General features: G+C 53.3%; 1 protein-coding gene and 1 long non-coding RNA gene across 4 annotated transcripts; one reads left to right on the plus strand and one right to left on the minus strand.

Moving 5' to 3' along the window:
- The first annotated feature begins 43,351 nt into the window (after positions 1–43,351).
- CAD (carbamoyl-phosphate synthetase 2, aspartate transcarbamylase, and dihydroorotase) lies at positions 43,352–90,509 on the plus strand. Of its 3 annotated transcripts, XM_069728598.1 has the most exons (45): positions 43,352–43,490; positions 52,090–52,229; positions 53,267–53,396; positions 53,502–53,644; positions 53,736–53,877; positions 57,278–57,449; positions 57,536–57,721; positions 57,817–57,929; positions 58,027–58,175; positions 58,271–58,402; positions 58,625–58,858; positions 59,121–59,342; positions 59,420–59,608; positions 61,254–61,378; positions 61,450–61,583; positions 61,680–61,792; positions 61,868–62,115; positions 62,192–62,438; positions 62,689–62,787; positions 69,530–69,754; positions 69,843–70,025; positions 70,737–70,955; positions 71,035–71,202; positions 75,381–75,563; positions 76,783–76,887; positions 76,978–77,217; positions 77,298–77,379; positions 78,127–78,293; positions 78,386–78,550; positions 79,138–79,269; positions 79,782–79,983; positions 80,080–80,270; positions 80,967–81,107; positions 81,207–81,302; positions 81,875–82,019; positions 82,204–82,254; positions 82,742–82,789; positions 83,528–83,676; positions 83,798–83,872; positions 86,774–86,986; positions 87,067–87,192; positions 89,190–89,345; positions 89,710–89,811; positions 89,895–89,989; positions 90,079–90,509. In XM_069728598.1, exons 1-45 carry the CDS (start codon positions 43,400–43,402, stop codon positions 90,179–90,181), a joined length of 6,771 nt encoding a protein of 2,256 aa, XP_069584699.1. In that variant the 5' UTR covers positions 43,352–43,399; the 3' UTR covers positions 90,182–90,509. The 3 variants fall into 3 exon arrangements, with proteins under 3 accessions (XP_069584699.1, XP_069584700.1, XP_069584701.1); XM_069728599.1 differs by lacking the exon at positions 82,204–82,254; XM_069728600.1 differs by lacking the exon at positions 82,204–82,254 and having other exon boundaries at positions 82,745–82,789.
- A 249-nt stretch (positions 90,510–90,758) lies between these two features.
- Positions 90,759–96,849, minus strand: LOC138680996 (uncharacterized). Its single transcript, XR_011321869.1, has 4 exons — positions 96,717–96,849; positions 92,837–92,860; positions 92,680–92,759; positions 90,759–90,903 (listed from the first exon to the last, which is right to left on the minus strand). It is a non-coding gene; the product is annotated as an uncharacterized lncRNA (long non-coding RNA).
- Between the last annotated feature and the right edge of the window lie 46,526 nt (positions 96,850–143,375).

The raw sequence follows: 143,375 nt of genomic DNA on the forward strand, positions 1-143,375 counted from the left end.
TGGACAGAAAGTTAGGCAGAACGAAGGAGGAGAGGAGATGCAGACGGAGGTCTGTGCGAGAACGAGGGTTCACGGAGCTGCGCCTGCCACACGTGCGGCAGCATCCAAAGAAAGAGACATTGAAAGGAATTGTGTTGCAGTGAGTGAGAAACGAAGTCTGTCATGATTCCAATGGCAGGGAATCACAAAAGGACAAGCACCAACGAGCTCTAGGGTGATGGAACCTGAGCTGACCGCGACCCTAAACCTGAACACACAAATAACAATAGCCGGGGAACGTGCCTACGTTGATCCTAGACGTCTCGCACCAGCCGAAGATCTAACTTCCCCTATTAGAAGAAACACAGACCTCTCTTGCCTCCAGAGAAATACCCCACAGAAATAGCAGCCCCCCACATATAATGACGGTGAAATGAGAGGAAGGCACATACACAGTATGAAAACAGATTCAGCAAAATGAGGCCCGCTAAAACTAGATAGCAGAGGATACAAAAGTAAACTGCGCGGTCAGCAAAAAACCCTTCAAAAAACCATCCTGTAATTACTTGAACTCATGTTCCAACTCATGGAACATGAGGAGCAATTACAGCCCACTAAAGCAACCAGCAGCAAAGAGACAATTATATGCAAGCTGGACAAGACAAAAATAAAGCAAAACGTGGAACAAGAAAATCAAAACTTAGCTTGTCCTGAAGATTACTGAAGCCAGAAGCTGAGGTAACAAAACACTCTGATAACCTTGATAGCCGGCGGGGAAATGACAAGAAAGCCCGGTTAAATAGGAAACTCCCAAATCCTAATAGAACAGGTGGACACCAGAGACAGCAGAACACAAATCACCCAGTACCATCAGTAACCACCAGAGGGAGCCCAAAAACAGAACCCACAACAGTCCCCCCCCTTTGAGGAGGGGTCACCGAACCCTCACGAGAACCACCAGGGCGACCAGGATGAGCCCTATGAAAAGCGCGGACCAAATCATCAGCATGAACATCAGAGGCAACCACCCAAGAATTATCCTCCTGACCATAACCCTTCCACTTGACCAAATATTGGAGTTTCCGTCTGGAAACACGAGAATCCAAGATCTTCTCCACAACATACTCCAATTCTCCCTCCACCAGCACCGGAGCAGGAGGCTCAAGCGAAGAAACAACAGGTACCTCATACCTCCGCAACAACGACCGATGGAACACATTATGAATAGCAAACGATGCCGGGAGATCCAAACGAAACGACACAGGGTTAAGAATTTCCAAGATCCTATAAGGACCGATGAACCGAGGCTTGAACTTAGGAGAAGAGACCTTCATAGGAACAAAACGAGAAGACAACCACACCAAGTCCCCAACACGAAGTCGAGGACCCACGCGGCGACGGCGATTAGCAAACTGCTGAGCCTTCTCCTGGGACAACTTCAAATTGTCCACCACATGACTCCAAATCCGATGCAACCCATCCACCACCATGTCCACTCCAGGATAATCAGAAGGCTCCACCTGACCAGAGGAAAAACGAGGATGAAACCCCGAATTACAAAAGAAAGGAGAAACCAAGGTAGCAGAACTAGCCCGATTATTAAGGGCAAACTCGGCCAGCGGCAAAAAGGTAACCCAGTCATCCTGATCAGCAGAAACAAAACACCTCAAATAAGTTTCCAAGGTCTGATTAGTTCGCTCCGTCTGGCCATTCGTCTGAGGGTGGAATGCAGACGAAAAGGACAAATCAATGCCCATCTTAGTGTGCTGTTCCATGTATATTCCTCAGTTTCCATGTATGTTGTTATATTTTACTCTGTTGCCACCCAATGGCCTTTTTCTGTATGGCAGCTTGTTTTTCATGTATTTCTTGTGGGCATGTCTTACATCCGGTTCAGGGGTCAAATCTTCTCTTCCTCTGGCAGCCATTTCCAGTTTACTTTCTGTTGTGAGAGGACGTGCTTTTGAACTGGGCTTAGGAAGGCATCAGTCTTTCGACCACTCTCTCATGCTGCTCACACTTGCAGACACACTTGGTGCTACATCTTACTGTACCCTGTCTACCCTGCATTTCTGGAGAAGTTCTGTATTACCAGTTATACGCTGTATGTCCAGATCTACAAAATAAACAAGTCTGGATTACACAATCCCTGGAGTGCATCATCTCTCTGGACGCTGAGCAGCATTGGTCCTGTCTGCCTCATATCGAGGAAATACGAAGGTACGATTATCTCTCACAACTCTTATTAGTCTGCGACACCTTCATTCGCCTCATGTGGGGACAGAACAGTCGAAAGACTGCCTTGAAGCCCGGCCAGAATCACCCTTATATCACTATTCACGTGCCCGCTCTCTGCCCGCTCACATACTGCAGCCCTGCTCTGCTAAGAAATCTCCTGCAGCATCACCTCAGACTGCATTGTACATAAAGACTCTCTGTGTATTATACCACACTGCTGCAGATCGTCGGACCGCAGAACCCCACAATTCTCCAACAACACCTTGGGAATCTTATCAGGGGGTCGCAACTAAGCTGCACCGCAATTTCCAGCCCCCAATTCAAAGGTTCAGTTTCTTAAAGGGACAGCGCACCTTAAATCAAAATGGCCGAAAAGGACCTTCCACAGTTCCCCAATGCTGAAACAGAGCAAATACAACCTGATACTGTCCATTATGAAGACCAGGAAGCGGAGCCCGCTTCCACAGCAGACCCAGATGCACGACCAGTACGTTCCATCAAGCCAACATTAAAGGTCCTCGAGAATTACTGTTCCACAAGGGATGAGTTCAATGACAACTTGGACGACCTATGGGAACGAGTCGCCTCCCTTATGTCAAGCGTCCAACGCCATAAAAATGATGCAGCGGGTTTACAGGACACTATAAGACAGCTAGACGTGGCCCACGGCAGATACAAGAGACTGTCCACAAAGTATGCTGCCTTCCTAAAAGAATCTAAAATCGACGAAGCCCTATCAGAGTTAAGCAAGGCAGATTCCACAGACAGAGAAAGGGACGCCGCCGTGCAAGACGCCAAAGATAAAGCGGAGCTTCGTATCACCCATCTGCAAGAAACTAGATCGCACAGGTCAGCCTCGTCTAAACACTCTGCTCGGTCATACAAATCATCCTGCTCAAGAACTTCAGCCCTCAGCGACAGAATCCTAGAGGCCCGTTTAAATGCAGAGCGGTCCAAACTAAGACGTTCATACACCGAGAAGAAAGCAGAAGCAGAGGCTCGAGCAAAGATTCTTCAAACAGAAGCAGAAGCGAAGAGAGCAGAAGCAGAGGCTCGAGCAAAGATTCTTCAAACAGAAGCAGAAGCGAAGAGAGCAGAAGCAGAGGCTCGAGCAAAGATTCTTCAAACAGAAGCAGAGGCTCAAGCAAGGATTCTTCAAACAGAAATGGAGGAAGAAATTGCATTAGCCGAAGTAAAAATACTCGAGCAAGCATTGAAGCAAAACCTCGACCCAATTTGCCTGCCACCACAGGAAGAAGACGACCCAGCTGTTCGTACCAGAGACTACGTGCAGAAACAGATACCTGCAGCGCACACCTTCTCCAGTGACGTTCAACCCAACATTGCGGAAACGTCCAAGTCAGCCCAACCTATGGTGCCAGTATCGCCCACAGCCCCTACAGAGACCCAAGACCAACGCCGTGATGTACCCCCTCAGGAGCAATCATCATCGCAAGACGACCACAAGGCACACTCCAGCCCGCCTCCACAGTTCAAGCAGCAGTCATCGGAATCTCTAGAGGTTAAACCACAGCTCAACCCTGCAGCGACATCATTCTACCCGGGAACAATTCACCCTTCCACGCCACACAGCTTATACGCCCGAGGGGCACCACAAGCTAATATGGTAACAAGGAGTGAAGGATCAGACATGTCCGAGTTTGCCAGGTTCATGGTGAGCAGGGAGCTAATCAGCACTAGCCTCTCAAAATTCGACGACCGTGCAGAGAACTACAGAGCCTGGAAAGCAACCTTCAAGGCCGCCATTGCTGATCTCAACCTATCCGCGGAGCAGGAGCTCGACCTCATGGTAAAATGGTTGGGTCCTGAATCCACAAACCGTATCAAGAGTCTTAGGACCGTCTATGTGGGGCAAGCTGAAGCAGGTCTCGCTGCTGCCTGGCAGAGACTCGAAAGAACCTACGGCAGCGCTGAAGCCATAGAAAAGTCCCTATTCAAGAGACTGCAGAACGTTCCAAGGATCAACCTTAAGGAAGCCCACAAGCTTCTGGACTTAAGTGATCTGCTTATGGAGCTGGAACTTGCTAAAAGAGACCCTCGTCTGTCAGGACTGTGCTACCTGGACACTGCCCATGGGGTCAACCCAATCATCTCAAAGCTGCCACATAGTCTGCAAGAGAAGTGGGCAGTGTGTGTCTCCAGGTATAAAAGGTCACATGACGTCACCTTTCCTCCGTTCATTCAGTTCTGCAAGTTCATTGACGAACAAGCCCAAATGAGGAACGACCCTAGCCTCGACTTCCTGGAGTCTAACACTGCAGCTCCAGCAACACCTTCATCAAGGTATGAAAGCGTCGCACATAGACGCAAGGACTCAAGGAACAGTGTAAGAGTCAGAAAGACTAACCTGCCATCACCTGCAGTACCTGCCGACAAGCAGTACACTATTCCGTCGAGGGATAAGTCTTTCAATCGTGAGTGTCCCATTCACAAAAAACCACACTCACTGAACAAATGTAGAGGCTTCAGGTCCAAAACCATGCAGGAGCGCAAGAAAATCCTCAACGAACTTGGGGTATGTTTCAAGTGCTGCGCTTCATCAGAACACATGGCCAAGGACTGTAAATCTGCCATTAAGTGTGAAGAGTGTCATAGCGACAGACACCCATCAGCCTTGCACCCAGGCTCAGCCACCAGCGATCCAGCAGTCGCAGTTACCTCTGGTCCCGCTACAAACCATGGCGGGGAGCCACAGAATCACGCCAAGTCCACCACAGCTGTGTCCTGCTCATGCTCAGAGGTATGTGGGGAGAATCAAAGTGCTAAATGCTGTGCCAGGATATGCCTAATCAGAGTCTATCCAGAAGGGCAACCAGAGAAGGCTGTAAAAATGTATGCCATCATTGACGATCAGAGCAATCGATCCCTAGCTGGACCTAAGTTCTTTGAAGCCTTTAGAATCAAGAGACCAGCAACGCCCTACACTCTGAATACTTGCTCGGGGCGCATAGAGACTAGCGGCAGAAGAGCACAAGGTTTCATCGCTTCTCCTGTCAATGAAGACGTAGAAATACCCCTACCTACGCTAATTGAATGCGATCAAATACCAGACCAAAGGGATGAGATCTCTACCCCGGAAGCTGCTTTCCACCAACCACACTTAAGGCACCTAGCCAGCGTTATCCCACCTTTGGACACAGATGCTGAAATCCTACTTCTGCTCGGCAGAGACAATTTGAGGATACATAAGGTCCGCCAACAGTGTAATGGTCCTGACTACGCCCCCTACGCCCAGAGACTTGACTTGGGGTGGGTAGTCATAGGAAATGTATGCTTGGACCAAACAGGAGTCCACTCCTTTAAGACGTACGTACGCCGAGACGGGCGCACTACCTTCTGCAAACCATGTCCTCATCACTATGAGGTGAAGGAAAAGCTTCCAGATTCCGTAGAGCTGCCTGATGTTATCCCGTCTCCCTATGCAGACGACTTGGGAAAATTGGTGTTTCATACCACTAAGGATGACAACAAAGTAGCCCCATCTATGGAAGACAAGGAATTTGTCAGGATAATGGACAATGAGTTCCTTAAGGACGAAACCAATCACTGGGTTTTCCCCTTACCCTTCCGAGCTACCAGGGTAAGGCTCCCGAACAATCGTGAACAAGCCTTGTCCAGATTTAACTCTCTCCAGCGCACGCTAAGCAATAAACCGGAGATGAAAGAACACATTGTCACCTTTATGGGCAAAATATTCCATAACAACCATGCGGAGCTAGCGTCTCCCTTAAAGGAAAATGAGGAGTGCTGGTACCTACCCTCATTTGGAGTATATCACCCGAAGAAACCTAAACAAATTAGAGTTTTCTTTGATTCAAGCGCCAAACATCAAGGCGTATCTCTCAATGATGTCCTCCTCACAGGTCCTAATCTGACAAACAACTTAGTAGGAGTGTTGATGAGGTTCAGGAAAGAGCCCATTGCCATCACCGCCGACATTGAACAGATGTTCCACTGTTTCATAGTCCGAGAGGACCACAGGAATTTCCTCAGGTTCCTGTGGTACAAGGACAATGACCCCAGCAAAGAGATGGTGGAGTATCGCATGCGGGTGCACGTATTCGGGAACAGCCCTTCACCCGCTGTGGCAACATATGGCCTGCGGAGAACCGCACAAGAAGGAGAGTCCGAGTATGGAACAGACGCCAGAGACTTTGTAGAGAAAGACTTCTACGTAGATGATGGACTAAAATCTCTACCTACAGAAGAAGCTGCAATCGACCTACTCAAAAGGACCCAACATATGCTGTACCGAGCTAAGCTTAGACTGCACAAAATTGCTTCAAACAGCCCGGCTGTCATGAGAGCCTTTGAGTCAAGCGACCACACACCTGGATTCAAGGACATAGACTTGGAACCAGACCGTCCGCCGGTGCAGAGAAGCTTAGGCCTGAGGTGGAACCTGTCAGCCGACACCTTCGGATTCCAAATCAACTGTGCAGACAAACCATTCACTAAACGTGGTGTCCTGTCAGTGGTAAATAGCCTGTATGACCCACTGGGATTCGTAGCACCAATTACCATACAAGGTAAATCCCTTCTGAGACAGCTGTCCGAAACTGTCAAGGACTGGGATACCCCTCTACCTCCTGATAAGGAACCAAAATGGGAAACCTGGAAGCAGTCTTTGTGTGCCTTGGATAAAATCCATATAACGAGATGCTACGCTGGAATCTCACTTGCTAGCACTAGGACGGAACTCCATGTGTTCTCGGATGCATCCACAGAGGCCATTGCAGCTGTTGTCTACCTGAAGGTAACGGGATCTGACAATTAAGATCATGTTGGGTTCGTTTTCGGCAAAGCTAAGTTGGCTCCCAAGCCTGACCACACTATTCCCAGGCTGGAACTCTGTGGGGCTGTGCTTGCAGTAGAACTCGCAGACTTTATTCAGCATGAGCTAAATAGATGACGTACAATACTACAGTGACAGTAAAGTTGTCTTAGGTTACATCTACAACCAAACAAGGCGCTTCTACGTGTACGTCAGTAACTGCATTGAGAGAATAAGAAGGTCTTCCAAACCTGAACAGTGGCACTATATCCCATCTGAACTTAATCCAGCCGACCATGCCACTAGACCTATGTCTATAAATTCCTTTGCTAACTCTTCTTGGCTTTCAGGTCCAAAGTTTCTGCTGGAACAGAAGGGAAGTGAATGTGTTCAGGAAGTCTTCAGCATCCAGGATCCGGACGATGATCCAGAAGTCCGCTCCGAGGTCAGTGCTCTGGCCACGAACGCTAAACGAACCTCCACCCTCGGTTGTCAGCGCTTTGAACGCTTCTCCAATTGGATGAAACTCATTAAGACTATTGCAAGGTTAGTCCACATTGCGAGATCTTATCACAAGCCACATGGAGACAAAGACTGTCATGGTTGGCACGTCTGCCAAAAAATACTACCAATCGAGGACATTCCGGTAGGATAAACTATGAACAGAACACTGCACTACTATTTGTCCATTGGATTACAGTGGGTCAGAGATAGTTTGGCCTAGTGCGCCTTCTCTGATCCGAAGATGGGTTTTCCATTGGATTATCTCAGAAACTGGCTTAATGTTTATCTTGCTTAAAGTTATTATTGCATTACATGCATGTTTGGTTTCACTTTCTAGGTTGTTGGACTTTTTAAGGACATTTATATAGTGAAATCCCTTACGGAATTTCAGACGGGGAGTGTGCTGTTCCATGTATATTCCTCAGTTTCCATGTATGTTGTTATATTTTACTCTGCTGCCACCCAATGGCCTTTTTCTGTATGGCAGCTTGTTTTTCATGTATTTCTTGTGGGCATGTCTTACATCCGGTTCAGGGGTCAAATCTTCTCTTCCTCTGGCAGCCATTTCCAGTTTACTTTCTGTTGTGAGAGGACGTGCTTTTGAACTGGGCTTAGGAAGGCATCAGTCTTTCGACCACTCTCTCATGCTGCTCACACTTGCAGACACACTTGGTGCTACATCTTACTGTACCCTGTCTACCCTGCATTTCTGGAGAAGTTCTGTATTACCAGTTATACGCTGTATGTCCAGATCTACAAAATAAACAAGTCTGGATTACACAATCCCTGGAGTGCATCATCTCTCTGGACGCTGAGCAGCATTGGTCCTGTCTGCCTCATATCGAGGAAATACGAAGGTACGATTATCTCTCTCACAACTCTTATTAGTCTGCGACACCTTCATTCGCCTCATGTGGGGACAGAACACTTAGCACAGAATGTCCGCCAAAATCTAGACACAAACTGGGATCCCCTGTCAGAAACGATGTTCTCCGGAATCCCATGCAAACGAACCACGTTCTGGAAAAACAGAGGGACCAACTCAGAGGAGGAAGGCAACTTAGGCAAGGGTACAAGATGAACCATTTTAGAAAAGCGGTCACACAACCCAGATAACAGACATTTTTTGAGAGACAGGGAGATCCGAAATAAAGTCCATGGAAATGTGCGTCCAAGGCCTCTTCGGGATAGGCAAAGGTGACAACAATCCACTGGCTCGAGAACAGCAAGGCTTAGCCCGAGCACAAACCTCACAAGACTGCACAAAAGAACGCACATCCCTCGACAAGGAAGGCCACCAAAAAGACCTGGCCACCAAGTCTCTAGTACCAAATATTCCAGGATGACCTGCCAACGCAGAAGAATGGACCTCGGAGATGACTCTACTGGTCCAACTATCCGGAACAAACAGTCTCTCAGGCGGACAACGATCAGGTTTACCCGCCTGAAACTCCTGCAAAGCACGTCGCAAGTCTGGGAAGACGGCCAACAAAATCACCCCATCCCTAAGGATACCAGTGGGCTCAGAATTTCCAGGGGATTCAGGCACAAAACTCCTAGAAAGAGCATCCGCCTTCACATTCTTTGAACCTGGCAGGTATGAAACCACAAAATTGAAACGAGAGAAAAACAGTGACCAACGAGCCTGTCTAGGATTCAGACGCCTGGCAGACTCAAGGTAAATCAGATTTTTGTGATCAGTCAAGACCACCACACGATGTCTAGCACCCTCCAGTCAATGACGCCACTCCTCAAATGCCCACTTCATGGCCAAAAGTTCCCGATTACCCACATCATAATTCCGCTCAGCGGGCGAAAATTTTCTAGAAAAGAACGCACATGGCTTCATCACCGAGCAATCGGAGCTTCTCTGTGACAAAACCGCCCCCGCTCCAATCTCGGAAGCATCAACCTCAACTTGGAAAGGAAGCGAAACATCAGGCTGACGCAACACAGGAGCAGAAGAAAACCGGCGTTTAAGTTCCCGAAAGGCCTCCACAGCCGCAGGAGACCAATCAGCAACATCAGCACCCTTCTTAGTCAAATCCGTCAAAGGCTTAACAACACTAGAAAAATTAGTTATAAAACGACGATAGAAATTAGCAAAGCCTAAGAACTTCTGCAGACTCTTAAGAGATGCAGGCTGCGTCCAGTCACAAATAGCCCGAACCTTGACGGGATCCATCTCAATAGTAGAAGGGGAAAAAATATACCCCAAGAAAGAAATCTTCTGGACTCCAAAGAGACACTTTGAGCCCTTTACAAACAAGGAATTAGCCCGCAGGACCTGAAACACCTTCCTGACCTGCTGAACATGAGACTCCCAGTCATCAGAAAAAAACAAAATATCATCCAAATACACAATCATAAATTTATCCAGATATTCACGGAAAATATCGTGCATAAAGGACTGGAAGACTGAAGGAGCATTAGAAAGTCCGAAAGGCATTACCAAATACTCAAAATGGCCCTCAGGCATATTAAATGCGGTTTTCCACTCATCACCTTGCTTTATTCGTATAAGATTATACGCACCCCGAAGATCAATCTTAGTGAACCATTTAGCCCCCTTAATGCGAGCAAACAAATCAGTCAACAAAGGCAAAGGATACTGATATTTTACGGTAATCTTATTCAAAAGACGATAATCTATACAAGGCCTCAAGGACCCATCTTTTTTGGCCACGAAAAAAACACCTGCTCCCAAAGGGGACGAAGATGGACGGATATGTCCCTTTTCCAAGGACTCCTTAACATAATCCCGCATAGCAGTATGCTCTGGCACTGACAGATTGAACAAACGACCTTTAGGAAATTTACTACCAGGAATTAAATCTATAGCACAATCGCAATCCCTGTGAGGAGGAAGCGAACTGAGCTTAGGCTCCTCAAAAACATCCCGATAATCAGACAAAAATACAGGAACCTCAGAAGGAGTAGATGAAGCGATAGAAATCGGAGGTGCATCATCATGAACCCCCTGACATCCCCAGCTTAACACAGACATTGTTTTCCAGTCAAGGACTGGATTATGAGTTTGTAACCATGGCAGACCAAGTACTAGAACATCATGTAAATTATACAATACCAGGAAGCGAATCACCTCCTGATGAACGGGAGTCATACGCATGGTCACTTGTGTCCAGTACTGAGGTTTATTCATAGCTGAAGGTGTAGAGTCAATTCCCTTCAAAGGAATAGGGACTTCCAGAGGCTCAAGACTAAACCCACATCGCTTGGCAAATGACCAATCCATAAGACTCAGGGCAGCGCCTGAATCTACATAGGCATCGACGGAAATGGATGATAATGAGCAAATCAGAGTCACAGACAGAATGAACTTAGACTGTAACGTACTAATGGCAACAGACTTATCAACCTTTTTTGTGCGTTTAGAGCATGCTGATATAACATGAGCTGAATCACCACAATAAAAGCACAACCCATTTTTCCGCCTATAGTTTTGCCGTTCACTTCTAGACTGAACTCTATCACATTGCATTGTCTCAAGTGCCTGTTCAGAAGACACCGCCAAATGGTGCACAGGTTTGCGCTCCCGTAAACGCCGATCAATCTGAATAGCCATAGACTCATTCAGACCCGTAGGCGCAGGTAACCCCACCATAACATCTTTAATGGCCTCAGAAAGGCCATCTCTGAACTTTGCAGCCAGGGCGCACTCATTCCACTGAGTAAGCACTGACCATTTCCGAAATTTTTGACAATATATTTCTGCTTCATCTTGTCCCTGAGAGAGAGCTAATAAAGCTTTTTCAGCCTGAATCTCCTGGTTAGGTTCCTCATAGAGCAAACCCAATGCCAGAAAAAACACATCCACATTAAGCAACTCAGGATCCCCTGGTGCCAATGCAAATGCCCAATTTTGAGGGTCACCCCGCAGGAAAGATATAATAATCTTAACCTGCTGAGCAGGGTCTCCAGAAGAGCGAGATTTCAAAGAAAGGAACAGCTTGCAATTGTTCCTAAAATTCAGAAAACTAGATCTATCTCCAGCAAAGAACTCTGGAATAGGAATTCTAGGTTCAGACATAGGAGCATGTACAACAAAATCTTGTATATTTTGAACCTTAGCAGCAAGATTATTCAAGCTGGAAGCTAAACTCTGGACATCCATGATAAACAGCTAAGGTCAGAGCCATTCAAGGATTAAGAGGAGGAAAAAAAAAAAAAAAAAAAAAACTTCCTCAGACTACTTTTCCTCCTACTTCAGCCCAAACATTTTGGCCGGCTATACTGTCATGATTCCAATGGCAGGGAATCACAAAAGGACAAGCACCAACGAGCTCTAGGGTGATGGAACCTGAGCTGACCGCGACCCTAAACCTGAACACACAAATAGCAATAGCCGGGGAACGTGCCTACGTTGATCCTAGACGTCTCGCACCAGCCGAAGATCTAACTTCCCCTATTAGAAGAAACACAGACCTCTCTTGCCTCCAGAGAAATACCCCACAGAAATAGCAGCCCCCCACATATAATGACGGTGAAATGAGAGGAAGGCACATACACAGTATGAAAACAGATTCAGCAAAATGAGGCCCGCTAAAACTAGATAGCAGAGGATTCAAAAGTAAACTGCGCGGTCAGCAAAAAACCCTTCAAAAAACCATCCTGTAATTACTTGAACTCATGTTCCAACTCATGGAACATGAGGAGCAATTACAGCCCACTAAAGCAACCAGCAGCAAAGAGACAATTATATGCAAGCTGGACAAGACAAAAATAAAGCAAAACGTGGAACAAGAAAATCAAAAACTTAGCTTGTCCTGAAGATTACTGAAGCCAGAAGCTGAGGTAACAAAACACTCTGATAACCTTGATAGCCGGCGGGGAAATGACAAGAAAGCCCGGTTAAATAGGAAACTCCCAAATCCTAATAGAACAGGTACCATCAGTAACCACCAGAGGGAGCCCAAAAACAGAACCCACAACAGAAGTCATAGCAAAGGAGAGGAACATCAGGGGGAGACCAGCCAGGAGCAGGCTGCTTCCTTCTGAAGCGCAGTACCGGTAGCCAGAACACCGAGGGAGTAAGGATCTCTATGCTTTACTTCAGAGACTGGCAGGACAGTTGATTCCACGTTGGCTGCCCGACCATATACCCAGGAGGCACGGTGGCAACTTGGGGCCAGGGCATCTCTAGGGTCCCTATAAAAAGCCTCAGGCCATCAGTCATACGGGTTTGTCCTATCCATCAGGGGGACAGAGAGAAAGAGACTTAACATCTACGATAGTTGTGAGGACCTCACCGAGAAGCTCAGCAGGGAGGAACTACAACACTCAGGCGCTAGAGGAAGGCTATTGGATTCCACCTAGATAAGGGGACTCTAGATTTACCTTCAGACCGGCCGGACTCTGCCTACCCTGTGGTCCCTACCTGGAACTGTGGATTCGGAAGCCTTCAGTAAAAGGTAAAGAGACTGCAACCTTGTGTCCTCGTTATTCTCTGCGCCTTGCACCATCCACCATCTACACTCTGGGAAGCCCTGGGGACATACTTCACCTGTGGGAAGGTACACCATCTAGCTGCCATAACATCACCCCAGCGGACCCCTAAGCAGCGTCGGTCACCCTGACCGAATACCACAGGTGACGTCATGAACACACTATCCCTTTAAAGACCTTGCCCCCATTTATTAACTGACGTCCCCTAGGGCCACGGACCGGGTCAGCCACCGTGACATCCCCGCTGAGAACTGAATGACCCGGTACCGAGTACCCCCTGCCCTACTGGGGGCGCTCCAATATTTTGGCGTCACGAACAGGATCTACTTAAGCCTGAAAAATCGGGTCATGTGCACCTAAGAACTGTGTCAGAACTGTATTTGAACTGTGATTTACTTAAAGACTGTGTAGCGCCATTTACCGACAAAATTCCCACCGAAACCGCCGCCATTACAGCACCATGTGGCGTGCCGGAGGAGTGGGGCGTGTCATCGTGGGGGTAGCCTGGAAGAACGGCGCGAAAGTGGAGCCAGCCCCTCACAGATACTACTATGTTCGGGAGATATGCCCATCAACAAGAAAGGTCCGCCTCCTGGTCTGGGAAGGTGGAGGAAGAAGAAGGAACCTCCATCCGGAGGAGGAGGAGCAAGAACCGCTGGACGCCATTAGGCAGCACCTGGTTGGCAACATGGAGAGCGGATGTCGCCCGGAAGAGGGGGAGAACACCCGCCACTGTCCCAGCCAATGGGAGCACAGCCAGGTCGCATGAACCAGGAGGTCCTGGGAGCGGAAGTAGACGAGGTGTCGGCAGCTCCGGAGCTTGTGCCATCGTGCGACTGCCGGCCCTGAGGAGCAGCGATGCAGCCATCCGCCGGAACCCCAGCCTGCGGCAGAGGAGACCGACACCGGAGACGCCATGGAGACAGGTAACAACACCGACCCTGCCCCGGTAGCTGAGGAACCCCTGCTTGTGGCCATAGACTCACCCCCACCACCCGGCCGGGTGTGTAGCCGCATAGAATGGGAGAGGCCCTGGGAGACTTTAAAGACCTCCGACGTCCCACTGCAACCCACCAAGCAGACTATGAATGTCCAGGGAAAGTGGGTGACATTGAAGTGGACCCATACCACCACTGACCTAATCGGGTTCCCCGGGGAGGCTCAACGGGAAGGAGAGAGCATAGAGGTTGTTTCCCAGCAGGATTACCGCCAGCAGCTACTCCGGCAGCAGGAAGAGTGGGCCAGGAAGAAAGAACTCAGACGTCAGGCTGACCGCGAGAGAGACCTGCAGGCCAAAGCTCAGGCTAGGCAGACAAGTCAGGAGGATTGGGCCCACAGCGTTACGGGACTATCGTAACCTTCTGCCTGCAGGGAGGCTGGGGCTTCATAAAAGTGCCAGGCCTCTATCCGGAGGTGTTTGTGAACAGGCAAGACGTGGAGGGACACCCAGGTCGGGATCTGTATCCAGGTTACCGTGTCACGTACACGCACCATTGGGGAGACAAAGGATGGTATGCTCTCCATGTTTATAAGTATAAGCCAGAAGTCACTGCATCAACATCCCACCGCCCTGCTCCCATGCCTAAGGAAATGCCACAAGCTCCACCCAAACAGGTGACCTCTGCACGGTCACCATGTGTTTGAAGCGCACCCAGACCTCTGTAGCACAGAGAACTGTGAGTACACAGACCCCTATTCAGAGTGCAGATGCACTCTACGTACTACCCAGTGGTAGCCGATATCCAACAGGACCACCCCCACCGGTACTACCCCCAGAGTGGCATCAATAAACCTCGAAGGACCTGAAGACTGTACATAGTTCAAAAACTTTTCCCTGTTTCTTTGCTGCTTGAACCCGTCTAGGGTTATTCCTTAAAGGGGTCCTTAGTTCCAGGTTTTAAACCTGTTTTTGCACAAGTTTAACCATTGCCTTTAAAGAACATTTGGATCATGGACGGTGAATGATTCACAAACTGCTTGTATATAGGTTGCCCCTTCTTAAAGGTACTCTATACTGGTTTTTCAAGAAGAGCTATTCGAAGAGACTGTTCCTGATGACATCGTGAAAGTTTTTGCTGTTTTAAAGTTGATAATTGACTTGTATATTGATACTTTGCACTATCTCAGAACAGGACCTGAGTTACCCTTCTATCTATTAGGGCACTCCTCACAATTAGGTAAAACTGGTGGTCTGGACAGAAAGTTAGGCAGAACGAAGGAGGAGAGGAGATGCAGACCCTGCAAGAACGAGGGTTCATGGAGCTGCGCCTGCCCCACGTGCGGCAGCATCCAAAGAAAGAGACATTGAAAGAAATTGTGTTGCAGTGAGTGAGAAACGAAATCATAGCAAAGGAGAGGAACATCAGGGGGAGACCAGCTAGAAGCAGGCTGCCTCCTTCTGAAGCGCAGTATCGGTAGCCAGAACACCGAGGGAGTAAGGATCTCTATGCTTTACTTCAGAGACTGGTAGGACAGTTGATTCCATGTTGGCTGCCCGACCATATACCCAGGAGGCGAGGTGGCAACTTGTGGGGGCCAGGGCATCTCTAGGGTCCCTATAAAAAGCCTCAGTCCATCAGTCATACGGGTTTGTCCTATCCTATCCATCAGGGGGACAGAGAGGAAGAGACTCAACACCTACGATAGTTGTGAGGACCTCACCGAGAAGCTCAGCAGGGAGGAACTACAACACTCAGGCGCTAGAGGAAGGCTATTGGATTCCACCTAGATAAGGGGACTCTGTATTTGCCTTCAGACCGGCCGGACTCTGCCTACCCTGTGGTCCCTACCCTGGAGTGTGGATGCTGAAGCCTTCAGTAAAGGTAAAGAGACTGCAACCTTGTGTCCTCGTTCACTGCGCCTTGCACCATCCACACTCTGGGAAGCCCTGGGGACATACTTCACCTGTGGGAAGGTATACCATCTAGCTGCCATAACATCACCCCAGCGGACCCCTAAGCAGCGTCGGTCACCCTGACCGAATACCACAGGTGGCGTCACGAACACTATCCCTTTAAAGACCTTGCCCCCATTTATTAACGGACATCCCCTAGGGCCACGGACCGGGTCAGCCACCGTGACATCCCCGCTGAGAACCGAACGACCCGGTACCGAGTACCCCACTGCCGTACTGGGGGCACTCCACTGTTATTGCCTATGCAGTGGGTGGCTGGGCTGCCAAGAATTACAACGCACCACAATGTCCCTTTCACCAGAGGTACAGGAGGGCCTCCTGAAAAAATGTTGCATTGAATTCAAGGCCTGCCCTGCTATAAAGTCATATGCACCCCAATAAGCCTTTGAACCCAGGTACTGGATGGCCACAGGAAAATCCACTTCACATTCTTCAGTTGGTCCTGCCATAATGTTTCCTTATGCATTCAATGCAAGGGCTGCCTTGACCCAAATTTGCACGCACCTCAATCCCCCCTTGGAAGGAACATGAAGGGGGGCCTCATAAAAAAAACTGTCCCATTACAAAAGAGCGGGTCTCCTAGACTCATAATGTCCATACATGGCTTGTTGTCCGGCCATCCTGGGAGCGAAAGAGGGTTACGGCTCCTCCCTGCGTCCTTTTTATCCCCCTTGACCCCCTCCTTCTCCCTCGTGCCTAGGTCACTTTCCCTATGTCATTTCTAAGTGCATGGGCTGACAAACACTTCACCATGGGGGGGTGCATTTAAAAAAAAAAAAAAAAACTTGTTTATGGGTATCATAAACACCCTTGCAAAAAACTAGAGTGGCTGTAGCAGCACGGAACACGTTAACCCTGGTGATCTACTGGTTCTGGATGATAAGGATGAGGATAAGGAGGAGGATAACAACAAACAGGCCAAATCTGAAATCGTACACCCATGTGTGGTTGTGAAGAGGTGCATGAGAATACACCTCCACAAAACAGACAATGTATTTGGGGTTATGTTTCGCTGTTTTAACTTGGTGGTGTACAGAAGTCTTTCCCAATCCAGGCCTTGTTCATTTTGATAAGAGTCAGCCTGTCAGCATTTTCAGTTGACAGGCGGATGCGCTTATCTGTTATAATTCCACCAGCGGCACTAAAAACCCTCTCTGACAGAACGCTAGCAGCAGGGCAGGCCAGGACCTCCAAGGCGTAGAGAGCCAGTTCATGCCACGTGTCCAGCTTGGATACCCAATAATTAAAAGGCACAGAGGAATCACGGAGGATGTTTGTACGATCTACAAGGTACTCCCTCACCATCTTCCCAAACATTGCACTTCTTGTGACAGCACCCCTTGCCTCTGTGCCGTCACGATGGGAGGGTCTCAGAAAACTGTCCCAGAACTTTGCCATTGTTCCCCTGCCTGAGCTGGATTGCACATCTGTCTCTCTCGCTTCGACTCTTTGGTTGTACAACAAACTGATGCATGCTGCCAGCATTCTCGCATGGGAATTTTCTAAGTAATTCCGCTACAAGGGCCCTCTGGTACTGCAACATTTTAGTACACCTCTCTGCCTCTGGAAGAAGAGACTGAAAGTTCTCCTTGTAGCGTGGGTCTAGAAGTGTAACCAACCAGTAATGAGTGTCACCGAAAATTTTAATAATGCGAGGGTCATGGGAAACGCAGTGCAACAAAGTCAGCCATGCGTGCCAGACTGCTAACAGGCACGAATTCCATGTCCTCACCAACAGGACGACTGACCTTGCTCTCGTCCTCCTCCTTGTCCTCAGGCCATCCATGCTGAACAGACGGTATGACAGTTGTGCTTGTAGTACCGTCTACAGTGCATGAAAGTAGCTCCTGTTCTTCCTCCTCTTCCTCATTGTCTACTAATCCACGTTGGGACGACATGAGGCTGGGCTGAGTATAATCACCCTGTATGGTTCCTTGCTCCATGTCCTCGTGCTCCGCCTGCAATGCATCCTCTTTCATTGTGAGCAGAGAGGTTTTCAGAATGCAGAGAAGCGGGATGGTGACGCTAATTATGGAATCATCGCCGCTCACCATCTTGGTGCATTCCGCAAAGTTTTGGAGGATGGTACATATGTTTGACATCCATGTCCACTACTGAGATCTTATGTGTAGAGTCTGAACTGAATAACGACAGCCTTGTTGATGCTGGTAGTCCACAACTGCCCTCCTCTGCTCATAAATTCTTTCCTACATATGCAGTGTAGAGTTCCAATGCTTGGGGACATAACACACCAGTCGATGAGCCAGAAGCTACAAACGCTGCTGAAGCACAGCAAGCGCGGCTGAAGCTGTAGCTGACTTTCTAAAATGGTCAGACAGGTGGCGTACTTTCACTAGCAGATCTGGGAGCTCCGGGTAGCTTTTGAGAAAACATTGAACAACAAGGTTAAGCACATGAACCAGGCAAGGTACGTGTGTAAGCTCACCTTGCCTCAGAGCCGTCACCAGGTCCCGGCCATTTTCATACACGACCATGCCTGGCTGTCGGTTCAGCAGTGTCAGCCAAAAATCTGACTGCTCTTTCAGCACTGTCCACAACTCTTCAGCATTGTGCGTTTGTGTTATGACCTGGTGGTTAGGACAATAATGGACCTGGTGGTTAAGAGCACACGGAATGACCTGATAGTTACTAATAATATAGCACGAGCTCTGAGACATGGGAACTCTGCTGACTGCAATCCCTAATCCTATCACACACACTAGAAATAGCCGTGGATTGCTCCGAACGCTCCCTATGCAACTCGTCACAGCCTAAGGAACTAGCTAGCCCTGAAGATAGAAAAATAAAGCCTACCTTGCCTCAGAGAAATTCCCCAAAGGAAAAGGCAGCCCCCCACATATAATGACTGAGTAAAGATGAAAATTACAAACACAGAGATGAAATAGATTTAGCAAAGTGAGGCCCGACTTACTGAACAGACTGAGGATAGGAAAGGTAACTTTGCGATCAGCACAAAAAACTACAAAAAGACCACGCAGAGGGCGCAAAAAGACCCTCCGCACCGACTCACGGTGCGGAGGCGCTCCTTCTGCATCCCAGAGCTTCCAGCAAGCAAGACACATCAAAATAGCAAGCTGGACAGAAAAATAGCAAACAGAGAAAAACAAGCAGGAACTTAGCTTCTGCTGGGAAGACAGGTCACAAGAACGATCCAGGAGTGAACTAGACCAATACTGGAACATTGACAGGTGGCATGGAGCAATGATCTAAGTGGAGTTAAATAGAGCAGCCAGCTAACGAATTAACCTCGTCACCTGTGGAAGGAAACTCAGAAGCCGCAGCCCCACTCACAACCACCAGAGGAAGCCCATGGACAGAACCAGCCGAAGTACCATTCATGACCACAGGAGGGAGCTTGACAACAGAATTCACAACAGGTTTGTCACCTAAGCAGATTAGCTTCAGCATAGCCTGTTGCCGCTTGGCTGAGGCAGTGCTTACAGCTTCTGACTGATGTGCTCATTTCAGAGATGGAGGCTGAAGAGGAGGAGGAGGAGGTGCAGGAGCTGTAGACTGTGGGGGCAACCCTGATTGATGTAGGGCCCGCAATACTCGGTGTCGGGAGGATGTGTTCCATCCCAAGGTCCGACTTGGTCCCAGCTTCCAATATGTTAACCCAGTATGCGGTCAGTGAGATGGTTAGGTGGACTTTCCCAGTAACAGCATTGTTGAGGGCATGGGTAATGTTGTGGGACATGTGCTGGTGTAATGCCGGTACGGCACACCAGGAGAAATACTGGCGACTCTGGACCGAGTACCTTGGGATAGCTGCCACCATGAGGTTGCAGAAAGCTTTCATCTCAACGAGCCTAAAAGGCAATATTTCGAGTGCCAGCAGGCGAGAAATGTGAGAATTTAGTATTGTGGCCTGTGGGGCGTTGGCTGCGTATTTCCGCTTGCGATCCAATGACTGGGGTATAGACAACTGAAGGCTCCACTGGAACAAGGATGTGGACGGGCTTGATGATGATGCTGGTTGACTGTGGGCAACAACAGGTGCAGTGCACGAGGCATCTTCACATGTACCGTGGACTGGGGATTGGCTTCTACGCAAAACAGTGGAAGAAGCAGTGGCATTGAGTCGCCCGCCAAGGCCATGGGGTACACGGTACTGGGTCCGGTGTTCACAGGGGAATGTCACGGTGGCGACCTGGTCCGTGGCCCTGGGCGACCATGTAAAAGGGGAAAGTCTTTAAAGGGATTTAAAGAATAAAGTTTATGTTTGTGACGCCACCTGTGGTATTCGGTCAGTGGGGACCGACGCTGCTTTAAGGGGTCCTCTGGGGTGATGTTATGGCAGCTAGATGGTATAACTTCCCACAGGTGAAGTGTATCCCCAGGGCTCCCGGTGTGTAGATGGAAGATGGTGAATGGCGCAGTAAAGAACGAGGACACAGGTTTGCAATCTCTTTACCTGGTTTACTGAAGACTTCAGGCAGCCACAGTCCAGAGTACCAGATCACAGGGCAGGCAGGGTCCGGCCGGCTTGGAAGCGAATCTAGAGTCCCCTTTACCAGGTGGAGTTAAAAGCCTTCCTCTAGTGCGGTGGTGTTGTCGTCCCTTACTGCCTATGGCTTCAGATAAGGTCCTCACAGTTCTTGTCTCTGTCCTCCATATAGGATAGGACAATACCTGCATGACAGGTAACTCGAGCCTTTTTACAGGGACTCTAGCACGCCCCGGGCTCTATGTGTTACTGTGTCTCAGGTGTGTGTGGCGGACAGGTAACTTGCAGTTCAGCTGTCCTGCCGTTTTCTGATGCAAGTCATAGTATCCCTTAAAAACCTCGGTGGTCCGGCTACCGGTTATCTGTGCCTCAGAGGGAGGCAGCCTGCTCTTAGCTGGTCTCCCCTGATGTGACTGTCCTGTGCTTTGCTCTCGTTCACGCTAACTGAACAATGTTCGGCTTTCTGTATGTCTCTTTCCAGGAGCTGTAGTATTTCAGACTACACGGCCCCTTCAGACCTTCTGACACATGCTGGTCTGCTCTCTCCTCTGTCTCTCACTTTATGAACTGAACTCCTTTTCCTCCAGATCAGAATGTATTTATAGGGGAGTTCACCCTAAACTAGACTTAGTTGTATGTAAGGTTTATGCATGGTGGTTACCTGATAAAAGATATCCTTCATTGCTTCCAATCGTAACATCACTCTCCTCATGAGGAAGGCAATGCTACTGTGAAAACCAGGACACACTTCACGGTGGGAACCAGGCATGTAGAGTCCATCAGTTCACCTTTTCTGCGTCACACAAAGACACAGTGGTTGGAACCAAAGATCTCAAATTTGGACTTATCAGACCAAAGCACAGATTTCCACTGGTCTAATGTCCATTCCTTGTGTTCTTTATCCCAAACAAGTCTCTTCTACTTGTTGCCTGTCCTTAGCAGTGGTTTCCTAACAGCTATTTTTATCATGAAGGCCTGCTGCACAAAGTCTCCTCTTAACAGTTGTTGTAGAGATGTGTCTTCTGCTAGAACTCTGTGTGGCATTGACCTGGTCTCTAATCTTAGCTGCTGTTAACCTGCGATTTCTGAGGCTGGTGACTCGGATACACTTATCCTCAGAAGCAGAGGTGACTCTTTCTTCCTTTCCTGGGGCGGTCCTCATGTGAGCCAGTTTCTTTGTAGCGCTTGATGGTTTTTGCCACTGCACTTGGGGACACTTTCAATGTTTTCCCAATTTTTGGGACTGACTGACCTTCATTTCTTAAAGCAACGATGGCCACTCGTTTTTCTTTACTTAGAATTTGTATTATGGCAAGAAAAAAGCAGCTAACAGTCTGTTCAGTAGGACTATCAGCTGTGTATCCACCAGACGTCTGCACAACACAACTGATGATCCCAACCCCATTTATAAGGCAAGAAATCCCACTTATTAAACCTGACAGGGCACCCCTGTGAAGTGAAAACCATTCCCGGTGACTACCTCTTGAAGCTCATCAAGAGAATGCCAAGAATGTGCAAAGCAGTCATCAAAGCAAAAAGGTGGCTACTTTGAAGAACCTAGAATATAAGACATAATTTCAGTTTCACACTTTTTTGTTAAGTATATAATTTCACATGTGTTAATTCATAGTTTTGATGCCTTCAGTGTGAATTTACAATTTTCATTGTCATGAAAATACAGAAAAATCTTTAAATGAGGTGAGTCCAAACTTTTGGTCTGTACTGTATTTGAAAAACACATTGGAACAATTATAAATCTTTGGCTTCCCTTTATGGGAGGTATATTTGGCGTAAACAAGTTTATAAAAGTACATCTGGTCTTATACCAGGGTGTCCTTATTTATAAATGAAAGTACCGATGCGAGGGACCCGTCTTAAACCCACGGCGTAGGTTCTTGGGCGGGCTACAAGGCGTATCCAGACCCAGGGTTCGCCACACCAGACGGTTTCGGGTCTGTGAAGAAACAAGCAAACAAGGCCCTACCCACGTCCATAAATGGGTAGAACCAGGGTGCACCTTGAGGGTGCCAACTATGTACAAATACAGTTTTTGGGTAATTCACTGTCCAGTACCCTATTGTCCATTTTAAATTTGTAACAAATGTAAGCAAGCAATTTAAACAGGTAACAGCAATTATTGACATTTTTAATTCCTGTAACGAACTGGGATTTGACCTTTGGTACTGCGAGTATACCTGCGCAGTCCATGATCTAACATGTCTGCTGTTACTGTAGTGGACCCACTAGTGTGTGTGCTACTTGTAGGTCTGCATTGTATTGGCAAACTGGGCAAGCGTCTGCGTATTCTTAGATTCACCATAGGTCTGACAGATTCACCAATAGCAGAGGGTAGATTCTCTGGTTCCACTGCTGGGGTAACGTTTGCTGCTTGAACCTGCTGGTGTGAAGTCTCTTCTGGTTCAGGATGGTTCTGAGTCACTTCTTCTTGTATTTCCGGCTGGGGAAAGGTTAAGACAGGTATCACTATGGCCTGATATACCAGAGTCCAAGACTGGGGAAAATCTCCAAGAACAGTGTGAATTTTCTTTTCTTCTATTTCCATGGGTGGAGATGTTCCTGGGTCAGTTTCTCTGTTCCTCAATTTATCAGGACATACTTTGAGATAGTCTCTGGATACTGCAGTTGAAGATTCTCCTCCATCTTTACTCCTAAGGCAGACTTTCGTGTTGTCGAAGTTTGAAGGTAGGATAGCATATGGTTCTGCTTCCCACTGGTCGTCCAGTTGTGCAGTCTTCTTTTATGTTTTAGCATTTGTTCACCTGGTGACAAGGGAATTGCTAGGGGCTCATAGGTTATAGTCTCTCTCTTGTTTCTGTCTCGCCTGTGATAGACTTCTGTTCAACGCACTCTTGTACTTGGCAGTAACTCTTGTCTCTCGGTATCCCAATCTGCATCAGATGAAGTATTTTCTGGGGTTAGAACTCCCATGTCTAGATCAACAGGTAGTTTGCTGGATCTTCCTCTCATCAGGTATGCTGGAGTACATTTGGTGGAATTCACTGGAATGTTGTTGTACAAGTCTACTAAGTCTGGTAACTTTTCTGGCCATAAGTTTCTTTCATGTAAAGGCAAGGTCTTCAGTAAGTCAATCACTACTTGGTTTATCTTTTCACATATACTGTTGGTTTGTGGTTCTAATCTTTTTACATCAGTAGAGGTTGCAAAACTCTTGAAAACACTTCCGCTTCAAAGGCTGGTCCTTGATCAGTGAGTACTTTTTCAGGATGTCCATGTGGTCTACAAAAGTGCTGTTGGAAGGTTCTGGCTGCGGTCTTTGCGGTCTGATCCTTGACAGGTACAACTACCAGGAATCTGGAGTAGTGATCCACAATAGTCTAGTCAAAGCGTAGACATAGCCTGATCGGCTTAGAGTTAGCTTCACATGGTCTAAGGCCACCAGTTCAAGTGGCTGTTTGGTGACTATGGGCTGTGGCGGAGCCCTCTGGCTTTCACGGTCCTTTTTGCGCTAGCTACATGGGCCACACTCTCGGCACCACTTTTCAATGGCTTTCCTCATGCCAATCCAGTAGAAACTTCCATGAAGTAGGGTCTCTAACTTCTTCCATCCGAAGTGTCCTGCTCCATCATGGTACGCTTCCATCGTGGTACGCGCGTCTTGTCTTGGGACCACTATCTGTCAGACAGCTCATGAGTGCGTGGGTCAATACTCCTCCGATATAGCTTACCATCATACATAAACAGTTTGCCTTTTGATTTCCACAGCTGTTGAGTCTCTTGTGGAGCATCTAGACCAGGGTGCGAATTGGCTTGTGTCAGCAGCTCTTTGACCAGATAGACTGCGGGGTCAGTGTCCTGTGTCTCTGCCCACCCATGGTGGGACAATGGGTTAAGCGTGGCGTCTTGTTTGTTTTGGTGCCTGTTCCTCACGTGATGGGAATACTGAGTCGCCTTAGTGTGAAGGAAAGCTGGCAACTATTTCTTTGAGTGTTTCTGAATCTTCTCCCATCTCTGGCAAGTTGGGCATCCTGGACAAGGCATCGGCATTTGAATTCTTGAGCCCCACAAGGTACTTGATGGTGAAATCGTAATTGGACAACCGAGCCATCCATCGCTGCTCCAAAGCACCTAGTTTTGATGTCTCCAGGTGTGTCAGCAGATTGTTGTCCGTGAAGACAGTGAACATTGCCGAGGCCAGGTAGTGCTTGAACCTCTCTGTCACCGCCCAGACGATAGTGAGGAACTCCAGCTTAGAGGAACTGTAGTTCTCGGGGTTCCTTTCAGTGGGGCAAAGTTTCCTGCTGGCGTAGGCGATTACCCTTTCTTTGCCCTTCTGTACCTGGGACAACACGGCTCCCAGTCTCATGTTGCTGGCGTCTGTGTACAGCACAAACGGTTGGTCATATTCAGGGTACGCCAGTACTTCATCTCTTGTGAGAGCCAACTTCAGTCGAGTGAAAGATCTCTCCAGCCCGTCGTCCCAGTCAAATGGGGTATTCTTACCCTTGGTTTTCTTAGATTGGCCCACTAACAGGTCTTGTAGTGGTGCGGCAATCTTGGTGAAGTCTTTAATAAATCTTCTGTAGTAGCCTACCAACCCAAGGAACTGCCAGACTTCACGGAGGTTGCTGGGCTTTGACCAGTTCTTGATCATGGTGACCTTGTCAGGGTCTGGAGCTACTCCTTCGGCGCTCACCACATGGCCCAGGTACAGCACTTTGGGTTTCAACAGGTGACATTTAGATGGTTTTAGCTTTAAGCCAAAGTTGGACAGAGCTTCGAACACCTCGGCCAGGTGCTTCAGGTGGTCCTCATAAGTCTTGGAGAAGACGATGACATCGTCCAGGTACAACAAGACGGTTTCGAATTTCTTGTGCCCGAGACAGTACTCCATCATTCTCTGAAACATTCCTGGGGTGTTGCACATTCCGAACGGCATGTAGTTGAATTCACAAAGACCCACCGATGTGGTGAAGGCCGTCTTTTCCTTATCCGCTTCTGCTACGGGAACCTGCCAGTACCCACTGGTGAGATCCAAGGTGGAAAAGTAGTTAGCAGATTTTAAAGCAGCTAATGTTCTCTTCAACATATTCATTAATGATCTGGTAGAAGGTTTACACAGTAAAATATCGATATTTGCAGATGATACAAAACTATGTAAAGCAGTTAATACAAGAGAAGATAGTATTCTGCTACAGATGGATCTGGATAAGTTGGAAACTTGGGCTGAAAGGTGGCAGATGAGGTTTAACAATGATAAATGTAAGGTTATACACATGGGAAGAGGGAATCAATATCACCATTACACACTGAACGGGAAACCACTGGGTAAATCTGACAGGGAGAAGGACTTGGGGATCCTAGTTAATGATAAACTTACCTGGAGCAGCCAGTGCCAGGCAGCAGCTGCCAAGGCAAACAGGATCATGGGGTGCATTAAAAGAGGTCTGGATACACATGATGAGAGCATTATACTGCCTCTGTACAAATCCCTAGTTAGACCGCACATGGAGTACTGTGTCCAGTTTTGGGCACCGGTGCTCAGGAAGGATATAATGGAACTAGAGAGAGTACAAAGGAGGGCAACAAAATTAATAAAGGGGATGGGAGAACTACAATACCCAGATAGATTAGCGAAATTAGGATTATTTAGTCTAGAAAAAAGACGACTGAGGGGCGATCTAATAACCATGTATAAGTATATAAGGGGACAATACAAATATCTCTCTGAGGATCTGTTTATACCAAGGAAGGTGACGGGCACAAGGGGGCATTCTCTGCGTCTGGAGGAGAGAAGGTTTTTCCACCAACATAGAAGAGGATTCTTTACTGTTAGGGCAGTGAGAATCTGGAATTGCTTGCCTGAGGAGGTGGTGATGGCGAACTCAGTCGAGGGGTTCAAGAGAGGCCTGGATGTCTTCCTGGAGCAGAACAATATTGTATCATACAATTATTAGGTTCTGTAGAAGGACGTAGATCTGGGGATTTATTATGATGGAATATAGGCTGAACTGGATGGACAAATGTCTTTTTTCGGCCTTACTATGTTACTATGTTACTAATTACTCTTCCAATCTAGGCAATGGGCATGCATCTTTGTGTGTAATGCGGTTTATCTGCCTATAATCTCTGATTACCCCAGCCTCTTTCATCTCTCGTAACATGTCTTTGGCACACTGATAATGAGCTGCAGGTCCAGGCCGGTATCTCTCCTTAATGGGCGGATGATCTCCCGTGGGGATATGATGTTGAATACCTTTTACCTGGCCAAAATCTAGTGGGTGTTTGCTGAATACTCGCTCATACTCATGGACCACCAGGTAAGCCACTTGTTTTTGGTGTGATAGTGTAGAGTCAGTGCCCACGTGTACTTTCTGACACCAATCCTCCATTTGTCCTGCAGAGCCATTGTCCTGGACGGGACAAGGGTTCTGTTGCCTGTATTACATTATTATCAACAGTAAACAGTTTGGCAAGTGTGGCATATTTGGTCAAGCGAACCTCCTTCTCCCCACAGTTGAGAACACGTACTGGTACCCTCCCCTTGCGGACTTCAACCACCCCTCTGGTTGTCAGGATTGTGGGCCTACTATCTGAATACACAGGTTCTACCAGGGCTAGTCTTTACCTCTGAGGCCTATTGCTGCCCGACACCATATTAACATTTCACTCCTGGGGGGATATTGCGATTGGGATTGAATCATTCACTGTTCCACGGCCAATTTCTCCACCAGGTAGTCCTACCTGCTGTCTCTGCACCAGAGCTCTGATTTCTTTCTGCAGGACATGTTGTTCACTGGAACCAGCAGTTTTGGCCACCTGTTGTAATAAGACAATAACCTCTGCAAGACAATTTTCTATGACATTGGTACAAATGGTCATCATGGGGTTACGTTCACGTTGGTCAATATCAACAATCACCATTCTTTGGGCCTTCAATTCTACCCGCCCCACCTTAATGGTGACCTCTTTGTACCTCACCTTTGGCAACAGCTGGCCGTTACTGGCTACTATTGTCAAATCATCATCTGGGCCACGATTAACGTCTGTCATAGTTGTCACCTGAGAACCGGTGTCCAATAAAGCGTTCATCGGGATGCCGTCGATCACAATGGGAAGGACAGGTCATCCTCCGACGTACTTGGCTCACCAGTTTTTGTGGGCCTGGTCGTTCTATTCCTGGGGGTTGGCCCTCTGCCCCAGTGGGGCTCGTTTAAATGACAGTACCTTGCTATGTATCCTGCCTGGTCGCAGCGGCGGCAGATGGCTCGTCCGTCCTGATGATAGCGATCGTCGTCTCTCCCTATGGTCTGTGGCATCCTCTTCTGTTGTCACCAGGGGACGTCCTCCGGTCTGGAAGTCAGCTTGATCTTTTCTTTCGATGACTCCTTCAGGGACTGCACGGTTTTAGCTAGTGCAGCTACGCTTTTAGTCAGTTCCTGGAGGCGTAGTCCTGTGGAAAAATAGAATTATTCTTACCGTTAATTCGGTTTCTAGGAGCCTTCCATGACAGCGCAGGAGGTTGTCTCCATACCCTAATGGGGGACAGGAAGCACAAGAGGTTAAAAACCCCTCCCACCTCCCATTAACCAGTGACTTACAACTGAACCCATAGCACCGGTTACCTTTTAGGTTCTCAGAAAAAATATCCAAGAACATCGGGAGGGAATTAATGCTGTCGTGGAAGGCTCCTAGAAACCGAATTAACGGTAAGAATAATTCTATTTTCTCTAGTAGCCTTCCACGACAGCGCAGGAAGAATGCCAACCAATTCTGTATTTAGGGAGGGACCACAGCCTGAAGAACCTTTCGGCCAAAGGAAAGATCCCAGTTGGTATATATATGCTTAGTAAGGCCTCTTTCAGACGTCCAGATAATTCCGGTACCGGAGAAATCTGTACCGGAATTATCTGTGTCCGTGTGCTCACGTAGCACATCAGTGTGGCACATGTGCGGCATCCGTGTGCCGCCTGAGGACCACACGGACCGTGCAGGGGAGACAGCGCTACAATAAGCGCTGTCCCCCCTGTGCGGTGCACAAGCTGCATTCATCTCTTCTCCCCCGCAGGAGAGAAGAGATGAAAGATCATTTTTTATTTTTTCTTTGTTAAAAATAAAGTTTTCTTGTGACTCTTCCCTCCCATCCCCCGTGCGCCGCCACGGCCCCTTGCATAGAAATACTCACCTAGCTCCCGCGATGTCTCCTCTCAGCGCTGGCAGCTTCTCCTGTGTGAGCGGTCACGTGGGACCGCTAATTACAGTGAGGAATATGCACATATTCTCCCACTGTAATGAGCGGGACCACGTGACCACTCACACAGCACAGGCTGCAACCGCTGAGGAGACATCGCTGGAGCTGGGTGAGTATTTCCTGGCCAGCCGGGGGGGGGGGGGGGGCGCATAAAATTTATTTTTAAAGTGAAAGAAAAAAGAAAAAAAAAAAAAAAAAAGAAAAGGGGATTCATCCCTTCTTTCCAGCAAATGCTGCTGGGAGGAGGGGATGAATTCTGGATTCAGCACCGCACGCGGGGGGGGGGGGGGGGGGGGGGGCTGGGACAGCGCTTAACTATAGCGCTGTCTCTCCTGCGGGCAGTACATGCACATGGAGGAGAGTGCACACTGTTCTCCGTGTGCACGTGTGCGTCACGTATTGCGGTACGTGCTGCCGGCGAAAAATGGACATGTCTCCGTGTTTTCAACATGGACACACGGTCCGTGAAAACACGGAGACATGTGCATAGACCCATTCTTTTGAATGGGTCTACGTGTGTCAGTGTCTCCGGTCCGTGAGAAAACTGTCACTACATGTACCAGAGACACTAACGTCTGAAAGAGGCCTAAAAGTGTGCAGAGAAGACCATGTTGCAGCCCTGCAAATCTGCTCTGTTGAAGCACCAGCCCTTTCAGCCCAAGAGACGGAAGTAGATCTGGTGGAATGAGCCTTTAGGCCCGCAGGAATCGCAATATTCTGAGCTAGGTATGCTTCAGTAATGGCCTTTTTTATCTAGTTGGCAATGGTACTCTTCGCTACCTTTTTGCCCTTGTTTCGGCCAGATAGATGAACGAAGAGATTGTCAATTCTGAAGGATTTAGTTTGTTCCAAGTAGTATAGCACTATACGCCGTACATCCAAGGTATGAAATCTGTGTTCTTCTGGATTTGAAGGATTGTGACAGAACGATGGGAGGACTATATCCTGTGATCGATGAAATTCTGACACTACTTTCGGAAGAAAACATGGATCTGGTCGGAACACAATGGAATCATCTCCTATGGTAAGATAAGGTTCTCTAATTAAAAGGGCTAGTATTTCCCCCACTCGTCTTGCAGTAGAAATTGCAACTAAGAAGGCAGTCTTGCAGGACAGAAGCTGTGAGGAACAAGATGATAACGGCTCAAATGGAGGAGCCGTAAGGCCCTTTAGAACTATGTTTAAGTCCCATGATGGTACAAAGATTTGTTTTCTTGGACAATGCCTTAATGCTGAGACCATAAACCTTTTTATCCAACGATGACCTGCAAGGTCTTGGTCGAAGACAGAACTCAAAGCTGACACTTGAACCTTTAAGGTACTTGGCTTCAGCCCCAACTCCAATACTTTTTGTAGAAAATCTAATATTTGTGAGATATTAGGATGGAAAGGGTCAGGATTATGAGGATGACACCACGAGGAGAATCTCTTCTGTTATGGACCTGGTGGTTAGGAGCACCCGGCACGACCTGATAGTTAAAGTGACACAGGACAAGCTCTGGGATGTGGGAGCTCTGGTGACCGCAACCCCTAATCCTATCACACACACTAGAAATAGCCGTAGAACGTTCCTGACACTCCCTAGACGTCTCTTCACAGCCTAAGAGCTATCTAGCCCTAGAGATAGAAAATAAAGCCTACCTTGCCTCAGAGAAATTCCCCAAAGGTAAAGGAAGCCCCCCACATATATTGACTGTGAGTTAAGATGAAGTCACAAACACAGAAATGAAACAGATTTCAGCAAAGGGAGGCCAGACTTACTAAACAGACAGAAGATAGGAAAGGTAACTTTGCGGTCAGCACAAAAACTACAAAAGACCACGCAGAGTGTGCAAAAAGACCTCCGCACCGACTAACGGTACGGAGATGCCACTCTGCATCCCAGAGCTTCCAGCTAGAAAGGCAGAATCATGATATCCAGCTGGACAAGAAAACAATGAACAAATTATAACTATCAGGGACTTAGCTTCTGCTGGAGCAGACAGGTAACCAGAAAGATCCAGGAGCGAACTGAACCAATGCAGGAACATTGACAGCTGGCATGGAGTAACGATCTGAGTGGAGTTAAATAGAGCACCCAACCACAGGATAAACCACGTCACCTGTGTAAGGAACCTCAGAAGCAGCAGCTCCACTCACAGCCACCAGAGGGAGTCCATAGACAGAGCTCGCCGAAGTACCATTCACGACCACAGGAGGGAGTTCGACAACAGAATTCACAACACTATTCCAAATTTTGCTATATATAGCATTGGTGACAGGTTTTCTAGATTTCTGTAAGTTAGAGATTACGGACTCTGAAAAACCTTTAGCTCTTAGTACCTGGGCTTCAATAGCCAGGCTGCCAGCTTGAACTTTTGCGGTTCCGGATGATAAAAGGGGCCCTGGCAGAGTAGATCCTCTGATGTTTGAAGAAAGACTGGACCATCCACCTTCAGTTCTCTGATGAGGTGATACCAGCTCCTCTTTGGCCATGCCGGAGCTACTAGAATAGTCTGGACCTGATCGTCTCGGATCTTCCGGAGGGTCTTTGCAAGCAACGGTAATGGAGGAAACACGTACGCTAGATGGAACCTCCATGTATGAGCAAAGGCGTCTACTCCCCGAGACCTGTCTTTGGGGTCTAGAGAGAAGTAGTTCTCGACCTGTGCATTCTGGCTTGACGCTAGAAGATCCATGTCGGGATGTCCCCATCTGTCCGTCAACATTCTGAAGACGTCCGCCTTCAGGGTCCATTCTCCTGGATGTAAATCGTGACGACTTAGGAGATCCGCATGAATGTTTACTGACCCTTTGAGGTGTATTGCTGATAGTGAGAGGAGATGTTTCTCTGCCCAGCAAAAAATTTTGTTTGATATTGCTCTCAATTGGTTGAACTTCGGACTCCCCTGGTGTTTTAGATGCGCTACAGTCGTCATATTGTCTGAGTAGACTCTGAGATGTTGACCTATAATGAGACTGCTGGCGGCCAGAAGGGCCTTCTCCACTGCCATCAATTCTCTGAAGTTGGAGGAATTGGAGCTTTCTTTCCGATTCCAGTGACCTTGGAATGGGATTTGCGAGACAACTGCTCCCCAGCCTTTTTGACTGGCATCCGTTGTCACTGTCACGAGCGGATCTTGTATCCAGTCCACTCCTTTTAGCAGGTTTGTTTGGATCGCCCACCAGGTTAACGAGGCTTTTACCTTCCCTGGAGTGTACACTCTTCTGTTCAGGAAATTTGGATTTCCGTTCCAGTTTCCTAGGATGTGTACCTGCAGAACTCTGGAGTGGCTTTGAGCCCACTGGACTGATTGTATACAGGCCGTCATCGACCCCAGAAGAGACATTGTAGTCTTCAGAGTCGGAGACCGTTGTTTCTTGAAGTCTAGGACCTTGGATATCAGGTTCCTCTGGTGTTCCTCTGGTAGGAAAGATTTTTGACTTCCTGAGTCCAAAAGGACTTCGAGGAATTTTATCACCTTTGATGGTAATAGGTGAGATTTCTTCAGATTGGGTATCCAACCCAAAAGCTGTAAGATGTTCAGCGTTTTGGAAATTCTCTGATTGAGAATTTCGGCGGAAGGACCAATTATTAAAAGGTCGTCCAAGTACGGCACTATAGCGACGTCTTGGTTCCTGATATGAGCTACAGCTTCCGCCATGACTCTGGAGAAAACCCTTGGGGCCAAGGAGATCCCGAAGCAGAGAACATTGTATTGGAAATGTAAGATTTTTTGATTGAACTGGACCGCAAATCTTAGGTATTTCATGTGGCGAGGATGCATTGGAATATGGAAATAGGCATCCTTGAGTTCTATTGTTGCCATATAGGAATGAGGAGCTATCAGAGGGATGGCTGTTTTTACTGACTCCATTTTGAATTTGCGGTAAGTAATGTATTTGTTGAGAGCTTTTAGATTTATTATGATCCGAGCTTGCCCGGAAGGCTTTTTTACCATGAAGATACGGGAATAATGCCCTTTCCCTTGCTCGTTTACCGGGACCATGGAAATAGCTCTCGAGTTTAGTAAGTCCTGTATTCCTGCCATCATAAGTTTCTGAGTCTCCCGAGATGACGGGGAGGTGACTCTTAAGATCCTGAGAGGAGGCGCATCCAACTCTATCAGAAGACCCTGTCGGATAACACTCACTACCCAAGGGCTGTTGGAGATATTCTGCCAACTGTGAACGAAGTTCGAAAGCCTCCCCTCCCCCCCCACCAGATCGGAGTCATTGTTTTTCTTGTTGTGTTTGTTGGGGAATAAGGATGTTTTTAGGTTTCCCCTTGGCATAACTCCACCTCCCGGTTTTCCCTTTACCCTGGGAGGGCTGGGACTGGGAGGCTCGAAAAAAAAACGCTTCCTGGGAGGTCTTTGTTCAGGAAGAGTTTTCTTTCTGTCCGTGGCTTTTTCCAGGATGTCATCTAATGAGGGCCCAAACACAGTCACCCTTAAAAGGAATGGAACAGAGTTTTATCTTTGAAGTAACGTCTCCGCTCCACATTTTTAGCCAGAGAGCTCTTCTGGCTGAATTTGTCTGGACTAGAGATCTGGCGGCCACACGGATGGATTCCAGTGAGGCATCTGCAAGAAAACCAGTTGCTCTATGTAAAATAGGCAAGGAGTCCAACACTTCCTCTCTCGGAGTACCCTGAGAGATGTGGTTTTCTAGCTCTTCTATCCAGCGAAAGAGAGAGGGGGCCACGCAGGTGGATGCAATTTTGAATCTGAGGGCCGAGGTAGAAGTTTCCCAGGATTTTTTGAGAAGGCTCTCAATCTTCCCATCTAAGGGGTCCTTTAACTGGGAGGAATCCTCGAACGGCAGAGCCGTCTTTTTAGCCACTCTAGCCACCTGAACATCTATTTTTGGGATGTTCCATTTAATTGAATCCTCATCTAGAGGAAACCGATGTTTAAAGTCTGAAGGAGTAGTTAGCCGTTTCTCAGGCAGTTCCCATTCATTATTGATCATGTCTATTATACTTTTATGTACGGGAAAACCCAGGTTGTTTTTCAGTATGTATACCGAATAATTCATCTTGTATAGACTGAGGAACAGGTTCCTCCTTTAGGCCCATAGTATTCCTCACTGCAGACACCAATTCCTCAATGTATTCAGAGGAAAAAAGATATTTCCTGATTTCTCCAGATTTATGGGGTAACACATCTTCCCATTTGACTGAAGATGACGTATAAGAACCTTCAGACTCTGATCCAGAAAATTCCTGGATCTTTCTCTTTTTAGGAAGCAATGGACCAGGTGAGGATGGTGGTGGAGGGGGGGGGGGGGGGGAAGAGTGTGGCCAAAGAGGTCTGGACCTCTTGTCTAACCAGGGAACGTATTTCTTCAATAAGTGAAGGATGTTCCGCCCGGATTACTTTGTCCGTACAGGGTTGGCACAACTTTTTCTCCCAATTTAAAGGCATTTTCACATTACAGGTAGCACATTTGCGTTTAGTAACGGTTCTAGGGCCAGGCTTGACTCCCTGAAATGAGAGAGGAAGCGGTATAAGAAGGTATACTTAAAACTACCTTTAAAGGGACACTGTCACCTGAATTTGGAGGGAACAATCTTCAGCCATGGAGGCGGGGTTTTTGGGTGTTTGATTCACCCTTTCCTTACCCGCTGGCTGCATGCTGGCTGCAATATTGGATTGTAGTTCATTCTCTGTCCTCCATAGTACATGCCTGCGCAATCAAAAACCCCAAAACCCCGCCTCCATGGCTGAAGATTGTTCCCTTCAAATTCAGGTGACAGTGTCCCTTTAAGCGGGACCCATCTCTGCCGCACTTACTGGGGCTTGAGGAGCGCTGGGCTCTGCAGCTGCAGGGCAAGACGAATCCATGCTTAAGCAGGCTTACCTGAGACGTCTTTGCAGCTTATATAGAATATAAGACTGCACCAGCACGTGGCAATTAGCCGCCCCTCCCCCTCCGCGGTCCCAGGCAGGCGTGCGAGGGTGCAGCGTGCCTCACGCCGTTCGGTAGTCCATAATACCGGACAGAGATCGCTCCTATGCAGGAGCGCCGACCCGGAAGTGAAGGCACCACGTGACTTCCGGGTCGCCGAACAGCGCGCACAGGAGGGGGAGACGCCGGAGAGCTCAGGGAGGCCTCCGGGATGGGATCACCGGCACCCTTTACCCCCGCAAGGGGACGCAGGAGGACCGGGAATGCGGTCCCAGAATCCAGAGGAGACGAGAGCAAAACGGAGGAGGAAGCCCTGGGGGCCCGACCACCAGTGCCCGGCTAAGAAATATAAGGTACACTGCCAGAGCCGGCCGCGCAGCGCACCAGAAACCTCTCCATGCCCCATGGGGGACAGGAAAGACACTGGTTAATGGGAGGTGGGAGGGGTTTTTAACCTCTTGCGCTTCCTGTCCCCCATTAAGGTATGGAGACAACCTCCTGCGCTGTCGTGGAAGGCTACTAGAGAAAGTCATCATCCAGGATCTGTGCATCGGCCTCAACTGGGACCTGATGATATGATGCCACCTCATGGTGGTACGTGAGAGCTGGACGCCTATGGGGCACTGTGCGGCTGGGCTGAGGTTCATGCAGCACCCGGATGGCTCAGTCCTTAAATTGTGCAAACTCCAGGTCAGGGTTTTGCAAGGCCAAGATGCACAGCTGTGTCTTGTGGTTGCTGGACAGGAGACCCTCAATGAACTGTTCATTTAAGAGTTTGACTCCATCCTGCACGCTGTTAGGGTCAACCTGTCTGACAGCCTGCAGTGCCTCCTGGAGATTAAAGGCATAGTCACGTATGCTATCCTGTGCTCTCTGATTGCACCCAAAGAGCTTCATTTTGATTTCTTCAGCAGTGCGGGTGTCAAAGGTGGTTTTAAGTTTAGCAAATATCTGCTGCACAGTTCCTTTTTCCATATTTTGCCAGGATTTCACTTCTCTTAGGGCTGCGCCTATCAATTGTCCAATTAAGATGCTGACCTTTTGATGCTCGGTTAAAGGATAAACTTCAAACAGGCTGCAGAGCCTTTCTTTAAAGTCACTTAATGTATGGGACTCCCCGGAATATTGCAGAAGCCAGGCGCTCCAGGAATATAGGGCATGGACAGCGGCATGATGGGCACTGTAGCTGCAGCGGGGTCCGACCTGCTGGTAGAAATTATGGGGCCTGGTGGCAAAATGGGGCCTGCAGGTGCGTCTGCGGCGGGGCCCGGGGGTGCCAGGAGACCGGCGGCTGCATCGCCCACAGGGCCTTGGAGTATCACAGGGTCCGCAGCTGCCGCCATTTCTCCCCCCTGGTCTGACATAACTTCTTCCCCTTGCTAACCTTATAGAGGCCAGCGTCTCTCCTCCGGAATTTGCAGTGATTCCTCCGGTGCGTCGATCGGCACTTTGCAGCGTCCTCACTTCTGGTTCCACTGTACGGCGTCTTTACTTCCAGCGTTCCTCTCGCACCCGTTTCCTTCTTTGCACTCTTTCCGACTGGCCCCGCCCACGAAGGAATGTCTCCTCCTCGCGCTCCACGCAGCGCTGCAATTCACAATGCACAGTCTGTAAATAAATCACAGTTTAGACACAGTCTCTAAGGCACACATGACCCGATTTGCTGGGTCAGTCCATCCTGTTCGTGACGCCAAGATGAGTCGCCCGTCAGGGCCATGGGGTACCCGGTACCGGGTCCGGTGTTCACAGGGGGATGTCACAGTGGCGACCCGGTCCGGGGCCCTGGGCGCCCATGTAAAAGGGAAAAGTATTTAAAGGGTCTTAGTGAATAGAGTTTATGTTCGTGACGCCACCTGTGGTATTCGGTCAGTGGGGACTGACGCTGCTTTAAGGGGTCCTCTGGGGTGCTGTTATGGCAGTTAGATGGTATAACTTCCCACAGGTGAAGTGTATCCCCAGGGCTCCCGGTGTGTAGATGGAAGATGGTGAATGGCGCAGTAAAGAACGAGGACACAGGTTTGCAGTCTCTTTACCTGGTTTACTGAAGACTTCAGGCAGCCACAGTCCAGGGCATCAGATCACAGGGCAGGCAGGGTCCGGCCGTCTTGGAAGCGAATCCAGGGTCCCCTTTACCAGGTGGAGTTAAAAGCCTTCCTCTAGTGCGGTGGTGTTGTAGTCCCTTACTGCCTATGGCTTCAGATAAGGTCCTCACAGTTATTCTCCCTGTCCCCCTTAACCCCCAAGGGTGGTTTGCACGTTAATGACCGGGCCAATTTTTAAAATTCTGACCACTGTCCCTTTATAAGGTTATAACTCTGGAACGCTTCAACAAATCCTGATGATTCTGACATTGTTTTCTCGTGACATATTGTCTTTCATGATAGTGGTAAAATTTCTTCGATAAGACTTGCGTTTGTGAAAAAAAATGGAAATTTGGCGAAAATTTTGAAAATTTCGCAATTTTCCAACTTTGAATCTTTATGCCCTTAAAATCACAGAGATATGTCACACAAGATACTTAACATAAAATATTTCCCACATGTCTACTTTACATCAGCACAATTTTGCAACCAAATTTTTTTTTGTTAGGGAGTTATAAGGGTTAAAAGTTGGCCAGCAATTTCTCATTTTTACAACACCATTTTTTTTTTTTATAGGGACCACATCTCATTTGAAGTCATTTTGAGGGGTCTATATGATAGAAAATAATCAAGTGTGACAATTCTAAAAACTGCACCCCTCAAGGTGCTCAAAACCACATTCAATAAGTTTATTAACCCTTCAGGTGTTTTCACAGGAAGTTTTGGAATGTTTAAATAAAAATGAACATTTAATGTTTTTTCACACAAAATTTACTTCAGCTCCAATTTGATTTATTTTACCAAGGGTAACAGGAGAAAATGGACCCCAAAAGTTGTTGTACAATTTGTCCTGAGTACGCTGATACCCCATATGTGGGGGTAAACCACTCAGGGCTGCCACTAGAAATTTCGGGGCCCCATACTGGCAAAATTTTCGGGGCCCTCTTGAGACTCCGCCCAGGCTCCACCCCAGCCCCGCCTCCAGGCTCCACCCCTTGAACTGTCCACAGTCCCACCGCTATCTCTTGGAAAATCTCCACTTCTCACCTATCACACATTGACAGTTCCCATCACCAGATCACACATATAGCCGGCAGCTTTTGTTTTGGCCAAAAGATTTTTTAAGCCGCCACCATAACACGGTTGACACTTTTGGCCGGGCCCTACTCTACTGTAACCTACTAAATATTTGTTAAAATATGCAATACAATTTAGGTATATTTTTATTTATTTTTCAATTTTTAAAATGACCTATAATACTACATACAAGGAAAAAATACCACAGCACTATGACCAGATGACATATTACCACCACAGTGACCGAATAATATAAAATACAAGGAACAAATACCACCACATCATGACCAGACCGCATATTACCACCATATAGTGACTGAATACTACAATACTGATCAGTAATAAAAAAAAAAAAAAAAACCACAATACTATCACCATCAGTGCCATTATACACAGGAGATCTGTAATTAGTAAGCAGTGTATGTGTACAGGTAATACAGTGATCACCGGTGACATTACACACAGGAGCTCTGTATATAGTATACAGTGTATAGTGTCAGTGTATAGGTAACACTGACTCACCAGTGACGTCTCTAGGTGAAGTCCTTCATCTTTCATCCAGCACAGACCGCCATCATTTCTTCCAGCCAGGACTCGTCTCTGCAGGAAATAACATAGTTATCTCGAGTTCCACTTGCAGAACACATTACTTAATTTTCACAGCCTCTACATTACACCACATAAAGAAGGTGACATAGTATCACTCTGCACAGTAACAGGACCTCCCCCCATTTAAAACAGTATACTCAAAAAATAAAATAAATACATCACTGCAATAATAATATCCCTTAATTAGCCCCTATGGTAATATTCGCCATTCTAGCCCCCGTGTGTCTCATTGCAGGCTCCAGCCATATGTTCTCCCATCCTGCCCTCATGAGTATCCATTCTGCCCCATATGATCTCCCCATCCTGCCCCATCTGTCTCCATCGTATCCATCCTGCCCCATCTGTCTCCATTCTGCCCCATCTGTTTCCAATCCTGCCCCATCTGTGTCCAGCACTCTGCCCCATCTGTGTCCAGCACTCTGCCCCATCTGTGTCCAATCCTGCCCCATCTGTGTCCAATCCTGCCCCATCTGTGTCCAGCACTCTGCCCCATCTGTGTCCAATCCTGCCCCATCTGGGTCCAGCACTCTGCCCCATCTGTGTCCAATCCTGCCCCATCTGGGTCCAGCACTCTGCCCCATCTGTGTCCAATCCTGCCCCATCTGTGTCCAGCGCTCTGCCCCATCTCTGTCCAGCGCTCTGCCCCATCTCTGTCCAGCGCTCTGCCCCATCTCTGTCCAGCGCTCTGCCCCATCTCTGTCCAGCGCTCTGCCCCATCTCTGTCCAGCGCTCTGCCCCATCTCTGTCCAGCGCTCTGCCCCATCTCTGTCCAGCGCTCTGCCCCATCTCTGTCCAGCGCTCTGCCCCATCTCTGTCCAGCGCTCTGCCCCATCTCTGTCCAGCGCTCTGCCCCATCTCTGTCCAGCGCTCTGCCCCATCTCTGTCCAGCGCTCTGCCCCATCTCTTCCCAGCACTCTGCCCAATCTCTGTCCAGCGTTTTGCCCCTGTGTCCAGCGTTCTTCCATGGGCCCCCGGATCGCCGCTCTCAAGAAAAAAAAAAAGAAAAAAGAAGTTCTTCTTACCTGCCGCGCTCCTGCGGCGGGCGAAGTCTCCACGCAGCTGCAGCGTACATGCACTCGCCGGCGACTGACAATGATGTCAGACGCCGGCGACATGCACACACGGTGCGGCTGACGTCAGCGCCTGCCAGCCTCAGATTGGCTGGCGGCGCCGCGGCTGTTAACTATTGACGTGCGGGCGCGCGCCGCACGTCAATAGCTTTAAACAGCTGCAGCATCGGCGCTAAGGGCCCGGTTCAGCCTGCGGCTGCCGGTAGGGGCCCGGTGAGCAGATAAGACGGGGCCCGATGCGGGCCCCCTCTGCTCACCGGGCCCCATACGCCAGTCACGGCCGTCATGCCCTGATGGCGGCCCTGAAACCACTGTTTGGGCGCATGGCAGAGCTCGGAAGGGAAGGAACGCTATTTGACTTTTCAATGCAAAATTGACTGGAATTGAGATGGGATGCCATGTTGCGTTTGGAGAGTCCCTGATGTGCCTAAACATTGAAACCCCCCACAAGTGACACCATTTTGGAAAGTAGACCCCCTAAGGAACTTATCTAGATATGTGGTGAGCGCTTTGACCCACCAAATGCTTCACAGAAATTTATAATGCAGAGCCATAAAAAAATAATATTTTTTCACAAAAATGATTTTTCGCACCAAATTTTTTATTTTCCCATGGGTAAGAGAAGAAATTGGACCTCAAAAGTTGTTGTACAATTTGTCCTGATTACGCTGATACCCAATATGTGGGGGTAAACCACTGTTTGGGTGCATGGCAGAGCTCAGTAGGGAAGGAGCGCCGTTTGTCTTTTCAATGCAAAATTGACAGGAATTGAGATGGGACGCCATGTTGCGTTTGGAGAGCCACTGATGTGCCTAAACATTGAAACCCCCCAAAAGTGACACAATTTTGGAAAGTAGACCCCCTAAGGAACTTATCTAGATGTGTTGTGAGAGCTTTGAACCCCCAAGTGTTTCACTACAGTTTATAATGCAGAACCATGAAAATTAAATATTTTTTTCCCCCCACAAATAATAACTTTTTAGCCCCCAGTTTTGTATTTTGGCAAGGGTAACAGGAGAAATCGGACCTCAAAAGTTGTTGTCCTATTTGTCCTGAGTATGCTGATACCCCATATGTTGGGGTAAACCCCTGTTTGGGCGCACGGGAGAGCTCGGAAGGGAAGGAGCATTGTTTTACTTTTTCAACGCAGAATTGGCGTGAATTGAGATCGGACGCCATGTCACGTTTGGAGAGCCCCTGATGTGCCTATACAGTGGAAACCCCCAATTCTAACTGAAACCCTAACCCTAGCCCCAACCTTAGCCCTAACGGGAAAATGGAAATAAATACATTTTTTAAATTTTATTATTTTTCCCTAACTAAGGGGGTGATGAAGGGGGGTTTGATTTAGGCTGGGTTCACATTACGTTGTAGCGTCCATTAGACGGACTACGTTACACCGCGGCATAAACGCATCATGTTATAGTGACAGATCGCTGATCTGACACTTTGCACAGCACTGTGTCAGATCAGCGATCTGACATGCAGGGCTGCAGGCTTACCAGCGCTTGCCCTGAGCAGGCGCTGGTAAGCCACCTCCCTGCAGGACCCGGATGTAGCCCCGTGGCCATTTTGGATCCGGGGCCTGCAGGGAGAAGGAGGTAGGAGACCCGCGGAGCAACGCGATCACATCGCGTTGCTCCGAGGGTCTCAGGGAAGCACACAGGGAGCCCCCTCCCTGCGTGATGCTTCCCTATGCCACCGGAACACTGCGATCATGTTTGATTGCAGTGTGTCGGGGGTTAATGTGCCAGGGGCAGTCCGTGACAGCTCCTGGCACATAGTGCCGGATATCAGCTGCGATAGTCAGCTGACACCCATCCGCGCTCCCCCCGTGAGCACGGCCGATCGCATGTGACGTACTATCCCGTCCCGGGGAATTAAGTCCCAGGTCACCTCAACGGGATAGTACATCATATGGGATTAAGGGGTTAAAGGATAGGACAATACCTGCATGACAGGTAACTCGAGCCTTTTTACAGGGACTCCATCACGCCCCGGGCTCTATATGTTACTGTGTCTCAGGTGTGTGTGGCGGACAGATAACTTGCAATTCAGCTGTCCTGCCGGTCTCCGATGTAAGTCGTAGAGTCCCTTACAACCTCGGTGGTCCGGCTACCAGTTATCTGCGCCTCAGAGGGAGGCAGCCTGCTCTTAGCTGGTCTCCCCTGATGTTACTCTCCTGTGCTTCCATCTCCTGCACGCTCACTGAACAATGTACGGCTTTATGTATGTCTCTTTCCAGTACTTCAGACTACACAGCCCCTTCAGACCTTCTGACACTATGTTGGTCTGCTCTCTTCTCTGTCTCTCACTTTCTGAACTGAACTCCTTTCCCTCCAGATCGGAATGTATTTTATAGGGGAGTTCAGCCTAAACTAGGCTTAGAGCTCCCCCTTCTGGCCTGGAGTGTGAACATTTTGTAGGCATGGTGATTACCTGATAAAAGATATTCCTTCATCGCTTCCAAACGTAACATCACGCTCCCTGGGAGGAAAGCAATGCTGGACCCTGGGGCGCCACACCTCTGCCGAGACCCCTAATAACCCCCAGGAGACACCTCCGCCGAGCCCCCTCGTCACCACAGGAGACACCTCCGCCGAGCCCCTCATAACCCCCAGGAGACGCCCCCGCCGAGCCCCCTCGTCACCACAGGAGACGCCCCCGCCGAGCCCCCTCGTCACCACAGGAGACGCCTCCGCCGAGCCCCCTCGTCACCACAGGAGACGCCTCCGCCGAGCCCCCTCGTCACCACAGGAGACGCCTCCGCCGAGCCCCCTCGTCACCACAGGAGACGCCTCCGCCGAGCCCCCTCGTCACCACAGGAGACGCCTCCGCCGAGCCCCCTCGTCACCACAGGAGACGCCTCCGCCGAGCCCCCTCGTCACCACAGGAGACGCCTCCGCCGAGCCCCCTCGTCACCACAGGAGACGCCTCCGCCGAGCCCCCTCGTCACCACAGGAGACGCCTCCGCCGAGCCCCCTCGTCACCACAGGAGACGCCTCCGCCGAGCCCCCTCGTCACCACAGGAGACGCCTCCGCCGAGCCCCCTCGTCACCACAGGAGACGCCTCCGCCGAGCCCCCTCGTCACCACAGGAGACGCCTCCGCCGAGCCCCCTCGTCACCACAGGAGACGCCTCCGCCGAGCCCCCTCGTCACCACAGGAGACGCCTCCGCCGAGCCCCCTCGTCACCACAGGAGACGCCTCCGCCGAGCCCCCTCGTCACCACAGGAGACGCCTCCGCCGAGCCCCCTCGTCACCACAGGAGACGCCTCCGCCGAGCCCCCTCGTCACCACAGGAGACGCCTCCGCCGAGCCCCCTCGTCACCACAGGAGACGCCCCCGCCGAGCCCCCTCGTCACCACAGGAGACGCCTCCGCCGACCCCCTCGTCACCACAGGAGACGCCTCCGCCGACCCCCTCGTCACCACAGGAGACGCCCCCGCCGAGCCCCCTCGTCACCACAGGAGACGCCTCCGCCGACCCCCTCGTCACCACAGGAGACGCCTCCGCCGAGTCCCCTCGTCACCACAGGAGACGCCTCCGCCGAGCCCCCTCGTCACCACAGGAGACGCCTCCGCCGACCCCCTCGTCACCACAGGAGACGCCTCCGCCGAGTCCCCAGGAGACTCCTGATCTGACAACACTCAGTATTCCCTGACAGGATTCTACAGCCAATCAGAGCGCGGCTCACAACCTGCTACCTGCCGGGACAAGTGAATCTGATTGGCTTCGATGCTCAGAGTCGCTACAAGCTGAATGCCACTAGATTGGGGCGGGGCGTCCTGCAGCTGCCGGCGTACCTGAGAACCAGACTGGTATCTTCCTCTGCTTTCCTCCGGCACATTCTATTTATAGGCGTGCATGTGCCCCGCCCTGGGGCGTGGTCATACCTTCTATTGCTGCGGACTGAGATGTGACTCCTCCCTTCTTGACGTTAATGAGCCGCTAGTCTCCTCCCCCTGCCCCTGTCACCCCTGTTTGAACGCTGGCTTTCATCCCGCCCTTCATCTTGGCTCCACCCACTCCGAGAACACGTGTCCCGGTATCCGGCCTGGCCGACTTGTCGCTCACATGGCGCTGCAGGCAGAGCTGCTCCTGGAGGATGGCACCCGCCTCACCGGCCACATGTTCGGGGCTGAGGTGCCGGTGTCCGGGGAAGTGGGTGAGTGACGTGATGGAGGAGGAGGAGGAGAGGGGGGGACGGGATGTGTGAGGAGGAGAGGGGGGATGGGATGTGTGAGGAGGAGGAGGAGAGGGGGGGATGGGATGTGTGAGGAGGAGGAGAGGGGGGGATGGGATGTGTGAGGAGGAGGAGAGGGGGGGACAGGATGTGTGAGGAGGAGAGGGGGGGACGGGATGTGTGAGGAGGAGGAGAGGGGGGACGGGATGTGTGAGGAGGAGGAGGAGAGGGGGGATGGGATGTGTGAGGAGGAGAGGGGGGGACGGGATGTGTGAGGAGGAGGAGAGGGGGGACGGGATGCGTGAGGAGGAGGAGAGGGGGGGACGGGATGTGTGAGGAGGAGAGGGGGGACGGGATGTGTGAGGAGGAGGAGAGGGGGGACGGGATGTGTGAGGAGGAGAGGGGGGATGGGATGTGTGAGGAGGAGAGGGGGGATGGGATGTGTGAGGAGGAGGAGAGGGGAGGACAGGATGTGTGAGGAGGAGGAGGAGAGGGGGGGATGGGATGTGTGAGGAGGAGAGGGGGGGACGGGATGTGTGAGGAGGAGGAGGAGAGGGGGGGATGGGATGTGTGAGGAGGAGAGGGGGGGACAGGATGTGTGAGGAGGAGAGGGGGGGATGGGATGTGTGAGGAGGAGGAGGAGAGGGGGGATGGGATGTGTGAGGAGGAGAGGGGGGGACGGGATGTGTGAGGAGGAGAGGGGGGGACGGGATGTGTGAGGAGGAGGAGGAGAGGGGGGGATGGGATGTGTGAGGAGGAGAGGGGGGGACAGGATGTGTGAGGAGGAGAGGGGGGGATGGGATGTGTGAGGAGGAGGAGAGGGGGGACGGGATGTGTGAGGAGGAGAGGGGGGATGGGATGTGTGAGGAGGAGGAGAGGGGGGGACAGGATGTGTGAGGAGGAGGAGGAGAGGGGGGGATGGGATGTGTGAGGAGGAGAGGGGGGGACGGGATGTGTGAGGAGGAGGAGGAGAGGGGGGGATGGGATGTGTGAGGAGGAGAGGGGGGGACAGGATGTGTGAGGAGGAGAGGGGGGGATGGGATGTGTGAGGAGGAGGAGAGGGGGGATGGGATGTGTGAGGAGGAGAGGGGGGGACGGGATGTGTGAGGAGGAGAGGGGGGGACGGGATGTGTGAGGAGGAGGAGGAGAGGGGGGGATGGGATGTGTGAGGAGGAGAGGGGGGGACAGGATGTGTGAGGAGGAGAGGGGGGGATGGGATGTGTGAGGAGGAGGAGGAGAGGGGGGATGGGATGTGTGAGGAGGAGAGGGGGGGACGGGATGTGTGAGGAGGAGGAGAGGGGGGACGGGATGTGTGAGGAGGAGAGGGGGGGACGGGATGTGTGAAGAGGAGGAGAGGGGGGGATGGATGTGTGAGGAGGAGCGGGGGGGACGGGATGTGTGAGGAGGAGGAGGAGAGGGGGGGACGGGATGTGTGAGGAGGAGGAGAGGGGGGGACGGGATGTGTGAGGAGGAGGAGGAGAGGGGGGGACGGGATGTGTGAGGAGGAGGAGGAGAGGGGGGGACGGGATGTGTGAGGAGGGGGAGGAGGAGAGGGGGGGACGGGATGTGTGAGGAGGGGGAGGAGGAGAGGGGGGGACGGGATGTGTGAGGAGGAGGAGAGGGGGGGACGGGATGTGTGAGGAGGAGGAGAGGGGGGGACGGGATGTGTGAGGAGGAGGAGGAGAGGGGGGATGGGATGTGTGAGGGGGGGATGGGATGTGTGAGGGGGGACGGGATGTGTGAGGAGGAGAGGGAGAGGGGGGGACGGGATGTGTGAGGAGGAGGAGAGGGGGGGACGGGATGTGTGAGGAGGAGGAGAGGGGGGGACGGGATGTGTGAGGAGGAGGAGAGGGGGGGACGGGATGTGTGAGGAGGAGGAGAGGGGGGGATGGGATGTGTGAGGAGGAGGAGAGGGGGGATGTGTGAGGAGGAGGAGGAGAGGGGGGATGGGATGTGTGAGGGGGGGATGGGATGTGTGAGGAGGAGAGGGAGAGGGGGGGACGGGATGTGTGAGGAGGAGAGGGGGGGACGGGATGTGTGAGGAGGAGGAGAGGGGGGGATGGATGTGTGAGGAGGAGAGGGGGGACGGGATGTGTGAGGAGGAGGAGGAGGAGAGGGGGGGACGGGATGTGTGAGGAGGAGAGGGGGGGATGGGATGTGTGAGGAGGAGGAGGAGAGGGGGGGACGGGATGTGTGAGGAGGAGAGGGGGGGATGGGATGTGTGAGGAGGAGGAGAGGGGGGGCTGGGATGTGTGTGGGTATTTATTATGATGGAATATAGGCTGAACTGGATGGACAAATGTCTTTTTTCGGCCTTACTAACTATGTTACTATGTTACTATGTTACTATGAGGAGGAGAGGGGGGGGGATGGGATGTGTGAGGAGGAGAGGGGGGGATGGGATGTGTGAGGAGGAGAGGGGGGACGGGATGTGTGAGGAGGAGAGGGGGGGATGGGATGTGTGAGGAGGAGAGGGGGGGATGGGATGTGTGAGGAGGAGAGGGAGAGGGGGGACGGGATGTGTGAGGAGGAGGAGAGGGGGGACGGGATGTGTGAGGAGAGGGGGGGATGGGATGTGTGAGGAGGAGAGGGGGGACTGGATGTGTGAGGAGGAGAGGGGGGGACGGGATGTGTGAGGAGGGGGAGGAGGAGAGGGGGGGACGGGATGTGTGAGGAGGAGGAGGAGAGGGGGGGACGGGGTGTGAGGAGGAGGAGGAGAGGGGGGGACGGGATGTGTGAGGAGGAGGAGAGGGGGGGACAGGATGTGTGAGGAGGAGGAGAGGGGGGGACGGGATGTGTGAGGAGGAGGAGAGGGGGGGACGGGATGTGTGAGGAGGAGGAGAGGGGGGGACGGGATGTGTGAGGAGGAGGAGAGGGGGGGACGGGATGTGTGAGGAGGAGGAGAGGGGGGGACGGGATGTGTGAGGAGGAGGAGAGGGGGGACGGGATGTGTGAGGAGGAGAGGGAGAGGGGGGACGGGATGTGTGAGGAGAGGGGGGACGGGATGTGTGAGGAGGGGGAGAGGGGGGGACGGGATGTGTGAGGAGGGGGGGACGGGATGTGTGAGGAGGGGGAGGGGACGGGATGTGTGAGGAGGGGGGGACGGGATGTGTGAGGAGGAGGAGAGGGGGGGACGGGATGTGTGAGGAGGGGGAGAGGGGGGGACGGGATGTGTGAGGAGGGGGAGGGGGGGACGGGATGTGTGAGGAGGGGGAGGGGGGGACGGGATGTGTGAGGAGGGGGAGAGGGGGGGACGGGATGTGTGAGGAGGAGGAGAGGGGGGGACGGGATGTGTGAGGAGGAGAGGGAGAGGGGGGATGGGATGTGTGAGGAGGAGGAGGAGAGGGGGGATGGGATGTGTGAGGAGGAGAGGGGGGGACGGGATGTGTGAGGAGGAGGAGAGGGGGGACGGGATGCGTGAGGAGGAGGAGAGGGGGGGACGGGATGTGTGAGGAGGAGAGGGGGGACGGGATGTGTGAGGAGGAGGAGAGGGGGGACGGGATGTGTGAGGAGGAGAGGGGGGATGGGATGTGTGAGGAGGAGGAGAGGGGGGGACAGGATGTGTGAGGAGGAGAGGGGGGGACGGGATGTGTGAGGAGGAGGAGGAGAGGGGGGGATGGGATGTGTGAGGAGGAGAGGGGGGACGGGATGTGTGAGGAGGAGAGGGGGGGACGGGATGTGTGAGGAGGAGGAGGAGAGGGGGGGATGGGATGTGTGAGGAGGAGAGGGGGGGACGGGATGTGTGAGGAGGAGAGGGGGGGATGGGATGTGTGAGGAGGAGGAGGAGAGGGGGGATGGGATGTGTGAGGAGGAGAGGGGGGGACGGGATGTGTGAGGAGGAGGAGAGGGGGGACGGGATGTGTGAGGAGGAGAGGGGGGGACGGGATGTGTGAAGAGGAGGAGAGGGGGGGATGGATGTGTGAGGAGGAGCGGGGGGGACGGGATGTGTGAGGAGGAGGAGGAGAGGGGGGGACGGGATGTGTGAGGAGGAGGAGAGGGGGGGACGGGATGTGTGAGGAGGAGGAGGAGAGGGGGGGACGGGATGTGTGAGGAGGGGGAGGAGGAGAGGGGGGGACGGGATGTGTGAGGAGGAGGAGAGGGGGGGACGGGATGTGTGAGGAGGAGGAGAGGGGGGGACGGGATGTGTGAGGAGGAGGAGGAGAGGGGGGATGGGATGTGTGAGGGGGGGATGGGATGTGTGAGGGGGGACGGGATGTGTGAGGAGGAGAGGGAGAGGGGGGGACGGGATGTGTGAGGAGGAGGAGAGGGGGGGACGGGATGTGTGAGGAGGAGGAGAGGGGGGGACGGGATGTGTGAGGAGGAGGAGAGGGGGGATGTGTGAGGAGGAGGAGGAGAGGGGGGATGGGATGTGTGAGGGGGGGATGGGATGTGTGAGGAGGAGAGGGAGAGGGGGGGACAGGATGTGTGAGGAGGAGGAGAGGGGGGGACGGGATGTGTGAGGAGGAGGAGAGGGGGGGATGGATGTGTGAGGAGGAGAGGGGGGACGGGATGTGTGAGGAGGAGGAGGAGGAGAGGGGGGGATGGATGTGTGAGGAGGAGAGGGGGGGATGGGATGTGTGAGGAGGAGGAGGAGGAGAGGGGGGGACGGGATGTGTGAGGAGGAGAGGGGGGGATGGGATGTGTGAGGAGGAGGAGAGGGGGGGCTGGGATGTGTGTGGGTATTTATTATGATGGAATATAGGCTGAACTGGATGGACAAATGTCTTTTTTCGGCCTTACTAACTATGTTACTATGAGGAGGAGAGGGGGGGGGATGGGATGTGTGAGGAGGAGAGGGGGGGATGGGATGTGTGAGGAGGAGAGGGGGGACGGGATGTGTGAGGAGGAGAGGGGGGGATGGGATGTGTGAGGAGGAGAGGGAGAGGGGACGGGATGTGTGAGGAGGAGGAGAGGGGGGACGGGATGTGTGAGGAGAGGGGGGGATGGGATGTGTGAGGAGGAGAGGGGGGACGGGATGTGTGAGGAGGAGAGGGGGGGACGGGATGTGTGAGGAGGGGGAGGAGGAGAGGGGGGGACGGGATGTGTGAGGAGGAGGAGGAGAGGGGGGGACGGGGTGTGAGGAGGAGGAGGAGAGGGGGGGACGGGATGTGTGAGGAGGAGGAGAGGGGGGGACAGGATGTGTGAGGAGGAGGAGAGGGGGGGACGGGATGTGTGAGGAGGAGGAGAGGGGGGGACGGGATGTGTGAGGAGGAGGAGAGGGGGGGACGGGATGTGTGAGGAGGAGGAGAGGGGGGGCGGGATGTGTGAGGAGGAGGAGAGGGGGGGACGGGATGTGTGAGGAGGAGGAGAGGGGGGACGGGATGTGTGAGGAGGAGAGGGAGAGGGGGGACGGGATGTGTGAGGAGAGGGGGGACGGGATGTGTGAGGAGAGGGGGGACGGGATGTGTGAGGAGGGGGAGAGGGGGGGACGGGATGTGTGAGGAGGGGGGGACGGGATGTGTGAGGAGGGGGAGAGGGGGGGACGGGATGTGTGAGGAGGGGGAGGGGACGGGATGTGTGAGGAGGGGGGGACGGGATGTGTTAGGAGGAGGAGAGGGGGGGACGGGATGTGTGAGGAGGGGGAGAGGGGGGGACGGGATGTGTGAGGAGGGGGAGGGGGGGACGGGATGTGTGAGGAGGGGGAGAGGGGGGGACGGGATGTGTGAGGAGGAGGAGAGGGGGGGACGGGATGTGTGAGGAGGAGAGGGAGAGGGGGGATGGGATGTGTGAGGAGGGGGAGAGGGGGGGACGGGATTTGTGAGGAGGAGAGGGGGGGACGGGATGTGTGAGGAGGAGGAAGAGAGGGGGGACGGGATGTGTGAGGAGGAGGAAGAGAGGGGGGACGGGATGTGTGAAGAGGAGGAAAGGGGGGGACGGGATGTGTGAAGAGGAGGAGAGGGGGGGACGGGATGTGTGAGGAGGAGGAGAGGGGGGGACGGGATGTGTGAGGAGGGGGGGACGGGATGTGTGAGGAGGAGAGGGAGAGGGGGGACGGGATGTGTGAGGAGGGGGGGGACGGGATGTGTGAGGAGGAGGAAGAGAGGGGGGACGGGATGTGTGAAGAGGAGGAGAGGGGGGACGGGATGTGTGAAGAGGAGGAGAGGGGGGGACGGGATGTGTGAGGAGGAGGAAGAGAGGGGGGACGGGATGTGTGAGGAGGAGGAGAGGGGGGGACGGGATGTGTGAGGAGGAGGGGGGACGGGATGTATGAGGAGGAGGAGAGGGGGACGGGATGTGTGAAGAGGAGGAGAGGGGGACGGGATGTGTGAGGAGGGGGGGACGGAATGTGTGAAGAGGAGGAGAGGGGGGACGGGATGTGTGAAGAGGAGGAGAGGGGGGGACGGGATGTGTGAAGAGGGGGAGAGGGGGGACGGGATGTGTGAGGAGGGGGGGACGGGATGTGTGAGGAGGAGGAGAGGGGGGACGGGATGTGTGAGGAGGAGAGGGGGGACGGGATGTGTGAGGAGGAGAGGGGGGGGACGGGATGTGTGAGGAGGAGAGGGGGGACGGGATGTGTGAGGAGGAGAGGGGACGGGATGTGTGAGGAGGAGGAGAGGGGGGACGGGATGTGTGAGGAGGAGAGGGGGGGACAGGATGTGTGAGGAGGGGGGGACGGGATGTGTGAGGAGGAGGAGAGGGGGGGACGGGATGGGTGAGGAGGAGGAGAGGGGGGGACGGGATGAGTGAGGAGGAGGAGAGGGGGGGACGGGTGAGGAGAGGGGGGACGGGATGGGTGAGGAGGAGAGGGGGGATGGGTGAGGAGAGGGGGGGACGGGATGTGTGAGGAGGAGAGGGGACGGGATGTGTGAGGAGGGGGGGACGGGATGTGTGAGGAGGGGGGGACGGGATGTGTGAGGAGGAGGAGAGGGGGGGACGGGATGTGTGAGGAGGAGGAGAGGGGGGGACGGGATGGGTGAGGAGGAGGAGAGGGGGGGACGGGATGGGTGAGGAGGAGAGGGGGGATGGGTGAGGAGGAGGAGAGGGGGGGACGGGATGGGTGAGGGGGGGACGGGATGGGTGAGGAGGAGGAGAGGGGGGGACGGGATGTGTGTGGAGGAGGGGGGGACGGGATGTGTGAGGAGGAGGAGAGGGGGGGACGGGATGTGTGAGGAGGAGGAGAGGGGGGGACGGGATGTGTGAGGAGGAGGAGGGGGGGGACGGGATGTGTGAGGAGGAGGAGAGGGGGGGACGGGTGAGGAGGAGGAGAGGGGGGGACGGGATGTGTGAGGAGGAGGGGGGGACGGGATGTGTGAGGAGGAGGGGGGGACGGGATGTGTGAGGAGGAGGGGGGGACGGGATGTGTGAGGAGGAGGGGGGGACGGGATGTGTGAGGAGGAGGGGGGACGGGATGTGTGAGGAGGAGAGGGGGGACGGGATGTGTGAGGAGGAGAGGGGGGACGGGATGTGTTAGGAGGAGAGGGGGGGACGGGATGTGTGAGGAGGGGAGGAGAGGGGGGGACGGGATGTGTGAGGAGGAGAGGGGGGGACGGGATGTGTGAGGAGGGGAGGAGAGGGGGGGACGGGATGTGTGAGGAGGAGGAGGGGGGGTGGGATGTGAGGAGGAGAGGGGGGGGACGGGATGTGTGAGGGGGGACGGTATGCGTGAGGAGGAGAGGGGGACGGTATGTGAGGAGGGGGGGACGGGATGTGGGAGGAGAGGGGGACGGGATGTGTGAGGAGGGGAGGAGAGGGGACGGGATGTGTGAGGAGGGGAGGAGAGGGGGGGACGGGATGTGTGAGGAGGAGAGGGGGGGTGGGATGTGAGGAGGAGAGGGGGGACGGGATGTGTGAGGGGGGACGGTATGCGTGAGGAGGAGAGGGGGACGGTATGTGAGGAGGAGGAGAGGGGGGACAGGATGTGTGAGGAGAGGGGGGGACGGGATGTGTGAGGAGGGGAGGAGAGGGGGGGACGGGATGTGTGAGGAGGAGAGGGGGGGTGGGATGTGTGAGGAGGAGAGGGGGGGACGGGATGTGTGAGGAGGGGAGGAGAGGGGGACGGGATGTGTGAGGAGGGGAGGAGAGGGGACGGGATGTGTGAGGAGGGGGGGACGGGATGTGTGAGGAGGAGAGGGGGGGTGGGATGTGAGGAGGAGAGGGGGGGGACGGGATGTGTGAGGGGGGACGGTATGCGTGAGGAGGAGAGGGGGACGGTATGTGAGGAGGAGGAGAGGGGGGACGGGATGTGTGAGGAGAGGGGGGGACGGGATGTGTGAGGAGGGGAGGAGAGGGGGGGACGGGATGTGTGAGGAGGAGAGGGGGGGACGGGATGTGTGAGGAGGGGAGGAGAGGGGGGGACGGGATGTGTGAGGAGGAGAGTGGGGGTGGGATGTGAGGAGGAGAGGGGAGGACGGGATGTGTGAGGGGGGACGGTATGCGTGAGGAGGAGAGGGGGACGGGATGTGTGAGGAGGAGGAGAGGGGGGGACGGGATGTGTGAGGAGGAGAGGGGGGGACGGGATGTGTGAGGAGGAGATGGGGACGGGATGTGTGAGGAGAAATCAGCCTGGGGTCATTGTGGCGCGTGTGGCTGGTATTAGGAGGGCTGCTGTCGCCCGCTTTGACCTCTGTATCTGTTCCTCCAGTCTTCCAGACGGGCATGGTGGGCTACCCCGAGGCCCTGACGGATCCCTCTTATAAGTCGCAGATCCTCGTCCTCACGTACCCGCTGGTCGGTAATTACGGCGTCCCTCAGGATGAACTGGATGAGTTTGGGCTTAGTAAGGTAAGATGAGGGCGTCTGTGGATGAGCGGAGTGCCCAGAGCCTATGGTGGGTGCTGACGTTATATCAGGTGACTGGCTCTCTCCATTAGCGCTCCACCCTCCTGGTGTCATCGGTGTTATTGAGGTGGTGGGGGAGCTGCTTGCCTCAGTGCCGTTGCGGGGGGGGGGGGGGGGACTCATGCTGGTGTCATGGTGGTCAGGGGGCAGCTGCTCGCTCTGGTGGTGGGGGGGAACATCTCGCCGGGGTGCCATTATCTGTAATTCTTCTCTACGTCCTTGTGGAGACTTCCCTACCCCACCATCACCCCATGGTGTCGGGGCAGGGGGAGCAGCATGCCATGGTGTCGTGGTGGGGACATCGGCTCGCCATGGTGTCGTGGTGGGGACAGTGGCTCACCGTGGTGTTCGGGCGGGGGGAGCAGATTGTCGTGGTGGGGACAGTGGCTCACCGTGGTGTTCGGGCGGGGGGAGCAGATTGTCGTGGTGGGGACAGTGGCTCACCGTGGTGTTCGGGCGGGGGGAGCAGATTGTCGTGGTGGGGACAGCGGCTCACCGTGGTGTTCGGGCGGGGGGAGCAGATTGTCGTGGTGGGGACAGTGGCTCACCGTGGTGTTCGGGCGGGGGGAGCAGATTGTCGTGGTGGGGACAGTGGCTCACCGTGGTGTTCGGGCGGGGGGAGCAGATTGTCGTGGTGGGGACAGCGGCTCACCGTGGTGTTCGGGCGGGGGGAGCAGATTGTCGTGGTGGGGACAGTGGCTCACCGTGGTGTTCGGGCGGGGGGAGCAGATTGTCGTGGTGGGGACAGTGGCTCACCGTGGTGTTCGGGCGGGGGGAGCAGATTGTCGTGGTGGGGACAGCGGCTCGCCGTGGTGTTGGGGCGGGGGGAGCATCTCGCCTTGGTGTCGTCATCTGCAATTCTCTTCGTCCCTGTGGAGAATCACCCCCCCCCCTCGCCGGTGCCCTGGTCTGGCTGGGGGAGGGGTGCGGCAGTCGCCGGCGGCCATGTTTGCTCTGTGTGATACTCTGTCTCCTCGCAGTGGTTCGAGTCGGGTCAGATCCACGCCGCCGGCCTCATCGTGGGGGAATGTTCCCAGAAGCCGAGTCACTGGAGCTGCAGCAAATCGCTGGACCAATGGCTGAAGGAGCAGGGGGTCCCGGGGCTGCAAGGTGCGAGGCTGCGGGGGAGGGGGTGTCAATGTATATATGTTATCCCTATACATGCACCGCACCCCCGGAAGGCCATATTCATTTCCACCATCTTGCTTTCTGCAGGTGTTGACACCCGGGCCCTCACCAAGAAAATCCGGGAGACGGGCACCATGCTGGGCAAACTGATCCCACTGGGCAGTGACGAGAAGCAGGTGCCGTATGACGACCCCGGGAAGAGGAACTTGGTGCAGGAGGTGTCACTGAAGGTGCGTGCATGGAGGAGGGTGCGGGGACCCTGGTGCCGGGACCCCGGTGGTGGGCTGTGTGAGCTGTGCCCTCACTGCCGTGTGCCTGCAGGAACCTCGTGTGTTTAACCCCGGAGGTGACGTGAAGATCGCTGCTCTGGACTGTGGCCTGAAGTACAACCAGATCCGCTGCTTGTGCCACAGAGGCGCCGAGGTGACCGTGCTGCCCTGGGACTCGCCCATCGATGGCCAAGGTAACAGGGGTGCAATGGATGCCCATCCTGGAGAATTGTGTGTCTGTGTAAATCATAGCGATCACACCTGGAAGTGCAGACGTACACACCGGCTGGCGTAACATAGTGCACATACAGGTGGGTTTACATCGGCTGGCATCACACGGGGCGGGCGTACGGAGGCTCACACCGGCTGGCGTCACATAGTGCACGTACATGTGGGCTCACACCGGCTGGTGTCACATAGTGCACTTACATGTGTGCTCACACCGGCTGGGATCACACACGGGGCGCGTGTACAGAGGCTCACACCTGCTGGCGTCACATAGTGCACGCTCATGTGTTCTCACACCGGCTGGCGTCACACAGTGCACGTACATGTGTTCTCACACCGGCTGGCGTCACATAGTGCACGTACATGTGTTCTCACACCGGCTGGCGTCACACAGTGCACGTACATGTGTCCTCACACCGGCTGGCGTCACATAGTGCACGTACATGTGTTCTCACACCGGCTGGCGTCACACAGTGCACGTACATGTGTTCTCACACCGGCTGGCGTCACATAGTGCACGTACATGTGTTCTCACACCGGCTGGCGTCACATAGTGCACGTAGATGTGTTCTCACACCTGCTGGCGTCACATAGTGCACGTAGATGTGTTCTCACACCGGCTGGGGTCACACAGTGCACGTACATGTGTTCTCACACCGGCTGGTGTCACACAGTGCACGTACATGTGTTCTCACACCGGCTGGCGTCACATAGTGCACGTACATGTGTCCTCACACCGGCTGGCCTCACATAGTGCACGTACATGTGTTCTCACACCGGCTGGCGTCACATAGTGCACGTACATGTGTTCTCACACCGGCTGGCGTCACATAGTGCACGTACATGTGTTCTCACACCGGCTGGCGTCACACAGTGCACGTACATCTGTTCTCACACCGGCTGGGGTCACATAGTGCAGGTACATGTGTCCTCACACCGGCTGGCGTCACATAGTGCACGTACATGTGTTCTCACACCGGCTGGCGTCACATAGTGCACGTACATGTGTTCTCACACCGGCTGGCGTCACACAGTGCATGTACGTGTGTTCTCACACCGGCTGGCGTCACACAGTGCATGTACGTGTGTTCTCACACCGGCTGGCGTCACATAGTGCATGTACGTGTGTTCTCACACCGGCTGGCGTCACATAGTGCACGTACGTGTGTTCTCACACCGGCTGGCGTCACACAGTGCATGTACCTGTGTTCTCACACCGGCTGGGGTCACATAGTGCACGTACGTGTGTTCTCACACCGGCTGGCGTCACACAGTGCATGTACCTGTGTTCTCACACCGGCTGGGGTCACATAGTGCACGTACATGTGTTCTCACACCGGCTGGCGTCACACAGTGCACGTACATGTGTTCTCACACCGGCTGGCGTCACATAGTGCACGTACATGTGTTCTCACACCGGCTGGCGTCACATAGTGCACGTACATGTGTTCTCACACCGGCTGGCGTCACACAGTGCACGTACATCTGTTCTCACACCGGCTGGGGTCACATAGTGCAGGTACATGTGTCCTCACACCGGCTGGCGTCACATAGTGCACGTACATGTGTTCTCACACCGGCTGGCGTCACACAGTGCATGTACGTGTGTTCTCACACCGGCTGGCGTCACACAGTGCATGTACGTGTGTTCTCACACCGGCTGGCGTCACATAGTGCATGTACGTGTGTTCTCACACCGGCTGGCGTCACATAGTGCACGTACATGTGTTCTCACACCGGCTGGCGTCACACAGTGCACGTACCTGTGTTCTCACACCGGCTGGCGTCACACAGTGCACGTACATCTGTTCTCACACCGGCTGGCGTCACATAGTGCATGTACCTGTGTTCTCACACCGGCTGGGGTCACACAGTGCACGTACATGTGTTCTCACACCGGCTGGCGTCACACAGTGCACGTACATGTGTTCTCACACCGGCTGGCGTCACATAGTGCACGTACATGTGTTCTCACACCGGCTGGCGTCACATAGTGCAGGTACATCTGTTCTCACACCGGCTGGGGTCACATAGTGCAGGTACATGTGTTCTCACACCGGCTGGCGTCACACAGTGCATGTACGTGTGTTCTCACACCGGCTGGTGTCACACAGTGCACGTACATGTGTTCTCACACCGGCTGGCGTCACATAGTGCACGTACATGTGTCCTCACACCGGCTGGCCTCACATAGTGCACGTACATGTGTTCTCACACCGGCTGGCGTCACATAGTGCACGTACATGTGTTCTCACACCGGCTGGCGTCACATAGTGCACGTACATGTGTCCTCACACCGGCTGGCGTCACATAGTGCACGTACATGTGTTCTCACACCGGCTGGCGTCACATAGTGCACGTACATCTGTTCTCACACCGGCTGGCGTCACATAGTGCACGTACATGTGTTCTCACACCGGCTGGCGTCACATAGTGCACGTACATGTGTTCTCACACCGGCTGGCGTCACACAGTGCATGTACGTGTGTTCTCACACCGGCTGGCGTCACACAGTGCATGTACGTGTGTTCTCACACCGGCTGGTGTCACACAGTGCACGTACATGTGTTCTCACACCGGCTGGCGTCACATAGTGCACGTACATGTGTCCTCACACCGGCTGGCCTCACATAGTGCACGTACATGTGTTCTCACACCGGCTGGCGTCACATAGTGCACGTACATGTGTTCTCACACCGGCTGGCGTCACATAGTGCACGTACATGTGTCCTCACACCGGCTGGCGTCACACAGTGCACGTACATGTGTTCTCACACCGGCTGGCGTCACATAGTGCACGTACATGTGTTCTCACACTTGCTGGCTCCTCCAGGTGACCACCAAGGAAGAAATCACGACTGTGCCAAGGTCGATGTGTTACGAGGGCCGAGATCTGTGCCAGTTCTCACCCTCCTGGCAGCTGCCCACATTCCTCCTGCCCTGTATTGCATCCTGTCTGGCTGTGGAGGAGGCCTCCCCTCCTGACGTCATTGTCACCTTTCTCCCAGTGCTGCCGCGGGGTCTGGGGGCCACGTTCTGGGAAGAAGTTCTATGGGGGGCAGACACTGCACAGAGCTCCAGTGTTCGGGTCTCGGCTGTGCTGTGAACGATAGACCGGGGTGCACGACTTCACCCACAATGCACTACAGCAGAGCGCGTTCTCTGCAGACCCTGATCCAGCAGGGGCTGCAGACATGATGGCCATTCTCATTTCTGACATCTGCAGGTCTGTGGGGGCACAAACTTGTTCTGTGCAGCCACTGATCCAGCAGGGACACTGACAGGCTGTGTATTACTCTGCGGCCCCCTCTCAGCCGGTCTGTGGGGGTGCCATAACACTCGGGGTCATGTTTCTCATCCCTTCAGAGTTTGACGGGCTGTTCCTCAGTAATGGTCCCGGAGACCCCGTCTTCTGCCATCAGTCTGTGCTCCACATCCAGCGCTTCCTGGAGCAGGAGAACCCGAGACCGGTGTTCGGCATCTGCCTGGGGCACCAGATCCTGTCCCTTGTGATTGGAGCCAAGACCTACAAGATGAAGTAAGTGCCCGCTGTGCAGGTCGGCATCATGGTGGTTTCCATCTTCAGGGGTCTCGTACGCTCAGTCTCCTCTGCCGTCCCTGCAGGTACGGGAACCGTGGTCACAACCAGCCGTGTATCCACGAAGGGTCCCAGCGCTGCTTCATCACCTCCCAGAACCACGGCTACGCAGTGGACCCCGGGACCCTCCCAGATGGCTGGGGCCCGCTCTTCACCAATGCCAATGACCACTCCAACGAGGGCATAGTCCATGACTCCAAGCCGTTCTTCAGGTAGGCGGGCATTGTCGTATGGCGGTGGCCTCGTTGTATGGCGGTGGTCTCAGGCTTGTGCTTGGCCTGATCCTTGTGTCGCCCTCTCCCTCCAGTGTGCAGTTCCACCCTGAGCACCGCGCCGGACCCATGGACCTTGTCTGTCTGTTTGATGTCTTCCTGGAGACCGTACGTGACATAAAAGCTGGGAGGACGGGGCTGAGCACAGGTAGGCGGTGGTCCCAGATCTGTGGGCCATGGTCCCAGGTCTCTGGGCACGGCTGAGGTTTGTGACGTGATGAGATCCCTCCATGTTGTCTTCTCAGTGAAGGAACGTCTTGGTGAAGCCCTGGCCTACAGAGACGCTCCGGCTGTGGCTGACCTGCAAGGCGCTCGTCCCCGGAAGGTTCTGATCCTGGGCTCGGGGGGACTGTCCATCGGGCAGGCTGGGGAGTTCGACTACTCGGGTTCTCAGGTAAAGTCTGGGACCACCCGGGACGGTTGTTGTTATTGGGGTAATGGCGCCTTGTGCTGCAGAGCCAGTCATTTCCCACAATCCCCTGCATTCAGGCCATTAAAGCATTGAAGGAGGAGAACATCCAGACCGTGCTCATTAACCCCAACATTGCCACGGTGCAGACCTCCAAGGGTCTGGCTGACAAGGTGTACTTCCTGCCCATCACAGCGGAGTACGTGACTCAGGTAGGAGGTGGGGTCGGGCGGTGGCTGGAGGTGGGGTCGGGCGGTGGCTGGAGGTGGGGCCGGGCGGCGGCTGGAGGTGGGGTCGGGCGGCGGCTGGTGGTGGGGCTGGGCGGTGGCTGGAGGTGGGGCCGGGCGGTGGCTGGAGGTGGGGCCGGGCGGCAGCTTTTGGTGGTGGTGGGCTCTTCTCTCCTCCATGATCATGGGCTTCCTTCCAATCTGCAGGTGATTAAGAACGAGCGGCCGGACGGCGTCCTATTGACGTTCGGTGGTCAGACAGCGCTGAACTGCGGGGTGGAGCTGACCAAGCGTGGCGTGCTGGAGAAGTACGATGTGCGGGTGCTTGGGACGCCCGTCAGCTCCATCGAGATGACCGAGGACCGGAAGGTGTTTGTGGAGAAGATGGAGGAGATCGGAGAGCACGTTGCTCCAAGCGAAGCCGCCTTCTCACTAGAACAAGTAAGTGGCCACCAGATGAGAGCGTGTGCTAGGACACACCCTGCAGACACTGAACCAGCAGAGGTCACACTGTGTAAGACCACCACCCTGTACTCCAACCCCCCACGGTGCACCACAGCCGTTATATGCCCTGCAGACACACTGAGACTACGGCTCTGCACTACTACCCGCACAATGCACCATGGCAGGACTCGCCCTGCAGACTCCGAACCAGCAGGTGTGCGAGGTTTCCTCTGACCTCTCCTCCTCCTCCTCCTCACAGGCTCAGGCGGCCGCTGATCGCCTCGGGTACCCGGTCTTGGTGCGCTCGGCCTACGCCCTGGGCGGGTTGGGATCTGGATTTGCGAACTCCAGGGAGGAGCTGACGTCGCTGGTGTGCCAGGCGTTCGCCCACACGACGCAGGTGCTGGTGGACAAGTCCCTGAAGGGCTGGAAGGAGATCGAGTACGAGGTGGTGCGGGATGCGTTCAACAACTGTGTGACGGTGGGTGTCCCCGCGGGGCCCTCGTAGCGGTGTCATGGCCCCCGCATGTTTTACATCTTAAATTCTGCCCCCTGCAGGTGTGTAACATGGAGAACGTGGACCCGCTGGGCATTCACACCGGAGAATCCATCGTGGTGGCGCCGAGCCAAACGCTGAACGACCGGGAGTACAACCTGCTGCGCAACACGGCCATAAAGGTCATCCAGCACCTGGGGATTGTGGGGGAGTGCAACATCCAGTACGCCCTGAACCCCGAGTCTGAGCAGGTGGGTGCGAGATCCGGGCCCCCCATGTCATGTGTGTGATCTGGGGCGCAGGTCGGACCCCCTCATGTCTCGTGTGTGATCTGGGGCGCAGGTCGGACCCCCTCATGTCTCGTGTGTGATCTGGGGCGCAGGTCGGACCCCCTCATGTCTCGTGTGTGATCTGGGGCGCAGGTCGGACCCCCTCATGTCTCGTGTGTGATCTGGGGCACAGGTCGGACCCCCTCATGTCTCGTGTGTGATCTGGGGCGCAGGTTGGACCCCCTCATGTCTCGGCTGTGTGATCTGGGGCACAGGTCGGACCCCCTCATGTCTCGTGTGTGATCTGGGGCACAGGTCGGACCCCCTCATGTCTCGTGTGTGATCTGGGGCGCAGGTCGGACCCCCTCATGTCTCGTGTGTGATCTGGGGCGCAGGTCGGACCCCCTCATGTCTCGTGTGTGATCTGGGGCGCAGGTCGGACCCCCTCATGTCTCGTGTGTGATCTGGGGCGCAGGTCGGACCCCCTCATGTCTCGTGTGTGATCTGGGGCGCAGGTTGGACCCCCTCATGTCTCGTGTGTGATCTGGGGCGCAGGTCGGACCCCCTCATGTCTCGTGTGTGATCTGGGGCGCAGGTCGGACCCCCTCATGTCTCGTGTGTGATCTGGGGCGCAGGTCGGACCCCCTCATGTCTCGTGTGTGATCTGGGGCGCAGGTCGGACCCCCTCATGTCTCGTGTGTGATCTGGGGCGCAGGTCGGACCCCCTCATGTCTCGTGTGTGATCTGGGGCGCAGGTCGGACCCCCTCATGTCTCGTGTGTGATCTGGGGCGCAGGTCGGACCCCCTCATGTCTCGGCTGTGTGATCTGGGGCGCAGGTCGGACCCCCTCATGTCTCGGCTGTGTGATCTGGGGCGCAGGTCGGACCCCCTCATGTCTCGGCTGTGTGATCTGGGGCGCAGGTCGGACCCCCTCATGTCTCGGCTGTGTGATCTGGGACGCAGGTCGGACCCCCTCATGTCTCGGCTGTGTGATCTGGGGCGCAGGTCGGACCCCCTCATGTCTCGGCTGTGTGATCTGGGGCGCAGGTCGGACCCCCTCATGTCTCGGCTGTGTGATCTGGGGCGCAGGTCGGACCCCCTCATGTCTCGGCTGTGTGATCTGGGGCGCAGGTCGGACCCCCTCATGTCTCGGCTGTGTGATCTGGGGCGCAGGTCGGACCCCCTCATGTCTCGGCTGTGTGATCTGGGGCGCAGGTCGGACCCCCTCATGTCTCGGCTGTGTGATCTGGGACGCAGGTCGGACCCCCTCATGTCTCGGCTGTGTGATCTGGGGCGCAGGTCGGACCCCCTCATGTCTCGGCTGTGTGATCTGGGGCGCAGGTCGGACCCCCTCATGTCTCGGCTGTGTGATCTGGGGCGCAGGTCGGACCCCCTCATGTCTCGGCTGTGTGATCTGGGGCGCAGGTCGGACCCCCTCATGTCTCGGCTGTGTGATCTGGGGCGCAGGTCGGACACCCTCATGTCTCGGCTGTGTGATCTGGGGCGCAGGTCGGACCCCCTCATGTCTCTGCTGTGTTTTTGAGGGTGCAGGTTGGATCCCTTCATATCTCCGCTGTGTTTTTGAGGGTGCAGGTCGGACCCCCACGTATCGCTTCTCTCTCCTCAGTATTACATCATCGAGGTGAACGCCCGTCTGTCCCGCAGCTCCGCTCTGGCGAGTAAGGCCACCGGTTACCCCCTGGCGTATGTGGCAGCCAAGCTGGCGCTGGGCATCCCGCTGCCGGTCCTCAGGTATGGCAGAAGTGCAGCCGCTGCCCCCCGGGGGGATGTGGACCTCTATAAGTTGCCCCTTCTCTCCCCAGGAACTCGGTCATCAATTCCACCACCGCCAACTACGAGCCCAGCCTGGACTACTGCGTGGTGAAGGTCCCGCGCTGGGACCTCAGCAAGTTCCTGCGGGTCAGCACCAAGATCGGCAGCTCCATGAAGAGCGTTGGTGAGTGCGGCCATGTGCGTGGCCCCCAGGGGTTGTTGCCCAACGTCCGCTGGAGCTGTTGTTGGGCCTTGTGATGACTGTGACCTCTGATCTAAGGGGAGGTGATGTCGGTGGGCCGCAGCTTCGAGGAGGCTTTCCAGAAGGCGCTGCGCATGGTGGACGAGAACTGCGTGGGGTTTGATCACACGGTGAAGTCTGCGTCCGATGAGGTAAGATAGGGGGCCCCTATGATGTGAGGTCAGGGGTCGTGTGATGCGGGAAAACTAAGCCCCTCCCTCTGCCAGGAACTGGCCACGCCTACTGATAAGCGGATCTTCGTGCTGGCGGCCGCCCTGCGCGCTGGGTACAGCATCGAGCGTCTGTATGAGCTGACCAAGATCGACCGCTGGTTCCTGCACAAGATGAAGAACATCACCGACCACGTGGCCACCCTGGAGGCGTGCCAGGAGGAGAGCGCCGTGCCCCGCAGCGCCCTGCTCCGCGCCAAGCAGCTGGGCTTCTCTGACAAGCAGATCGCCCAGGCCGTGCAGAGGTGACGCCCCCTTGTCTGTTGGGGGTCCCTCGGTCATTTGTCCTGAGGGCCCCATGTAACGCTCCTTCTCCTGCAGCACGGAGCTGGCTGTCCGGAAGCTGCGGAAGGAATGGCAGATTCTGCCGCAGGTGAAGCAGATCGACACTGTGGCCGCCGAGTGGCCGGCACAGACCAACTACCTGTACCTGACCTACAACGGGGCACAGCACGACCTGGACTTCCAGGAGCCGCACGTCATGGTCATAGGGTCCGGGGTGTACCGCATCGGCAGCAGCGTGGAGTTCGACTGGTGCGCGGTGGGCTGCATCCAGGAACTGCGTAAGGTGAGGAGCTGATACCAGAGAGAAACAGCAGCACTGGAGAATCTGGCCCCACCGGCACTGCAAGCATGGCGTGCTGCAATTTATCCTCCAGTCACCTCCAGAGCTGCACTCACTATTCTGCCGTTCCATGGTGTCTGATCCCCCAGTCATCCCCCGAGCAGCAGTCATGTGTTATCAGGTTGGGGGTCTTCCCACCCTGCTGGTCGGGGCTCTGGCCCTCGGGGTGACCGTGATTTCTCTCTTCTCACAGATGGGGTTCAAGACGATCATGGTGAATTATAACCCGGAGACTGTGAGCACCGACTACGACATGTGCGACCGCCTCTACTTCGATGAGATTTCTTTTGAGGTTAGTGATGGTCGCAAAGGGATCGGGGCTGGTCGCAGCATTCTCTGTGCCTGAGATGGTGGAGGGGGATCGGGGCTGGTCGCAGTGTTCTCCTGAGGCAGTGGTGGGGGATCGGGGCTGGTCGCAGTGTTCTCTGTGCCTGAGGCGGTGGAGGGGGATCGGGGCTGGTCGCAGTGTTCTCTGTGCCTGAGGCGGTGGAGGGGGATCGGGGCTGGTCGCAGTGTTCTCCTGAGGCAGTGGTGGGGGATCGGGGCTGGTCGCAGTGTTCTCCTGTGCCTGAGGTGGAGGGGGATCGGGGCTGGTCGCAGTGTTCTCTGTGCCTGAGGCGGTGGAGGGGGATCGGGGCTGGTCGCAGTGTTCTCCTGTGCCTGAGGCGGTGGAGGGGGATCGGGGCTGGTCGCAGTGTTCTCTGTGCCTGAGGCGGTGGCAGGGGATCGGGGCTGGTCGCAGTGTTCTCCTGTGCCTGAGGCGGTGGAGGGGGATCGGGGCTGGTCGCAGTGTTCTCCTGTGCCTGAGGTGGTGGGGGATCGGGGCTGGTCGCAGTGTTCTCTGTGCCTGAGGCAGTGGAGGGGGATCGGGGCTGGTCGCAGTGTTCTCTGTGCCTGAGGCAGTGGTGGGGGATCGGGGCTGGTCGCAGTGTTCTCCTGTGCCTGAGGTGGAGGGGGATCGGGGCTGGTCGCAGTGTTCTCTGTGCCTGAGGCGGTGGAGGGGGATCGGGGCTGGTCGCAGTGTTCTCTGTGCCTGAGGCGGTGGAGGGGGATCGGGGCTGGTCGCAGTGTTCTCTGTGCCTGAGGCAGTGGTGGGGGATCGGGGCTGGTCGCAGTGTTCTCCTGTGCCTGAGGTGGAGGGGGATCGGGGCTGGTCGCAGTGTTCTGTGCCTGAGGCGGTGGAGGGGGATCGGGGCTGGTCGCAGTGTTCTCCTGTGCCTGAGGCAGTGGTGGGGGAATCGGGGCTGGTCGCAGTGTTCTCCTGTGCCTGAGGCAGTGGTGGGGGATCGGGGCTGGTCGCAGTGTTCTCTGTGCCTGAGGCAGTGGTGGGGGATCGGGGCTGGTCGCAGTGTTCTCTGTGCCTGAGGCGGTGGCAGGGGATCGGGGCTGGTCGCAGTGTTCTCTGTGCCTGAGGCGGTGGCAGGGGATGGGGGCTGGTCGCAGTGTTCTCCTGTGCCTGAGGCGGTGGAGGGGGATCGGGGCTGGTCGCAGTGTTCTCTGTGCCTGAGGCGGTGGAGGGGGATCGGGGCTGGTCGCAGTGTTCTCTGTGCCTGAGGCGGTGGAGGGGGATCGGGGCTGGTCGCAGTGTTCTCCTGAGGCAGTGGTGGGGGATCGGGGCTGGTCGCAGTGTTCTCTGTGCCTGAGGCAGTGGTGGGGGATCGGGGCTGGTCGCAGTGTTCTCCTGAGGCAGTGGTGGGGGATCGGGGCTGGTCGCAGTGTTCTCTGTGCCTGAGGCGGTGGCAGGGGATGGGGGCTGGTCGCAGTGTTCTCCTGTGCCTGAGGCGGTGGAGGGGGATCGGGGCTGGTCGCAGTGTTCTCCTGTGCCTGAGGTGGTGGGGGATCGGGGCTGGTCGCAGTGTTCTCTGTGCCTGAGGCAGTGGAGGGGGATCGGGGCTGGTCGCAGTGTTCTCTGTGCCTGAGGCAGTGGTGGGGGATCGGGGCTGGTCGCAGTGTTCTCCTGTGCCTGAGGTGGAGGGGGATCAGGGCTGGTCGCAGTGTTCTCTGTGCCTGAGGCGGTGGAGGGGGATCGGGGCTGGTCGCAGTGTTCTCCTGTGCCTGAGGCAGTGGTGGGGGATCGGGGCTGGTCGCAGTGTTCTCTGTGCCTGAGGCGGTGGAGGGGGATCGGGGCTGGTCGCAGTGTTCTCTGTGCCTGAGGCGGTGGAGGGGGATCGGGGCTGGTCGCAGTGTTCTCTGTGCCTGAGGCAGTGGTGGGGGATCGGGGCTGGTCGCAGTGTTCTCCTGTGCCTGAGGTGGAGGGGGATCGGGGCTGGTCGCAGTGTTCTGTGCCTGAGGCGGTGGAGGGGGATCGGGGCTGGTCGCAGTGTTCTCCTGTGCCTGAGGCAGAGGCGGGGGAATCGGGGCTGGTCGCAGTGTTCTCCTGTGCCTGAGGCAGTGGTGGGGGATCGGGGCTGGTCGCAGTGTTCTCTGTGCCTGAGGCAGTGGTGGGGGATCGGGGCTGGTCGCAGTGTTCTCTGTGCCCGAGGCGGTGGCGGGGGATCGGGGCTGGTCGCAGTGTTCTCTGTGCCTGAGGCGGTGGCAGGGGATGGGGGCTGGTCGCAGTGTTCTCCTGTGCCTGAGGCGGTGGAGGGGGATCGGGGCTGGTCGCAGTGTTCTCTGTGCCTGAGGCGGTGGAGGGGGATCGGGGCTGGTCGCAGTGTTCTCTGTGCCTGAGGCGGTGGAGGGGGATCGGGGCTGGTCGCAGTGTTCTCTGTGCCTGAGGCGGTGGAGGGGGATCGGGGCTGGTCGCAGTGTTCTCTGTGCCTGAGGCGGTGGTGGGGGATCGGGGCTGGTCGCAGTGTTCTCCTGTGCCTGAGGTGGAGGGGGATCGGGGCTGGTCGCAGTGTTCTGTGCCTGAGGCGGTGGCAGGGGATGGGGGCTGGTCGCAGTGTTCTCCTGTGCCTGAGGCGGTGGAGGGGGATCGGGGCTGGTCGCAGTGTTCTCTGTGCCTGAGGCGGTGGAGGGGGATCGGGGCTGGTCGCAGTGTTCTCTGTGCCTGAGGCGGTGGAGGGGGATCGGGGCTGGTCGCAGTGTTCTCTGTGCCTGAGGCGGTGGTGGGGGATCGGGGCTGGTCGCAGTGTTCTCCTGTGCCTGAGGTGGAGGGGGATCGGGGCTGGTCGCAGTGTTCTCTGTGCCTGAGGCGGTGGAGGGGGATCGGGGCTGGTCGCAGTGTTCTCCTGTGCCTGAGGCAGTGGTGGGGGATCGGGGCTGGTCGCAGTGTTCTCTGTGCCTGAGGCGGTGGAGGGGGATCGGGGCTGGTCGCAGTGTTCTCCTGTGCCTGAGGTGGAGGGGGATCGGGGCTGGTCGCAGTGTTCTCTGTGCCTGAGGCGGTGGAGGGGGATCGGGGCTGGTCGCAGTGTTCTCCTGTGCCTGAGGCAGTGGTGGGGGATCGGGGCTGGTCGCAGTGTTCTCCTGTGCCTGAGGCAGTGGTGGGGGATCGGGGCTGGTCGCAGTATTCTCCTGTGCCTGAGGTGGAGGGGGATCGGGGCTGGTCGCAGTGTTCTCCTGTGCCTGAGGCAGTGGTGGGGGATCGGGGCTGGTCGCAGTGTTCTCTGTGCCTGAGGCGGTGGAGGGGGATCGGGGCTGGTCGCAGTGTTCTCCTGTGCCTGAGGCAGTGGTGGGGGATTGGGGCTGGTCGCAGCGTTCTCTGTGCCTGAGGCGGTGGAGGGGGATCGGGGCTGGTCGCAGTGTTCTCTGTGCCTGAGGCAGTGGTGGGGGATCGGGGCTGGTCGCAGTGTTCTCCTGTGCCTGAGGCAGTGGTGGGGGATCGGGGCTGGTCGCAGTGTTCTCTGTGCCTGAGGCGGTGGAGGGGGATCGGGGCTGGTCGCAGTATTCTCCTGTGCCTGAGGCGGTGGAGGGGGATCGGGGCTGGTCGCAGTGTTCTCTGTGCCTGAGGCGGTGGTGGGGGATCGGGGCTGGTCGCAGTGTTCTCTGTGCCTGAGGTGGAGGGGGATCGGGGCTGGTCGCAGTGTTCTCTGTGCCTGAGGCGGTGGAGGGGGATCGGGGCTGGTCGCAGTGTTCTCTGTGCCTGAGGCGGTGGTGGGGGATCGGGGCTGGTCGCAGTGTTCTCTGTGCCTGAGGCGGTGGTGGGGGATCGGGGCTGGTCGCAGTGTTCTCCTGTGCCTGAGGCGGTGGTGGGGGATCGGGGCTGGTCGCAGTGTTCTCTGTGCCTGAGGCGGTGGAGGGGGATCGGGGCTGGTCGCAGTGTTCTCCTGTGCCTGAGGCGGTGGAGGGGGATCGGGGCTGGTCGCAGTATTCTCCTGTGCCTGAGGCAGTGGTGGGGGATCGGGGCTGGTCGCAGTGTTCTCCTGTGCCTGAGGTGGAGGGGGATCGGGGCTGGTCGCAGTGTTCTCTGTGCCTGAGGCGGTGGAGGGGGATCGGGGCTGGTCGCAGTGTTCTCCTGTGCCTGAGGCAGTGGTGGGGGATTGGGGCTGGTCGCAGTGTTCTCTGTGCCTGAGGCGGTGGAGGGGGATCGGGGCTGGTCGCAGTGTTCTCCTGTGCCTGAGGTGGAGGGGGATCGGGGCTGGTCGCAGTGTTCTCTGTGCCTGAGGCGGTGGAGGGGGATCGGGGCTGGTCGCAGTGTTCTCCTGTGCCTGAGGCAGTGGTGGGGGATCGGGGCTGGTCGCAGTGTTCTCCTGTGCCTGAGGCAGTGGTGGGGGATCGGGGCTGGTCGCAGCGTTCTCTGTGCCTGAGGCGGTGGCAGGGGATCGGGGCTGGTCGCAGTGTTCTCTGTGCCTGAGGCGGTGGCAGGGGATGGGGGCTGGTCGCAGTGTTCTCCTGTGCCTGAGGCGGTGGCAAGGGATCGGAGCTGGTCGCAGTATTCTCCTGTGCCTGAGGCGGTGGCGGGGGATCGGGGCTGGTCGCAGTGTTCTCCTGTGCCTGAGGCGGTGGCGGGGGAACGGGGCTGGTCGCAGTGTTCTCCTGTTTTTGGGGCGGTGGAGGGAGATCGGGGCTGGTCGCAGTATTCTCGTGTTTGGGGCGGGGGATCGGGGCTGGTCGCAGTATTCTCGTGTTTGGGGCGGGGGATCGGGGCTGGTCGCAGTATTCTCCTGTGTTCGGGGCGACCGCGGTGGCAGGGGATCGGGGCTGGTCGCAGTATTCTCCTGTGTTTGGGGCGGTGGAGGGGGATCGGGGCTGGTCGCAGTATTCTCCTGTGCCAGAGGCGGTGGCAGGGGATCGGGGCTGGTCGCAGTATTCTCCTGTGCCAGAGGCGGTGGCGGGGGATCGGGGCTGGTCGCAGTATTCTCCTATGTTTGGGGCGGCTGTGGTGGCAGGGGATCGGGGCTGGTCGCAGTATTCTCCTATGTTTGGGGCGGCTGTGGTGGCAGGGGATCGGGGCTGGTCGCAGTATTCTCCTGTGCCAGAGGCGGTGGAGGGGGATCGGGGCTGGTCGCAGTATTCTCCTGTGCCAGAGGCGGTGGCGGGGGATCGGGGCTGGTCGCAGTATTCTCCTATGTTTGGGGAGTCTGTGGTGGTGGGGGATCGGGGCTGGTCGCAGTATTCTCCTGTGCCTGCGGTGGTGGAGGGGGATCGGGGCTGGTCGCAGTATTCTCCTGTGCCAGAGGCGGTGGCAGGGGATCGGGGCTGGTCGCAGTATTCTCCTGTGTTTGGGGCGGTGGAGGGGGATCGGGGCTGGTCGCAGTATTCTCCTGTGCCAGAGGCGGTGGCGGGGGATTGGGGCTGGTCGCAGTATTCTCCTATGTTTGGGGAGGCTGTGGTGGTGGGGGATCGGGGCTGGTCGCAGTATTCTCCTGTGCCTGCGGTGGTGGAGGGGGATCGGGGCTGGTCGCAGTGTTCTCTGTGCCTGAGGCGGTTGGGGGGATCGGGGCTGGTCGCAGTATTCTCCTGTGCCAGAGGCGGTGGAGGGGGATCGGGGCTGGTCGCAGTGTTCTCCTGTGCCTGAGGCGGTGGCAGGGGAACGGGGCTGGTCGCAGTGTTCTCCTGTTTTTGGGGCGGTGGAGGGAGATCGGGGCTGGTCGCAGTATTCTCGTGTTTGGGGCGGGGGATCGGGGCTGGTCGCAGTATTCTCCTGTGTTTGGGGCGGTGGAGGGGGATCGGGGGTGGTCGCAGTATTCTCCTGTGCCAGAGGCGGTGGCAGGGGATCGGGGCTGGTCGCAGTATTCTCCTATGTTTGGGGCGGCTGTGGTGGCAGGGGATCGGGGCTGGTCGCAGTATTCTCCTGTGCCAGAGGCGGTGGCAGGGGATCGGGGCTGGTCGCAGTATTCTCCTGTGTTTGGGGCGGTGGAGGGGGATCGGGGCTGGTCGCAGTATTCTCCTGTGCCAGAGGCGGTGGCGGGGGATCGGGGCTGGTCGCAGTATTCTCCTATGTTTGGGGCGGCTGTGGTGGTGGGGGATCGGGGCTGGTCGCAGTATTCTCCTGTGCCTGCGGTGGTGGAGGGGGATTGGGGCTGGTCGCAGTATTCTCCTGTGCCTGAGGCGGTGGAGGGGGATCGGGGCTGGTCGCAGTGTTCTCTGTGCCTGAGGCGGTGGAGGGGGATCGGGGCTGGTCCCAGTATTCTCCTGTGCCTGAGGCGGTGGCGGAGGATTGGGGCTGGTCGCAGTATTCTCCTGTGTTTGGGGCGGCTGCGGTTGGGGGGATTGGGGCTGGTCGCAGTATTCTCTTGTGTTTGGGGCGGTGGAGGGGGATCGGGGCTGGTCCCAGTATTCTCCTGTGCCTGAGGCGGTGGCGGAGGATTGGGGCTGGTCGCAGTATTCTCCTGTGTTTGGGGCGGCTGCGGTTGGGGGGATTGGGGCTGGTCGCAGTGTTCTCCTGTGTTTGGGGCGGTGGAGGGGGATCGGGGCTGGTCGCAGTATTCTCCTGTGTTTGGGGCGACTGCGGTGGCGGGGGATCGGGGCTGGTCGCAGTATTCTCCTGTGTTTGGGGCGGCTGCGGTTGGGGGGATCGGGGCTGGTCGCAGTATTCTCCTGTGCCTGAGGCGGTGGCGGAGGATCGGGGCTGGTCGCAGTATCCTCCTGTGTTTGGCGCAGCCGCCGCACCGCAGAGTTTCTGGCGACGATCAGTGTTTCGTATGCTGCAGGTGGTGATGGACATCTACGAGCTGGAGAACCCAGAGGGGATCATCCTGTCTATGGGGGGGCAGCTCCCCAATAACATCGCCATGGCCCTGCACCGTCAGCAGTGCCGCGTCCTTGGTACTTCCCCCGAGGCCATAGACTCTGCTGAGAACCGCTTCAAGTTCTCCCGCCTGCTGGACACCATCGGGATCAGTCAGCCGCAGTGGAGGGAGCTGTCAGACACCCCGGTGAGCGGACGGGGGAAGGGCCGGGTGACTCGAGGGTGGAGGGCCGGTGTGACCCATTGTCTCTGACCCTCCGTCTTCCCATCTCCAGTCTGCGCTGCAGTTCTGTAACACGGTCGGATACCCCTGCGTGGTGCGGCCATCATACGTCCTCAGCGGCGCCGCCATGAACGTGGCCTACTCAGATGAAGACCTGGAAAAGTTTCTGTCCAGTGCGGTGGCCGTGTCCAAGGAGCATCCGGTGGTCATCTCCAAGTACATCCAGGAAGCCAAGGTTCATGTGGTGGAGTCTGTGGGATCAGTGGGGAGGAGGGGGAATCAGCGGAGGGGATAGCCCGAGCTAAATGGGCGAATCGGCAGAGGGGGGAACCAGAGATAAGTGGGGTGGGGATCAGCAGAGGGGGATAGCCAGGGGTAAGTGGGGGGGATCAGCGGAGGGGATAGCCCGAGCTAAATGGGCGAATCGGCAGAGGGGGGAACCAGAGATAAGTGGGGTGGGGATCAGCAGAGGGGGATAGCCAGGGGTAAGTGGGGGGGATCAGCGGAGGGGATAGCCCGAGCTAAATGGGCGAATCGGCAGAGGGGGGAACCAGAGATAAGTGGGGTGGGGATCAGCAGAGGGGGATAGCCAGGGGTAAGTGGGGGGGATCAGCGGAGGGGATAGCCCGAGCTAAGTGGGCGAATCGGCAGAGGGGGGAACCAGAGATAAGTGGGGTGGGGATCAGCGGAGGGGGATCAGCGGAGGAGGATAGCCAGGGGTAAGTGGGGGGGATCAGCGGAGGAGGATAGCCAGGGGTAAGTGGGGGGTGAGGGGGTGGGCACTAGAAATGAGTGGATCGGTCTCCAGAGGGGATCCAGCAGGCAGTGGGAGTGATTGGCAGAGATCAGTGGAGTGATCCGACAGTCAGCGGGGGGGCGGCTGGCGGACATCATGTGGGTCAGAGGTGGAGGTGGGATGATCACGACCTTGCTCCTGTGTGACCAGGAGATCGATGTGGACGCGGTGGCCTGTGACGGCGTGGTGGTAGCTGTGGCCATTTCAGAGCACGTGGAGAATGCGGGGGTGCACTCCGGAGACGCCACGCTGGTCACCCCTCCTCAGGACATCACCCCCAAAACCTTGGAGCGGATCAAGGCCATTGTGCACGCGGTGGGGCTGGAGCTCCAGGTGACCGGACCTTTTAACCTGCAGCTCATCGCCAAGGTAACAAGATGGTGCCTGTGCCCATGCAGTGCATTGTGGGAGATGTAGGGATCACTATTAACCCTTCGATGTTCCCTAGGATGATCAGCTGAAGGTGATCGAGTGCAACGTCCGAGTCTCCCGCTCCTTCCCCTTTGTATCCAAGACGTTGGGGGTGGATCTGGTCGCCCTGGCAACACAAGTCATCATGGGAGAAGAGGTGGAACCTGTGGGACTCATGGCCGGCACAGGCATTGTGGGAGTGAAGGTTAGTGATGGCGTCCGTGGCCCCCGGTAGCTGCCCTCTGTGATCTCCACCCCCGTCGCTGCCCCCTGTGATCTCCACCCCCGTCGCTGCCCCCTGTGATCTCCACCCCCGTCGCTGCCCCCTGTGATCTCCACCCCCGTCGCTGCCCCCTGTGATCTCCACCCCCGTCGCTGCCCCCTGTGATCTCCACCCCCGTCGCTGCCCTCTCCACCCCCGTCGCTGCCCTCTCCACCCCCGTCGCTGCCCTCTGTGATCTCCACCCCCGTCGCTGCCCCCTGTGATCTCCACCCCCGTCGCTGCCCTCTGTGATCTCCACCCCCGTCGCTGCCCTCTGTGATCTCCACCCCCGTCGCTGCCCTCTGTGATCTCCACCCCCGTCGCTGCCCTCTGTGATCTCCACCCCCGTCGCTGCCCTCTGTGATCTCCACCCCCGTCGCTGCCCTCTGTGATCTCCACCCCCGTCGCTGCCCTCTGTGATCTCCACCCCCGTCGCTGCCCTCTGTGATCTCCACCCCCGTCGCTGCCCTCTGTGATCTCCACCCCCGTCGCTGCCCTCTGTGATCTCCACCCCCGTCGCTGCCCTCTGTGATCTCCACCCCCGTCGCTGCCCTCTGTGATCTCCACCCCCGTCGCTGCCCCCTGTGATCTCCACCCCCGTCGCTGCCCCCTGTGATCTCCACCCCCGTCGCTGCCCCCTGTGATCTCCACCCCCGTCGCTGCCCCCTGTGATCTCCACCCCCGTCGCTGCCCCCTGTGATCTCCACCCCCGTCGCTGCCCCCTGTGATCTCCACCCCCGTCGCTGCCCCCTGTGATCTCCACCCCCGTCGCTGCCCCCTGTGATCTCCACCCCCGTCGCTGCCCCCTGTGATCTCCACCCCCGTCGCTGCCCCCTGTGATCTCCACCCCCGTCGCTGCCCCCTGTGATCTCCACCCCCGTCGCTGCCCCCTGTGATCTCCACCCCCGTCGCTGCCCCCTGTGATCTCCACCCCCGTCGCTGCCCCCTGTGATCTCCACCCCCGTCGCTGCCCCCTGTGATCTCCACCCCCGTCGCTGCCCCCTGTGATCTCCACCCCCGTCGCTGCCCCCTGTGATCTCCACCCCCGTCGCTGCCCCCTGTGATCTCCACCCCCGTCGCTGCCCCCTGTGATCTCCACCCCCGTCGCTGCCCCCTGTGATCTCCACCCCCGTCGCTGCCCCCTGTGATCTCCACCCCCGTCGCTGCCCCCTGTGATCTCCACCCCCGTCGCTGCCCCCTGTGATCTCCACCCCCGTCGCTGCCCCCTGTGATCTCCACCCCCGTCGCTGCCCCCTGTGATCTCCACCCCCGTCGCTGCCCCCTGTGATCTCCACCCCCGTCGCTGCCCCCTGTGATCTCCACCCCCGTCGCTGCCCCCTGTGATCTCCACCCCCGTCGCTGCCCCCTGTGATCTCCACCCCCGTCGCTGCCCCCTGTGATCTCCACCCCCGTCGCTGCCCCCTGTGATCTCCACCCCCGTCGCTGCCCCCTGTGATCTCCACCCCCGTCGCTGCCCCCTGTGATCTCCACCCCCGTCGCTGCCCCCTGTGATCTCCACCCCCGTCGCTGCCCCCTGTGATCTCCACCCCCGTCGCTGCCCCCTGTGATCTCCACCCCCGTCGCTGCCCCCTGTGATCTCCACCCCCGTCGCTGCCCCCTGTGATCTCCACCCCCGTCGCTGCCCCCTGTGATCTCCACCCCCGTCGCTGCCCCCTGTGATCTCCACCCCCGTCGCTGCCCCCTGTGATCTCCACCCCCGTCGCTGCCCCCTGTGATCTCCACCCCCGTCGCTGCCCCCTGTGATCTCCACCCCCGTCGCTGCCCCCTGTGATCTCCACCCCCGTCGCTGCCCCCTGTGATCTCCACCCCCGTCGCTGCCCCCTGTGATCTCCACCCCCGTCGCTGCCCCCTGTGATCTCCACCCCCGTCGCTGCCCCCTGTGATCTCCACCCCCGTCGCTGCCCCCTGTGATCTCCACCCCCGTCGCTGCCCCCTGTGATCTCCACCCCCGTCGCTGCCCCCTGTGATCTCCACCCCCGTCGCTGCCCCCTGTGATCTCCACCCCCGTCGCTGCCCCCTGTGATCTCCACCCCCGTCGCTGCCCCCTGTGATCTCCACCCCCGTCGCTGCCCCCTGTGATCTCCACCCCCGTCGCTGCCCCCTGTGATCTCCACCCCCGTCGCTGCCCCCTGTGATCTCCACCCCCGTCGCTGCCCCCTGTGATCTCCACCCCCGTCGCTGCCCCCTGTGATCTCCACCCCCGTCGCTGCCCCCTGTGATCTCCACCCCCGTCGCTGCCCCCTGTGATCTCCACCCCCGTCGCTGCCCCCTGTGATCTCCACCCCCGTCGCTGCCCCCTGTGATCTCCACCCCCGTCGCTGCCCCCTGTGATCTCCACCCCCGTCGCTGCCCCCTGTGATCTCCACCCCCGTCGCTGCCCCCTGTGATCTCCACCCCCGTCGCTGCCCCCTGTGATCTCCACCCCCGTCGCTGCCCCCTGTGATCTCCACCCCCGTCGCTGCCCCCTGTGATCTCCACCCCCGTCGCTGCCCCCTGTGATCTCCACCCCCGTCGCTGCCCCCTGTGATCTCCACCCCCGTCGCTGCCCCCTGTGATCTCCACCCCCGTCGCTGCCCCCTGTGATCTCCACCCCCGTCGCTGCCCCCTGTGATCTCCACCCCCGTCGCTGCCCCCTGTGATCTCCACCCCCGTCGCTGCCCCCTGTGATCTCCACCCCCGTCGCTGCCCCCTGTGATCTCCACCCCCGTCGCTGCCCCCTGTGATCTCCACCCCCGTCGCTGCCCCCTGTGATCTCCACCCCCGTCGCTGCCCCCTGTGATCTCCACCCCCGTCGCTGCCCCCTGTGATCTCCACCCCCGTCGCTGCCCCCTGTGATCTCCACCCCCGTCGCTGCCCCCTGTGATCTCCACCCCCGTCGCTGCCCCCTGTGATCTCCACCCCCGTCGCTGCCCCCTGTGATCTCCACCCCCGTCGCTGCCCCCTGTGATCTCCACCCCCGTCGCTGCCCCCTGTGATCTCCACCCCCGTCGCTGCCCCCTGTGATCTCCACCCCCGTCGCTGCCCCCTGTGATCTCCACCCCCGTCGCTGCCCCCTGTGATCTCCACCCCCGTCGCTGCCCCCTGTGATCTCCACCCCCGTCGCTGCCCCCTGTGATCTCCACCCCCGTCGCTGCCCCCTGTGATCTCCACCCCCGTCGCTGCCCCCTGTGATCTCCACCCCCGTCGCTGCCCCCTGTGATCTCCACCCCCGTCGCTGCCCCCTGTGATCTCCACCCCCGTCGCTGCCCCCTGTGATCTCCACCCCCGTCGCTGCCCCCTGTGATCTCCACCCCCGTCGCTGCCCCCTGTGATCTCCACCCCCGTCGCTGCCCCCTGTGATCTCCACCCCCGTCGCTGCCCCCTGTGATCTCCACCCCCGTCGCTGCCCCCTGTGATCTCCACCCCCGTCGCTGCCCCCTGTGATCTCCACCCCCGTCGCTGCCCCCTGTGATCTCCACCCCCGTCGCTGCCCCCTGTGATCTCCACCCCCGTCGCTGCCCCCTGTGATCTCCACCCCCGTCGCTGCCCCCTGTGATCTCCACCCCCGTCGCTGCCCCCTGTGATCTCCACCCCCGTCGCTGCCCCCTGTGATCTCCACCCCCGTCGCTGCCCCCTGTGATCTCCACCCCCGTCGCTGCCCCCTGTGATCTCCACCCCCGTCGCTGCCCCCTGTGATCTCCACCCCCGTCGCTGCCCCCTGTGATCTCCACCCCCGTCGCTGCCCCCTGTGATCTCCACCCCCGTCGCTGCCCCCTGTGATCTCCACCCCCGTCGCTGCCCCCTGTGATCTCCACCCCCGTCGCTGCCCCCTGTGATCTCCACCCCCGTCGCTGCCCCCTGTGATCTCCACCCCCGTCGCTGCCCCCTGTGATCTCCACCCCCGTCGCTGCCCCCTGTGATCTCCACCCCCGTCGCTGCCCCCTGTGATCTCCACCCCCGTCGCTGCCCCCTGTGATCTCCACCCCCGTCGCTGCCCCCTGTGATCTCCACCCCCGTCGCTGCCCCCTGTGATCTCCACCCCCGTCGCTGCCCCCTGTGATCTCCACCCCCGTCGCTGCCCTCTGTGATCTCCACCCCCGTCACTGTCCTGCATCCCTCAGGTGCCGCAGTTCTCCTTCTCCCGCCTGGCTGGAGCAGACGTGGTCCTCGGGGTGGAGATGACTAGCACGGGGGAGGTCGCCTGCTTCGGGGAGAACCGCTATGAGGCGTATCTGAAGGCCATGCTGAGCACCGGCTTCAAGATCCCCCACAACAACATCCTGCTGACCATCGGCAGCTACAAGGTATGTACACGTATGGACCCGCTGCCCATTGGTGGGCACACGTTGTATGACCATGTATGGACCCTTTGACCATCGGGGTACACTTTGTATGGACCCTCTGACCATCAGGGGGTATACGTTGTATGGATCTGCTGATCATTGAGGGTGCACGTTGTATGACCACGTATGGACCCTCTGACCATTGGGGCTACACATCGTATGACCCTTCTGGGAGATGTCGGCTTTTATGAAATGAGAACAGTAACTCTTGAGACATTGGATCTTTGTCTAATTTTTCCCAAAAATTTGATTTATCCGCAAATCGCGCACTGCAATGCCTCAATTGCCCCCAAAACCCTGGAGTAACGCTGAGGCCAGCCCCCTCCATGGCTCTTTGACATCACTAATGCTGTGGTTGTCAGTGACTTCCCCATAGATACGGATGGTAACCGATCATGATCAATACCCATTTAATAACACTGTGCACTCGCAGATTTAGTTTTTTAAATTGTTAAAAAATGGTTCGAAAATTATCTGTTAATCATGTTTCGATGAGGCGGACCGTCGTTCTGTGCAGGTCACGGACTGAAACTGACAGTGTCGCTGCCAAAAGTAACATAACCCTCCTATGCCTGAGACGACTGATGTGACCTCTTACATTGTGGCCTCCACTGTTCCTCCACCAATACTCATGAAAGAAGGCCAAGTGTGACTTGGGTTTGGGGCGTCTTCCGCCCGGACGGCCGCTGCTGCCGCCGCTTTCTAGTGGATTTAAAACAAAGCTAAAAATGTGTAATTGTAGTTCAGATGTGGCAGGACCTCAGTCACTCTGAGGCTGACACCTCCCTCTGTTCCTCTCACTGGAGTCTCTTATTTGCAGACTACTACTCTCATCTTCTTCACTGCTGCAGTTCTACAACATATAATTCTGGAGGATTTGCGCAGTGTTTTTTTTGTATCTATTAATGAGCTGTCCTCTCACTATCCAGATTCGCCCTAAAGTGGCTGCTACATTTCCTGCCTCAGCTTTTATACAGGCTCTGATAGTCGCTCCTGATTGGCTGCACAGTATCGTGTGGCGCCATTACTGCAGGGCATTATGGGAAACTCACACGGTTGCATCTGACGTCGAATCTTCTGCCATGTGTCAGAATTTGGCGGGCGAATTTCATAACATCGTAGAGAGCGACCCTGTGCTTGCAGCTCTGAATGTGACCGGAGTGACTGCTCTATCTTGCAGAATAAGAGTGAGCTGCTCCCCGCGGTGCGGACGCTGGAGAGCCTGGGGTACAGTCTGGTCGCGAGTGTGGGCACTGCCGACTTCTACACGGAACACGGCATCAAGGTAATGTTATGTGACTCGCCGCTCCGCCCCAGTGACTCGCGGCTCCGCCTCAGTGACTCGCAGCTACGTATAACGCCCGCTTCTCTACAGGTGAAGGCCATGGATTGGCCCTTTGAGGATCCGGACGGCGATGGGTCCCTGAAGCAGCGGAGCATCATGGACCATCTATCCGAGAACCATTTTGACCTGGTCATCAACCTCTCCATGAGGAATTCGGGGGGCCGCCGCCTCTCCTCCTTCGTGACGCGGGGGTACCGCACCCGCCGCCTGGCCGTGGATTACTCTGTGCCCCTTATCATCGACATCAAGTGCACCAAGCTGTTTGTGGAGGTGAGTGTCGGGGGCACACAGGGTGGGCTCGGAACAAGCCGTAGGGTCAGGGCAGCCTCCCATATCTGCGTCTCCTGCAGGCTCTCCGACAGATCAGAGCGGCCCCTCCGGTGAAGACCCACGTGGACTGCATGACCTCCCAGAAACTCATCCGCCTGCCCGGTGAGGAGCCGAAACCAGGAGCGATGGGGTGGGGTCTAGTGCCGTGGAGAGGCATGGGGGTGAAGGGGGCAGATGGGGCTGGAGGAAGAGGAGGCATTAAGGGCTGCGGAATATTGTTGGGGATCTGACACGATCCAAAGAGTGAAAATGTAATCCCCAGAGAAGAGCAGCTGCCGATCATCAGCGCAGTCAGTGCCGTGCGTTACTAATCGTGGGGAGACCAGACAGGGCCGAGCGAGAGAAACATAAAAAAAAATAAAATAAATCTTTATTTTTATATAGCGCTAACATATTCCGCAGCGCTTTACAGTTTGCACACATTATCATCACTGTCCCCGATGGGGCTCACAGTCTAGATTCCCTATCAGTATGTCTTTGGAATGTGGGAGGAAACCGGAGTACCCGGAGGAAACCCACGCAAACAAGGAGAGAACATACAAACTCTTTGCAGATGTTGTCCTGGGTAGGATTAGAACCCAGGACTCCAGCGCTGCAAGGCTGCTGTGCTAACCACTGCGCCACCGTGCCGCCCTCAAGAAACATGTCCGCTCATGGCAGAATCCCCCCCCCCCCCACTCAGTCTGCACGCGGCGGGGTTACTTACCTCTGAGCATCATCTTCTGTGCTTCTCCTTTGTTAGTTTTGTAGATGGCGTCTGCTGGGTGTGGTTGTTCTCGTGTGGAGATGACTTCCGCTGAGCGCCTTCACTCTTGGGGGGCACTGTCTTATTTTTGTGTTTCTTCTCAGGTCTGATCGACGTCCACGTTCACCTTCGGGAGCCCGGGGCCACACACAAGGAAGACTTCTCCTCCGGGACTGCGGCGGCACTGGCGGGCGGTGTCACCATGGTGTGCGCTATGCCCAACACCAACCCTGCCATCACCGACACTGCCAGCTTGTCACTGGCGCAGAAGGTCAGAGCGGCCACCGCGGTCCTGGTCAGCGGCCACCGCAGTCTCCGGGCGCTGCAGCTGGGTCACATTAACCCTTCATTCTTTCTCTTCAGTTGGCAGAAGCCGGTGCCCGCTGTGACTTTGCCCTTTTTCTCGGCGCTTGCTCGGAGAACACGGATTCCCTCGCCTCCATCGCCGGCTCAGCGGCCGGACTGAAGATGTATCTGAACGACACCTACTCCCAGCTGAAGATGGACAACGTGTCACTGTGGATGGAGGTGAGCGTGGCCTCTCTGGTTCCTGGCGGCCTGTCTGGTTCCTGGCGGCCTGTCTGGTTCCTGGCGGCCTGTCTGGCTCCTCTCAGGCTCCTCTCGGCCTCTCGGGCTCCTGGCGGCCTCTTGCGCTCCTCTCAGCCTCTCTGGTTCCTGGTGGCCTCTCTGGCTCCTCTCAGGCTCCTCTCGGCCTCTCGGGCTCCTGGCGGCCTCTTGCGCTCCTCTCAGCCTCTTGGGCTCCTGGCGGCCTGTCTGGTTCCTGGTGGCCTCTCTGGCTCCTCTCAGGCTCCTCTCGGCCTCTCAGGCTCCTGGCGGCCTCTTGTGCTCCTCTCAGCCTCTCTGGTTCCTGGCGGCCTCTCTGGCTCCTCTCAGGCTCCTCTCGGCCTCTCGGCGGCCTCTTGCGCTCCTCTCAGCCTCTTGGGCTCCTGGCGGCCTCTCTGGTTCCTGGCGGCCTCTCTGGCTCCTGGCGGCCTCTTGGGCTCCTCTCAGCCTCTCGGGCTCCTGGCGGCCTCTCTGGTTCCTGGCGGCCTCTCGGGCTCCTGGCTTGCTCGGGGGGAGTCTCCTCCATTAATAATTCTCCCTTCTCTTTCCAGCACTTTGAGAAGTGGCCCGCTCACCTGCCCGTCGTGGCCCACGCTGAAAACCAGACCGTCGCCGCCATCTTGATGGTCGCACAGCTGTACAAGAGATCAGTGCATATCTGCCACGTGGCCAAAAAAGAGGAGGTGGGTACCGGGCACGTTGAGGAGTCTTGGGTTGGCCACAAACGTAAGACTAATATGGCCGACCCTCCCAAGTGTTCTGTGGTCCTGACCATTCCCCGAGGGCAGAGAGATCTGGCTCTGAGATTTCTCTCACAGGAGATAAGCCTCTGACAGGTCTGGGACATGGGGGAAGGGACGTCTGCGATATGGGGATCTGGTGGGACGTGAGGGTCTATTGGGTGGGACGAAGGAGAGGTTTATGGGCAAAGGGGAGTCTGGGCATGTAGAGGCGGGCAGAATAGTGGAGAGTCTAGTGGGCAGAGGGGAGTCTGTGACAATAGGGGGTGAAGCGGAAGGGAGCCTGGGACATCGGGGGGGTGGGGCAGAGGGGAGCCTGGGGCATCAGGAGGGGAGCCTGCCTGGGACATGGGGGGTCCAGCATTCTCCCACCTTTTGCCAGTGTTTGCTTTCCTTGATGACCCCACTGCTGCCTCCTTCATTGCCTGATTTTTTTTTTTTTTTTTTTAACACAGATTCTCATCATTAAAGCGGCTAAGCAGAAGGGGATCCTGGTGACCTGCGAGGTGGCCCCTCATCACCTCTTCCTGTGCCAGGATGACCTGGAGCGGCTGGGGGATAAGCGGGGCCAGGTGCGCCCCATGCTGGGCACCAGAGACGACCTGCAGGCTCTGTGGGACAACCTGGATGTTATAGACTGCTTCGCCACCGATCATGGTGAGGACGGACGCTTCTCTCACTGCGAGGTCCGTACGGCCCCTCGGGGGGGTTGTGGGGCCCGGCATTAACCTGCGGTAATCTCTGTCCTCTCAGCCCCTCATTCTGTGGAGGAGAAGGACAGTCCCAATCCCCCTCCAGGATACCCCGGGCTGGAGACAATGCTGCCCCTTCTGCTGACTGCGGTCAGCGAGGGGCGGCTGACCATCGAGGACATCATCAAACGTCTGTACGAGAACCCCCGAAAGATTTTCTCCCTCCCGGTCCAGGAGAACACGTACATAGAGGTGAGTGCTTGCTGGTATCGGCTGTCTGCTTGCTTGCTGACTGTCTCCTCCTCTTCACAAACTGTTAATAATGAATGTCAGTCATCACCCTTCTTAAATCCTCCCTGTCTGGCTCTGCCCTCTCTTCCGCCACTCCTCCTCCTTGTCTGGCTCTGCCCTCTCTCCTCCTCCTTGCTGGCTGGCTCTGTCCTCTCTCCCCCACTCCTCCTCCTCGCTGGTTGGCTCTGCTCTCCCTTCCCCTGCTCCTCCTCCTCGTAGGCTGGCTCTGCCCTCTCTTCCCCCGCTCCTCCTCCTCGCTGGCTGGCTCTGCCCTCTCTTCCCCGCTCCTCCTCCTCGCTGGCTGGCTCTGCCCTCTATTCCCCCGCTCCTCCTCCTCGCTGGCTGGCTCTGCCCTCTATTCCCCCGCTCCTCCTCCTCGCTGGCTGGCTCTGCCCTCCTTCCCCACTCCTCCTCCTCGCTGGTTTGCTCTGCCCTCCCTTCCCATGCTCCTCCTCCTCGCTGGCTGGCTCTGCCCTCCCTTCCCCCACTCCTCCTCTCTGGCTGTCTCTGCCCTCTCTCCTCTACTCCTCCTCGCTGGCTGGCTCTGTCCTCTCTTTCCCCACTCCTCCTCCTCGCTGGCTGGCTCTACCCTCCCTCTCCCACTCCTCCTCCCTCTCCCACTCCTCCTCCTCGCTGACTGTCTCCTACCTCCCACAGGTGGATCTGGAGCAGGAGTGGCTGGTGCCGCAGTCCCTGCAGTTCACCAAATCTAAGTGGACTCCATTTGAAGGGATGAAGCTGAAGGGTGCGGTGCGGAGGGTGGTGCTGCGAGGGGAAGTCGCCTACATAGACGGGCAGGTACGGGGCCCCACCATCGTCTCCACTATCTGGGCCCCCACACACCCCATCGTCTCCTCTGTTGGGCCCCCTACCCTCGGTTCATTGCCTGTTTTCTAGGTCCTAGTGCCGGCCGGTTATGGTCAAGATGTCAGGAAATGGGCTCCACCGCTGATCGCCGCCACGCAGCCGACCCCTGCCAAGGAGCTGGTGAAGGTGAGGCCCCTCCCCCAAGTGCTCTCGGCCAATCAGCTCAGTGACACAAAATTCAGAGCAGGAAGAGGTCACACAATGCGCCGTTATTTAACGGCACTGATGAGTCTTGTGATGTCGCTGGACAAGAGCAGAAACTGCTCCAGCCTCCGCCATCCACGCACGCTCCTGCCATCCGCGCACGCTCCGGCCTCCGCCATCCGCGCACGCTCCGCCATCCGCGCACCCTCCGCCATCCGCGCACGCTCCTGCCTCCGCCATCCGCGCACGCTCCTGCCTCCGCCATCCGCGCACGCTCCTGCCTCCGCCATCCGCGCACGCTCCTGCCTCCGCCATCCGCGCACGCTCCTGCCTCCGCCATCCGCGCACGCTCCTGCCTCCGCCATCCGCGCACGCTCCTGCCTCCGCCATCCGCGCACGCTCCTGCCTCCGCCATCCGCGCACGCTCCTGCCTCCGCCATCCGCGCACGCTCCTGCCTCCGCCATCCGCGCACGCTCCTGCCTCCGCCATCCGCGCACGCTCCTGCCTCCGCCATCCGCGCACGCTCCTCGTCACTAATCTTCCTCTTTGTTAGACTCCAGAGCGTCACCGCCATGTCACCGTGCAGAGTGAGACCGTCCGCAGCCGCGCTCCCAGCCCCCGCAGAGCAGGTCCCGCCGGAGACGCCCGCTTTCATCTGCCACCCAGGATCCATCGCGCCTCTGATCCCGGGTTACCAGGTGAGCAGCCGCCACGTCTCCATGACCGACGCCCCAGTCACTGACTGCAAGCAGAGATCCTAAACATGAAGTCTGGGTCACATGACCCGCACAGTGCTGAAGCGTTAAACCTGTGAGCGCTGCACTCTGTAGTCCTGTGACTATGGGTCTGACATCCCGGTTAACCCTTTATTGCAATATCCAGGGCTCAGGAGGACGTCCACGTCTCGGGGCCGAGGGAGCAGCGACAGGACCGGTAACTGGGCAGGTTCAAATCTCTTGGGGGAGGGGCTAAATTAACTTAATCATGTGACTTCTGATTATCACCAATCGGGTGGATAGAGGAATCCCAGGTCATGACTGCTGCTGTGGGAGGAGCTTATGTAGAGCCCGCCCTCTCTCCCGCTGCAGCGGCTGTAATTTACACAATAACATCCATGATTGCCCCTCAGTGATCGACATGTAAAATGATCATCGCACTCCAGTCACCTCCAGAGCTGCACTCGCTATTCTGCTGTTACTTTGTGTCTTATCCTCCAGTCCCCTCCAGATCTGCAATTGGCTCTGTCTTATACCTCAATGACCGTGGTTCCTCGGGGTCGTGAGAGGTGCGGTGTAGATGCTGCAGCCTGGGACCCTCAGTTCAGTAATCGGGGTCCAGTCCTTACACGCTGTAGTTGTCAGTGCGGAGCCTGGCATGTGGGGCTGCCATCACTGACCAATGTACAAACTTTCTCTCTTAGCAGCTGAGGAGCAGAAGGAGCGAGCGCCCAAGAAGTCTCCAGAAGCAGGTGATAAAGCATCTCTAACCCTGCCAGCTTCCCTCCTGCCTGTGACTTCTCCCTCCCCTTCCTGCCTGCTGCGGCTCTTCTCCCTCCCCTTCCTGCCTGCTGCGGCTCCTCTTCCTCCCCTTCCTGTCTGCTGTGGCTCCTCTCGTCTTCCTGCCTGCTGCGGCTCCTCTCGTCTTCCTGCCTGCTGCTGCTCCTCTCCCTCGTCTTCCTGCCTGCTGCGGCTCCTCTCGTCTTCCTGCCTGCTGCTGCTCCTCTCCCTCGTCTTCCTGCTTGCTGCGGCTCCTCTCCCTCGTCTTCCTGCCTGTTGCGGCTCCTCTCCCTCTCTCCGTCTTCTTGCCTGTGGCGGCTCCTCTCCCTCTGTCCATCTTCCTGCCTGGTGCGGCTCTTCTCCCTCATCTTCCTGCCTGTGGTGGCTCCTCTCTGTCCATCTTTCTGCCTGTGGCGGCTCCTCTCCCTCGTCTTCCTGCCTGTGGTGGCTCCTCTCCCTCTGTCCATCTTTCTGCCTGTGGCGGCTCCTCACCCTCTCTCCGTCTTCTTGCCCGTGGCGGCTCCTCTCCCTCTCTCCGTCTTCTTGCCCGTGGCGGCTCCTCTCCCTCCCTCCTGTCCATCTTCCTGCCTGTGGCGGCTCCATGAGCACCCCTGTGTATGGGACCCCCCCTGTGTGGGAGGGTTGTGGGGTCACCATTGCGGGGAGCAGTCGTCCTTTCCTTGTGCTGATGACAGGTTCTGTGTTTGCAGATCTTTCCTTCATCCAGGACGGTTACAGCCACCCGCCCCCGATACCGCGCCTCACGTCCCCCCAGAACTTGTCCGTGCTGACCTCCCCGCTTCTGCACCCCCTCATAGGGCAGCACATCCTGTCTGTTCGGCAGTTCAGCAAGGACCAGGTGAGACGCTCGCACCCGGAGCTGCCGCGGTCAGTAGTGTCTGCGCTGTAGCAGGGGCAGCAGGGAACGCAGCTTTGGATGATGTAACCACGAGATGATCCCGCTGTCTGCTCTCTTCCAGATGTCTCACCTCTTTAATGTGGCGCACACGCTGCGGATGCTGGTCCAGAAGGAGCGCAGCCTCGACATCCTGAAGGTCTGGGAGTCTCCATCTTTATTTGGTTTTGGCTTTTGTTCCTCTGTGGCAGTCGGGGCCCCTCCCTCCAACCTTCTATGGGCTCTCAGGGGGCTCTCCCTCTGGGGCTCGTGGGCCTCCCTCTCTCTCTCTCTCTCTCTCTCCCTCTGGGGCTCGCGGGCCTCCCTCTCTCTCTCTCCCTCTGGGGCTCGCGGGCCTCCCTCTCTCCCTCTGGGGCTCGCGGGCCTCCCTCCTCTCCCTCTGGGGCTCGCGGGCCTCCCTCCCTCTCCCTCTGGGGCTCGCGGGCCTCCCTCCCTCTCTCTCTGGGGCTCGCGGGCCTCCCTCCCTCCCTCTCCCTCTGGGGCTCGCGGGCCTCCCTCCCTCTCCCTCTGGGGCTCGCGGGCCTCCCTCCCTCCCTCTCCCTCTGTTGCTCGCGGGCCTCCCTCCCTCCCTCTCCCTCTGGGGCTCGCGGGCCTCCCTCCTCTCCCTCTGGGGCTCGCGGGCCTCCCTCCTCTCCCTCTGGGGCTCGCGGGCCTCCCTCCTCTCCCTCTGGGGCTCGCGGGCCTCCCTCCCTCTCCCTCTGGGGCTCGCGGGGCTCCCTCCCTCCCTCTCCCTCTGGGGCTCGCGGGGCTCCCTCCCTCCCTCTCCCTCTGGGGCTCGCAGGCCTCCCTCCCTCTCCCTCTGGGGCTCGCAGGCCTCCCTCCCTCTCCCTCTGGGGCTCGCGGGCCTCCCTCTCTCTCTCTCCCTCTGGGGCTCGCGGGCCTCCCTCTCTCCCTCTGGGGCTCGCGGGCCTCCCTCCTCTCCCTCTGGGGCTCGCGGGCCTCCCTCCCTCTCCCTCTGGGGCTCGCGGGCCTCCCTCCCTCTCTCTCTGGGGCTCGCGGGCCTCCCTCCCTCCCTCTCCCTCTGGGGCTCGCGGGCCTCCCTCCCTCTCCCTCTGGGGCTCGCGGGCCTCCCTCTCCCTCTGTTGCTCGCGGGCCTCCCTCCCTCCCTCTCCCTCTGGGGCTCGCGGGCCTCCCTCCTCTCCCTCTGGGGCTCGCGGGCCTCCCTCTCTCTCTCTCCCTCTGGGGCTCGCGGGCCTCCCTCCCTCTCTCTCTGTTGCTCGCGGGCCTCCCTCCCTCCCTCTCCCTCTGGGGCTCGCGGGCCTCCCTCCTCTCCCTCTGGGGCTCGCGGGCCTCCCTCTCTCTCTCTCCCTCTGGGGCTCGCGGGCCTCCCTCTCTCCCTCTGGGGCTCGCGGGCCTCCCTCCCTCTCTCTCTGGGGCTCGCGGGCCTCCCTCCCTCCCTCTCCCTCTGGGGCTCGCGGGCCTCCCTCCCTCTCCCTCTGGGGCTCGCGGGCCTCCCTCTCCCTCTGTTGCTCGCGGGCCTCCCTCCCTCCCTCTCCCTCTGGGGCTCGCGGGCCTCCCTCCTCTCCCTCTGGGGCTCGCGGGCCTCCCTCTCTCTCTCTCCCTCTGGGGCTCGCGGGCCTCCCTCCCTCTCTCTCTGTTGCTCGCGGGCCTCCCTCCCTCCCTCTCCCTCTGGGGCTCGCGGGCCTCCCTCCTCTCCCTCTGGGGCTCGCGGGCCTCCCTCTCTCTCTCTCCCTCTGGGGCTCGCGGGCCTCCCTCTCTCCCTCTGGGGCTCGCGGGCCTCCCTCCTCTCCCTCTGGGGCTCGCGGGCCTCCCTCCCTCTCCCTCTGGGGCTCGCGGGCCTCCCTCCCTCTCTCTCTGGGGCTCGCGGGCCTCCCTCCCTCCCTCTCCCTCTGGGGCTCGCGGGCCTCCCTCCCTCTCCCTCTGGGGCTCGCGGGCCTCCCTCCCTCCCTCTCCCTCTGTTGCTCGCGGGCCTCCCTCCCTCCCTCTCCCTCTGGGGCTCGCGGGCCTCCCTCCTCTCCCTCTGGGGCTCGCGGGCCTCCCTCCTCTCCCTCTGGGGCTCGCGGGCCTCCCTCCTCTCCCTCTGGGGCTCGCGGGCCTCCCTCCCTCTCCCTCTGGGGCTCGCGGGGCTCCCTCCCTCCCTCTCCCTCTGGGGCTCGCGGGGCTCCCTCCCTCCCTCTCCCTCTGGGGCTCGCAGGCCTCCCTCCCTCTCCCTCTGGGGCTCGCAGGCCTCCCTCCCTCTCCCTCTGGGGCTCGCGGGCCTCCCTCTCTCTCTCTCCCTCTGGGGCTCGCGGGCCTCCCTCTCTCCCTCTGGGGCTCGCGGGCCTCCCTCCTCTCCCTCTGGGGCTCGCGGGCCTCCCTCCCTCTCCCTCTGGGGCTCGCGGGCCTCCCTCCCTCTCTCTCTGGGGCTCGCGGGCCTCCCTCCCTCCCTCTCCCTCTGGGGCTCGCGGGCCTCCCTCCCTCTCCCTCTGGGGCTCGCGGGCCTCCCTCTCCCTCTGTTGCTCGCGGGCCTCCCTCCCTCCCTCTCCCTCTGGGGCTCGCGGGCCTCCCTCCTCTCCCTCTGGGGCTCGCGGGCCTCCCTCCTCTCCCTCTGGGGCTCGCGGGCCTCCCTCCTCTCCCTCTGGGGCTCGCGGGCCTCCCTCCTCTCCCTCTGGGGCTCGCGGGCCTCCCTCCCTCCCTCTCCCTCTCCCTCTGGGGCTCGCGGGGCTCCCTCCCTCCCTCTCCCTCTGGGGCTCGCAGGCCTCCCTCCCTCTCCCTCTGGGGCTCGCAGGCCTCCCTCCCTCTCCCTCTGGGGCTCGCGGGCCTCCCTCTCCCTCTGGGGCTCGCGGGCCTCCCTCCCTCCCTCTCCCTCTGGGGCTCGCGGGCCTCCCTCCCTCCCTCTCCCTCTGGGGCTCGCGGGCCTCCCTCCCTCCCTCTCCCTCTGGGGCTCGCGGGCCTCCCTCCCTCCCTCTCCCTCTGGGGCTCGCGGGCCTCCCTCCCTCCCTCTCCCTCTGGGGCTCGCGGGCCTCCCTCCCTCTGCCACTTTCTAGTGGTACTCGAGCCTTAACCTCTGTGGTGTTCATCACTTCGCTCTTTTGTTCAGGGAAAGGTGATGGCCTCCATGTTTTTTGAGGCGAGCACGCGGACTAGCAGCTCCTTTGCGGCAGCCATGCATCGTCTGGGCGGCTCGGTGATCACGTTTTCAGAGACTACGTCGTCCTCTCAGAAAGGGGAGTCTCTCACGGACTCGGTTCAGACCATGAGCTGTTACTCGGATGTGCTGGTGGTGAGACATCCGGAGCCTGGAGCAGTGGAGGTTTGTGTCACCGCCACCATCACTGGACCACCGTAACCCCCTCTTCCTCATATTAACACTTTCTTTGCTGTCTTCCTCAGCTCGCAGCTAAGCATTGCCGAAAGCCGGTCATCAACGCAGGAGATGGGGTGGGAGAGCACCCGACACAGGCGCTGCTGGACATCTTCACCATTCGAGAGGAGCTGGGCACCGTCAACGGGATGACTGTAAGTAGGGGACCCCTACGGGTGGTGGAGCATGCGACATCTACAGGGGGTTGTGGGAGATGGGGCACCTACAGTGGGGTTGAGGGGGATGGTGCACTGTCATAAACCGGGGGTGTTTGGTTGCCCCAGTTCTTTCTTCAGGGATTTATTTATATCCCACTTCCCAGTTCCGGTTTGGGCCTTGCAGCTCTCTGGTGCCCCCTTACCCCCAGGTCAGTCAGGGAACTACACCTAGGGTAATTAGTCGCCAGAAAGGCTTACCTGTCGTGTACTGGCTATTGGGCACACTGCAACGAGGGTGAAATAACTACTCCCGCTCAGGCAGGAATTATAATATCAAACGCTGTCTGTCAGTGCCAGCTATACCCAACAAGGTCAGTATGCTCTGCTGCCACCAGCTTCTACTCCGATTAGTAGCGGGTCAGGAGCCAACCCAATCAGTAGCGTAATTTAGTTCAGAGGACGTTGGAGGTACGTTTTAGAGCAAAGAAAACGAAGCTAGTAAATATTATAACTTTTCCTCCAAAAAGAAATGGGCAGTGTTTACAAAAGGTATAAAAAACGATATTACAAGGTGAGAAAATTATAGTATGTACAGAACGATTACAAAATAAAAGGAATTAAAGATGAAAATAAACTTACATTTGTCTTATGTCATTTCATGGTAAGCCATGCGGCAGGGAGGAGGAGCATGTATGCATCAGGCACAGTATCTGCTAGGTGACTTTCCAGGCCAAGAAAGACAGAGCGCTCTAGTCCCGCCTCCGTGTCTTATACCTGTGCTCAAACTTAAGGCACTCCCACTGTGCCGACCTCACGGGGTGGTCGGTGAACAACAATTATGAAATACTCTATTACCCATATCTCTTAGCGTGAACCTCATAGAAGAAGGACAAAATTATCATTATGCTCAGCATGACATGGGGGTTCATTTCAGTATAAACATGACCTGCTTACGGAGAAATCCTTTTCACTGGGTTATAGATCTCTCGGTGGACATTCGGAATATGTAACTTTTACATCTCTATCACTAATAGTAGGGCATAATGTGACCCCAATTAAGTTTTTAAATGAACAAAAGAGCACGTTTCCACAACTGCCTTCAGCCAGCGAAGGGCCATAAACTACTCAGTGGGGGGCTCCTACCACACTAGTATCATGTTGCACAGAGTGTGTAGTGAGAAGGAGCTGGGAGGGGGGTCAAAAAGCCCACAGCTTGTGTCTGTAAAGCCATGGAACCTTCTAGAAGTATACTCAGAATATGGCATATTTATATCATTATGACAGGCACCTATACCAGGGGTGTCAAACTGCATTCCTCGAGGGCTGCAAACAGGTCATGTTTTCAGGATTTCCTTGTACTGCATAGGTGATAATTTAATCACCAACTCATTATTTGTGTAGGTGATTAAATTATCACCTGTGCAATGCAAGGAAATCCTGAAAACATGACCTGTTTGCAGCCCTGGAGGAATGCAGTTTGACACCACTGACCTATACAGTGATGCAGGGGATGGGGAACCTACAGTGGGGTTGAGGGGGATGGGACACCTACAGGGATATGCGGGGAATAAGGAACCTACAGTGGGATTGAGAGGGATGTGCGGGGGATGGGGCACCTACAGGGATGTGCGGGGGATGGGGCACCTACAGGGATGTGCGGGGGATGGGGCACCTACAGGGATGTGCGGGGGATGGGGCACCTACAGGGATGTGCGGGGGATGGGGCACCTACAGGGATGTGTGGGGGATGGGGCACCTACAGGGATGTGCGGGGGATGGGGCACCTACAGGGATGTGCGGGGGATAAGGAACCTACATTGGGGTTGAGGGGGATGGGGCACCTACAGGGCAGTGCGGGGGATGGGGCACCTTCAGGACCAGTGTGGGGAATGGGGCACGTACTGACTTGGAGTTGAGGGTTGTTGCCCCCTCCTCTGTAAGTTTTCATATGCACCTGATATTCTTCTGCCCATGTGACCTTTGCTCGTCCCTAGATCACCATGGTGGGTGACCTGAAGCACGGGCGCACGGTCCACTCTCTCGCCTGCCTCCTGACTCAATACCGTGTGAACCTGAGATATGTGACGCCACGCAGCCTTCGCATGCCCTCCAACATCATACACTTTGTGGCCTCCAAGGGAACCAAGCAGGTGAGGGTGGGGTTTGGCTGGAGGTGGGGTTTGGCTGGAGGTGGGTCTCGGCTGGAGGTGGGTCTCGGCTGGAGGTGGGTCTCGGCTGGAGGTGGGTCTCGGCTGGAGGTGGGTCTCGGCTGGAGGTGGGTCTCGGCTGGAGGTGGGTCTCGGCTGGAGGTGGGTCTCGGCTGGAGGTGGGTCTCGGCTGGAGGTGGGTCTCGGCTGGAGGTGGGGTTTGGCTGGAGGTGGGGTTTGGCTGGAGGTGGGGTTTGGCTGGAGGTGGGGTTTGGCTGGAGGTGGGGTCTCGGCTGGAGGTGGGGTCTCGGCTGGAGGTGGGTCTCGGCTGGAGGTGGGTCTCGTTTGACGCTCCGCGCTCTTGTAGGAGGAGTTTGACAGCATTGAGGAGGCGCTCCCAGACACGGACGTGCTCTACATGACCCGGATCCAGAAGGAGCGGTTCGGGAGCCAGGAGGAGTACGACAGTGTGAGTGGGGGCGGGGCTGATATGTTGGCAGGAGTTTGGGGGCGGGGCTTGTGCTCCTGCTGACCCCGACTCTTTATCTTTAGTGCTTTGGGCAGTTCATTCTCACTCCGCACATTATGACCCGTGCCAAGAAGAAGATGGTGGTGATGCACCCAATGCCGCGTGTCAACGAGATCAGGTGAGGGCACGGTGTTAGCGCCCCCTTGTGTCGGTTCTCCGATGTCACGTGCTTCCAGGTTTTCACCTTCTCTTCTTTTTCCCCTTCAGCCTTGAAGTAGACTCAGATCCCCGGGCTGCGTACTTCCGCCAGGCAGAGAACGGGATGTACGTGCGCATGGCGCTGCTGGCCACTGTCCTGGGAAAGTACTGATCCACCAGTGGAGCACCATGTGACTCTGCGCTGCCCCTCCCCCACGTGTCCTGCTCCCTGGGCTGGTTCCAGACTGTTCTGCGGATGCTAACCGGTCTTACCCTTCTTCTGGTACCCAGTGAGGCTCCTCCTACTTGGCGTCTGCTGAGGCCACGCCCATCCGGGGACTTTTTAAGCAGGCAATAAAGCGCACCTGTCAGCAGGACCGGTTCCTCTGGCTCCAGTTTCGTGTGCGGATGAGGAGAGCAGGGCGGTCGGACCGATGAGCAGCACCTCGTGTTTTTTGCTTACATTCCTCCTTTTTCTAAATAAAGATAATTGTGCACAATTCTGACTCCTCATGGGTGCGGCCACAGTGCGGCTGCTCGTGGGTGCGGCTGCTCGTGGCTTAACATTCGCCCGTGCAGTCACATCCAGAGCTATACATCTTGTTGTGGGAACTACGTCTCCCACAGTGCAATGGTGGTACGGCTTTAAGTGTTGGCAGAGACCCCAGATAACTACTCCCCCCAGTGTGTCCTTGTGCACGACCGGATCCCCATTCTCCAATGTTAACAGGACGCAGAGTCAGGACAGATTCAGTCAAAGCTCAGCTTTATTCACAATTAACAATATACAGCAGTGATACAATGTAACGAGCGACTCCGTGATGGTGGTCCCCATGGCGGATCAGTGGTCTCCACACTGGATCAGTGGCCCCCGTGATGCTTCTTCATCAGGGGCTGTAATAGAAAACAGAATCCAATAACTGTGTGTGTCTAGATGGTGCTGTACCCCCGACCGCGCCGTACCCTCGCCCACACCAGCAGGGAGTGGACACACTGGGACCCTGCGCAACTGCCGGCCCCCACATTACTGCACAACCTCTAATGGGGAAATGATCACAGAGTGATGTTTCTGCAGCATGGAGGGAAAGGAGGTCCCTTGTGGGGCAGTTACTGTGCTCGTGCGAAGGAGCCGCTCTGGGGTCCACTACTGGCTGCGAGGTGAGGGGCCTCTCCAGTCCACTACTGGCGGTGAGGGGAGGAGCCGCTCTGGGGTCCACTACTGGCGGTGAGGGGAGGAGCTGCTCTGGGGTCCACTACTGGCTGCGAGGGGAGTGGCCGCTCTGGGGTCCACTACTGGTGGCGAGGGGAGGAGCTGCTCTGGGGTCCACTACTGGTGGCGAGGGGAGGAGCTGCTCTGGGGTCCACTACTGGTGGCGAGGGGAGGAGCTGCTCTGGGGTCCACTACTGGTGGCGAGGGGAGGAGCTGCTCTGGGGTCCACTACTGGTGGCGAGGGAAGGAGCTGCTCTGGGGTCCACTACTGGTGGCAAGGGGAGGAGCTGCTCTGGGGTCCACTACTGGCTGGGAGGGGCTGCTAGGGTCCACTACTTGCGAGGTGAGGGGCCGCTCAGGTCCACTACTGGCGGCGAGGGGAGGAGCCGCTCTGGGGTCCACTACTGGCGGCGAGGGGAGGAGCCGCTCTGGGGTCCACTACTGGCGGCGAGGGGAGGAGCTGCTCTGGGGTCCACTACTGGCGGCGAGGGGAGGAGCCGCTCTGGGGTCCACTACTGGCTGGGAGGGGCTGCTAGGGTCCACTACTTGCGAGGTGAGGGGCCGCTCAGGTCCACTACTGGCGGCGAGGGGAGGAGCCGCTCTGGGGTCCACTACTGGCGGCGAGGGGAGGAGCCGCTCTGGGGTCCACTACTGGCGGCGAGGGGAGGAGCCGCTCTGGGGTCCACTACTGGCGGCGAGGGGAGGAGCCGCTCTGGGGTCCACTACTGGCGGCGAGGGGAGGAGCTGCTCTGGGGTCCACTACTGGCTGCGAGGGGAGTGGCCGCTCTGGGGTCCACTACTGGTGGCGAGGGGAGGAGCTGCTCTGGGGTCCACTACTGGCTGGGAGGGGCTGCTAGGGTCCACTACTTGCGAGGTGAGGGGCCGCTCAGGTCCACTACTGGCGGCGAGGGGAGGAGCCGCTCTGGGGTCCACTACTGGCGGCGAGGGGAGGAGCCGCTCTGGGGTCCACTACTGGCGGCGAGGGGAGGAGCCGCTCTGGGGTCCACTACTGGCGGCGAGGGGAGAAGCTGCTCTGGGGTCCACTACTGGCTGCGAGGGGAGTGGCCGCTCTGGGGTCCACTACTGGTGGCGAGGGGAGGAGCTGCTCTGGGGTCCACTACTGGCGGCGAGGGGAGGAGCTGCTCTGGGGTCCACTACTGGCGACGAGGGGAGGAGCTGCTCTGGGGTCCACTTCTGGCTGCGAGGGGAGTGGCCGCTCTGGGGTCCACTACTGGTGGCGAGAGGAGGAGCTGCTCTGTGGTCCACTACTGGCTGTGAGGGGAGGAGCCACGAGGGGGTCCACTACTGGCCGTGAGGGGAGGGGCCGTGAGGGTCCACTACTGGTGGCGAGAGGAAGAACCGCTCTGGGGTCCACTACTGGCCGTCAGGGGAGGAGCCACAAGGGGGTCCACTACTGGCCGTGAGGGGAGGAGCTGTGGTCTTCGGGGGACGGCTCTTACCAAGCAGATCATGCAGAGCAGCAGATATGAGAGGATCAGTGATGTCATCACCAGGACCGCCACACCCCAGCCGGGGACCCCTGCGAGGAACATGTGGGTTTAGTTGCCCTGTTGCGGCTCTGCAGTGGCGGAGGCTAGCTGTGGCGTGTAGACATACCTGTGGTGGAGTTGGTCTGCGCCACTGTGCGTTGGTCCCAGTGAGGGCGTCGGTGGTGAGTGGCGGCCACATTATTGGACATGGAGGAAAAGGCAGTAAAAGAGGAGAAATTCAGAAAAAGGAAGGAACCAGCCAGAGGAAACTGCAGAGAAATGGCGACTGCTCCACTGGAAACTGTAGGATATCAAGTATAAGAACTGGCCAGTATGCTGGAGCCGCCATCTCTGCACCCAGTGTGGTACCAGCCCCGGACGTGACCTCAGAGGGCGAATCCATGTACCGTCCATGCGATGCCACGTCTCTTGTATCTGGTAAAGCAGATTCTGCGGTGGCCCAAACCTGTGTACCGCCCGACATCCCTGTACCTGCACAGCCGTGTAACCACGTACCCCTCATATATTCTATAGAGTCATTACACACAGAGTGATCTATTTCACGGGTTTATTTCTGTTAATGTTGATGATTATGGCTTACAGCCAATGAAAACCCAAAAGTCTTTATCTCTGGAAATTAGAATAACAAAAAACACCAGGTTGAAAAGACTGTAAAATCTGAAATGTATGTTCAGTAAATGCACTCAATACTTGGTCGCGGCTCCTTCTGCATCAATTACTGCATCAATGCGGCGTGGCATGGAGGCGATCAGCCTGTGGCACTGCTGAGGGGTTATGGAAGCCCAGGTTGCTTTGATAGCAGCCTTCAGCTCATCTGCATTGTTGGGTCTGGTGTCTCATCTTCCTCTTGACAATACTCCATAGATTCTCTATGGGGTTAAGGTCAGGCGAGTTTGCTGCCAATCAAGCCCAGTGATACTGTTGTTTTTACACCAGGTATTGGTACTTTTGGCAGTGTGGACAGGGGCCAAGTCCTGCTGAAGAATTACATTTCCATCATCAAAAAGCTTGTTGGCAGAGGGAAGCATGAAGTCCTCTAAAATGTCCTGGTAGACGGCTGCGCGGACTTTGGCCTTGATAAAACACAGTGGACCTACAGCAGCAGATGACATGGCCCCCAAACCATCACTGATTGTGGAGACTTCACACGAGACCTCCAACAGCTTGGATTGTGGCCTCTGCACTCTTCCTCCAGACTCTGGGTCCTTGATTTCCAAATGAAACACAAAATGTACTTTCATCTGAAGAAAACACCTTGGACCACTGACAACAGTCCAGTTCTTTTCTCCTTGGCCCAGGTAAGACGCTCCTGGCGTTGTGTATTGGTCATGAGTGGCCGGACACAAGGAATGTGACACTTGTAGTCCATGTCCTGGATACGTCTGTGTGTGGTGAAGCAATGACTCCAGCAGCAGTCCGCTCCTTGTGAATCTCCCCCACATTACTGAATGGACTTTTCTTAACAATAATTCCAGGCTGCGGCTATCCCGGTTGCTTGTGCACCTTTTTCTACCAGACTTTTTCCTTCTACTCCACTTTCCATTAATATTCTTGGATACAGCACTCTGAACAGCCGGCTTCTTTACCAATGGCCTTTTGTGGCTTCCCCTCCTTGGGGAGTGTGTCAGTGACACCTTCTGGACATCTGTCAGTCAGCAGTCTTCCCCATGATTGTGGAGCTACTCAAACAGACTAAGGGACCTTTACAGGTGTTTTTTTGCTAATTATTCTAATTTACTGAGATAATGACTTTTGGGTTTTCATTGGCTGTAAGCCATAATCATCATCAACATTAACAGAAATAAACACGTGAAATAGATCACTCTGTAATGACTCTATAGAATATAGGAGATTCACTTTTTGTATTGAAGAACTGAAATAAATTAACTTTTTAATGATATGCAGGTGCTTCTCGCAAAATTATATCATCCCCTCACCCCTGTACCTAACATCCCCTCACCCCTGTACCTACTCAGGTTTGTACCAACAGTTTGCAGCCCTGTACCGACAGCTCGCACTCCCTCACCCCTGTACCCCCACATCCCTGTACTGACAGCACCCTCTCACCCCTGTACCCCCACATCCCTGTACTGACAGCACCCTCTCACCCCTGTACCCCCACATCCCTGTACTGACAGCACCCTCTCACCCCTGTACCTACTCAGCTCTGTACCAATAGCTTGCATCCTTGTACATCCACAGCCCTGTACCGACAGCTCGCACTCCCTCACTCCTGTGCTCACGCAGCCCAACTTCCCTGTACAGACAGCAGCCCTTCACAACCTGTACCTACTCAGCCCTGTACCAACAGCTCGCACCCCTCACCCCTGTACCCACACAGCCCTGTACTGATACCTAGCACCGCGCACCACTGTACCCACACAGCCCTGTACTGATACCTAGCACCCCGCACCCCTGTACCCACACAGCCCTGTACTGATACCTAGCACCGCGCACCACTGTACCCACACAGCCCTGTACTGATACCTAGCACCGCGCACCACTGTACCCACACAGCCCTGTACTGATACCTAGCACCGCGCACCACTGTACCCACACAGCCCTGTACTGATACCTAGCACCCCTGTACCCACACAGCCCTGTACTGATACCTAGCACCGCGCACCCCTGTACCCACACAGCCCTGTACTGATACCTAGCACCGCGCACCACTGTACCCACACAGCCCTGTACTGATACCTAGCACCCCGCACCCCTGTACCCACACAGCCCTGTACTGATACCTAGCACCGCGCACCACTGTACCCACACAGCCCTGTACTGATACCTAGCACCGCGCACCACTGTACCCACACAGCCCTGTACTGATACCTAGCACCGCGCACCACTGTACCCACACAGCCCTGTACTGATACCTAGCACCCCTGTACCCACACAGCCCTGTACTGATACCTAGCACCGCGCACCCCTGTACCCACACAGCCCTGTACTGATACCTAGCACCGCGCACCACTGTACCCACACAGCCCTGTACTGATACCTAGCACCCCGCACCCCTGTACCCACACAGCCCTGTACTGATACCTAGCACCCCGCACCCCTGTACCCACACAGCCCTGTACTGATACCTAGCACCCCTGTACCCACACAGCCCTGTACTGATACCTAGCACCGCGCACCACTGTACCCACACAGCCCTGTACTGATACCTAGCACCCCTGTACCCACACAGCCCTGTACTGATACCTAGCACCCCGCACCCCTGTACCCACACAGCCCTGTACTGATACCTAGCACCGCGCACCACTGTACCCACACAGCCCTGTACTGATACCTAGCACCCCGCACCCCTGTACCCACACAGCCCTGTACTGATACCTAGCACCCCTGTACCCACACAGCCCTGTACTGATACCTAGCACCGCGCACCACTGTACCCACACAGCCCTGTACTGATACCTAGCACCCCTGTACCCACACAGCCCTGTACTGATACCTAGCACCCCGCACCCCTGTACCCACACAGCCCTGTACTGATACCTAGCACCCCGCACCCCTGTAACTACACAGCCCTGTACCAACAGCTGCACCCTTTCACCCTTGTACCCACGCAGCCCCTCATCCGTGTACCGACAGCTCGCACCCCTTCAGCCCTGTACCCCCGACACACCTGTACTCCTACACCCTGTACTCCTGTAGCTTGCACCATCACCAGGCTACTGATATCATTGCCAATAGTTGAGACGAAATCCCCATTGTAAGGAATGATATCAGTCCCCATAGAGCAGTGTTTCACAAGTTCAGTCCTCAAGAGCCACCAACGGGTCAGGTTTTCAGGATTTCCTTAGTATTGTCCAGGTGAGAACTCCATAATCTAGACAAGCATCAATTCCATCACCTGGGCCATACTAAGGAAATCCTAAAAACACGACCTGTTGGTGGCTCTTGAGGACTGGAGTTGGGGAACACTGCCATAGAGGGTGATGTGGCGCAGAGCCTGGCCCGTCTGACCCTGGTATTCTCACCTGCCCCCTGCAGGCTGGCGATGAGACAGGCCAGGAGCAGGCACACTCCGCGGCTACACTTGGGGCTCCGGCTTTCCATGTTGTGGTGCAGGTCTTGGCTGGATGAGCGGTGTCCTCCGGCGTCTCCTCCTGGCTTATATACCGCTGCGCTGGTCAGTGACAGGACGCGCTTATCGCAGTCATCGATTCATCACCTCATAACGTAGGAGGAGGTGACATTTATGGAGCAGTCATCCCTGTGACACGGGGCCACTCAAGTCACTGCAGGACAGGTCATAGAGAAACATGAAAGAGAAGAGGGTGACATCACCACCAAAATAAACCGTAATCATGGGTGAGTCAGGGGACACGAGCCTGCTGCTTCCTCAGTCTCCATCCTCTGGCCTGCACTATGCTGTCAGCACAGCTCAGACCTCATTATGGACCTCCACACCAGCCAGGCCTCCTGTGATACCCTGGGCCTTGGCAGCAGCTGCCTGGCACTGGTCTCTATCGTGCACAACATGGCTCTTATCCTCTGCAGCAATGACTGAACGTGGAATCATCTGCAGATAAGGATTTATTATATAAATGGCCTCGACCAGACTAAGATTTGCTCACGTCGATTGTTCCTTACTTGTAGCAGTGACACAAGTCAATGCTGCCTCCACAAGAGTTATTCTGCCCCTGTAGACCCCAGGAACTGGGAACCAATCAAATACTGACCCTAAATATTACCATTCACCTAATCTGGACCCCACCAGTGACTGTAATCCGCAGCGGTGCTTTCCAACTAGTAACTGTGTGTAGTACTGTATGCTTTTCTAGGGTCTATTAAAGACCCTAAAAGGAATGATGACTTTATAGCCCAGGTTGCTAATCAGCTGACAAACCAAGTGAGGGTCACTGCAGAGGTCTGGGTGATGTAACCAGGGTTCACACTATATTTGGCTTCTTCTGTCCTCCAGGACATGCTGGTAACCGCAATGGGGCAGAACTTCACCCCATATCCCACCCCTCCCCCTAAATAAAGGAGCTCCTTCAACCAGATCCTGCTTGGAGGTTTTCATGTTGGCTGTAGCACAGGTAGATTAACATAACATTTTACTTTTAATACACAGTGTGAGGATCTGAGGTTGTGGGTTGTAATAATCACCTGGACTGGTTAACAATGAAACTGTTATTCCTTACATCCATGGTCTTACAGCAACTCCGAGTAGATGGCCCAAATAGATTGCCCCAGTCCACAAGATCCCATCCTGGGCCCGATAGTTCCACTGCCCCTGTACCAGGTGATACCGACTGTCTCCTAACTTTTGGTTGGCCAACAGATTTTGTATCTCCAGCCGGTATAGTCTGTAGGCAAAGTCCAGGCTCTTCCAGATGATGGGATAGCGCGACCGTAGCATGTGTACCCAGCTTTAGCCAGAAACACCCCCCATTTTCTCGTCGGTGCCCTAAACACCCCAAGCTGCCCCCGAGAATTGAGACTGGCCCTTGCGAACCCCCCAAGCTAACTGTGCATTGGTGGAGGTAGTTACCTCAGGCAGAGCCCCATCACCTGTGTCTGCTTGTGAGACCCCCTATGGTGACGGCGCCGCTGAGTCCACTATCCCTATCCACATAATGGAACAGGTGACTGGGAACACTGACTTAAGGTACCGTCACACTGAGCAACTTACCAACGATCACGAGCAGCGATACGACCTGGCCGTGATCGTTGGTAAGTCGTTGTGTGGTCGCTGGGGAGGTGTCACACAGACAGCTCTCTCCAGCGACCAACGATCAGGGGAAAGACTTCGGCATCGTTGAAACTGTCTTCAACGATGCCGAAGTCCCCGGGTAACCAGGGTAAATATCGGATTACTAAGTGCAGGGCCGCGCTTAGTAACCCGATATTTACCCTGGTTACCAGTGAACACATCGCTGGATCGGCGTCACACACGCCGATCCAGCGATGACAGCGGGTGATCAGCGACCAAAAAAAGGTCCTGATCATTCCCCAGCGACCAACGATCTCCCAGCAGGGGCCTGATCGTTGGTCGCTGTCACACATAAAGATATCGTTAGTGGGATCGTTGCTACGTCACAAAAAGCGTGACGTTGCAACAATATCCTTAACGATATCGTTATGTGTGAAGGTACATTAAAGGTACCGTCACACTCAGCGACGCTGCAGCGATATAGACAATGAGCCGATCGCTGCAGCGTCGCTGTTTAGGTCGCTGTAGAGACGTCAAACACAGCAGCTCCAGAACGATGCCGGAGCGATCCAGTGACGTAACGGCGACTCACTTATCGTTCTCGCAGGTCGTTAGCTCCATGTAAAACATTGCCGGCATCGTTGCTTTTGCTGTCAAACATGACGATACACGCCGACCTGACGACGAAATAAAGTTCTGGCCTTCTATCTCCGACCAGCGATGTCACAGCGGGATCCTGATCGCTGCTGCGTGTCAAACACAGCAAGATCGCTATCCAGGACGCTGCAACGTCACGGATTGCTGTCGTTCTCCTAACGTTGCTGAGTGTGACGGTACCTTTAACTGAGGACCCTGAGACACTGATGAGAGGAATGGAATGATTGCTTTCCCGATTACCAATCTCCTGTGTGGCCTTATATATACATACAGTAAGATCGATCCTGCACGTGTTCCTCTGCTTACCGTCACTGAATGGAAACATGGATTCTTGAGGCTGATCACTTTCCAGGAGAGATTTGTGCATCTTAAACTGACGAGCAAGCAAATCTCTAATAAAACACCACAAGATCGACACAACCTATGCTACGTGCTGGAAAAGTCTGCATTCCTTAGAGCCATGGACTCTGCTCTATGTCCATGGGTCCAATAGCCTTTAGTTCGAGGCCGGCTCCTCACACACGTATGCAAAATTTGCATTTATGAAAATGGTTTCAAATCCACTGATCCACTGACTGATTTTTATGTTTCTTATGCCCCAATTAAAAAAAAATCAATTTTTAACCATCAAATATGGATTTTGCTCAAAACGTGCTTGAAATTGCGTACAAGTGAGCGGAAGAAGAAAAATCTATTGTAGCCAAAAATGTATAAAATATTGTATATAAAAGTGTATTTGTGAAGATCTGCGGTTGTGGGATGTAATAATCACCTAGGCAGGCTAACAATGAAACTATTTTTATTCCTTACATCCATGGTCTTACAGTAATTCCGGGTAGATGGTCACAATGCATTGTCCTCAGTACACAAGATCCTTTCTCCGGGGCCAATAGTCCCACAGCCCCCGAAGCAGGCGATACCCATTGTCTCCCCGCTTTTGGTTGGCCCACAGCTTCTGTATCTCCTACCAGGATAGTCTGTAGTGACAGTCCATGCTCCATAATACTATGACCGTAGCACGTCTCCAGCTTGCAGCTGGAGATAGTTATTATTATTATTATTATTATTATTATTATGAGGGCAGAGGAAAGTACTGCAGTGCGCAGGTGCCGGAAAGGTCAGAAAGGCCCAGCACCTGCGCACTGCAGTACTTTGCTCTGCCCTCAACAGGACAGATATAGTACGCCTGCGCCAGAGCCGCGGCGTGAAGACCAGAAGAGGACGTCATCTGATGAAGATAGGAGGCGCCGCAGCGGACCGGAGACGCCCATCCGACCTGACCAGCAGCGGGACCGCCCCTGGGTGCGTATAATATAACCTCTTTTTCTCCTCTTTCAGGTTACATCGGGGGCTTATCTACAGCATTACAGAATGCATTACAGAATGCTGGAGATAAGCCCCTGATGACGGTGAGCTAACCTCACCATCGATTTTGGGGGTGACAGGTTCCCTTTAATATGGAGGTCCTCTTTGGCAGTGGCCATTGCATCATGGGGACAAGATGGCCACATATTAGACCAGACAATTCTGGTGTACGGCTGTGCTCCGGACTCTCATAATATAATCTTTTTGCGCATTTTTCACAGTTGCCTTCGGTGGAGGTTTTGTTTAGACATTTTGAAAGTATCTTAATAAAGTTTATATTTTATGGGATGTTTATGTAAGAAGTTAGCCATAGACTCTTGTAAAGCTAAATACTCTGTTATCTGAAGTATATAAATGGCCAATATGGCAGGAAATTAGAAGGCGATAACAGAGAGCGCTAGTAAAGAGAAAGAGGGGCTGAGCCGCCTCCCCGTATATAGGGGTCATGTATGGCCAACACTATGGGCCCGACTCACCGTCTCTCCTGCCGTGGTAGACATGGCTGATGTCTCCTGCGTCATCCAGTCTGCTCAGCTCTCGTACCTGCGCAGGAGGGAACAGCAGACGGTGGAGGACATAGGACATGTCAGCCACATCGATAAAGGCAGGAGGACGGCGAATGTGGGGTCAGAGGAGGCACTGAGAGGGCTCCATAGACCCTCGTGCAACTGGACATGGCTGATGAGCTTACAAGAAGGAGAGAGATATTATTTTCTTAGGTCTGAGAGCAGCTGAGATATTGTGAGGCAGCCAGGATCTTGCGGGGTCGTCACGATCTTGTGGGGTGGCTGGGATCTTGCAGGGCGCCCGGAATCTCGTGGGTTGGCCAGGATCTTGCGGGGCAGCAGGGATCTTGCAGGGAGGCCAGGATCTTGTGGGGTGGCCGGGATCTTGCGGAGTGGCTGGGATCTTGCGGGTCGGCCGGGATTTTGTGAGTTGGCCGGGATCTTGTGGGTTGGCCAGGATCTTGAAGGCTACCAATAAAGGCATCGTACCTAACGGAGGCTTCTCATAAAGACATTGTACCTAATGGAGGATCCCAATAAAAACATTGTACCTAAGGCGGCTCCCACTAAAGGAATTATACCAAATGGAAGCTCGCAATAAAGACATTGTACCTAAGAAAGCTCAAAATAAAGGCATCGTACCTAAGGAGGCTCCCAATAAAGGCATCGTACCTAATGGAGGCTTCTCATAAAGACATCGTACCTAATGGAGGATCCCAATAAAAACATTGTACCTAAGGCGGCTCCCACTAAAGGAATTATACCAAATGGAGGCTCGCAATAAAGACATTGTACCTAACGGAGGCTTCCAATAAAGGCATTGTACCTAACGGAGGCTCCCAATAAAGGCATCGTACCTAACGGAGGCTCCCAATAAAGGCATTGCACCAAACGGAGGCTCCCAATAAAGGCATTGTACCTAACAGAGGCTCCCAATAAAGGCTTCGCACCAAACGGAGGCTCCCAATAAAGACATTGTACCTAACGGAGGCTCCCAATAAAGGCATTGTACCTAACGGAGGCTCCCAATAAAGACATTGTACCTAACGGAGGCTCCCAATAAAGGCATCGTACCTAACGGAGGCTCCCAATATAGGCATTGTACCTAACGGAGGCTTCCAATAAAGGCATTGTGCCTAGGGAAGCTCCCAATAAAGGCATCATACCTAACGGAGGCTTCCAATAAAGGCAATTCACCAAAGGCAGTTATCACTGGCCTTTATCTCCTCCCTCTCATGTCCTGATTCTGCACTGAAGCATTACAATGAAACTCTGCAAAGTGCCCTGGATGAAATTGCATCTCCTATACATAGAACAGACGGCGACAACCGTGGCACACGCAGCAAACACGTTTCCTGCAGCGGTGCTTCAGGAGCGCCGAACGCCTGTGGAGAAAATCTAATCTACCTGAAGATTTCATCCATTATAAGTTTATGCTTAAAACATACAACTCTGCCCTTCACCTCTCCAAACAAACCTATTTCCACACCCTCATCACCTCACTGTCCAATAACCCTAAACGTCTCTTTGACACTTTTCATTCCCTACTCAACCCAAGAGTGCAGGCCCCAACCACGGATCTCCGCCCTGACGATCTGGCCAATTACTTCAAAGAAAAAATTGACCACATCTGACAGGAAATCATCTCCCAATCCCCTCATACCATGCACTGTCCTCCCTCCCCCAGTGCATTTAGCTCACTCTCTGACTTTGAACCAGTCACAGAAGAAGTAATCAGGCTCCTTGCATCTTCTCGCCCAACCACTTGCACCAGTGACCCCATTCCGTCACATCTCCTCCAGTCCCTTTCCCCTGCTGTCACCACTCACCTAACAAAAATATTCAACCTCTCTCTCTTCCGGTATCTTTCTATCCTCATTTAAGCATGCTATCATACATCCATTACTTAAAAAACCAGCCCTTGACCAAAACTGTGCCGCTAATTATAGACCTATCTCTAATCTTCATTTCTAAACTCCTCAAACGCCTGGTCCACGCCCGTCTTATCCACTATCTCTCAGATAACTCTCTTCTCGACCCTCTTTAATCTGGTTTCCGCTCATTAAACTCTACTGAAACTGCCCTCACTAAAGTCTCTAATGACCTACTAACAGCTAAATCTAATGGTCACTACTCCATGCTAATTCTCTTGGATCTCTGCGCAGCATTCGACACTGTGGATCATCAGCTCCTCCTCACTATGCTCCGCTCCATCGTCCTCAAGGACACCGTTCTCTCCTGGTTCTCCTCCTATCTCTTTGATTGCTCTTTCACTGTATCTTTTGCTGGTTCCTCCTCCTCTCACCTTCCCCTTACTGTTGGGGTTCCTCAAGGATCAGTCCTGGGCCCCCTCCTCTTCTCTTTGTATACCGCCCCTATTGGACAAACAATCAGTAGATTTGGGTTCCAGTACCATCTCTATGCTGATGACACCCAATTATACACTTCTCCAGATATCATGCCTGCTTTTTTAGAAAACACCAATGATTGTCTTACCGCTGTCTCTAACATCATGTCCTCCCTCTATCTGAAACTGAACCTGTCAAAAACTGAACTCCTCGTGTTCTATCCCTCTACTAACCTACCTAACATAGTAACATAGTAACATAGTTAGTAAGGCCGAAAAAAGACATTTGTCCATCCAGTTCAGCCTATATTCCATCATAATAAATACCCAGATCTACGTCCTTCTACAGAACCTAATAATTGTATGATACAATATTGTTCTGCTCCAGGAAGACATCCAGGCCTCTCTTGAACCCCTCGACTGAGTTCACCATCACCACCTCCTCAGGCAAGCAATTCCAGATTCTCACTGCCCTAACAGTAAAGAATCCTCTTCTATATTGGTGGAAAAACCTTCTCTCCTCCAGACGCAAAGAATGCCCCCTTGTGCCCGTCACCTTCCTTGGTATAAACAGATCCTCAGCGAGATATTTGTATTGTCCCCTTATATACTTATACATGGTTATTAGATCGCCCCTCAGTCGTCTTTTTTCTAGACTAAATAATCCTAATTTCGCTAATCTATCTGGGTATTGTAGTTCTCCCATCCCCTTTATTAATTTTGTTGCCCTCCTTTGTACTCTCTCTAGTTCCATTATATCCTTCCTGAGCACCGGTGCCCAAAACTGGACACAGTACTCCATGTGCGGTCTAACTAGGGATTTGTACAGAGGCAGTATAATGCTCTCATCATGTGTATCCAGACCTCTTTTAATGCACCCCATGATCCTGTTTGCCTTGGCAGCTGCTGCCTGGCACTGGCTGCTCCAGGTAAGTTTATCATTAACTAGGATCCCCAAGTCCTTCTCCCTGTCAGATTTACCCAGTGGTTTCCCGTTCAGTGTGTAATGGTGATATTGATTCCCTCTTCCCATGTGTATAACCTTACATTTATCATTGTTAAACCTCATCTGCCACCTTTCAGCCCAAGTTTCCAACTTATCCAGATCCATCTGTAGCAGAATACTATCTTCTCTTGTATTAACTGCTTTACATAGTTTTGTATCATCTGCAAATATCGATATTTTACTGTGTAAACCTTCTACCAGATCATTAATGAATATGTTGAAGAGAACAGGTCCCAATACCGACCCCTGCGGTACCCCACTGGTCACAGCGACCCAGTTAGAGACTATACCATTTATAACCACCCTCTGCTTTCTATCACTAAGCCAGTTACTAACCCATTTACACACATTTTCCCCCAGACCAAGCATTCTCATTTTGTGTACCAACCTCTTGTGCGGCACGGTATCAAACGCTTTGGAAAAATCGAGATATACCACGTCCAATGACTCACCGTGGTCCAGCCTATAGCTTACCTCTTCATAAAAACTGATTAGATTGGTTTGACAGGAGCGATTTCTCATAAACCCATGCTGATATGGAGTTAAACAGTTATTCTCATTGAGATAATCCAGAATAACATCCCTCAGAAACCCTTCAAATATTTTACCAACAATAGAGGTTAGACTTACTGGCCTATAATTTCCAGGTTCACTTTTAGAGCCCTTTTTGAATATTGGCACCACATTTGCTATGCGCCAGTCCTGCGGAACAGACCCTGTCGCTATAGAGTCCCTAAAAATAAGAAATAATGGTTTATCTATTACATTACTTAGTTCTCTGAGTACTCGTGGGTGTATGCCATCCGGACCCGGAGATTTATCTATTTTGATCTTATTTAGCCGGTTTCACACCTCTTCTTGGGTTAGATTGGTGACCCTTAATATAGGGTTTTCATTGTTTCTTGGGATTTCACCTAGCATTTCATTTTCCACCGTGAATACCGTGGAGAAGAAGGTGTTTAATATGTTAGCTTTTTCCTCGTCATCTACAACCATTCTTTCCTCACTATTTTTTAAGGGGCCTACATTTTCAGTTTTTATTCTTTTACTATTGATATAGTTGAAGAACAGTTTGGGATTAGTTTTACTCTCCTTAGCAATGTGCTTCTCTGTTTCCTTTTTGGCAGCTTTAATTAGTTTTTTAGATAAAGTATTTTTCTCCCTATAGTTTTTTAGAGCTTCAATGGTGCCATCCTGCTTTAGTAGTGCAAATGCTTTCTTTTTACTGTTAATTGCCTGTCTTACTTCTTTGTTTAGCCACATTGGGTTTTTCCTATTTCTAGTCCTTTTATTCCCACAAGGTATAAACCGCTTACACTGCCTATTTAGGATGTTCTTAAACATTTCCCATTTATTATCTGTATTCTTATTTCTGAGGATATTGTCCCAGTCTACCAGATTAAGGGCATCTCTAAGCTGGTCAAACTTTGCCTTCCTAAAGTTCAGTGTTTTTGTGACTCCCTGACAAGTCCCCCTAGTGAAAGACAGGTGAAACTGTACAATATTGTGGTCGCTATTTCCTAGATGCCCGACCACCTGCAGATTTGTTATTCTGTCAGATCTATTAGATAGTATTAGGTCTAAAAGTGCTGCTCCTCTGGTTGGATTCTGCACCAATTGTGAAAGATAATTTTTCTTGGTTATTAGCAGAAACCTGTTGCCTTTATGGGTTTCACAGGTTTCACTTTCCCAGTTAATATCCGGGTAGTTAAAGTCCCCCATAACCAGGACCTCATTATGGGTTGCAGCTTCATCTATCTGCTTTAAAAGTAGACTTTCCATGGTTTCTGTTATATTTGGTGGTTTGTAACAGACCCCAATGAGAATTTTGTTACCATTTTTCCCTCCATGAATTTCGACCCATATGGACTCGACATCCTCATTTCCTTCGCTAATATCCTCCCTTAAAGTGGACTTTAGACAAGACTTTACATAGAGACAAACCCCTCCTCCTCTCCGATTTTTACGATCCTTTCTAAACAGACTGTAACCCTGTAAGTTAACTGCCCAGTCATAGCTTTCATCTAACCATGTCTCGGTTATTCCCACTATGTCAAAGTTACCTGTAGATATTTCTGCTTCTAGTTCTTCCATCTTGTTTGTCAGGCTTCTGGCGTTTGCGAGCATGCAGTTTAGAGGATTTTGTTTTGTTCCAATCTCCTCGCTGTGGATTGTTTTAGAAATGTTCTTACCTCCCTTCTGAGTATGTTTTCCTGGGTCTTCTTTGTTCAAGTCTAATGTTTTTCTTCCCGTCCCCTCTTCTTCTAGTTTAACGCCCTCCTGATGAGTGTAGCGAGTCTTCTGGCGAATGTGTGTTTCCCAGGTTTGTTGAGGTGTAGTCCGTCTCTGGCGAGGAGTCCATCGTACAAGTAATTCACACCGTGGTCCAGGAATCCGAATCCTTGTTGTCTGCACCATCGTCTTAGCCAGTTGTTTGCATCAAGGATCCTGTTCCATCTCCTGGTGCCATGCCCGTCTACTGGAAGGATAGAAGAAAAAACTACCTGTGCATCCAGTTCCTTTACTTTCTTCCCCAACTTTTCAAAGTCTTTGCAAATTGTCGGTAGGTCCTTCCTTGCCGTGTCATTGGTGCCAACATGTATCAGAAGAAATGGGTGGACGTCCTTGGAGCTGAAGAGCTTTGGTATCCTATCGGTCACATCCTTGATCATCGCACCTGGAAGGCAGCATACTTCTCTTGCGGTTATGTCCGGTCTGCAGATGGCTGCTTCTGTGCCTCTCAGTAGTGAGTCTCCCACCACCACCACTCTTCGTTGCTTCTTGGCTGTACTTTTTGCTGTCACTTGTTGCTGTGTGCCCTTTTCTTTTTTGCTTGCTGGTATTGCTTCATCCTTAGGTGTGCCATCTTCATCCTCTACAAAGATTTGATATCGGTTCTTCAGTTGTGTGGTTGGTGATTTCTCCATGGTCTTCTTGCTTCTTTTGGTCACATGCTTCCACTCATCTGCTTTTGGAGGTTCTCTGACACTTTTTTCACCTTCTGTGGCCAGTAGAGATGCTTCTGTTCTGTCTAGAAAGTCTTCATTCTCTTTGATGAGTTTCAAAGTTGCTATTCTTTCTTCCAGACCCCGCACCTTTTCTTCTAAAAGGGCCACTAGTCTACACTTCTGACAGGTGAAATTGGATTCTTCTTCTGGTCGATCTGTGAACATGTAGCACATGCTGCAGCTCACCATGTAGGTTGTCACATCTGCCATGTTGCTCCTAGATCCTGCTGACTTGCTGTGTGTTTTCCTTCTTGTGTAATCTACTCAGCCAAGCTCTCTTGCAATAATGTACTACAGGCAAAAATTCGGCGCGCGGTTTGGTGATGCTTTCCAAGCAGCTGGTCCCGGCTGTACCCAACGATCTTCTAGCTTAGGGAGACTCTTCGCTTTTCCCAGAAGGCACCTGGAATATGCAAATTAGCCTCCTCAAGCTTGAATCCCTGGTTTGGTGATGCTTTCCAAGCAGCTGGTCCCGGCTGTACCCAACGATCTTCTAGCTTAGGGAGACTCTTCGCTTTTCCCAGAAGGCACCTGGAATATGCAAATTAGCCTCCTCAAGCTTGAATCCCTGGTTTGGTGATGCTTTCCAAGCAGCTGGTCCCGGCTGTACCCAACGATCTTCTAGCTTAGGGAGACTCTTCGCTTTTCCCAGAAGGCACCTGGAATATGCAAATTAGCCTCCTCAAGCTTGAATCCCTGGTTTGGTGATGCTTTCCAAGCAGCTGGTCCCGGCTGTACCCAACGATCTTCTAGCTTAGGGAGACTCTTCGCTTTTCCCAGAAGGCACCTGGAATATGCAAATTAGCCTCCTCAAGCTTGAATCCCTGGTTTGGTGATGCTTTCCAAGCAGCTGGTCCCGGCTGTACCCTACGATCTTCTAGCTTAGGGAGACTCTTCGCTTTTCCCAGAAGGCACCTGGAATATGCAAATTAGCCTCCTCAAGCTTGAATCCCTGGTTTCAATGCCTGACATTGCCATCTCCGTGTGTGGTTCCACCATTACTCCAAAGCAACATGCCCGCTGCCTTGGGGTCATCCTTGATTCCGAGCTTTCATTCACCCCCCATATCCGATTACTGGCTGGCTCTTGTTATCTGCACCTCAAAAACATTTCTAGAATTCGACCCTTTCTTACTTTCGACTCTGCAAAAACTCTTACTGTTTCTCTTCTTCGTTCTCGTCTGGACTATTGTAACTCTCTACTAATCGGCCTCCCTCTTAAGGTACCTTCACACTAAACGATATCGCTAGTGATCCGTGACGTTGCAGCGTCCTGGCTAGCGATATCGTTTAGTTTGACACGCTGCAGCGATCAGAATCCTGCTGTGATGTCGTTGGTTGGAGCTAGAGGGCCAGCACTTTCTTTGGTCGCTGGCTCTCCCGCTGACATCGCTGAATCGGCGTGTGTGACACCGATTCAGCGATATCTTCGCTGGTAACCAGGGTAAACATCGGGTTACTAAGCGCAGGGCCGCGCTTAGTAACCCGATGTTTACCCTGGATACCATCCTAAAAGTAAAAAAAACAAACGCTTCATACTTACCTTCCGCTGTCTGTCCTCCGGTGCTGTGCTTTCCTGCACTCACTGTGAGCACAGCGGCCGGAAAGCAGAGCAGTGACGTCACCGCTCTGCTTTCCGGCCGCTGTGCTCACAGCCAGTACAGAGAAGCACAGCGCCGGGGACAGACAGGGGAAGGTAAGTATGAAGCGTTTGTTTTTTTTACTTTTAGGATGGTAACCAGGGTAAACATCGGGTTACTAAGCGCGGCCCTGCGCTTAGTAACCCGATGTTTACCCTGGTTACCGGCATCGTTGGTCGCTGGAGAGCTGTCTGTGTGACAGCTCTCCAGCGACCAAACAGCGACGCTGCAGCGATCCGGATCGTTGTCTGGATCGCTGCAGCGTCGTTTAGTGTGAAGGTACCTTTACTAAACTCTTCCTGCTCCAATCTGTCCTGAATGCTGCAGTCAGGATCTTATTCCTCACCAACCGTTACACCGATGCCTCCACCCTGTGCCAGTCATTACACTGGCTACCCATCCACTCCAGAATTCAGTACATAACTATTACCCTCATCCACAAAGCACTCCATGGCTCAGCACCACCCTACATCTCCTCCCTGGTCTCAGCCTACCACCCTACCCGTGCTCTCCGTTCTACTAATGACCTGAGGTTAGCATCCTCAATAATCAGAACCTCCCACTCCCGTCTCCAAGACTTTTCACCTGCTGCACCAATTGTTTTGGAATGCACTACCCAGGTTAATACGATTAATCCTCAAACTCCACAGTTTTAAGTGTGCCCTAAAAACACATTTGTTCAGACTGGCCTACCGCCTCAACGTATTAACCTAATTATCCCTGTGTGGCCCATTCAAAAATTTCAACCATAACCAGGTTCCTCGCATCATGTTCTCATACACTTTATGCATTTAATAGCCCTCTGTGTCTGTACTGTTACATACTTAGGCAGTTAACTGGTTCATGCAGCATTACATGAACACCCGAACCTTACACTATGGCTGGCCCAAACAACGAAAGCAATTGTTAGGCTAGGTTCACATTTCGGTAAAGCAGCCCGTTCAACACATGCGTTAAACGAGCTGCATTAACGCAAGTGCCGACATGCCATTGCGCTAGCACAGATAGAGCTAGCAGATGCTCTATATGTGCTAGCGGTGATGGACCCGGAAACGCTGCAGCCCGAGTCCGAGGGTCCATCACTCAATGAGTAACATAGTAACATAGTAACATAGTTAGTAAGGCCGAAAAAAGACATTTGTCCATCCAGTTCAGCCTATATTCCATCATAATAAATCCCCAGATCTACGTCCTTCTACAGAACCTAATAATTGTATGATACAATATTGTTCTGCTCCAGGAAGACATCCAGGCCTCTCTTGAACCCCTCGACTGAGTTCGCCATCACCACCTCCTCAGGCAAGCAATTCCAGATTCTCACTGCCCTAACAGTAAAGAATCCTCTTCTATGTTGGTGGAAAAACCTTCTCTCCTCCAGACGCAAAGAATGCCCCCTTGTGCCCGTCACCTTCCTTGGTATAAACAGATCCTCAGCGAGATATTTGTATTGTCCCCTTATATACTTATACATGGTTATTAGATCGCCCCTCAGTCGTCTTTTTTCTAGACTAAATAATCCTAATTTCGCTAATCTATCTGGGTATTGTAGTTGTATTGAGCATCTATGCCTCTTTTAATGCATCCCATTATTTTATTTGCCTTTGTAGCAGCTGCCTGACACTGGCCACTGAATATGAGTTTGTCATCCACCCATACACCCAGGTCTTTTTCATTGACGGTTTTGCCCAGAGTTTTAGAATTAAGCACATAATTATACATCTTATTACTTCTACCCAAGTGCATGACATTACATTTATCCCCATTAAAGCTCATTTGCCATTTATCAGCCCAAGCTTCTAGTTTACATAAATCATCCTGTAATATAAAATTGTCCTCCTCTGTATTGATTACCCTGCAGAGTTTAGTGTCATCTGCAAATATTGAAATTCTACTCTGAATGCCCCCTACAAGGTCATTAATAAATATGTTAAAAAGAAGAGGGCCCAATACTGACCCCTGTGGCACCCCACTGCTAACCGCGACCCAGTCCGAGTGTGCTCCATTAATAACCACCCTTTGTTTCCTATCCCTGAGCCAGCTCTCAACCCACTTACACATATTTTCCCCTATCCCCATTATTCTCATTTTATGTATCAACCTTTTGTGTGGCACCGTATCAAAAGCTTTTGAAAAGTCCATATACACTACATCCACTGGGTTCCCTTGGTCCAATCCGGAACTTACCTCTTCATAGAAGCTGATCAGATTAGTCTGACATGAACGGTCCCTAGTAAACCCATGCTGATACTGGGTCATGAGGTTATTCCTCCTCAGATACTCCAGTATAGCGTCCCTTAGAATGCCCTCCAGGATTTTACCCACAGTAGAGGTTACGCTTACTGGCCTATAATTTCCGAGTTCAGTTTTTGTCCCCTTTTTGAATATTGGCACCACATTTGCTATACGCCAGTCCTGTGGTACAGACCCTGTAATTATGGAGTCTTTAAAGATTAAAAATAATGGTCTATCAATGACTGTACTTAATTCCTGCAGTACTCGAGGGTGTATCCCATTCGGGCCCGGAGATTTGTCAATTTTAGTGATTTTTAGACACCGCCGCACTTCCTGCTGGGTTAAGCAGGTGACATTTAATTGGGAATTTTTATCACTAGTCATATTGTCTGCCATTGGATTTTCTTGTGTAAATACTGATGAAAAAAAGTCATTTAGCATATTGGCTTTTTCCTCATCCTCATCCACCATTTCACCCAGACTATTTTTAAGGGGGCCAACACTATCATTTTTTAGTTTCTTACTATTTATGTAGTTAAAGAATATTTTGGGATTATTTTTACTCTCTCTGGCAATGAGTCTCTCTGTCTCAATCTTTGCTGCCTTGATTTGCTTTTTACAGAATTTATTTAATTTTTTTGTATTTATTTAATGCCTCCTCACCAGCTACTTGCTTTAATTCTCTATATTCTTTCTTTTTGTCACTTTTGCGCCCCTTACAGCTCTATTTAGCCATATTGGTTTCCTCCTATTTCTAGTATGTTTATTCCCATACGGTATATACTGTGCACAGGTCCTATCCAGGATGCTAATAAACGTCTTCCATTTTCTTTGTGTATTTTTGTGTCTCAGGATATCGTCCCATTTAATTGCACCAAGATCCTCTCTCATCCGTTGGAAATTTGCCCTCCTGAAGTTTAGTGTCCTTGTAACCCCTCTACTACACATCTTTTTAAAGGATACTTGAAAACTTATTATTTTGTGATCGCTATTTCCCAAGTGACCCCCAACCCTTATATTTGCTATGCGGTCTGGCCTGTTGGTTAATATTAGGTCTAGCAGTGCCCCCCTTCTTGTTGGGTCCTGAACCAGTTGTGAAAGGTAATTGTCTCTCATAGTTGTCAAAAACCGATTACCTTTGCTGGAACTGCAGGTTTCTGTTCCCCAATCTATTTCAGGGTAGTTGAAGTCCCCTATAATAATGACTTCTCCTTGAGTCGCAGCTTCATCTATTTGCTTTACGAGGATATTCTCCATTGCTTCCATTATTTTTGGAGATTTATAACAAACCCCTATCAGTAATTTATTATTTTTCCCCCTCCCCTTATCTCCACCCATAGGGATTCTACATTTTCATTAAATTCACCTATATTATCGCGCAGGATGGGTTTTAAGGATGATTTTACATATAGACACACCCCACCCCCTCGCTTATCTGTACGGTCATTTCTGAACAGGCTACAGCCCTGCAAGTTAACAGCCCAGTCATGGCTCTCATCCAGCCACGTCTCAGATATCCCCACCATGTCATAATTATGCTCCAACAACATTAGTTCTAATTCCTCCATTTTGTTGGTGAGGCTTCTGGTATTAATATACATACATTTTATGTATCTCTCTGCACCTCTATTCTTTCTTAAATTATTAACTGTTCTAACCCCACCCCCCATGCCACCGCCACCCCCAACTTCCTTATTTGTGCCCAGGTCTCTATCTGCCTTCCTATAAAATGAATACCCTGCCCCCCAATTCCTAGTTTAAACACTCCTCCAACCTTCTAGCCATTTTCTCCCCCAGCACAGCTGCACCCTCCCCATTGAGGTGCAGCCCGTCCCTAGCGTAGAGCCTGTAGCCAACTGAGAAGTCGGCCCAGTTCTGCAGGAACCCAAACCCCTCCTTCCTACACCAATTCTTGAGCCACTTATTAACCTCCCTAATCTCCCGTTGCCTCTCTGGCGTGGCACGTGGTACAGGCAGTATTTCGGAAAATACCACGTTGGAGGTCCTTGCTTTCAGCTTGCAGCCTAATTCCCTGAAATCATCTTTAAGGAACTTCCACCTACCTCTAACTTTGTCATTACTGCCAATGTGCACCATGACCGCTGGGTCCTCACCAGCCCCTCCCAATAATCTGTCCACCCAATCAGCGATGTGTCGAACTCGAGCGCCAGGTAGGCAGCACACCGTTCGACGATCCCTGTCTTTGTGACAGATTGCCCTATCTGTTCCCCTAATAATTGAGTCGCCCACTACCAGCACCTGTCTGGCCTGCCCTGCTCTATTTCCCTCCTTACTGGAGCAGTCACTCCTCTGGCTTTCAGAGGACATGCCTGGCTGCAGCAGTGCTACCCCTGTACTAGCACCCCCCTCATCTGCCAACTTAGCAAACTTATTGGGGTGTTTCAGATCAGGACTAGCCTCCCTGGCACTCTTCCCTCTACCCCGCTTCCTAACTGTCACCCAGCTTGCTACTTCACCGTACTGCAGCTCCATCCCACCATCCCCCGCCTCATCTGTCCCATTGAGCGTCTGCTCCGTGAGCAGAAGACTCCTCTCCATATTGTCTATGGATCTCAGTGTTGCCAGCTGCACATTTAGATCCAGAATCTGGGTTTCCAAATGCACAACGTGCTCACATCCCGCACAGCAGTATGCACCCTCGACCGGCTGATCAAGGATTGCATACATGTGGCAAGATGTGCACCGGATGGCATTAACAATAGTGGAGCACATTTCCTAATGGGGATTGCACCAGACAGAAAATTTAAATAAAAAATAAATACAAAGTATTAATAAAAAACAGACAGCAATTCAGTAATTCCTCCCTTGGAAACTCCCTGAATCCAAAGCCACTAAATCACAAGTCACACTTACCGCCGTCCACACTTACACTCAGGCCACACTCAGCTCGCTCACACTCACTATGCTGAAGATTTATAGATTTTTTTTTCTCTAGTTCCCTTAAAAGCAATCCACCTTGCTGTTCAAATGCACTTCCAAAAAGGACTGGAGCCCCAAACAGCTGCCCCTTATAAACCCTTAATTATGAGCCCCCACCCTATGGCCATGATTCCATTTAAATCTGTAAGTTTTTGCCTTGGGTGTGTCAGTTTGCAAGCTGCAGAACAGGAGGCTCTGTGCAACCCAGGAATGTGTGGAGCTAATGGATCGCCCCCAGGTGCAGGGCAATGGGGTACTCGGTACCGGGTCCTTTTAAGACCATAGAAACTTTCACTTCGTTATCGGGAACTGTTTCTTCGCAAAGTCTTCTTTCTTTGTAAAACCAGTAGAGAGCACGTTTAAGAAGGTGCAAACTATTTACAGGAACAGTTTGTGAATCATTCACCGTCCATGATTCGGTAGTCTCTTGAAACAATGATGAACTTGTGCAATAACGTAAAACAATAGGGATCCCGGGTCAACAAAGGGATCCCTTTAAGAAATAACCCTGGACGGGTTTAGCAGTAAAAACAGACAAAACAAACAGTTAACTATTTACATTTTCAGGTTTCCGAGGTTTATTGCTATAGTAGGTTGCAAGACATCAATCGGTAATGAACACTTCCTGGCCGGGGAAGGTCTGGATCCGTGCTCTCACCTGATACTGTATTGACGTCTTTGGGTTGTCTCTCAGGCACAATCAAGTCATTAGAGGTCTGGGTACGGATGTCAGGGTTAGTAGCAGACTCTGTAGGAGAGCTGATACCCGCAGTGGTAGTAGTACTGGGACCCGCGAGTTCAGAGACTGGAGGGGTATTGTCCTTAGTTTCAGTCGTGACGTGACAGTATATGGCGCTCCCGCAGGCTCGCATCGTTTGGCTCTCTTGGCATACCATCCTCGCTCACTCCAGTGTCGGGTGTAGGTCACATGGTCCCCTCTGTACAGGTTTCGGGTAGGAGGTATGCTGTGGAACTGGGCTTCCACGTTACAACTAGTAACAAAGACTTCGGTCGGCAGCCCTGGCTCCAGTATAAAGCCGCACCCCCTTCTCAGGTGAAAGGCTAGTACGATCCCTCGTTTCACTGCGCTCTCAGGGCAGTGGTTGGTCTGGGACTTTTGTACCTAAAGGTACCTTTACACTGAGCAACTTTAGAACAATAACGATAGCGATCCGTGACGTTGCAGCGTCCTGGATAGCGATATCGTTGTGTTTGACACGCAGCAGCGATCAGGATCCTGCTGTGACATCGCTGGTCGGAGCTAGAAGGCCAGAACTTTATTTCGTCGCTGGATCACCCACTGACATCGCTGAATCGGCGTGTGTGACGCCGATCCAGGGATGTCTTCACTTGTAACCAGGGTAAACATCAGGTTACTAAGCGCAGGGCCGCGCTTAGTAACCCGATGTTTACCCTGGTTACCAGTGTAAATGTAAAAAAAAAAACACTACATACTTACATTCCGGTGTCTGTCGCGTCCCCCGGCGTCAGCTTCCCTGCACTGTAAAAATAAAAAAAAATGCGTTAAACCGCACCTTATACCCATACGGCATTAATAGGCTTAGTGGCGCACGTCACTGCCAGGGGGTCAGCCCAGCTACAAAGTCCAATCCATAACAAAGAAGAAGACAGCGCCACACCGGTCAGTGAAAAATGACTTACAGATTTAATCTGCCATCTGCGGCACTGTGTCAGCGCTGGCCGGCCGTAAAGCAGAGCACAGCGGTGACGTCACCGCTCTGCTTTACGGCCGGTGCTTACACAGAGCAGGGAAGCTGACGGCGAGGGACGCGACAGACACCGGAATGTAAGTATGTAGTGTTTTTTTTTTTACATTTACAATGGTAACCAGGGTAAACATCGGGTTACTAAGCGCGGCCCTGCACTTAGTAACCTGATGTTTACCCTGGTTACCCGGGGACTTCGGCATCGTTGGTCGCTGGAGAGCTGTCTGTGTGACAGCTCTCCAGCGACCACACAGTGACACTGCAGCGATCGGCATCGTTGTCTATATCGCTGCAGCGTCGCTTAATGTGAAGGTACCTTTAGGTTGGGCAGTCTGTTCCGTTCGTTCTCGGTCTTTCCATTGTGAAACTAAGCATTGTCTGGTGAGCCCGACGATGTAATAGCCCTCCTGTCTGGACCCGTCTGGTTGGATCTTTGGAGCATCCCATTTAAAGGTCACCCCCTTGTGGCTCACATCTAGCGGTTCGCCCATAGACGTCGGTAGCGGGGGCAGTATCCCTTTCATGGCGTAAAGGGCTGCCACCACGAGCTCGGCGGTGGAAGTCCGGTCATAGTCGGGATGGGGAGCGGTCGCTGGAGCAGGATCGGTCGGTGGGGCAGGGTCATTTTTGGTACCTGCGTCTGATGTGGTTCCACCGATGGTGATCTGCCCCGCTGATGAGGACGCTGGAGTCGGCTGCGGCACGGACCACGGTTCTTCCAGTGCGACCTTCCTGCACAGCTCCGACTTCCACTTCTTCACTGCTGTCGGCTCTGCGCCCAGGAGTGGATAGTTCAATGCCTCCTCCGGCGGCTCCAAGAAGTCCAGATCCTCCAGTGGCGGCAAGCCCTGGTTCGGCTCCGATGGGCTGCGGCGGTCCTGGGTCACTTCGTTGTCATTCAGGTACCCGCTGGTCGCCATCTCTGCTCCTGGACCTTCATTCACTCTCACATGCTGCTCCTCCATTTTCTGGGGTTTGAGCTCCTCCATTCCTGAGCTCGTCATCTGTTGTGAATTCCGCTCTTGGGCTCCATCCGGTGGTTGTAAGTGGCACTTTTGTGAGTTCTGCTCTTGGGCTCCCTCTTGTGGTTTCTAGTGGTATGGCTGCTCCTTGGAGTTAGCTGTCATCAGCTGCCTCCACTTATCGTCTCTTCTGCTCTACTATTTAGGCCTGGCTTTTCCTTCAGCCAGTGTCACTTGTAAATGGTTCCTGGTTGGATTCACATCTCTTTGGATTTCCCTGATATCCTGACCAGTTCAGCAAAGCTAAGTTTTTGCTTGCTCTTTTCTGTCCATAGATTGTGGACTTATCCGTTCTGTGCTTTCTATGTTTATCCAGCTTATCGGTATGAATTAATTCTGTCTTGCTGGAAGCTCTGGGAAGCAGATTTACCCTCCACACCTTTAGTCAGGTGTGGAGATTTTTGTAAACTCTGCGTGGATTTTTTGTAGTGTTTTATACTGACCGCACAGTATTCCATCCTGTCCTATCTATTTAGCTAGACTGGCCTCCTGTGCTCATCCTGGTTTCATTCTGTGTATGTCTTTTCCCTCTCCACTCACAGTCATTATTTGTGGGGGGCTAATCTATCCTTTGGGGATTTTCTCTGAGGCAAGATAGCTTTCCTGCTTCTATCTTTAGGGGTAGTTAGCTCTTAGGCTGTGACGAGATACCTAGGGAGAGTTAGGAGCATTCCACGGCTACTTCTAGTGTTGTGTTGAGCTTAGGGACTGCGGTCAGTACAGTTACCACGTCCTTCAGAGCTCGTTCCATGTTGCTCCTAAACCACCAGATCATAACAGTCATCCTGCAGCTGTAGTCGGAGAGGGCGGTTGTCACTTTTGGCGCCGCTTTGGTAGTCTCATCCCATGGCACGCCCTCCTTCTCCTGCGCTCCTCGTGGCGCGGCAATGGCGGCAGTTTTGGTGGGAATCTTGGCGGTCTTTTGCAATACACAGTCTCGGCAATAAATCACAGTTCAAGCACAATTCTAACACAGTTCCAAGGCACACATGACCAGATTCTTCAGGCTTAAGTACATCCTGTTCGTGACGCCAAGTTGGATCGCCCCCAGGCGCAGGGCAATGGGGTACTCGGTACCGGGTCCTTCAGTCCCTTCCTTCTGGGGATGTCACGGTGGCCCGACCCGGTCCGTGACCCTGCTAAGGGGCGACCAATTAAAGATGGTGCGAGTTTGTCAAGTGTTCGTGATGCCACCTGTGGTATTCGGTCGGGGTGACCGACGCTGCTTAGGGGTCCACTGGGGTGATGTTATGGCAGCTAGATGGAATACCTTCCCACAGGTGAAGTGTTTCCCCAGGGCTTCCCAGTAGATGGTGATGATGTGAGGCGCAGTTAATAAGGAGGATACAGGGTTGCAGTCTCTTTACCTCTTTACTGAAGACTTCGGGATCCGCAATCCAGAGCACTGCTAACAGAGCTGGCTGAGACCGGCCGGTCCAAAGGCACATCCAGAGTTCCCTTTGCAGGTGGAAATCAGTGCCTACCTACTAGCGCCTGGGTGTTGTAGTCCTTCCCTGCTGAGCACCACGGGATAGTCCTCACAACTGTCGTATTTGTTCTGATGTTCTTTCTCTCTCCGTCCCCCAGATGATCTGGCTAGGACGCACCCGTATGACGGATAGGCCTGGAGTTATTCTGGGACCCTAGAGACGCCCCTCTCCCACAATTGCCTCCTATGTCTGCTTAGGTGATTTAGGTGAGACAGCCAACCTATAATTAACTGTCCTGCCACTGTTTGAAGTAAGGCTTGGAGCCCAATACTTCCTCGGCGTTTCGGCCACCGGCTACGCGCCTCAGTAGGATGTTGCCGATCTCGAGGCACGACTCCTACTGGTTCTATCGCCTTTTTGCTGTGATCTCGTTTCTCCACAATATACTTCGCTTTGTGTCCTTCCTTAAGATGCCGCCGCAAAGTAGTGCAGGCACGGCTCCGTAACGATTTGTCCTTTTCGCTAGGTCACTGCCAGGATCCCACCCCTGACAGAGACCCCCCTGAATCTTCTCCGCAACACCCTTTGCCACAGGATGTTGCCTGGACAAAACCCAGTGAGCTTCTCTCTAACTTCCTATCCAACCCCAGTTTTACCCAAGTGTGAGGAGTGGCCCAATACATAGAACCCTTTTCTCCCCCTGGTGGCCGGAGTGTGAAGTGTAGTGTGTGACTGTGATACCTGGTCAGGTGAACTCCTTTAGTGCAATCAGACGTAACATCACTCCCCTTAGTGGCAGAGCGACATTACTGCAACGACCAGGACTCTGGGGCGCTGCACTAACATTGAGCCAGGGAACTCAAGGTGGCTGACACACCCAAGAGACACGGCGGTCTTATTGTGCACAGCAGCGGTACTGAGTTCTAGACTGTGTTTACGGAAACCAGAGGACAACACTCCTATGTTTGAGTTTTTGGACATTAAAGACATTTGCTTTGAACTTTTCTGTGGTCTCCGCCTATCTGTTGTACTGCACTAACCCCGCTGCAATACACTACACGTATCCCAGGTATATATACCATACGTTCATTATTAGTGTCCTGATAAGCAGAAACAGCCTGTGCCCTCCTTCTTCATTAATCATCGATCAGTCGAGTAGTTGTCCAGATGATAGGGGGCAGCAGAGACCTGTTTGCTCTAAATATAACAAGGGGGGGGGGGGGGGAGGGGAGATCTGTGTGACCTCCCAGGCTGCAATCTTAGAAATATAGTGAAGATTGTGTGGGTAATTCATCTTGTGTGTATAATGTACACCCAGCATATATACTGTAAGTTTGTATCACAGAAGCTGTAGCTGGGGCTCTTTTAAGGTCTGTAGAAGAGGAGCACCACTCCAGCTCGCTCACTTTTCATGGATTCTGTGAACCTGTGGAGGCTTTCCCCTCTTTATAGATAACAAACATTTTTAATGGAGTCACCCTTTAGCATCCGTCACCCGTTTATACTGTATATTCTTTTCATAACACTGTTGTGTGAGGCTGCAATATCTTAGCCTTTGGGGGTCCTGCGTTTAATTTTACCCAGGGCCCCACTTTGTCTAAAAAAAGCCCTGAACACAATAATAAGATCAATGGACCAGTGCTCCGTGCAGGAAAAAGTCTGTGACCAGCTCCTCACACTACTCCCCCATTTTGTCAGTCTCCTCTCACTCACATTGTGCTCAATGTTGGATTTTTCCATCAGCCCAGGAACATCACTGCGATACACTAGAAAAGTGTGGAAGGAATTCCTTCTCTCTGCTTCTGTACCATGAAAAACAGGTACCAAGAGTTAACAGGTTCTTTTTTTTTCTTTTGAGTCTACAGCCTAAAATGTTCTGCAGAATGTTTAGGAAGATCCAAATCTCTGACTGAATCATTGTATTCAAGCTACGCAGAAAGCTGAGGCTCGTTGGGACTAGTGTGAAGGTCTCGTCAGAATCATGCTCTTCGTGCTCTGAATCTTCTGACTCAGGTGGACCTTCAGGTTTCTCCAGAGATGAAGGGACAGGTATTCCTGGACCTTGAGGCACAGTGCGACTCGCTGACAGGAGATCCGGGTATACAATTCCCTTCTTATTTTAAAGGTTGAATCTCCACGGTATTCGTCATCACTGTGATTTTGCAGTTCCCTCCAGATCATCGGCATCCCAAAAGGGAAAGCTCTTTCTTCCCTTCACACCACTCGTAGTTCTTCTAGAGCAGACGACATGTGGAGCCCACGACTTGTCCTGATCACCTAGGTTTACACCAAAGTACGCATAATACAGTTTTCTAATGAATTCCATCATGTTCCATCTTGTTTCTTCACTACCAAACAAGCGTAAATGTAGAAAATGTTGTCGGGTGAATTACGACACCCCTAGTAGCCATTTTGATCACGTTGTTAGAAACAGAAGCTTAATCCACCACAACCACTAAATACTGAAAGGAATCGTAAGCAGCACCTCCGCCACACTCTTATCAACTCTCTCTAAAAGAAAACTGCTCCCCATAGCAACCAATCACAGCGCAGCTTTCAGTTCTCATACTGCTGAGGTAAAATGAAAGCGGTGCTCTGATTGGTTGCTATCGGCACCACCACACTGTTATGAACTGTGACTCAAATAAAAATTGTGTCTTTACTGCCCATAGCAACCAATCACAGGGCAGCTTTTCAGTTCTTATACTGCTGAGGTAAATTGAAAGCTGTACTATGATTGGATGCTGTGAACACCACCACACTCTTTGGAAGCTGGGTCAGAAAATCTTCTCTGCCCACAGCAGCGAATCGCAGCACGGCGTCCATTAATTTGTAACCAATCTAATGACACCAAAATCATCCACCAAAGATAGGAGATATGAGCACTGTCCGCAGATGTAAGACATCCCTGACTCCTGGGGAAGGCCCTTTGTCTTCCTTCGCTGTGTCCTGGTGGAGGTTCTTTCAATCATCACCGCACATTACCCCACCCACAGGACTGAATCGCCACAGATGCCCCCAACTACCTCAAACACATTTAATAAAACTTAATTAATCGGGGAGAAGGTCTTTGGTGGCATTGGGGCCATCATTTACACAAAAGTAAAAAATTTGTAAGACCTCTCAAGAGAGGGGACGTATCCCCCCTCACATTCAACATCCGGGATGAATTATAACAGCGCAGATAAAGAGAACACTAACACCTGCAGCTCCTTTAGAAGTAGAGAACCCTTGCAGTGTCCAGGTAATTAAACGGAAGATTCTATGGAAAACAGACCAAGAAGCTGAGATCTTTTTACGCAGAGGAGAAGCACAGGGGCTATCTTTGGTACAAGCAGGGAGCATCCTGGGTTCAAAGAATTATTCTGAGAATGTGCTGGCACCCTTGTCTTTGGCGTCCACATATGGATATTGGGGTTTTGTATCAATCTGTTATTTATGAAAGATAGATTTTTAGAGTCGTTTCAAAGGGACAAATACAACGCAGTCACTCACATGACTGTAAGACCATTGTAACCTCTCCAACTTAATAACATTCCGATAGCTGATGCTATCCATGTCATGTTTGAGCTCTATGTAAATGTAAAATCGTAATAAGAAATGTGACAACAATATCTAACTACTGGAAACTCCAGGGTGGACATATTCTGTAAGTTAAGGATCTCTGAAGGGCCGAGCTCCAACAATCATCCCCCACATGAGCTCATCAAGGGGTGGTAGATGTTACCTTGAGCTAATAAAAGGCAGCATTTGGGCCATTTGTCAGTTCAGGAAGGTGCAACTTCATGTAGGCTCTGTCCGTTTTTCAATCTGAGTACCTCCCTCTTCAAAGCTTTGAGCCATTTCCGTGACATCAGTTTTAGTAATTCTCTTTCGTTATTCCTTTTTAAGTACGGTAATTGTATATATCGCATTGTTTTGCTCCTTTTTGTATAATCTTTGTATATTTTTATAAATACTGCCTACCTTTCTTGATTAAACATATAAAATGTTCTAGCTCTGTTCCTCTTGTTCTGTGAACCGCACACCTGAAGCCTTAAGTAGCTTGCAAAAATATTCACTCCCTTGGCTTTTTACCTATTTTGTTACATTTAATAATAATAATAATAATAATAATAATAATAACTTTTATTTATATAGCGCCAACATATTCCGCAGCACTTTACAATTAAGCGGGGACATGTACAGACAATAAATTCAGTACAAGTTAAGACAAATTAAACAGTGACATTAGGGGTGAGGTCCCTGCTCGCAAGCTTACAATCTACAAGGAAATGGGGGACACAATACGTGAGAAGTGCTTGTTGTTATTTCAGGTCTGGGAATTATAATAAATAGGGATTTTCATATAAAGCTGCATGATCCGGTCATCAGCCCGTGTGTTTAAGTGCAATAGTCGAGTATCAAGTGCAGTTATCGTGTGCATGGAGGGTGTGGAGACAGATGAATAGTAGGGTGCAGATTCAGAATAATATTTGGAAGGAGGGAACAAGACAAAGTTAGTTTACTGAGTAGTTGATGTCGTAGGCTTGCTTGAAGAGATGGGTTTTTAAAGCGCGCTTGAATAGGTCGGGGCTAGGTATCAGTCTGATCGTCTGGGGAAGTGCATTCCAGAGAGCTGGCGCAGCACGAGAGAAGTCTTGGAGACGGAGATGCGAGGTTCGGATTACGGGGGATGTTAGTCTTAGGTCATTTGTAGAACGGAGGCCACGTGTAGGGCGATAGACAGAGATGAGAGAGGAGATATAAGGCGGTGCAGAACTGTGGAGAGCTTTGTGGGTGAGAGAGATGAGTTTATACTGGACCCTGTAGCGAATGGGTAACCAGTGTAATGACTGGCACAAGATGGAGGCATCGGTGAAGCGGCTGGACAGAAATATGACTCTGGCTGCAGCATTCAAGATGAATTGGAGAGGAGAACGTTTGGAAAGAGGGAGACCGATCAGAAGAGAGTTGCAGTAGTACAGACGGGAATGAATGAGAGCGACAGTAAGAGTCGTAGCAGTTTCAAAGGTGAGAAAAGGTCGGATTCTGGAGATGTCTTTAAGATGCAGGTGACAAGAGCGAGTGAGTGATCGGATATAGGGAGTAAAGGAAAGTTTGGTGTCGAATATGACCCCAAGACAGCGGGCATGCTGCTTGGGAGTTATGGTTGAACCCTCCAGGGTAATTTCGATGTTGGGTAGAGTGAGGTTAGTAGAAGGGAGAAATACAAGAAGTTCCGTTTTGGAGAGATTAAGTTTCAGGTAGAGGGAGGACATGATGTTAGAGACAGTAGACAATCCTTGGTATTTTGAATTAGGGTAGGGGTGATGTCGGGGGAAGAAGTGTATAATTGGGTGTCATCAGCATAGAGATGGTACTGGAACCCAAATCTGCTGATTGTTTGTCCAATAGGGGCCGTGTATAGAGAGAGGAGGAGGGGCCCAGGACTGAGCCCTGCGGAACCCCGATAGTAAGGGGACGAGGAGAGGAAGAGGAGCCGGCAAAAGATACAGTGAAGGAGCGGTCAGAGAGGTAGGAGGAGAACCAGGAGAGAACGGTGTCCTTGAGGCCTATAGAGCGGAGCATAGTGAGAAGGAGCTGGTGATCCACAGTATCAAATGCGGCAGAGAGATCCAGGAGAATCAGCAGAGAGCAATGACCTTTGGATTTAGCTGTTATTAGGTCATTAGAGACTTTAGTGAGGGCAGTTTCAGTGGAGTGTAAAGAGCGGAAACCAGATTGTAAGGGGTCAAGACGAGAGTTATCCGAGAGATAGCGGATTAGACGGGAGTGGACCAAGCGTTCCATGAGTTTAGAGATGAAGGAAAGGTTAGAAACAGGTCTGTAGTTAGCCGTGCAGTTCTGGTCCAGGGATGGCTTTTTAAGTAAAGGGGTTATGATGGGATGTTTAAATGAGGAGGGAAAGATACCTGAAGAAAGAGAGAGGTTAAATATTTTAGTCAGGTGAGTGGTGACCACTGGTGAGAGAGACTGCAGGAGAGGTGAAGGAATGGGGTCACTGTTGCAGGTTGCAGGCCGAGCAGAAGCGAGGAGCTTGGAAACTTCTTCTTCTGAAACCGACTCAAAAATGTCTACTGAGCTTGAGGTGCAGCAGTGTGTGTAAATATTTTATATATATACCTGTGTGTAAATATTTTTGTAATTTGTGTGTGATGCATCAGCACTAAGTAGTCCAAGTTGGTGATGTGGAGAGAGAAAAATATTGACATAAATTCGATTTATGGGATCAAATAACTAAAAGTTGGCTTGTGCATATGTAATCACCCCTTTTGTGATGAACCCAGTCCCATGCTTCGTGACAGGACGCCCCTGTGTGCAATCACACGTGTGTCACACGTCTGTCAGTATATACACAGAGGCTGCAACACTATTAACAAGAGGCAACGCTAACCAACCACCATGAAGACCAAGGGGATCTCCAAACACCACCATGAAGACCACAGAAATCACCAAACAACACCATGAAGACCAAGGGGATCTCCAAACACCACCATGAAGATCAAGGAGATCTCCAAACAACACCATGAAGCCCAATGAGATATCCAAAGAATTCAGAGAGAAAGTTGTTAAGAAGCACAAGTCAGAGTTGGGTTTTAAAAAAAACTATCCGACTCTCTGCTGATCCCCTGAAGCACCATCAAATCCATTATCAAATGGAAAGAATATGGTACCACAACACACTTGCCAAGAGAGCGCCCACCAAAACTGTAATGTCATCCTTGCTGAATCAGAGAGGCAGCACAGAGACCAATGGTAACCCTGAAGGAGCTGCAGAGTTCCCAGCAGACACTGGAGTATCTGTCCATATGACCACAATAAGCCGTACACTCCATAAAGGTGGCCTTTAAGGAAGAGTGAGCAGAAAAAAACCTTTACTTATACACACAAATTGTAAGGCTCGTTTTGAGCTTGTGAGGCTCCTCAAATGTATGGAGGAAGGTGCTGTGGTCAGAGGAGTCCAAAATTGAACTTTTTGGCCACCAAGGTAAACACTATGTCTGGTGCCAAACCAACACAGCTCATAACCCCAAGAGCACCATCCCCACAGTGAAATATGGTGGTGGTAGCGCCATGCTGGGGGTAAAGCAGGGACAGGGAAAATAGTTCAAGTTGAGGGGAAGATGGATGGTGTGAAATGCAAGAATATTCTTGAGCAAAACCTGTTTCAGTCTGTCAGTGATTTTAGACTGGGAAGGAGATTCCCCTTCCAATAAGACAATGACCTAAAGCAGCACTCACATTTTGTAAGGGGAAACGTGTAAATGTTCTGGAGTGGTCTGGTCACAGTCCAGACCTTCATCCAATGGAGAATCTGTGGTCAGACGTGACGCTAGTGCATTTGCCATTTGACAAGGTGTTGGTGAGTCTGCTTTTCATGTCGTGTTTTTTTGAGTTTTGCTATGTTAGCTCACTGCAGTACTTTACTCCGTCTTTAACAGGGCAAGTCAGTACGCCTGCGCAAGAGCAGCGGCAGGTAGCAGAGGACGTCATCGCATGAAGATGGGAGGCGCTGGACCCGGACCGCGACGCCTATCGGACCGCACCGTGACCGCCCCTGGGTGCGTATAATATAACCTGTTTTTCTTATCTTTCAGGTTACATCGGGGGCTTATCTACAGCATTACAGGATGCATTATAGAATGCTGGAGATAAGCCCCTGATGCCGGTGGCCGAAGCTTATTTACGTAAAAATAGGTGACAGATTCCCTTTAAAGAGACTCTGCCAGCAGGATGTCCCCCTTGACCTATTTATATGTACAGTCATGGCCAAATGTATTCACACCCCTGCAATTCTGTCAGATAATACGCAGTTTCTTCCTGAAAATGATTGCAATCACAAATTCTTTGGTATTACTATCTTCATTTAATTTGTCTTGAATGAAAAAGCACAAAAGAGAATGAAGCAAAAAGCAAAACATTGATCATTTCACACAAAACTCCAAAAATGGGCCAGACAAAAGTATTGGCACCGTCAGCCTAATACTTGGTTGCACAACCTTTAGCCAAAATAGCTGCTTCCGATAACCATCAATGAGTTTCTTACAATGCTCTGCTGGAATTTTAGACCATTCTTCCTTGGTAAACTGATCCAGTTCCAAGATATTTGAAGGGTGCCTTCTCCAAACTGCCATTTTTAGATCTCTCCACAGGTGTTCTATGGGATTCAGGTCTGGGCTCATTGCTGGCCACCTTAGAAGTCTCCAGTGCTTTCTCTCAAACCATTTTCTAGTGCTTTTTGAAGTGTGTTTTGGGTCATCGTCCTGATGGAAGACACATGACCTCTGAGGGAGACCCAGCTTTCTCACACTGGGCCCTACATTATGCTGCAAAATTTGGTGGTAGTCTTCAGACTTCATAATACCATGCACACGGTCAAGCAGTCCAGTGCCAGAGGCAGCAAAGCAACCCCAAAACATCAGGGAACCTCTGCCATGTTTGACTGTAGGGACCGTGTTCTTTTCTTTGAATGCCTCTTTTTTTCTCCTGTAAACTCTATGTTGATGCTTTTGCCCAAAAAGCTCTACTTTTGTCTCATCTGACCAGGGAACATTCTTCCAAAATGTTTTAGGCTTTTTCAGGTAAGATTTGGCAAACTCCAGCCTGGCTTTTTTATGTCTCGGGGTAAGAAGTGGGGTCTTCCTGGGTCTCCTACCATACAGTCCCTTTTCATTTAGACGCCGACGGATAGTACGGGGTGACACTGTTGTACCCTCGGACTACAGGGCAGCTTGAACTTGTTTGGATGTTAGTCGAGGTTCTTTATCCAACATCCCCACAATCTTGCGTTGAAATCTGTCAATTTTTCTTTTCCGTCCACATCTAGGGAGGTTAGCCACAGTGACATGGGCTGTAAACTTCTTGATGACACTGCGCACGGTAGACAAAGGAAGATTCAGGTCTTTGGAGATGGACTTGTAGCCTTGAGATTGCTCATGCTTCCTCACAGTTTGGTTTCTCAAGTCCTCAGACAGTTCTTTGGTCTTCTTTGTTTTCTCCATGCTCAATGTGGTACACACAAGGACATAGGACAGCGGTTGAGTCAACTTTAATCCATGTCAACTGGCTGCAAGTGTGATTTAGTTATTGCCAACACCTGTTAGGTGCCACAGGTAAGTTACAGGTGCTGTTAATTACACAAATTAGAGAAGCATCATATGATTTTTCAAAGGGTGCCAATACCTTTGTCCACCCCCTTTTTTATGTTTGGTGTGAAATTATATCCAATTTGGCTTTAGGACAATTCTTTTTGTGTTTTTTTCATTTAAGGCAAATTAAATGAAGATAATAATACCAAAGAATTTGTGATTGCAATTATTTTCAGGAAGAAACTGAGTATTATCTGACAGAATTGCAGGGGTGTGAATACTTTTGGCCATGACTGTAGCTGCTTCAAAGACAAATCCACCAGACTCTTCTATTCCTCTATGACACCTCTGTCCTCCCCCAGAACCCTGTCCCCCTTCTCCAGGCTCCTCTGTCCTCCTCAAGGTTTAGCTGCCTTTCTCAAGGTTCCTATGTCATCCTCCTCCAGACTGCTCTGCCCTCCAGGCTCTCTGCCGTCCTCACAGCTCCTCTGCCCTCATCGTCCTCCAGGTTCCTCTGTCCTACTCCAGGTTTCTCCGTTCCCCTCCTCCAGGCTCCACTGTCTCCCTCCTCCTCTTCCAGGCTCCTCTGTCTCCCTACAGGCTCCTCTGTCTTCCTCCAGGCTCCTCTGTTCCCCCTCTGTCCTCCAGAAACTTCTCTGTCCCCCTCCTCCATACTCTGGTTTTACTCAAAACTCCTGTCCCTCCCCACCAGGCATTTCTGTCCTCCTCCAGACTCTTCTGCCCTCCTCCGCCATGCTCCTCTGTCCACTTCCTCAACATGACTGGACCTGATGAGGTTGGTGGCAGAATTATCCGGCGGTGCAGCCACAGCACTGAAGCAGTAGCCATGTTCTGGAGGTGGCGCTGGTCTTGATGTTGCTGTGATTTCTGTAGCGGTGACATATAGTGCAGTGCTGTACCCCAGGGAACTCATGAGGTGGTCACACACCGACACTGCGGCCAATAACATAAGAGGGATCGTCGCCTATTGTGGATGGACGTAAACGTTACTCGTCGTGTGGAAAGAGCAGATGACCGGTCATAAATGACGAGTCTATGAATATCGGCAGGATGACCTGGGGAACAGGTCGGCATGATGAGCGCTATTACTGTCTTTGATCTTCCCACAGGTAATATACAGCAGTCACAGAATCCCGAGCGCTGCTAGTGTGTATATGTGTGTGTGTGTGTATATATATATATATATACAGTGGGGCAAAAAAGTATTTAGTCAGTCAGCAATAGTGTACGTTCCACCACTTAAAAAGATGAGAGGCGTCTGTAATTTACATCATAGGTAGACCTCAACTATGGGAGACAAACTGAGAAAAAAAAAATCCAGAAAATCACATTGTCTATTTTTTAACATTTTATTTGCATATTATGGTTGAAAATAAGTATTTGGTCAGAAACAAAATTTCATCTCAATACTTTGTAATATATCCTTTGTTGGCAATGACAGAGGTCAAACGTTTTCTGTAAGTCTTCACAAGGTTGCCACACACTGTTGTTGGTATGTTGGCCCATTCCTCCATGCAGATCTCCTCTAGAGCAGTGATGTTTTTGGCTTTTCGCTTGGCAACACGGACTTTCAACTCCCTCCAAAGGTTTTCTATAGGGTTGAGATCTGGAGACTGGCTAGGCCACTCCAGGACCTTGAAATGCTTCTTACGAAGCCACTCCTTCGTTGCCCTGGCGGTGTGCTTTGGATCATTGTCATGTTGAAAGACCCAGCCACGTTTCATCTTCAATGCCCTTGCTGATGGAAGGAGGTTTGCACTCAAAATCTCACGATACATGGCCCCATTCATTCTTTCATGTACCCGGATCAGTCGTCCTGGCCCCTTTGCAGAGAAACAGCCCCAAAGCATGATGCTTCCACCACCATGCTTTACAGTAGGTATGGTGTTTGATGGATGCAACTCAGTATTCTTTTTCCTCCAAACACGACAAGTTGTGTTTCTACCAAACAGTTCCAGCTTGGTTTCATCAGACCATAGGACATTCTCCCAAAACTCATCTGGATCATCCAAATGCTCTCTAGCAAACTTCAGACGGGCCTGGACATGTACTGGCTTAAGCAGTGGGACACGTCTGGCACTGCAGGATCTGAGTCCATGGTGGCGTAGTGTGTTACTTATGGTAGGCCTTGTTACATTGGTCCCAGCTCTCTGCAGTTTATTCACTAGGTCCCCCCGCTTGGTTCTGGGATTTTTGCTCACCGTTCTTGTGATCATTCTGACCCCATGGGGTGGGATTTTGCGTGGAGCCCCAGATCGAGGGAGATTATCAGTGGTCTTGTATGTCTTCCATTTTCTAATTATTGCTCCCACTGTTGATTTCTTCACTCCAAGCTGGTTGGCTATTGCAGATTCAGTCTTCCCAGCCTGGTGCAGGGCTACAATTTTGTTTCTGGTGTCCTTTGACAGCTCTTTGGTCTTCACCATAGTGGAGTTTGGAGTCAGACTGTTTGAGGGTGTGCACAGGTGTCTTTTTATACTGATAACAAGTTTAAACAGGTGCCATTACTACAGGTAATGAGTGGAGGAAAGAGGAGACTCTTAAAGAAGAAGTTACAGGTCTGTGAGAGCCAGAAATCTGGATTGTTTGTTTCTGACCAAATACTTATTTTCCACCATAATATGCAAATAAATTGTTAAAAAAAACAGACAATGTGATTTTCTGGATTTTTTTTTCTCAGTTTGTCTCCCATAGTTGAGGTCTACCTATGATGTAAATTACAGACGCCTCTCATCTTTTTAAGTGGTGGAACTTGCACTATTGCTGTCTGACTAAATACTTTTTTGCCCCACTGTATATATATATGTATATACATACACAGTACAGACCAAAAGTTTGGACACACCTTCTCAATTAAAGATTTTTCTCCATTTTCATGACTATGAAAATTGTACATTCACACTGAAGGCATCAAAACTATGAATTAACACATGTGGAATTATATACTTAACATAAAAGTGTGAAACAACTGAAATTATGTCTTCTATTCTAGGTTCTTCAAAGTAGCCACCTTTTGCTTTGATGACTGCTTTGCACACTCTTGGCATTCTCTTGATGAGCTTCAAGAGGTAGTCACCGGGAATGGTCTTCCAACAATCTTGAAGGAGTTCCCAGAGATGCTTAGCACTTGTTGGCCCTTTTGCCTTCACTCTGCGGTCCAGCTCACCCCAAACCATCTCGGGGGCCAGATCATCTGGTGTAGCACCCCAACACTCTCCTTCTTGGTCAAATAGCCCTTACACAGCCTGGAGGTGTTTGGGGTCATTGTCCTGTTGAAAAATAAATGATGACCCAAATAAACGCAAACCGGACGGAATAGCATGCCGCAGCAAGATGCTGTGGTAGCCATGCTGGTTCAGTATGCCTTCAGTTTTGGGGACATACAGGTGGTTTGCCTTTGTTTTCTTCTACAGGTGAGAGTTGTTGTGACCGTGCGCTGTGTGTGAGCGACGTACAGGTGGTTTACCTTTGTTTTTCTTTCACCTGGAGAAGAAAACAAAGGTAAACCACTTGTACGTCCCACACACACGGCGCACGGTCACAACAACCCACATCTGGAGAAGAAAACAAAGGTAAATCACCTGTACGTCCCTCACACACGGCACACGGTCACAACAACTCTCACCTGGAGAAGAAAACAAAGGTAAATCACCTGTACGTCTCTAACATACGGCACACGGTCACAACAACTCTTACCTGGAGAAGAAAACAAAGGTAAACCACCTGTACGTCCCTCACACACGGCGCACGGTCACAACAACTCACATCTGGAGAAGAAAACAAAGGTAAATCACCTGTACGTCCCTCACACACAGCGCACAGTCACAACAACTCTCACCTGGAGAAGAAAACAAAGGTAAACCACCTCTACGTCTCTAACATACGGCGCACGGTCACATCAACTCTCACCCGGAGAAGAAAACAAAGGTAAACCACTTGTACGTCCCTCACACACGGCGCACGGTCACAACAACTCTCACCTGGAGAAGAAAACAAAGGTAAATCACCTGTACGTCCCTCACACACAGCGCACGGTCACAACAACTCTCACCTGGAGAAGAAAACAAAGGTAAATCACCTGTACGTCCCTCACACACAGCGCACGGTCACAACAACTCTCACCTGGAGAAGAAAACAAGGGTAAATCACCTGTACGTCTGCCACACACGGCGCACGGTCACAACAACTCTCACCTGGAGAAGAAAACAAAGGTAAATCACCTGTACGTCCCTCACACACGGCGCACGATCACAACAACTCTCACCTGGAGAAGAAAACAAAGGTAAATCACCTGTACGTCCCTCACACACAGCGCACGGTCACAACAACTCTCACCTGGAGAAGAAAACAAAGGTAAATCACCTGTACGTCTCTAACATACGGCGCACGGTCACAACAACTCTCACCTGGAGAAGAAAACAAAGGTAAACCACCTGTACGTCCCTCACACACGGCGCACGGTCACAACAACTCTCACCTGGAGAAGAAAACAAAGGTAAATCACCTGTACGTCTCTAACATACGGCGCACGGTCACAACATCTCTCACCTAGAGAAGAAAACAAAGGTAAACCACCTGTACGTCCCTGACACACGGCGCACGGTCACAACTCTCACCTTGACAAGAAAACAAAGGTAAACCACCTGTACGTCCCTCTCACACAGCGCACGGTCACAACAACTCTCACCTAGAGAAGAAAACAAAGGTAAACCACCTATACGTCCCTCACACACGGCGCACGGTCACAACTCTCACCTGGAGAAGAAAACAAAGGTAAATCACCTGTACGTCTCTAACATACGGCGCACGGTCACAACAACTCTCACCTGGAGAAGAAAACAAAGGTAAACCACCTGTACGTCCCTCACACACGGCGCACGGTCACAACTCTCACCTTGACAAGAAAACAAAGGTAAACCGCCTGTACGTCCCTCACACACAGCGCACGGTCACAACAACTCTCACCTAGAGAAGAAAACAAAGGTAAACCACCTGTACGTCCCTCACACACGGCGCACGGTCACAACAACTCTCACCTAGAGAAGAAAACAAAGGTAAACCGCCTGTACGTCCCTCTCACACAGCGCACGGTCACAACAACTCTCACCTAGAGAAGAAAACAAAGGTAAACCACCTGTACGTCCCTCACACACGGCGCACGGTCACAACAACTCTCACCTGGAGAAGAAAACAAAGGTAAATCACCTGTACGTCCCTCACACACGGCGCACGGTCACAACAACTCTCATCTGGAGAAGAAAACAAAGGTAAATCACCTGTACGTCCCTCACACACGGCGCACGGTCACAACAACTCTCATCTGGAGAAGAAAACAAAGGTAAATCACCTGTACGTCCCTCACACACGCCGCACGGTCACAACAACTCTCACCTAGAGAAGAAAACAAAGGTTAAACCACCTGTACGTCCCTCACACACGGCACACGGTCACAACAACTCTCATCTGGAGAAGAAAACAAAGGTAAATCACCTGTACGTCCCTCACACATGCCGCACGGTCACAACAACTCTCACCTAGAGAAGAAAACAAAGGTTAAACCACCTGTACGTCCCTCACACATGGCGCACGGTCACAACAACTCTCACCTGGAGAAGAAAACATAGGTAAACCACCTGTACGTCCCTCACACACGGCGCACGGTCACAACAACTCTCATCTGGAGAAGAAAACAAAGGTAAACCACCTGTACGTCCCTCACACACGGCGCACGGTCACAACTCTCACCTGGAGAAGAAAACAAAGGTAAATCACCTGTACGTCTCTAACATACGGCGCACGGTCACAACAACTCTCACCTAGAGAAGAAAACAAAGGTAAATCACCTGTACGTCCCTCACACACGGCGCACGGTCACAACAACTCTCACCTGGAGAAGAAAACAAAGGTAAACCGCCTGTACGTCCCTCACACACGGCGCACGGTCACAACTCTCACCTGGAGAAGAAAACAAAGGTAAACCACCTGTACGTCCCTCACACACGGCACACGGTCACAACAACTCTCATCTGGAGAAGAAAACAAAGGTAAATCACCTGTACGTCCCTCACACACGCCGCACGGTCACAACAACTCTCACCTAGAGAAGAAAACAAAGGTTAAACCACCTGTACGTCCCTCACACACGGCGCACGGTCACAACAACTCTCACCTGGAGAAGAAAACAAAGGTAAATCACCTGTACGTCCCTCACACACGGCGCACGGTCACAACAACTCTCATCTGGAGAAGAAAACAAAGATAAACCACCTGTACGTCCCTCACACACGGCACACGGTCACAACAACTCTCACCTAGAGAAGAAAACAAAGGTAAACCACCTGTACGTCCCTCACACACGGCGCACGGTCACAACAACTCTCATCTGGAGAAGAAAACAAAGGTAAACCACCTGTACGTCCCTCTCACACAGCGCACGGTCACAACAACTCTCACCTAGAGAAGAAAACAAAGGTAAACCACCTGTACGTCCCTCACACACGGCGCACGGTCACAACAACTCTCACCTGGAGAAGAAAACAAAGGTAAACCACCTGTACGTCCCTCACACACGCCGCACGGTCACAACTCTCACCTTGAGAAGAAAACAAAGGTAAACCGCCTGTACGTCCCTCTCACACAGCGCACGGTCACAACAACTCTCACCTAGAGAAGAAAACAAAGGTAAACCACCTGTACGTCCCTCACACACGGCGCACGGTCACAACAACTCTCACCTGGAGAAGAAAACAAAGGTAAATCACCTGTACGTCCCTCACACATGGCGACCGGTCAGAACTCTCACCTGGAGAAGAAAACAAAGGTAAACCACCTGTACGTCCCTCACACACGGCACACGGTCACAACAACTCTCATCTGGAGAAGAAAACAAAGGTAAACCACCTGTACGTCCCTCACACACGGCACACGGTCACAACAACTCTCATCTGGAGAAGAAAACAAAGGTAAATCACCTGTACGTCCCTCACACACGCCGCACGGTCACAACAACTCTCACCTAGAGAAGAAAACAAAGGTTAAACCACCTGTACGTCCCTCACACACGGCGCACGGTCACAACAACTCTCACCTGGAGAAGAAAACAAAGGTAAACCACCTGTACGTCCCTCTCACACAGCGCACGGTCACAACAACTCTCACCTAGAGAAGAAAACAAAGGTAAACCACCTGTACGTCCCTCACACACGGCGCACGATCACAACAACTCTCACCTGGAGAAGAAAACAAAGGTAAACCGCCTGTACGTCCCTCTCACACAGCGCACGGTCACAACAACTCTCACCTAGAGAAGAAAACAAAGGTAAACCACCTGTACGTCCCTCACACACGGCGCACGGTCACAACAACTCTCACCTGGAGAAGAAAACAAAGGTAAATCACCTGTACGTCCCTCACACATGGCGACCGGTCAGAACTCTCACCTGGAGAAGAAAACAAAGGTAAATCACCTGTACGTCCCTCACACACGGCACACGGTCACAACAACTCTCATCTGGAGAAGAAAACAAAGGTAAACCACCTGTACGTCCCTCACACACGGCACACGGTCACAACAACTCTCACCTGGAGAAGAAAACAAAGGTAAACCACCTGTACGTCCCTCACACACGGCACACGGTCACAACAACTCTCATCTGGAGAAGAAAACAAAGGTAAACCACCTGTACGTCCCTCACACACGGCACACGGTCACAACAACTCTCATCTGGAGAAGAAAACAAAGGTAAATCACCTGTACGTCCCTCACACACGCCGCACGGTCACAACAACTCTCACCTAGAGAAGAAAACAAAGGTTAAACCACCTGTACGTCCCTCACACACGGCACACGGTCACAACAACTCTCACCTGGAGAAGAAAACAAAGGTAAACCACCTGTACGTCCCTCACACACGGCGCACAGTCACAACAACTCTCACCTGGAGAAGAAAACAAAGGTTAAACCACCTGTACGTCCCTCACACACGGCACACGGTCACAACAACTCTCATCTGGAGAAGAAAACAAAGGTAAACCACCTGTACGTCCCTCACACACGGCGCACGGTCACAACAACTCTCACCTGGAGAAGAAAACAAAGGTAAACCACCTGTACGTCCCTCTCACACAGCGCACGGTCACAACAACTCTCACCTAGAGAAGAAAACAAAGGTAAACCACCTGTACGTCCCTCACACACGGCGCACGATCACAACAACTCTCACCTGGAGAAGAAAACAAAGGTAAACCACCTGTACGTCCCTCACACACGGCGCACGGTCACAACAACTCTCACCTAGAGAAGAAAACAAAGGTAAATCACCTGTACGTCCCTCACACACGGCGCACGATCACAACAACTCTCACCTGGAGAAGAAAACAAAGGTAAATCACCTGTACGTCCCTCTCACACGGCACACGGTCACAACAACTCTCATCTGGAGAAGAAAACAAAGGTAAACCACCTGTACGTCCCTCACACATGGCGCACGGTCACATCAACTCTCATCTGGAGAAGAAAACAAAGGTAAATCACCTGTACGTCCCTCACACACGGCACACGGTCACAACAACTCTCACCTGGAGAAGAAAACAAAGGTAAATCACCTGTACGTCTCTAACATACGGCGCACGGTCACAACAAATCTCACCTGGAGAAGAAAACAAAGGTAAACCACCTGTACGTCCCTCACACACGGCGCACGGTCACAACTCTCACCTTGACAAGAAAACAAAGGTAAACCGCCTGTACGTCCCTCTCACACAGCGCACGGTCACAACAACTCTCACATAGAGAAGAAAACAAAGGTAAACCACCTGTACGTCCCTCACACACGGCGCACGGTCACAACAACTCTCACCTGGAGAAGAAAACAAAGGTAAATCACCTGTACGTCCCTCACACATGGCGCACGGTCAGAACTCTCACCTGGAGAAGAAAACAAAGGTAAATCACCTGTACGTCCCTCACACACAGCGCACGGTCACAACAACTCTCATCTGGAGAAGAAAACAAAGGTAAATCACCTGTACGTCCCTCACACACGGCGCACGGTCACAACAACTCTCATCTGGAGAAGAAAACAAAGGTAAATCACCTGTACGTCCCTCACACACGCCGCACGGTCACAACAACTCTCACCTAGAGAAGAAAACAAAGGTTAAACCACCTGTACGTCCCTCACACACGGCACACGGTCACAACAACTCTCACCTGGAGAAGAAAACAAAGGTAAACCACCTGTACGTCCCTCACACACGGCGCACGGTCACAACAACTCTCACCTAGAGAAGAAAACAAAGGTTAAACCACCTGTACGTCCCTCACACACGGCGCACGGTCACAACAACTCTCACCTAGAGAAGAAAACAAAGGTTAAACCACCTGTACGTCCCTCACACACGGCGCACGGTCACAACAACTCTCACCTAGAGAAGAAAACAAAGGTTAAACCACCTGTACGTCCCTCACACACGGCGCACGGTCACAACAACTCTCACCTGGAGAAGAAAACAAAGGTAAACTACCTGTACGTCCCTCTCACACAGCACACGGTCATAACAACTTTCACCTGGAGAAGAAAACAAAGGTAAACCACCTGTACGTCCCTCACACACGGCGCATGGTCACAACAACTCTCACCTAGAGAAGAAAACAAAGGTAAACCACCTGTACGTCCCTCACACACGGCGCACGGTCACAACAACTCTCATCTGGAGAAGAAAACAAAGGTAAACCACCTGTACGTCCCTCACACACGGCGCACGGTCACAACTCTCACCTGGAGAAGAAAACAAAGGTAAATCACCTGTACGTCTCTAACATACGGCGCACGGTCACAACAACTCTCACCTAGAGAAGAAAACAAAGGTAAATCACCTGTACGTCCCTCACACACGGCACACGGTCACAACAACTCTCATCTGGAGAAGAAAACAAAGGTAAATCACCTGTACGTCCCTCACACACGCCGCACGGTCACAACAACTCTCACCTAGAGAAGAAAACAAAGGTAAACCACCTGTACGTCCCTCACACACGGCGCACGGTCACAACATCTCTCACCTTGAGAAGAAAACAAAGGTAAATCACCTGTACGTCCCTCACACACGGCGCACGGTCACAACTCTCACCTAGAGAAGAAAACAAAGGTAAACCACCTGTACGTCCCTCACACACGGCGCACGGTCACAACAACTCTCACCTGGAGAAGAAAACAAAGGTAAATCACCTGTACGTCTCTAACATACGGCGCACGGTCACAACATCTCTCACCTAGAGAAGAAAACAAAGGTAAACCACCTGTACGTCCCTCACACACGGCGCACGGTCACAACAACTCTCATCTGGAGAAGAAAACAAAGGTAAACCACCTGTACGTCCCTCACACACGGCGCACGGTCACAACAACTCTCACCTAGAGAAGAAAACAAAGGTAAACCACCTGTACGTCCCTCACACATGGCGCACGGTCACAACAACTCTCATCTGGAGAAGAAAACAAAGGTAAACCACCTGTACGTCCCTCTCACATAGCGCACGGTCACAACAACTCTCACCTAGAGAAGAAAACAAAGGTAAACCACCTGTACGTCCCTCACACACGGCGCACGGTCACAACAACTCTCATCTGGAGAAGAAAACAAAGGTAAACCACCTGTACGTCCCTCACACACGGCGCACGGTCACAACTCTCACCTGGAGAAGAAAACAAAGGTAAATCACCTGTACGTCTCTAACATACGGCGCACGGTCACAACAACTCTCACCTGGAGAAGAAAACAAAGGTAAACCACCTGTACGTCCCTCACACACGCCGCACGGTCACAACTCTCACCTTGAGAAGAAAACAAAGGTAAACCGCCTGTACGTCCCTCTCACACAGCGCACGGTCACAACAACTCTCATCTGGAGAAGAAAACAAAGGTAAACCACCTGTACGTCCCTCACACATGGCGCACGGTCAGAACTCTCACCTGGAGAAGAAAACAAAGGTAAACCACCTGTACGTCCCTCACACACGGCACACGGTCACAACAACTCTCATCTGGAGAAGAAAACAAAGGTAAATCACCTGTACGTCCCTCACACACGGCACACGGTCACAACAACTCTCATCTGGAGAAGAAAACAAAGGTAAATCACCTGTACGTCCCTCACATACGCCGCACGGTCACAACAACTCTCACCTAGAGAAGAAAACAAAGGTTAAACCACCTGTACGTCCCTCACACACGGCGCACGGTCACAACAACTCTCACCTGGAGAAGAAAACAAAGGTAAACCACCTGTACGTCCCTCTCACACAGCGCACGGTCACAACAACTCTCACCTAGAGAAGAAAACAAAGGTTAAACCACCTGTACGTCCCTCTCACACAGCGCACGGTCACAACAACTCTCACCTAGAGAAGAAAACAAAGGTAAACCACATGTACGTCCCTCACACACGGCGCACGGTCACAACAACTCTCATCTGGAGAAGAAAACAAAGATAAACCACCTGTACGTCCCTCACACACGGCACACGGTCACAACAACTCTCACCTGGAGAAGAAAACAAAGGTAAATCACCTGTACGTCCCTCACACACGGCACACGGTCATAAAAACTCTCACCTGGAGAAGAAAACAAAGGTAAACCACCTGTACGTCTCTAACATACGGCGCACGGTCACAACAACTCTCACCTTGACAAGAAAACAAAGGTAAATCACCTGTACGTCCCTCACACACGGCACACGGTCATAACAACTCTCACCTGGAGAAGAAAACAAAGGTAACCCACCTGTACGTCCCTCACACATGGCGCACTGTCACAACTCTCACCTTGACAAGAAAACAAAGGTAAACCGCCTGTACGTCCCTCTCACACAGCGCACGGTCACAACAACTCTCACCTAGAGAAGAAAACAAAGGTAAACCACCTGTACGTCCCTCACACACGGCGCACGGTCACAACAACTCTCACCTGGAGAAGAAAACAAAGGTAAACCACCTGTACGTCCCTCACACACGGAGCACGGTCACAACAACTCTCATCTGGAGAAGAAAACAAAGATAAACCACCTGTACGTCCCTCACACACGGCACACGGTCACAACAACTCTCATCTGGAGAAGAAAACAAAGATAAACCACCTGTACGTCCCTCACACACGGCGCACGGTCACAACAACTCTCATCTGGAGAAGAAAACAAAGGTAAATCACCTGTACGTCCCTCACACACGGCACACGGTCACAACAACTCTCATCTGGAGAAGAAAACAAAGGTAAACCACCTGTACGTCTCTAACATACGGCGCACGGTCACAACAACTCTCACCTAGAGAAGAAAACAAAGGTAAATCACCTGTACGTTTGACAAAACAAAGAATATAGACGGCACCAGGCTCAAAATGCACCCAATCTTTGACGCAAAGCAGCACAATGTCTGCGCAGGATTCGTGTAGCAAGCACAGATAAAGCAGACTACGGCGGTGCTCCACATAGAAAAATCAAGTCCATTCCATATAGTAAAAAAGAAGAATATGTGGCACTCACCCAGAAAAGCTGCTGAATTAAAGTCCTTTATTCATGATGCGATAAAACGGAACACTTTTGGAGAGGCGGCTGGGATCGGGAGATGGTGCTAGGAGGAGGAGAGGTGGACGACGATCGTTTCGCGCAGATGCGCTTCAACGGGTCCAGCGGGTTGTTATATGAAAATTCGGCTAACGGCAGCAACTCCAACCAGCGTCTGGTTGGTACGCTCAGTCTGACCATTTGTCTGGGGATGGTAAGCAGAAGAGAGGCGGACATTAATATTGAGTGCAGAGCAAAACCCTTTCCAGAATCTTGAAGTGAACTGTACTCCACGGTCAGAGATGATCTCATCCGGAACCCCATGCAACCGAAAGACATTCTGTACAACCAAGTTTACTGTATCTTTAGCCGAGGGGAGGCTGGTGCACGGAACAAAATGAGCAGCTTTAGTCAGGCGATCAACTACCACCATGATTGTATTCATGCCCCCCGACGTAGGCAGCTACACAATAAAGTCCATTAATATAGACCCCCAAGGGCGGGACGGAACAGGTAATGGTTGTAGAAGACCCGTAGGTGCCACATGAGGAGACTTGTAACGAGCACATACGTCGCAAGAAAGAACATAGTCCTTGGTATCGTTCAGGCAAGTTGGCCACCAGAAGAATCGGCTCAGGAACTCTTGTGTCTTCTGACCTGGACCCGTTGAAGCGCATCTGCGCGAAACGATCGTCGTCCACCTCTCCTCCTCCTAGCACCATCTCCCGATCCCAGCCGCCTCTCCAAAAGTGTTCCGTTTTATCGCATCATGAATAAAGGACTTTAATTCAGCAGCTTTTCTGGGTGAGTGCCACATATTCTTCTTTTTTACTATATGAAATCACCTGTACGTCCCTCACACACGGCGCACGGTCACAACAACTCTCATCTGGAGAAGAAAACAAAGATAAACCACCTGTACGTCCTTCACACACGGCGCACGGTCACAACAACTCTCACCTAGAGAAGAAAACAAAGGTAAACCACCTGTACGTCTCTAACATACGGCGCACGGTCACAACAACTCTCACCTAGAGAAGAAAACAAAGGTAAATCACCTGTACGTCCCTCACACACGGCGCACGGTCACAACTCTCACCTGGAGAAGAAAACAAAGGTAAACCACCTGTACGTCCCTCACACACGGCACACGGTCACAACAACTCTCATCTGGAGAAGAAAACAAAGGTAAATCACCTGTACGTCCCTCACACACGGCACACGGTCACAACAACTCTCATCTGGAGAAGAAAACAAAGGTAAACCACCTGTACGTCCCTCACACACGGCGCACGGTCACAACAACTCTCACCTGGAGAAGAAAACAAAGGTAAACCACCTGTACGTCTCTAACATACGGCGCACGGTCACAACAACTCTCACCTGGAGAAGAAAACAAAGGTAAACCACCTGTACGTCCCTCACACACGGCGCACGGTCACAACAACTCTCACCTGGAGAAGAAAACAAAGGTAAACCACCTGTACGTCTCTAACATACGGTGCACGGTCACAACAACTCTCACCTGGAGAAGAAAACAAAGGTAAACCACCTGTACGTCCCTCACACACGGCACACGGTCACAACAACTCTCACCTGGAGAAGAAAACAAAGGTAAACCACCTGTACGTCCCTCACACACGGCGCACGGTCACAACTCTCACCTTGACAAGAAAACAAAGGTAAACCGCCTGTACGTCCCTCTCACACAGCGCACGGTCACAACAACTCTCACCTAGAGAAGAAAACAAAGGTAAATCACCTGTACGTCCCTCACACACGGCGCACGGTCACAACTCTCACCTTGACAAGAAAACAAAGGTAAACCGCCTGTACGTCCCTCTCACACAGCGCACGGTCACAACAACTCTCACCTAGAGAAGAAAACAAAGGTAAACCACCTGTACGTCCCTCACACACGGCGCACGGTCACAACATCTCTCACCTTGAGAAGAAAACAAAGGTAAATCACCTGTACGTCCCTCACACACGGCGCACGGTAGTAGTGTATAAGCGGGTGGTTTCGTCAAACTCAATCTGACAGGTGCCCCGCCCCTATCAAAGTGTATCAAAGTGTGTAACCCCTCCCCTCCCCTTGTCTGACGGCTGGTATCCAGCTGTCCCTCCTTGTTTGATTTCCCCTTTTGATATAGTTTAATATAGTTTAATTTGTTGTAGTTTTGATATTATTCCCGTATTTTGTGGAATAACACATGTTTATAATTATAGCCTAGTCGTGTATTTATTTTACACGTGGTTTATAACACCTTTCTCATTTGTTTTATAATAGATTTTATACGTAGCCCCGAGTTTGATTCTGTAAGCTTTTGTTTTATTCACAGTGTATCCATATAGTGAATAGGGCTGATGTTTCTGTATGCAATCCTACATCCTGTTATGTGAAAAGTATTCTCAAACACTAACTAAATGGTGAACATTACCTAAATTAGGTTAACTGTGGGTCAGAGGTTTATAGCACCTAGGTCAAGCAATTGTTGTTGTATTTGCGTACCCCATAAATGTTTATTCTCACAAACAGAAAAGTTATTGTGTCCTGAAGATGGCATCTGAGGTTATTTGTTTTTTGTATTAGCTTTCTCAGAAAACAGCTGTGTTATCTGAGGGTCAGATATTTTTGTACAAACTCATGCTGTTTGGTGATCTTTGTGAAGCAGAACTTTGTTTTATAACACATTTGTACCTGTATTGTACCTGAATTGATATTTGCTTTCTCTTTTTTGTGTCCTGAAGATGGCATCTGCAAAGTTATTTGTTATCTACTGAGGCCATTGCAAGTTGTGTTTATTCACATTGTAGCAGGTTTTATCCTTGTGGCTGCCTTATATACACAGAAGAGATATGCACCAATGTCACAACACAAGTTATAATATGACCCAATGTTACAACACAAGTAAGAAGCGGCGTGTTTTATACGAATAAAAACCAAAGACACGATATTGTAAAAAAAAAAATTTAAAAGATTTATTTCTCACAATAAAACAGCATCTCAAAGACATTTCATTACTATAAAAATTCATACAGAATATAAAAAGTAAAAACATTAAAATAATACAATGAACAATTACACTTCTTACAAAATAATTAATATAGAGTTACAAGGCGAGTACAGCATTTTAGCCAGTACATTCTTTACATCGTGAGCCACATGGTTTGCAGCATCGGTAGAGACCTTTTTTAGGTAGCAGAGTTCCACGTGTGGAACCTAATGACGGGGAATGTAAAGATTGAATTGTACGGGGTGACGCCGCTAACTTCAGCGGTGTAGATACAGAGCGTGTCTCACTGTTGGTAATTTTTAATTCATCTAAAAGCTTCCTAGTAGCGGTGTTACCCACAACTGTAGACGGCATATTTAGTTCAGCCATAGCCTGCATAAATGAATCCCAACCCGGTGGTAAATTTC

The sequence above is a fragment of the Ranitomeya imitator genome, chromosome 5, assembly GCF_032444005.1.
Source record: "Ranitomeya imitator isolate aRanImi1 chromosome 5, aRanImi1.pri, whole genome shotgun sequence".
NCBI classification, from domain to species: Eukaryota; Metazoa; Chordata; class Amphibia; order Anura; family Dendrobatidae; genus Ranitomeya; species Ranitomeya imitator.

Excerpts from the sequence above, each read along its gene's own strand:
- CAD (XM_069728598.1), top strand. The coding sequence starts at position 43,400 with ATGGCGCTGCAGGCAGAGCTGCTCCTGGAGGATGGCACCCGCCTCACC. Across the intron at positions 57,930-58,026 it reads GAGGACGGGGCTGAGCACAG|TGAAGGAACGTCTTGGTGAA; the intron begins GTAGGCGGTGGT and ends TTGTCTTCTCAG. Across the intron at positions 78,551-79,137 it reads ACGTGTCACTGTGGATGGAG|CACTTTGAGAAGTGGCCCGC; the intron begins GTGAGCGTGGCC and ends TTCTCTTTCCAG.